Raw genomic sequence first — 144,179 nt, forward strand, 5'->3', positions numbered from 1 at the left:
ATATATATGTATATATATATATATATATAAATAACCAAGTATATAGGGCCAAGTGAACGCCTACGGCTAACCAAATGAACACATGTTTATAAATTGATCCAAAAATAATTTATATTACATATATATACATATGTATTTGTAATATGTATGTGCCCTTATACAATATTATTTTCGCATAAACAAAAGTGCAATCCAATCAAAATCACCCCAAGCACTCGGGCACAAGTACATGCGTATGGCTTTGCATGTGTTGGCGTATATGTGTCTGAGCATTTGTTTGCCTTCTATTAAACGGAAAGCAATCGAGGCCTATGAAGCGGAAGTGAAGCGCGAAACGAGTGCGGAAATTGACGCTTTAAGCCATTAATGTCAATTTGAGCGCATATAATTGAATATTTTGCAGCTAGCAGAGAGATATATTAATAATAACATTGAGGAAATACGCCTATACATATATACATACATATGTACATATCTGCTTGCTCTAGCTGCCGCAGTGTAATGATGTGGGCGTGTGCCTACAGATGATTGATTGCATTTTGGTAGATGGGGAGCTTGTATGCATAACTGTTTGTATGTATTTTCCCCACTTGCGACAAAAGGTGTTTAAAAGCATTTTTTGCTGGTTGAGCTTTTGAAGCACCTTCAATGAATATGAGGGCGCTTAAGCTTATATTTAAATGTAAATGAGCTAATATTGATGAAGTGCTCTTAATCAGTCATAAATAGTCAACACGTTACAATTAATCAAGCATGCACCAGGTACCGAAATTGGCGCACAGCTGAGACACATTCAAATAAGATATATTATATTAATAGGCTGATATGACAGCAATTTCTTTAGCTGTCAATTATATTTATTTAATAAATGTCAGTAAATAAAAAAGAAAATTAAATTAGTTAATATGCGGTACTAGGGTATAGCTAATTTGCTAAGTTATTATATTTAGGAGCTGTCTGAAGCACTCATTACTTTTAAGGATTTTGTAAATAGCCCATAGAATAATAACTATTATAAAGTTCAATAATATTTAATTTAAAAAAATTATTTTTCAGAATTTTTTTTATTATAACATTATATTCATAAATTTTACTCAATTAAAATTACAAAAGTAAAAAATAAATAAAAAAATGTATTTTTCTAAGTATTGTATTTTTGAAAATCGAAGATCAGATGATCCGAAGAAGACCGTGAATATAATAAAGAGGATTATATATAAAAAAAAGTATTTTACTGTCATTCCTTTCTTACATTTCCAAAATTTTTTTCAGAAATAAAAAGCCTCGAAACAAAACTATCACGCTTTGGTGAATTAAAGAAGGATTCTGGTGCATAAAACTTGTGAGGGACGAATATTTAAGAATACTTAAGAACAAGCCGGCATCTCTATGCAATCCCGGGAGCAGACAGTTAAAGAAAGTTAAAGAAAGAAAAAAAAACAGCCAAACTCGTTTAAAATTACTTCGGTCTTAGAGAGAATTAGGGACATATTTTTCGCCCTTTCTTGGATGTCAACGCAGATGAAGCAACGTCGAGAGAAAAAGTCTAGCGCTTAGGATGAGAGGACCGAGAGAGCACAAATGAGAGTGAAAGAGAAGTAAGAAGAGTAAAATAGAAACTTTTCTGAAAATTTGATCAGAAAGTGAGTCAAAAAAGTATCTAAGACCGATATGATTGCCTCTAAAAAGAAGAAAACATAGAAGAGTTGGTAGCTTGCGACTAGAAATTAAATTTGTGATGAAGTGTTTTTTTTCTCGGGCGCAAGCAATTCTAAGTATTGATTGGTTAAAGAACAACAAAGCTGCAGATGATTCACAAATCGCTAAGACGATTCCACAGGCTTCCTAAACTATATTGAAAGAAGTTTTCTTGAGATATGATCTAACAGTGCGAATTTTGGATTAGAAAGTCTCTAATTGACCTGAGATTTATAACGAGACAAATCGTGAAAAAATCCGAAATGAAATTTTTTATGAAGTGTTCTCTTCTCGACCACTTGCAATTCTAAGTAGTATGTAATTGGTGCCTAATTGACCTGAGATTTATATCGAGACAAATCGTGAAAACATCCGAGCGAAATAGTTCGAAAAACATTTTAAGTAGTTTTCTCCGCAGTTGATGTTTATAGTTGTTGTTGTGATAACGGTAGAAAGTATTATTCGGACTGATAAAAATCAAAATGAAGATTTCAATGCCATTTTATTCTATAAAAAATACTTTTTTGTTTTGCTTTGTTGGAGCCGATGATTTTCTTGTTTTATTTTTTCGTTATTTTTAAAGATCAAACAAACGATTTTATACAAATAATACCTCCAGCCACATTGAGCGCTTAAACTACGCGTTGGAGTTTTTTAATTATGTTTAATCTCAGTTATGTTTTTTCCTCAGAATATACACAAATATGAATATTTATGTGTATTCCCGCTAAAACCGTATTCTGTGCGATTTGCGAGCATTTCACCAGCACCTGGGGGTGCTTAATTGCATGAATAAGAGTCAATTTACGGAATGTGTCTCTAATCAACACAACAACTGCCATCGAAATGCGATTGGAACATTTAAATTAAATTCAAAATGGCAATCTGGACGAACGACAATGTTGACTGCCTCGTACGAGTGTGTCGGCTTGTGTCTGTGCGCAGTAGTGCCGGGGTGCCGTTGGCGAGCATACAATTAATTAAATATACACTAAACGCGCAAACATTTGATAACAGATTTGTTAACTAATTTTCAATGCGAAAGCAATTTAGTGACAATTTTACGTAGTTTGCGCTGCACAAACACACGCACATGCGCACAACAGCCAGGCGAAATGTGTGCGTGTGTGTGTGTGAGGTAGCCATAACGAAAAGCAGGACCTGTTATTGTTTGCCTGCTTGCCACCGGTCCTAGCTGAAAAACATCTGGTGCTGATGTTGTCGTTGTCATTGTAGTTGGGGGCGCTTGCTGCCTGCTCGCTGCTTAATGATATTTAAATGTACGCACACAACAATTTTAAATTTTCCTAAATGCTATTGTGAAAGTTCATTGCTGCTTCGTTGTTGAATAGCACCATTCACTCGCTCACTTCTCGTCACCCGCTCGCTCGCCCATAATGACTGCTGGCGTTCATGCGTTTCGGGCGCTTAATTAAAACTTGTCGCCAGTACATTTGAAGACTTTGTTGGCGCATAAATATGTAGAGTCTATTATGCAGTTGTATGTATGTATGTGTGTGTGTGCTTTTGTTCGACTCATTTGCTTGGCCGGAACTCCGGGTTGGTAGCGATGCACTACATTAAGAAATAGTGTTTACAGGAAATCATGTTTACAGCGTAAGTTAGAAGCAATTTTAGAAAAATATAATGCCGTAATACACTTTTGAAAAACTTTACGGTTTGTGGTTGGTTGACGGATTACAGTGTTTTGGTAAAAAAAAAATTTAGCAAAAAAATTAATTAAATATATAAAAAACTGGAGAAAATTATATTAAAACTGCATACTAAAATATATAAATTTAAAGAAAAAATAATAAAAATATTTTTTTTAATTAACTTTTTACAATTTTATTTTATTTATAGTCTTTTCGTACACTAAGACTATAATTGAGAAACCAGTTTTTGTCTTTCGCACAGACGGCTACTTGATTAGCGATAGGCTCAATTAACGATCAGCTATTATACTTGCTTGCGTTCTTTATTTTGTATTATTATATATTATGACTAAAACTCATCAGCTGATTGCTATTATATCAATGACCAAAACTAAATTTGCAGCCTGGACAACAACCAGCAGAGTAAATCTAAGCAGCTAAATCTATAGTGTGGACAACAACTCACCGAGTTACATTCCAGTTTTAACACAATTTGAATTCGATTAAGAGTTAATGTAGTAAAATATGATTTTTGGTATGGTAAATTGATCTAAATTAGCGCTTTAATCGAGCAAAAGCCAGTTAATTATTCAATTAAAGGACTATTAGATATTTCATCAAAATTTAGCAATTTTACAGCTATTAAAATATTTATGCTGAACTTGAAACACAACAAGACCTAGTATTTCTTGAGTTATATAATAAATATTCGATATCCCCATTAAGTGTGAGTGATTTGTAATTGAAGCAAATGCGCGTGTCCACCATAATTGGCGCAGCTGCTGCCGCACTTTGCTGCCACCAAATCGTTTACGCACACAACAATAAAAAGCAAATGCAAAAGCAAAAAAGAAATAAGTTTATATAAATGCTTCCGCACATACACTTACCTTAAATCTATGTACTGGTAGACGGACGTTATGCCCAAATTAAAGTAAACTGGCACAAAAACGAAGCACACAATGGGATAAGCGCTGACCATGCCGTAGATGTTCTCCCACATGGCCGAGCCACGATAAAACAGCTCGCTGGGATAACCTGTAAGGCAGCAAGATGTAAAATATTATAAATAAACATTTTGTTGTTATGTTGGTGGTGTGTGTGGGTGTGTGTGGCAGTGGCTTTGGCAAATAAAAATTAAATAAGTCCACCTGAGCGCTGGGTAGTTATTCAATTTGCATAATATGCGTGTAATCTCTCGAACGCCCAGCGCATGCTCTCACACATACGCACAACACACAATATATATATATATGTGTGTGTGTAGCTGTGTTGCGGCTAGTTAAATTTAAACTTTTTCTTTGGCAAAAGTTGCTTAACCTAACTCCTAAGTGGAAATGTATTATCCTTTCCGGCACACGCTTCTGCCAGTGTGTGTGTGAATATTCCTTTTTGTTGTATAACCCGAATACAGTTATTCAAAAGATACTTTAGGCACTTGGCCCAACAAGCGCACAACAAATCACTGGCTTAGCATGAGTACCCGGTATATTTGGCTGCTCGTTTCGAGTGCGCGTGAAGGCTGTGAGAGCCTGCTGTGTGTGTGTGTGGATGACGAAGAGAGATAAAGGTATCATGCAGATAGAAATACTATCTGCAAACAAGGATCTGGTTCATAATTGTTGTTGCACAGCAGCCATTTGAACTTTTTATTTGGCGTGGCAGCAAGCAGCTGCAAAGCGTATTTTAGAGTCTTTTTACAGAAATGGATATAATTAATCACAAAAGAGATATAATCGGGTGTTAGTTATATATGTTTATTCGTAGAGAGGTGTATGATTTTTAATATTTGAGTAAAAGTGCTTACTTAATTTAGTTTAGCCTTTAAGTATAATATTCCATTAAGTTCATTAGAAGCAGATTCTATCTCTTAAATTACTTGCCATGATTAGCTAATGGTCAATTGTTATATTATTCCTTCTTTAATTCATGGTTCTCATTAAAATTTTCAATAATTGCCAAATTCAAATTAACTCACTAACTAGCTGTTTCTAATGGCGAAAAGCGTAAAACATTTCCGCGCTTTAATTGAATTTGAAATAAACTCAATTAGCATTAATTTGATTAGACTTACCTAGTACGGTGCGTACACCCAGCGTGCCGCGTGCAATTGATAACATAATGGCAACAATTGAAATGCCGCCTGTGGCAAAGACATAGTCGGCTTTGCTGCGCTCCTTCTTCTTGCCAAATATACGCTTCCACAACGGTGCGAATATGGTGATCAAAATGAAGACCACAAACATGAAGTAGTCCCAGCCAAGTGATTTCAGCTCTTTAGCCATTTTGCGTCTGAATCTGATTTATTTTGTGCGTTGAAAATTTATAGAAACTGTAAAAAGTTAAAGGAAAAAATTGATTAAATTAAAAATATTAAAAAAAATTAAGTTTAAAAATTTAAAATTAAAAATATTAAATAAACTGTTTTATGAAAAAAAATATTTTGTTGAAGAATTAAAATAATCTCGCGAATAATTGATAGTAATATCAAGGAAGGGTGAAATAATAATTGAAAAATTTAGCGAGTAGTGAAACGAACAGACTTAGATCTTATAATTGTAGTGTAGCAACCAAAACGCGTTCGAATTGGAAGATATTATTGATTTTATACCCATATAGACTACTTATATAATACTGAATCTAACTACATAACTTTATTTTTGTTTTTATAAATGTTAGAGAGTGGCGAATCGAAGATATAACTCACGGAATTCAATGGACGATGATAACAGCAGCAGAATATAATAGGAAAACATTACCAGCTTGCTGAGGGTCTTATAGATACCACTGTATTGAAACCAAATGACAAACTCTTATAGACACTATTGTACTGACAAGAGAGCAGAATATAAAGAAGCGAAGAAAAATGCGGCGAAAAGAGAAGTGGCGAATCGAAAACGCTGAACAATTACATACCAATCAGTTTAGGAAGTTCAAACCTCGACGTAAGCTACTGAAAACTCGATTTAGCCGAACTCTTTTAGTTGCTGACTCACTGCGTATAGACGTAAGAGTGATCAGCTAAATATTTCAGATAATTCTTTTTCTTCGCGCCGTTTTATTTATTTTCTTTTATTATCGTATTAAATTCACAATACCTCTAGAATATTGTCCTAAATTTTCAAGTTGATTCGAGTAATAGTTTCGGAGATACAGCCTTGAGAACTTGTGCACTCGAGGCTAGCTAGGCTAAGACGCCATCTTTAAACGCGTTTTTCTCGAAACTGTGTTTTTGAAGTCGGTTGGCAAGATTTCTCGAGAACTACTCAACCGATCTTCATGAAATTTTACACAGGTCTTTGAGATACAATTCTTAAAGATTTGAACTAAGGACTTTTTTCGATTACAACTATTTGAAAAAAATATCGCGAAATTTTCACTGAAATTATATTTTTTTTTGTAAAAATGTCTGCCAAAAATCCAATTTTTAGTTTTTTTCTTTCGTCCAAGTTCTAAGTTAAGGTTTTAACTAAAACACGTATTTTTTCACTTTAGATGATCCTGTAAGGAGTTATCCTGCCAACGCGGGCGCATCTTTTTTCCGAGGGGTCACCGGAAATGGCGTCGCAATGGCCGAGTTTAAAATATTTTTTTCCAAAAATTTCAGAATTTCTTTGTTAATAGTGTATGTTTGTAACAATAAAAAATTCTAATAAAATATTTCATTTTTTATATAAGAAAAAAAATCGATTCCATAAGAAAAGTAAGTTCTATCAAAAGTTGAAATGTTTCAGACGCTTCTTTACTTAACCTTACTTTATTATAAGCGGCCTTCGGTTTCAACTAAACTTAAAATGCAGAATTTGTTTAACTTGCTCCTTACTACGCTCTGTTGACACCTTTTAATTCGAATTTATTTTGTGTCCCTGCTCTTTGTTCGCTAATATGTATATATGTATGTGCAATATTGTCAGTTACTATTTAATCCCTTTTATGCGCTCGAATTTGTGACATTACAACTACAATGTGCTGTGCTTTTTTCTCACGGCGCTAACAACGGCGGTTACGACAATTAGACGAACTAAATGGAGCAACGTGTGCTAAGCTCTTAATGCTATAAAAAACCGTTATACCATAACATGAAATGGTTATCTTTATAAAAATTACATACGCACGAGAAGGCAGCTGCTGTTGCTATAGTTGTTGTTGTTGGTATAAAGTAGAGTTTGCAAGTCAAATTGAAACTGAGCGCGAGTGAGTGAGAGTGCGACGAGAAAAGGAGTAAATGAAAATCATAAGAGAGAAATATTATTATTTAGGTGTTATTATGTGGTGGGATATTTAAGGGTTTTATCGTGGAAATCCGAATAGAGTGGAAATTGTTGTGAATACAGGTTGTATAAAGAAAATGTTTGTTAATTGTTACTCAAAACTTTCCATTTTTGTATTTTTCTCAAGGGGTTGGATTCATTGCAAGCCACAAAAAACGCGTTCATGCGGAATTTTTTCGGAGAGGCATTTTATTTCGTAATTAAATATGGAGGTCTGCAGAAAAAAGGTGTCTGACGTTGAGATAGATATTACTGCTTAAAATTATCTTAAAAGCAAAAGCACAAAAAAATATATTAAAACAATAGCTGTATAGCGATAATGATCGAAAAATTAGTAAAAAACTTGATTTTCGACAAAATGGCTGCCGCAAACAAATGTCGTTTTTTGTGAAAAAAATTACATAGACATAGAAAATCGAAATTATTATTTGGCATCATTTGTTGACAAATATATCTAAGCAGGTTGTGTGAAAATTTCAATTCGGTTGGCGCAGCCGTTTGAAGAAATTTTCTACACCGGCTCTGAAAATGTTCATCAATTTTTAGAGGGTGGAGCCATGTTTACTAGTTCGGGCAAGTGAGGAAAGTTTTCTGAGCGCCATTCGTTTGGGAGTGGCCAAAAATGATTCTTTTACATATGGCTTAAGCAGCTCACGACTTCCGGTCTTAGGCCAAGACCTCTGGGTAGCCAAAAAACACCCGTTTGAAAGGTTTGGGGGTCGCCACGTTAAAAAAAAAACTACCAATGAGAACAAGAAAACGGTTTCGGATGAGAGGTCCCCCTTTTGGGAGCTGACTACACTAAGTGAAAATATTTTTACAGATACTCTCCCATCTCCGAAACTTTTCGCCGGATTAATTTAAAATTTTACTTTGAAGGAGATGGAATGGACAAAATTCACCTTTCAATTTGATCACAGTAGTATAGTATGAGCGGATATAAATACACATACACATATATGTATATAAAAATTGTACGTTACAATGTGCTGTGATTAGTTGAGATATGTACTTGTATAAGTACATAAGCATTAGCTGACATACATGTATGCATGTATGTATGCGGCAAAAGTAACAGTGATGCTGCTGTAACCACCGCAAACCATAAATTTTAAGCTGGATAATACGGGTACGTTCATACGTTCCATTTTAATTTTTCCCTCAACACATTTCCAGCTTACTGCGGTCGAGCTACACGTTTAACCTTCGTGAGCTATCACATGGATTTGCTTGATTTCAGTGCGAGTTGCTGCAATGTTTTGCTTTTATTTAAAGTTTCGTTGTTGTTGTTAAGTTTTGGTTGTTGTTGTTAATTTTTTTGTTGTTGTCCCGATTTTATGAGCTCCGTATAGCCGTGTGTTCGATAATGTCAGCCGGTAATCGCAAGTTTCCTTTGAAATAAATATGGTTGCTAGCTATTGCGAGCATAAGCCGCTTAAAGTCAGCATTTGCTTGTGATCGAATGTGTATTAGTAGTAGTGTATAGTTATCTGCCTTAACTACTTACTTTTATATACGGTTGATTAATATTTCTTTTGATCGTATTAATTAATTTTGTTTATATCACATACAAATGTACGTTTGTATGTATGTAAGTACATGTAGAGTGGGAAAACGAAAGCTTAAATAAATCATATTAGAACTTCTTTTTATAGGGTGATCCATTCAAGTTTGCCTACCTTTTAAAAGAAGCCATTCTTTACAGAACGTGAATTTTCGTATTAAAGTTGAACGATTTGTAAACGTTGCTCAGCCGAAAATCTTTGCTTGCTGAAATGCCAAAAATAACATGACAGCTTGCCCCTACTTGGATCACCCGTTATATAATACTATGTGCATGTATAAGTAATACAAAGTCGTGTTACTTTGCAAGTCCTGTAATTTGTTCGTTTCGATTTCGTTCCAATTTTTGTTATTGTTTAAGACAATTCAAATTGTGTGGCATGTCGCAAAGTAACTTCAACTGCAATTTAACTTTTGTAGAGTCGTAGAAAATTTTGTTTACTTAGTTTTTCTTGACATTGAATGTGTGGGAATGTGGCTGCAACTAAACTTATGTAACTTTTGCATGAGCTAAAGTCAACTTGACAATGTATTTTTTAGTGCGAAAAAATTTGAGAAACTTTTCTTACACAAATTAATATTCTGAAATCGGCGCTTTTTTGGTTTTTGTGAAACATTTAATGTTACCCTCGACTGATAGTTGCGATTCTTTTCTCATATATAGTAGAACCTTGCATTCGCATAGAAGATGTTTTACAGTCTCTTCCACTTCTACCTCCTGACAGCTTGATTATTGAGCAAGTCAGGGATTGATTGCACCGAGACTTAGCTAAATGTATAATATATTTGTCGATTAAATATCTGAAAGTAGCCAAAGGCCTATAAATACCCTTTTTTCCGGGGTATAATTAAAGTGCAATGCCGGCTCTAGCTCGTGCATCGGCTTCACAGTTCCCAGGGGTATAACTATGTCCTGGAACCCATTGCTGATTCCATTCTATTCGATTATCTAGTTTCCACGCATCCGTATAGATACTTGTATTTTCTTATACATTCACCCTTTGTTTTTCAAAACATTAGCAGAGGAGAACACTTGATGCGTAGAAATTCCTTTAAATGATTCATCCTCTCCAAGTTTCTTGTCACGCTTGCCAGCGGAAAACTGCTTTGTAAGCATGCATATAACACATTTTATAACAGTGAAATTCTTCCACCCGCAACTCTTCCAAATGAATCATTTTGAGAACCTGCTGCGGCTATTAGAATACAATTTACTCGTAACTCAATGTCTACAACATAAAGCTATCACTAACTGACAACGCTAATAAAAATATCAAAACCGCAAAAATAGTGTAACAAAAACAAAAAAAAAACACAACTAAATTTCTCAATTTTCTGCAAACATGCAAAGTGCAAACCAATGCCAGCCAACTTGTAGACAAATCCAGAAGCGAACACCGCAAACAACGGTTCCAAAGTAATGGAAGAGAAGAGAATCACACGAAGGGTCGCGGCCTGTGATTTGGCCTGCAGTGATAACCGACAAATTGAATATGGCGCTCTTGGCAGGCACTCGAGCAGCGACAGACTACTAGAAACTTAATCCTTTTTTCTTTTTCTTTTTATTTTCTCTTTTCTTTTTTGTATGTTGTTTCCCTTTTTGTTTTGTTGCCGCTTCGAGTAGTTTATAGGCAGGTTGGCCAATTGGCTGGTTTCGCCATGGCTCACTGTGCCATGCAGTGTGCTGGATGGCGTCCAACAGTGCCACATCAAGTGAGGTGCCACACTGGAACGCAAGGCATATGCATTTAGCACACTTTGTTCTGGCCACATGAAGACATCCTGTCTAAGCGGCTTCCACGCCCTTCTCTCCCCGCTCGTATACTCGTCGGTGCTGTAGCACTACCGTCGACCACCTTGACTGCTGTTTGCCACATGCTGTGTGGCATGCATACGGCTACTGTCACGGCTGCCCTCTCGACCTCTTCGGCCACTACATGGAGTGTGTGCCGGTGTGCCGCTCGTCTATTTATGCTTGTACGTGCGGCTGCCAAGCGAAAGGATTTGCGTTTTTCACTCTATTCTTTCGACGAATATGCCATTCCGTGGCGCTGTTTTGCCAGCAAGCAAATCAAAACATAAATCTCCAACAATTCTAGTGTAATTGAATTTCACTCTACAACACTACTCACTCTCCACTCCGCACTCATTGTCTCTCACACTCTGCTGCTTCGTCATCTCACCTACTTTCATTATATGCAGTTATTGTTTTTATGTTTTAATTCGACTCGATTTTCCTTGGCTTGGCAGTGCAGCTAACAATAAAAAATACAACAACAACAAAAACAATAAATATATAGACGTAATGCAATAGCATTGTATGCTTAAGTCCTCAGGAAAGAGCTGCCAAAGTGTTTAGAGTGCTTTTGCCATTGTGGTCAACTATTTGTAGTGTTTGTTGTCGGTGCAATTGTTTGTTGTTGTTGTTGCCGTACAGCATAGAATTGAAGAATAGTAAAACGTTTGAAAGTTTATTAGATAATGGCATAGTTTGGCTGCCTGCTGACTCTTGGCTACGGGCACTGATGCTCCAGGTTATTTACATGGACTTTAAAATCCTACACACACATAAGCACACAAATACCGTTCCTTAAACACATACCCACACACGCACATATATGTAACCACATTTGCATACGTTTAGTGGCCGTCAATGGCACACAGCTTTTGTGAAGAATATATTCTTCTTGTAAATACCACACAGAAGTTGTTTGGCAAAGTAATGAGTCTCCTCTCCTGACAAATGAAATACCACTTGACATTGCTGCGGCACATTTGTGAGTGGTGCTGTTTGGTTTGGAATTCATTTTAACTTCATTCAATTAACACAAAATGACCGAAATGAATGGTTTATGAGTTTTTGACAACAACATTGCTGCAAAAATTAATTGCTGACAACTTTAGCTTAAAAGCATTTATATATTATATATACGTACGTATGTAGATTTATATGTGATATAATGAACTACTCAGCTTACATGATTCGCTACTATGCAGTTTGCGAATTCGCCATTTATTTATTAGAGAAAGGTGTGAAAAATATTGAAGTGTTTGGGATGGTTGAATTAAAATGTGGATATTATTCTCCTTTCTAGAAACCCGATAAGAGCTAAGTCGTCTTAAAATCATAAATAAAACAAGAAAAAACGTTAACCTCAGCCGCACCGGAACTACCTACTACTTATGCCTTAAATCAGGACTCTACAACATTTACTCGACGAAGATAGGCCCATTCTAGCAATCCACAGTGGTTCCGCATACTAGTATTAACAGCTTCATTGATCCAAAACGACCACTACTTTATTGTTTCTGAAGTCTCCTTCGCTTTGTCTTGGAAAGCTTTATTAGTTTTGCTCGCATATTTAATTAAAAATATCTTCAATACTGTTCTAAAATAACCTGTAATTTTTGATGTCTACAATTATCCACACTTTCATATTTGCGTACGTTCCAGTCGGTGATTTTTAATAGCACAACTAATGAGTTCTGTGATATTGTATGAAGCATCAATATGGATACAGGCGCTGGATATAAAATTATATACAAGACCAATACAAGCAGAGCATAGGCTTTTTGAAATCCAAGTAATAAGTGTTTCTCACCCGATATCAAACGATGTTTCTGGGGTACTAGCTAGTATATCGCCGATCGACGTCAAGAGGGACGAATTCACGCAACTATACTAGCTATGAGAGCCGTCTATAAGGCCGAGAAAGAGAGAACAACCTTACAATGTGACATCAGCGGTGGCAAACCCCATCCAAAGGACGATGGGTCTGCAGAGTCGTGGATGCCTGGATAAACAGACGGCATGGGAGCCTGAATTTCCACCTAACCCAACTACTGAGAGGCCATGGATGCTTTAGAAAGTATCTGTTTGAAATTAATCATGACGTTAGGTCGTATTGTCCGGGGCGAGCGACTCTGAACACTTTTCAGTGCTTCCGGCAGTCAGTTCGTACAATAAAAGTGACCTAAATGTCTTTTTCTCTTACAAGATGTAATATCTAATCCGGTAGTTCCGTGGGAGACACATGAGTTCGGAGTAGGTTAGGTTTAGCGGATTAAAGTTCTGCACTCCTAATTTCGTTACTTCCCCCTACTATAAAAAACAAAAACAAAAATATTTGTAAAATCCTCACAGCTCCGAGAGATTCAGTTCTGCTTTATAATTTTGTCACATAATCCTGAAACAACACTTTATATTATTAGCTGAAAGTAGTGACCAACGCTTCAAAGAATGCACACGTCGAACTTTTGCCAAATATATAATTTGCTTACTTCCTACCAAGCACATTAGTAAACACCTTGGCTGCATACAAAACACACAAGACAAAAGTAGTAATAATGGTAAAGTTCTAAACTTTCCACTTTCCTACATTTTTTATCTTCTGAAAATACTTAATAATTGAAGTGCAGCCATTAGAGCATAGCAAAACGCTTAGAGAAGTTATCGGGCAATAAATAGCATAAAGTATTTATAAGCGTTCCAAGGCGAGCGCCAAATGTGCTGTGCACAACAGGTAGCCAGCCAACTTCATGTGGCCATAGCCTTATGTATGGATGTACATATATATGGCTGTGTGTATATACCAAAAAGTACCTACTAGGTAAGTCCTAGTGCCATGTAGTGCAGTATAAATTTTAGCCATCAATTCTTTTTGTGCCAAAAGGTTTGAATAAAACATACAAAACGTTGCAATTACTGTAAATTTGTGGCGAGGCATATAGCTCTCTCTACTTGAAAGCGAGGCATAACAAAAAATAGTTAAGAACACTTTGCAGGGTACTCAGCAGTGCTTACAGTGATCTATTGGCGCAGTGTATTGCAGTTATTTATTTAATCTTTGTTGGAATTAAGAAAGAAAGAATTAAATTTGTATTGGTTTTTAATTGCACGTAAAGGGTTAAGAAGTTATTAGTAAGTGATTATTTATATATTATATGTATATTATATGTGTCCCTGAACATAGAAGCTTATATAGTGTCACAGCCACTAAGTTCAAGGGATCAGGAAGAGCGTTTATTCCATAAAACAAGTACACTGGAAAGCGGAAATATCGGTTACGGAAAGGTTTAAAACCTATATTCAGCTAAATGAAATAATTACGAGAAGAACACATACTAAAAATATTTTATCAGATAATCAACCTCGCTGGGGAGAAATGTTGGCGGAATGATCAAGTGCTCCAGAGAAAACACATCTCAACTTTTGCCCAAATTTCAACTTTTTTGATTCTTTAGCGTACAGGAATGCGAAAGATGAGGCCACAATGGTACTCTGTTCTGCTTTATATTCTAAATAATAAATATATAATCGTATACTCTATTCTGTTATATATTCTAAATCATAAAATCACTATCAAGACTTATAGATTCTTAAAAGGCACTTTTTGGTAAAGTTTTTGTAAAATTATTTTCAAGCAATAATGCTAAAATATCTTCTCTCTACTCAGTTAGAAACAGAAATGCCAACTTAAAGCAGAATCTCAGTAAAATTTAGTGAAAAATATAGCATACTTTACGGACTATCTCTTACGCCTTATTTAGATATCTTCACCAACTTGCTCCGTATTCAGGTTCCTTATGTTATTTTCTATCTATCGACAATGAGGAACAAGTTTTGAAATTTGTGCCAGTGATGTCTTGACTTAGCTATAGTTAAAGTGTGTTATGTTTAATTCGTTCTCTCTTCAGATTGATGAGCTTAGCTTGAAGAATGACGCTACAGAAATAGACCTTCGGGAAATAGCTAACTCCTTGAGAATCAAAAATGGGAATTAGCTAAACTTAAACGAGGTTATTATATTGAGTATTTACGCCTCTCCAATAATACCGTATCTTGGCCATTTATATCATTCACTGAGTTTCAGAGACTAAAAAACTATTTCATGGCAATTTTTAAAACCACCTTAATGCACATACATACATACAAGTGTGCATATATATCGAATACAAGTTAATAACTGACAACTCTTTAAACTCTGCCGTCAAAACAATTAAGTTTACTTTCACTCGGCCCTAACTTCGCTCAATTGTGTTTATACTCGTACTCGCACTCGTTTGTTGTTGTTTGTTGCTTTAAGTTTCAATTGGTTTCATTTATCTCCGCGCTCTTAAAGTTCGCTTTCCGCTATTCACTACTTCGCACAACTTCGCGCACGCTGGCCATTTTCTTTGCCAATGTTTGGCACGCTTTTTTTGCCCCGTTAGTGCCACGCAAGCCATGTTGCATGTTGCAAGTGGCGCAGTAATTCTTGCTACGCTTGTGTTGTTGTTGTGCAACCCCACAGTTTGGCAGGTCTTCGTGCGGCACATGCACACAAACACACACAACGAAACCAAATGCGCTTGGCATTGCTCATAGAATATGCCAACAGTATAGTTGCCACCACCGTTACCACCAACGCGCCACTAACACCACCATGGCCACTATGCAGCAATATATATTGTTCTGCGAAATTCCGGTAATTTATTTTGTATGTTTGGCTTAAAGAATAAAGTGAAAAATTGCCAATGTTGCACAAGTTTTGCGTAGTTAAAATTAATATTTAGCGGGCGCGCGCTACAACTATGACTACTCGTTGGGTGTTGGGTTGTGCACGAAGGGGCGTGGCTTTGGTGGAATGCGTGCGGAACTCTGCTGTGGTTGCCGGCGCTGAGACGTGCCGCCAAAAGTGCGCTGCATGGCGTGATGGACGGAGGGCCAGCGTGAATAATGCTGAAATTTTTTTCATTATGTGTGTGTGGTATGTATGTGTGTGTACGCTCTGCTTTGTGTAATTTTAAGTTGCGGTTCATGAGAAATGTTAACTGTCAGCAAAATTTGTATTTATGTGTTTGGTATGGCAGCAGAAAGTATTGCGGTTTTCGCTGAATACTCCAATTGTTCAAGTCATTAGAAAATATATGTTGAACAAACTGTTCCAGAGTGAAATTGGACATTTGCCAAATATTTGCGTATACGAATGAAGGAGTGGCATTGTATGGTGTGAGTGTATTCAAAACTAAAGAATCTTCGAAAAAATATTGATGAGTTATTCTTCTTACTCTAGACGCAAAATTTACACAGTTGTGACGGATAGACATTGACATTGTATGGTGGAAGTAACTGTGTTTTTGAAGTTGGCAAGATTTCTCGAGAACTACTCAACCGATTTTCATGACACACACGTCTTTGTGATACAATTCGTAACGACTTAGACGAAGGATTTTTTTCGACTACAGTTATATGAAAAAAATGTCGCGAGATTTTTACTGAAATTTTAATTTTGTTTGTAAAAAATGTCTGCGAAAAATCCAATTTTCAGTTTGTTTTTCCTTCATCCAAGTTCTAAGTTAAGGTTTATACTAAAACACGTATTTTTTCACTTTAGATGATACTGTAAGCAGTTATCCTGCCAACGTGGGCGCATTTTTTCCGAGCGGTCACCGGAAATAGCGAGGCAATGGCCGAGTTTAAAATATTTTTTTTTTTTCAAAAATTTCAGAGTTTTTTTTTTGTTAAATGTGTATATTTGCAGAAATAAAATTTTCTAATAAAATTTTTCATTTATTATATGAGAAAAAAATTGTTGAAAAACGGCTGTTTTTTACCCGAGGAAACCCATGCATGATTTCGAATTTATCTAATAATCTATAGGTATAAGTATACTATATAACACTATACAAATAACTAAGAAACACCGAAGTTTCCAACACAATAAACATGCTTTCATACTCTTCCTGAATACTCTCCTAACATGCTGCCACCAGTATGTTCTCTTTGAAATTCTTTTTAAAAACATTTGTTATAATCGAATTGCAACTTGCTCCATACAACTGCCAGCAGCAAGTCCAAACACACATATATATATGTAAATGGTATACACACTCAACTAAAAATATCCCTCTCATATCGTAACTACATATACATATCTCCATGTATGTATATATGTACAAATGTGTCGGGATATGCAGAGTGCATGTTTATTTGCTGGCTTGATGAAATCATTTAATTTAAACTCGCCGGGCACCGCAACTGCTATCACTGCCACTATTGTGTTTGCGGTTAGCGCACAACATCAACGCTTCATCATATCAACGCTTGTGATTAATGTGCGCACACACACATATATGTATAGTACATACATACGTATGCATATGCCGCAAACTCGCAACAGCGCCATGTACTATAGTCACATGTGTATTTTTCGCGTTCTGTTTTGCATATTTTTTCTAAAAAAAAAAACCTGTTAAAGCCTGCTGTGGCCCAGTTGCGGTTGTGTAACAGCTTGTGTTACAATTGCGGCGGGAGTTCTTTTAAACTTACCCAACTTCTGTTTTTTTTTACTTTTTGTTCTTTTTTATATGGGGAAATTTTTTATATGGAAGTATATGAACCTAATTGACATCGCACAGATGTATTTTGAACTGTATGGGATTCAAATGTAATGAAGAAGCTTTTAAATAAATAGGACTAAATAGAGCTAAGATATATTATATTACTTTAAGAAAATAAATTTTTTAAAAATTACAATTTCTCGCACTATTTTCATTGACATCTATAATATGACTCAACTTTAACCAAATATTCCTTAGTAAAATTTGGACCCGGCTTTCTTGCACATTATTTACGAAAACATAAACTACAGATTCGTTACTATACCGCTCTTCATTGGCATAGCTACATACTTGTAGAAGAAATCCAGACTTTAGTCGCAGCTTTGTTAGCAACCAACAGTGTAGCCATCATCATATTTTTTTTACTTTAATTTTCACCTAAATGCTGTTTTACGTCCATCTTTTTATTCATGCCGCAGCGCACAGTGTAGCGAGGTTGCATAAAATGTGCTCAAATATACTTAAAATGGCACGATTTTGGCAAAAACTGGTTGTAAAAATAAAAAAAACTGAAGTTATGTATAAAAAGTATACTGAATTCTGAAGTTAACTTTTACTATAAAAAACAAATCAATGAGACTTCAAATAAATATGGGGAAAAATATAAATTTCTTAAAATTATATTGAAACGTTTAATAAATTTTTCACTGTAATCTTTGGAAAAAGTTATTTATATACAAATTGACAGGGAAATCAGAGTTTGATGTTGTTTTAGTATCAAAAGTAACCAAATAATTTTGAGAGTTTTTAATTGGGTAAAAATCTATGTTCGTTACATGAAGACCCGATTAACATACGAATAGAAATAAATCCATAAACCAACCTCTTTTATCACTATTTTGAAAGCTAACTTAATTATCTAAAAATTGTAAAAGTAACCGCATGAAAACTGAGGTCAACTTAGACTTGAAACACAAAATGCTCAGGCTTTTTCTGGTATACTTTATGATAGGTTATTGTTTATATAGTAGTTGTTAGGTCTTTATTAAAAATATGTGCAATTTTCATCAAGATTTTTCATTAGCTTTGCACACAAAAAATATTTAACTACAATTTTGTAACAATTTTTCTTCCAATCACACCACTATGCACCGCAATTGTGTCAGTTGCTTTGGCGTCTGGAGTGTTGCCAGCCGGGATACGTCATGTTGCGCAAGGACAACACCAACGGCGCTACGAGCACATTTCGCACGCTGGATTTATATATAGCGCTTTAAAATATAACTGTATAGTTACAAATACACACATAAATGTGCCATATATTTACAGCGCCGCAGTTGACTGCAAACTGACGGTGGCGCTTGCCAATGCAGAAATTAGAATTTATTGTCTGGATTAAAATGAAATTAATGTAGTGCAAGGATATCCGCTGTGAGTCGCTGGAATACATAGTATACACAAGCTGACTGCTGCTGTGATGGCAAAGAGTGGCAAAGATTGATTTATTGATATACTTATCGCGCCTTGTATACATGAGTAGGGTACAAGTTCAAGACTTTTCTAACCCAGCGAGTAGTTGTTCAGTGGTAGAAAGGAACAAATATAGCAAGAAATGTAGAAAATAAGTAGTGAGTAAGGTTTTAGGTTTTATTGAGTTGTAGAATTTATTCCTGCCATATTTGTTAAATACTTGTAGAGTAGTAAATATGGGGAAGAAATATTTTTGAACATTTAAAAAAAAATGTTTCTTTTTTTTATTAGCGTAGACACTGCGTAATTGGTTATTATGGGAGAAAATAAGTTAAGGGTTTAAAATAATAACATATTATCAAAATTATTTCCCGAACAATAGGCGATAGACATGCGGTGATCAGAATTCTTATTTTAGTTGTTGTGTAGTCTTAGATTCACCAATCGTTAGAGAGTAGCGAATCGAATACAGTAAAACAGCTGCAGCAAACTGGTAGCATTTGCAACCCAAGCGGCGTATTCTCTTGCACGAATTCAACTCGATAACTTTGTTGTTGCTTTTATAAGTAATATTTTGACAAAAGAGCAGAAGTGAGCATAGTAATCGCGAAACGAACAAGCTTTACTTTTATTCTTCCATTCATAGACTAAGATTCCTACGCTTCGAAATCGATTGATAATTTTGTCATTTTTGGAACCAGCATTAACACCAACAACAACGTCAGCCTCGAAATCCAACGCAGAATAACTCTTGCCAACAGATGCTACTTCCGACTGAGTAGGCAATGGAGAAATCTCTCGACCAAAATCTATTATAGAAGTCACTCATTATTCCCGTCTTGTTATAAGGTGCAGAGGCATGGACGATGATAACATCTTATGAGTCGACATTACGAGTTTTCGAGAGAAAGCTTCTGCGAAAGAACCCGTCGGGGTAAGCAGAGCAGGAGGAAGATCTCCACTCAATTGGAGAGACCAGGTGGAGAAGGACCTGGCTAGACTTGGCATCAATTGGTGAGAAACTGGCGATTCGGCTATAACCACGTAAGCGGTGTCTACCCCAATAAAGAAGTAGAAGAATTAATATTTTATGCAAAAACGGTAAGAAAATTCAGAGGAGAACTTTATGATGGAAAGTAAAAAAGTACAAAAAAACAGAATATAAACAATAATAACAATTATAATGATAAACAAGCATGTCGCTGTCACGAAAACACCACGCTGATGTTTTTAAGAAGTGTCAGTGAGTTTGGCGCAATTTGTCGTTGCAACAAAATTTCCTAATGAGTTGTAGTGATGTCATTAGAGTTGTCAGTTGCCACACGACGGGCTGTGCAAGTGTTGCGACATGAATATTACAAGTGAATAAAACTAAAACTTGCTGTGCTGCAACTGCAAAGCAAGGCAACAGCAATAATAATAACAGCAGCAACAACAACAGCAACATCAAGAGGTAAGCAAGTTAAGCACAAAAAGTAAAATTGCAGCAACAGTCGCCCAGCTGTCTGTGCGAATTTCGCAGTTCGCAGTTAGCAAATATTGCAAGTTGTGCCACCAGCAGCACAAACAAACATTTAGACTTGCTTATATGTATGTATCGTATAGTTAACGGTTGTAGTGGCAGCAACAGCCAGAACAATTGCAATCAACTCGGCGTCCGTGCGTGTTTGTAAGTGACTTTGTGCCTCGACAACGCTTTTATTTGAATTGCATGAAATGTTCTAAAGACTAAGTTGTTAGGATCATTAGATTATGTGGCAACACTTGCTGTTGATGCCGTTGATGTTGCTGGTGTTGATGGTGCTGCCGTTGCTGTCAGTTGTGAGTATATATAGAGGAGAGCTACATCGTAACCAAAGTTCCCAACAGTTGCATGCCACACACATACATATATATGTATGCATACACAAACCTATTCACTCACATATATAGTATAGAGAGCGCGTGTAAAGGAAAAATAAAAACTGCACTAATATAATTGTTACAACTTGCTGCCAGAGTGGCCACTCTGAGTGCAGTCAAATTGCCAACAGCAGCAGCAGCAGTTGGAGAGCAAAAACAAAAGCAAAGGCAAAACATCTAACTGACAATGTTAGCAGACAGTAACAAGCAGATAACTTACACTAGACGCCCTGCCTGCCTCAGGCACCGGCCTTGACTCCACCAACCGAGTACACACACTTTGACACTAACTCGGCACTCGACACTCGACACTCGGTACTTGCACTAGCTCATTGTCGCAAGCAAACTTTACGCTTGCCGAAATTGTCAGTTATGAAGCTGTAATGAGTGCATACACACACACACACACACTTATGTCATCATTATATTTTGCTTTGACGGGTTGTTAAATAAGTAAGGGAGCACATGTGTCTATATTTATATATGTATGTAATATATATATCTATGGATTTTATTGAAGTACTCTCCTTGTTCTAAGCTTCTGGCTCTATTAATTATAATTTTTGCTTCGTTGATAAATGATGGCAATAAATATGCGGATATATGTACGAATAACTGTAAAATTTGTTACGAATTCGCAACAAGCAGTGCTCATATATTATCACTTCCTCTGCATAATTAATGCTCTGTTTAATGTTTTCTATATAGATAGTAAACTTTTGAGTATTTCCGTTAGAATTATGACATGTAGATTAGATTTATCTTATGTTAGTGTTGATAAGTATGCAAGTTAATTATTTATGTTGTATGACGAGGCCTGTGCGTAGTTTGCAGTGCTAAAATCCAGTTTGGTAAAACTTATAAATATAAATTGTGACAAAAAAGCACCCGAAATTTGTAATTTAAATTGCTTGGGTAAATGATATTTGAAAAAATTGTAGCCGAAACCAAAAAAATCAAGCCAAAGACGGTCAAAATCGAGATGATGCTCTTTTTTTTCAATATTTGTGGTTTGATGCATCATGAATTTGTACCGGAGGGACAAACGGTCAGTAAGGAGTTCTATTGAGCCGTGTTGGGGCCGTCATCGTTCTAAAACGGCCGGAATTGTGGAAGAACAATTCATAGATTTTACACGATGATAATGCACCATGGCATCGAGCCACAATTCTGATCGAATTTAAAACCAAAAATGCAATAAATCATCAATCAACCATCGTATTTACCAGATTTGGCTCCGCACGATTTTTTTCTTGTTCTCCAAACTGAAATTGCCGCTCCGTAAAACCCGTTCTCAGTCGATCGAAGAGATAAAGCAAAATTCGCTGAAAGCCATCCCAAAAAGTGCTTATAGAAGTGTTTCGAGGACTGGAAAAATTGTTGGCTTAAGTGTATTACAGCTGGTGGGGATTACTTTGAATAAATATTAAATAACTAAATGAGGAAATTAATAATAAATTTTGAAACAATTAATAATTAGTTACGCATCAAACCAAAAAAAAAACAATAATTCGGGCTCATTAATTCAGAAACAGACCACTCCTTATTGAAATTAGCAAATCGACTTCAGGACAATCAAATTCAATTCAAAAGGAATAATATGAACCGAAAATGTTGATTAAAACTTTAGCGTGTTAAGTTGTTTTACTTTCACCTACAATTAATAGAATTTGCGATATTACAACAACCGAGTACAAAAATTATAGTGAAAGTAAAAACATTAAAGAATATTTAAAAGAAAACGTTAAAGTCACATGTGTTTTTCATTAAATTCATTTTTCATGGATAATGTCTGCATCAATTCAGCCTTAATTTCAACTTCATTTTGAGAATTCACTGCGAATTTCAAGTGATTTCATTATCGACTTCAACTTTTTATAGTTTACCGTTTTTCTGCGACAATTTCCCAATACGCGTGCCATTATATACGCTCGCTCATCACTCATTCCGCTGGTGGACGTCACTTTTATTTACTTAATTCAATTAAACTTTTAATGCAACGTCGATGATGCGTTCCAATATCACTTAATAGTTTAACTAAAGTACTACTTCATGTTGTTTATTACTGTTGTTATTATGGCTTTTTGTGGATGGCCTCACTTAGCGGTACACCACACCGGCCATGCTATGGGCGTTGAAGTGTCGAGCACTCAGGCCCAACATTGCGGATGAGTAACCAACAATTCCCTTTCGCAGAACTTTAGCGTTTACGTTTTTTTTTTCCCCTACAGCAGCAAAAAGTTGCCAAGAAAGCGCCGTCGTGGCAAAGACAAACAACAAAAGTAGCAAAATTGCAACATCGACGGCAACGCCATAAACTTAAACGTCATTCATTTACTTCAAGTTGCTCGATTACTTGGTCGGTGGTGGGCCGTTGCCTGCTTGCTTGGTTAGTTGCTTGGTTGGACGCTTGCCGGCTGTCGTTGTGGTACGTCTGTTTGCTTGTTTTGCTGTTCGAGTTAATTGAAATTGGCTGCTTTTATGTCCAGGTAAATTTCCAGTCCGATGAAGTGGTGGCGCACAGTTTGCGGCAAGAGCGCATGCAATGTCACAACGAAATGTGACAACAATGTTGCTGCAATTGGCACAACTTCGCAACACTTTGCGCAAAAACTTAAAAGTTTTCAAGGATTCTAAATCGTATCATTAAATTCGTTGCCATCATATTAATAAATTCTCATTTAACCACTTTGCGCTGGCAACTGGCGCGGAGTAGTTGCGCTGTGCTGTAAGTGCTTGTGGGTGTGTCAGGTAGGTACATGTTTAGACCAACTAAGATCGTGTATTTCAACGGAATCGATCAACTTTGTCAGCTTCAAGTTTTTCATACGAAAATTATATAATAAAGATACAATTCTCGGAAATATCAGTAATAGTTTTGAAAGGAAGCAATTTTTCGCTTCGTAAAGCAAACTGCAGCCATTTTAGCAAACGATTGATAATCCGAAACTGTTTCAGTATTTAAGAGACGTACGCAAGCTGTCTTCGTTTCGCCATTTCTCTGCTCGCTACTGTTCTCTTGCCACACAAATTACATTTAAAAGCAAAAACAAAGCTAGCGAGTTGAAGTCGTGCAAGAGACTATGCGAATACCTCTTTAAAGTGTTATAGCCACTATCTTCAGTGCTACCAAGTTTTTTTTTGCATATTTTAGACTAGTTTAACCACTGTGAATGGTTCAAATGACAAATGGAAATACAAATTTCCGTGCATCTTGTATTTTTGAAACTTAAGATTTCAAATCAATTATGGTATAGTTTGTTCGATTCGCTGCAGAGTAACGCTTGACTAATCGAAGATCGATTTACTAAACAAAAAATCTTAATTTACTATTATACATTATTGCTTAATCGAACTCAGATCGTGTTGACCCACTGGTCTGTGGGTTGTTGTCCAAACTATAAATTTCGCAGTCTTTAACTCTGTGGGTTCTTATCCAGACTATAAATTTGGTTGTGTGTTTTGATAAAGTAGCAATCAGCTGAAACATTTTAATCATTATAAAAAATACAAAATCAAGAAAAAGACATAATACAAGTATAGTATGGGTATTCTGTGGTAGTACTAGCTGAAATGCGGAGCTTATATTCTACTGTCCGAGATTTTCAACAGAGCGGCAGGATCTGGAGATGGAAGTGTCAGGCCGAATAACACCTGATAATATAGTGCCTTACCATGGAAATGACGACAACTCTGTTACTGCATGAGCTGAGAAGAGCCAAACAACTAGAGCCGCGAATAGCGTGCTAATTAGGAGTTAAGGGTTTAGTACGTAGGCATACTGCTTCGCAAGTCCAATTTAGTAAGATCACATTGATTAGGCGTGGTCCCGAATGGGGTGTACCCTTAACGAGCAGGACGAATTGTGCATACTGCATACCACTAGGTGTTAGCATCTATGGAAGATTCTGGTCAATCGAATGACTGGCTATGCGAAAGGCAAAAACTGGTTTCTTAATTTTAAGCTTAATGTACTTAATTAATTTCGCTACACGAAAACGCTATAAAAGCACTAGAGTTAACATATAAGTACTGGTTCTCTGTGAGGGGCTCGAACTGTCTGCACAGCCTAATGGAACTGAAGAGATGAAGGGGATTATCAACTGAAGTATCCTTTTCTAGTTATTATCTTACATATACGTATAGACACATAAATAAATCAATTATATAGCATTTATGTTAAAGCATTTTGCACGCAAATCGTTTTTTTTTCGTTTTCGTAAATTAAAAAAAATCTTAATTGCATTAAAAGCAGCTCAGTGACTGCACACGAATGCAAAATGCCGAGCTATTCTGTGGAAAATAGACACGACGTTGTGGTGACGCCTGACTGTTGGTGTGGGGTACGTGCAACTAACGGTTGTGAATTGTTTATATAGCCACATACATACAGACGAAAGGTTTCAAGGTTGCATTTCGTAGCAGAAATGAGTAAGCTGTTGTGCCTTGCATTTTGCAATGAGTGGTGAAATTTATAAATATGTTCCCCTAAAGCAAGTGAATAGCGAAATAATCAGGATAAAGAAATTAATTTAAACCGTGATTGTATTAAAAAAAAAGCCAAAAAACAAGCAGCCCGTCAAGTAATTTGGTTCATACTAGGCACTTAATTGATTCGAAACAAAAAACATCATATCTAAAATGTAAAAAGTAAATTCGTAATCCTTCTATGCAACAACTAGTTAAATCGTTTTTTTCTCCAAATTTCAAACCGAATAAAGTATTTATTTGAAAAAGCTTTTCAAAATAATGACTTAACACCTTTTTTTTATTAATTTGCCCAAACGTGTTATTAACTGCAAACGCGGTTTTAATTACCACTTAATTGTAATGAAATTGAACCACAAAATAATTATGTAAATTTTCGAAAAGCACATCGACACAAGCACGCACAAATAAATTGTTTTGCGATTAAAAGCAAATATTATTTTTGCCAAACGAAGCCGCGAAAATTGTGTAATATCAAGAGTGGTGTAGAACCGCAATATTTACGAAAACTAATTAATACAAAAATCAATTAAAAATTATTGTAAATATATGTTCGGAATATTAATGCCTTTGTGGAATTAAATTTATATTATCAAAATATGTTTGCTTTTTGCGAGTTAGTGTGTAGTGGGTGGGCCGTATGTTCTACGTCCAAGCATATATTATATGAATTTATTTTTCGTATATAAAATTAAAACTCAGACGTAATTCAAAAACGTTTTTCTTAACAAATATTATTGTTAACTATTTCTTATAATTTTTTTTGTTTAAAAAATATATTAGTATTTGACTGTCTAAGGTTTTTTAATTGTCATTTAGACATAATTTCATTCTTAGTAGGCATTCTGCAGCACTAACCATCAAAAACCATATAGTCACCTTTGAAAGAATTATTACAGTTACATTAAAAGCATTGTCTTCGTGTCTTCCACTCATGTTCATTCAACTTGGTGCTCAACAAAGTAAGTTACTCTAGGCCATGATATAGTAGGAAGCATTGCCTCTGTGAAAGCGGCCAATAACACTGTCTCATAAGAAATTCGATGGACGGCGTGAAGGTAGGTGCTTTTTATGTTTTTGTTGTTGTTGTAGTGGCAGAAAACAAGTAATTGAAGTAATTTCGAGGCATGTTGCCGAGCTGACAGTCATTGGACCGATAAAAAATCGTGTTCGTTCCGGTTAGTTTGACTCGACTGTCATGAGAACGGTCCTTTTTATCGCCGAGTTCTATTGTACACTCGGAAGAAAGATGATTGAGCAACAACCCTAATTTGGATTGAGATCTATGAGTATTCAAATGTGATGAGAAAATCAATTATAAATCTATTCTGTTAGGCGATTGAAAAAATAGTTTATCTCAGCTTTTCGAGAAATGGATAGCAAAGTCAAGGCAATAAGAAAGATAGATTTTTATTTAAAAAATATTTTAATTTTATTTTTAAAATATTTTTTGAATTTTTTTGTCATTTAAAAATATTTTATTTAATTTTTCTCATACCTCGTATTTGCATATTACTTATACTATGACATATATTTAATCAATCAAACGAAGTAACTTTTAGTTAAATAGCTGTAAAAATGGAATTATCGCACTCAAAACGAATTTTACTATTTATGTGTAATTTTATAAATAAATTGAGCAAAAACTATTTCAAACTTTTTTGAACAAAATTATAGCGAAAAAAAGCTTTGACTTTCATTAGCCATGAGAATTTTGCATAACAATTGCATTCACCACAAATCCCAAAAGCCATAGTCAAATGTAACAGTAGCATTGTTTTTATTAAAAACTTTTTATTATTCAAACGTCGATATTTTGAATATTAAAAGCCTTTTACAAAATTTGTTCAATAAATGCAACAATACTTGCAAAAAAAAAGTCCTTTTAGTGATGTTTGTATGTAAAAGTGGCGGCATGTGTTTGTATAAAAACTGCGCAATTTAATGGAAAGCGAACTTTTATTGAGTCGAACTTGTACTTTTTTAGAAAAATTTCCGCAAATAACTAAAAAGGTTGATGAAAAAGTATGTTTTTTAAGAAGTCGAACATAAAAGTGCGGTCTTGGCTAATTTCCATACAAATCGCATTAGTGATTGACTAGCTGACAGCTGGGCTTAGTTGACGAGGGGAGCGATAAATCAACGCCGCAAAACAGACGGTAAAGAAAAACTCAACAATGTAATGAAAAATCGCGTGAAAAGTATTTGAAAAACGAAATACTTGTCACTTGTGCGAAAGAATTACACAAAAAGAACAATAAAGTAAATGTGTGTGTGTATATATGTGTGCGCATAGTTAAAAAATAATGCAAGTCTAGACTGAATTACGCCAATTTTTGTGCTTAATTTGGCCAATGTTTTTGTTTTATTCTGTAATTTCAATGACAAACTATGTTAAAGAAACAAAAACAAAACAAAAAAAACAAAGCATTAAACATATTAAATGTGAATGAACTTTGAAGGTTTACAATCTAACCCTTGATTGGCACTTTTGCTTTGTAGCATGTGTGTGTGTCTGCACCGCGAGTTGAAGCGATAAAACTGCTGAAGGCTAGTTACAAGCCTTACGTGTGTATTTATAGTGAGTTCTGATGTTTTTATTGGCGCGTAAAATATATAATTGAACACTCTTATCGTTGCAATGAAACTGCAGCCGAAGCTCGATGACTAAAATATTCTTTTGAATACCTTCGCTTATTACAAATTTGTTGCGGTTGCGCTAAAACAATTTTATATACAATTTTTCATGGGAGAACTGTCTGCAAATTTTTCGACACCAACTTAATTCTAGTCAACGTATGACCAAATGAAGATGTTGCGAAAAGAAACATCTATAGAAGTGTGGTAACGGAGACTGACACACACACAAAGGCACACTCTTATAAATATATACTTATCGCTCTATATTCAAACTTGACGAGAATGGTGAAAGTCGTTGCCTACATTTTGGAGCGAATATGAAAAATCTAAAAGTTAACATTATACCCCTAAAAGCTCGCATATAAGAAATCAAGATTATACGAAGGCATTATAACTAGTTATATTTCAATACAAAAAAATATATATAAAATTAAACCCTCTTATGATTTTTGTATGCGTATTTTAATGTTTAACGGCACTTTGGTGATTATTTAATACAATTTTACACCCTGCAACTTTACGGGTTGCCGTTGACAGCAAACATCTAAGCCAATTTAGCAAATATGCCGTACATATGCGACCAAATTTTCCAATATTCTTGTCAATGAAGTGTTTCCAGGCAGTTGCTGAGCAATGAAATGCTCGCAGTTAGGTAATAGCATATTAGTAGAATTTCAATCTATATTCCGGGTGCCCAGATGGTCTTCTTTATTTAATTCATAAGCTCAGGTGTTTGCGGGTAATGGGATTACGGTGAAATAATATCTCTTTTCATGATTTAAGTAACAAAAGTTTCTATTTTTGGTCTGTAAAGACGTCAGAAAATTAGTTTCTCCCTGCCAATTCAATAATTTTATTCAAAAAATATTTCCATTCAATTATATGCCTCACCGCAAATAATTACTAATAACTAATAAGTTGTTGCTGTTATTGTCAAAGCCGTGCCCACGAAAAAAATATTAAAATTCGAAGAATTTCAAAGGTGTTTCATTCTATGTAAACAACGCGTCGATGATTAGAGGCTAAAGTTCAAAAGCGAGCAAAACTTTAATTGTAATTATTGTGATTGAAACACGATAGCAGCGACCCTATTGGAAATCCGGAAGTGCAATGATGAATATATATTGAAGTTTTATTATAGACATTCATTTTTTATGTATTAATATATATCCTTTTTTTGATAATAGTATTCATTTCATAATCTCAAAAACTATTTTCTTATCCTCAAAATGTTGCCGTTCCGTATTTCAGAGTCTGAGTCATTGATTTGTATAGTTATACTATCAAATATATATTAGCATATATATATGCAAAAAAAAAGGATAATAGACTTTCAATGTCCGAATAATATTTATAATAATGTTTCAGCAAGTGCCTTATAATCGATTTGAAACACAAACAAATAAAATAAATATTTTTTTATGTATTAATTTATAGCTTTTTTCATTTTCCTGATAATACTCATTGTTTTCTTATACTCAATTATTGCCGTTCTGTATTTTCTACAGCGTCTAAACCAATCGCATGGTTAGTCATCCATTGCTACTTCATTGGTATTAGTAAATTATTGCGAAAAGGCAATTATATGTTACCTACATATATGTATGTAACAATTGCAATATTTGCCTGACTTAATTGTGTATAACAAATGCCGGTGTTGATTTAATTCAAACAATTGCCTGCGAACTATGCAACAACTGCACTTAAAATGTTAATTGTATATATGAAGATATTATACATGGTAAAAAAAAAATGAATTTTATTTTTGGAAAAATGAAAACGTTCGGAAAAATTTATATTTAAAAAGTTAATTGGTCTGGCAACTCGTACGTGAAATAAAAGAAAATCGGAAATGAGCGTTTAATTTTCATTTATATTGCAATTTTGATGTCTATTCTTATGGTATAAAATAGACTAGTCGCATAAAAAACAGTCAGAACTTGAAAATATCTAACTATTTTGTTAACAACATTTTTTGTTGGCGTTTTTATGGAACAATAATTTTTTTTTATTTATATTTTGTCAAAATATTTTAGTTTATTGCGAAGAAAGTGGTAAAATGAGTTAGGCTTTCTCTTCAATGCACGACCCTGAACGACAATATACTACGCCAACGCGATTCACTTATGTAGACACCACACATTAATACACACTAATATACATTACCCACGCAGACTTCACACCTCGACACTTAAGACGCTAAACACCACAACTCTACACTATGCAATAATCAGAACGGACGGTCCTAGAACCAGAGGCCTCTTATTTTGCGTGAATCTCGTACAGGCAAAAGAGCTTACGTCGTAGCATAATCCAGTTTTTCAGATACAAAGTAAAATAAACATTTTTCTGCCTGTTTCTCACTGTTCTAAATACCGGCGGGCAAAATAAGTCAAACATTTAAAAAAAAAAAATACCGAAATTTCGTCTTTTTGTAATATGTGAAGGTTCAGTGCGTGTTAAGTGGAAAGTGCTAAGGTCCAAGAAATGAACAAAAGGATTTCTGACTTACTTCGTATATTTATTGTTTCGTTGTATATAAAGCCATACTTTTAGGCATCTAGTTTCTATACAAAAATAAAGCTGAAAACGTAGTGAGTCATAAAACAAAACCAGTTTCCTTAACCTTGCCGCTACTATTGGCATGTACACACCCTTATAACTTTGTATAAGAAAATAGTTATTGTATAAAAAAAATCTCGAAACTATTCACTTGTGTATATAACCTTCAGTGCACAATAATTGTTTTTTGTTTTTAGCTCGGAAATACCTAACTTTACGCGCTGAGTAAATGAACAGCAAAGAAAATAGAAAAAAAAAACAAATTTTTCACTAAACAATTGTACAAATAATGTGCGCTCAATAACGTAATGAAATAAATTTTATACAGCTTTGGCATAACATTTAATGTAAATAAGTACATCACTACTTCAATATTAAGTTTAATAGTACCACGAAGGTTATTAAAACATGTTTTTAGATGAGGTAACAGACAATAACAGCCGAACTCGATTTTTAGAAGTTTAGAAGCTTGAGCTTAAGGCTCGAAAATAATTGGAAGCGCATAGTTTTTGTATTAAAATGTTTGCAATTTGATACCAAATATATTAAACTGTGGCCGAAGTATACACAAAAATTGTTAACTTTTAAATTTATAGATTCAGTTCGCTTTGTCTCTTCAGGCGACTTCAGCTGTTTATGTTGTGGCGACAGATCGTTGCGTGAAGGAAGACGAAGAACAATACGATGATGAAAAAGCGTTCAGAAAGAGTCGTCTCTGCCCTTTGTTTGGGTATCTTTCTTCGCAAAAATATGTGCCTAATTTATTTTTCTAGATTCAAGGTAATCACATCATAACTTTTTAACTTAAAAAAAGTAATTTAACAATATAAAGAAAGTTTATTTTTTATACTGGAGAAAAAGTATAAAAAAGCGACAGGGATTAAACGGCTTTTGAGTATCTTCTCTGCCATTGGATTAGCTTTCCAGGAGCCTTTCAGGGTCGGTTTTAAATTTGTATGGATGTCTTTTGAGAGACGACATCAAGGCAAATAACATAAAATGAAGAAGTGCTTCTAAGCATCTTAAAGAGATCTAAATAGTAGGCACAGATATGTATATCATTTATGAGCAAATATTAATATATACGCGTGTATTAAAATAAAAATTTCTAACCTCAAGAAAATCAAAAAAAAGTTGTGTACTCAGAACTGGTAATACTAAGTTTGCCACGCAGTTTGTAGCACCACGAAGGAAACGACATATGACAAGCTGAGTCGATTTAGCCAAGTCTGTCTGTCTGTCTGTCTGTCTGTCTGTCTGTGTTTGGCATGACTTTTGCCTAAGGCAGTGATGTATTCTCCGAAAAAATTGTCTGGATCGGATCAATATAACGTATAGTTACTATACAAACTGAATAATCAGAATCAAGTTCTTATAAGGATTATTTTTTCATTTGATGAGATATGTTCAAGAAATTTGGCTCGGGTTATAGTCTAAGACAACGATTCAATTTGTGAAAAAATTATATAGATCGGTCACAATAACATATAGCTGCCATACAAACTGAGCGAACAAAATCATGTTCTTTAGGGAGTTCTCCTTTTGTATTTGTGAAGTGTATTATAGCCTCGGTACAGCCGAAGTTAACGTTTTTTCTTGATTTCTTTTACTGAACCGCATAAAATTTGTGTTAACCAGTGTTTGAGCGCTATTTGGGTGAATGAAAACGTGTGATATGCATTGGAAATATTTGTGGTTATTAAAATAATTGCGCGCGCCATGGAGGCGTGGGAATTGTCTGCTAATGCACGAATAAACAAAGATATGCAAAAGTATTTCCAGCGCTGCAGAGGTGCACAAATACGTGAAATACAGCAACTCGATTCTGCCCTATGCCATTTGTTGCGATCTGCGCTGCATCGGTGTTGAGCTGCCATTATTGCTATTACAATGAATTTCCACTGTAGTACGTCTGATTGTTGCCGTTGCTACAATAATACAGCTGTTTCACGTAGCATTAGCGTTGAAATGTTGCATGTGGCAGGCATTTGACGTTAGCTAACGCGCGCGCATATCAATGGCCAGGCGCCTAAATGTTGCTGCCATTAATGCAATTTATTGTATTGGTTATGCGATACCTGCAAGCGCCTTGCTAATTAGGTCTGAGTTGTTGGCAGCTTGCTGGCAGTGGCTGGCGGGTGGGCGGTGAAGTGTGAGTGTGAACGTGCGTCCGCAATCATTGATAATTCGCAGCTGCCTAGCGATTCATTCATAAGCTAATATAACTGTATATGTTGTGTACACTTACTAGCTATTACAACAACAACAAGTGCAGTGAAAACAAGCAATTACGCGTACTCGCGCGCACCACAGAGCTCATTCATGCGCATGTATGTGCATATATAGGTAAGGTACTGTGTGTGTGCGTGTGTTAACAGGTGTATTAGCTTTAGTTATTTGCTTATATTGTAAATAATGCAATTTGTGTATTCAATCGTTTCTAATATTTAATTGAGGAATGAAATTGAATTTTGTTTTGTCATTTCTGTTGTGCTATGCTGATTGTGCAACAATGCTTATTGTGCAACAATTAGTAAATTTATTTTTAGTTATATGGTATGTATAATTAAAAGTCTGTATTCATAACCATTGCAATTAAATTTCGTAATTGAATTTATCAAAAATAAAAGGTTTTCTGTTAAAATGAGCTCTCAAAGTAAACATAGCACGTTCAATATTGACTTCTTAAGCTTGAAGAGCGACTGGTTTATTGCTAAAGACCAATGATGTCAAATAACTCCACAAGAAGTCGTCAACAGTCGAAATTATGAATTTAGAAGAATTTGTCCATCAATGAAAAAACGCAAAACAAACGGTGTATGCTTTAGAAGACATGTTAGCGCAAGGTTGCAGGGTTGATTTGTTTGAAAACACGGTAAAGTTTGTTCAATACATCACTCTTCTGCGCTTGTCGAATCAAAGACAGATAATCTTTTATACTGTGGCTGCAAACTATTTCTAAGAAATTCGTGGGACCACCAGGAGAAGTAAATGACTTGGACGACAAACATAACGAAGGCAATATATTTTTTTTAAGGGAGGAGGGAGGTTGATTGTCGCGCCTAATGAGCGTTATAACAAATTTTTAACGAGGCTTTCTTTACTTGTTAGTGCAATTTAATTTTAAATTTGAAAAATATTTTCCAAAATTAAATTTTCAAATCTTATAGATATTGGATTAAAAAGTACATTTTACATTTTTATTTTGAAAATAAAATTTGCTAAAATTGGAGTTAAACATTGAAGGTTCAATCAAAATTTTTGAATGAAAAAGTTCTGATTATAATCTAATAATTATTAGAGATTTCTTAAAAGCGCAGAAATCCATTAGTTAACAACCAGTTAAAGGATATAAAAAAATATATAAATAAATAGTACTGAAATTTTGCACCATCTTCGTGAAAATTGATAGCAAAAAGTTTTTTTCCATAGGACACTGTAGTTCTGTAAAGCTTCAAAGGGAGCTTACGAGCTTACGTAAAATACATTACATTGACGAACTAACTGAGTTCATTTAAAAAAACATTATAATTATAGTTATAATTATATTTTAGAAAACTTTATTTAACCCATGGCCTTCATTAAACAGTATTCTTCCAAAAATTTTATGCAGGTCAGTGATTTTGCGAGTTGTGTTTATTACTAAACTGCGCATGTTACTCATACGCCATGTCACACAACAACATTTTTGCTATTTTGCACATAAATCACAAGGATAGGTTAATAATTTTATAAAATTTTTAGTTTGTTGCTTATTTAATGGGCACTTTTCAACTAAGTTGTTTAGAATTATTTTACGATTCCTAAAGAAATCCTGTAACTATGGTACTTACCACTAAGTATTATACTCTGGCAGGATATTTGAGTTTTGGTGCCTTATTTCACTTATCAGGCGCGTTGCAAACAGGCGTTAGCACCGAATTTTTAAAAAAAATTTTATAAATAGTTCAAGTTGATCGTCCTAAATTACAAAACACCTAGGATCACGTTTCTTGTTCGCCTCAAGGCACTTATGAAGAACACTTTCCGTTTAAAATCACAACTCACGTGCGTACAAGTAGCCGATCTGTTCGACGTTATGCGCCTTGAAATCTAACAAGCTAAGTAGACTATCAGTTCACATTTATTTCATTTAAATAGTCTCTTATCCAGAATTGCAATTTGAAATTATCTCTAGTTATTTGTTGTTGCAATAAAACTCTATCATTCAGTTAGATGAGATGAACCTGAAAGTGTTTTGCTGCAAAGGCCTGATAATTTACAGCTTTATCGCATTAAGTATAACTGTAAAAGTTTTTGTTTATTTTTCGTATTGCCTACTGCTAATTACTGCTCTTCTACTTGGACTAATTTAAGGGCGTACGACTGGAAAATTTCCGAACTTCTATTATTTGCTCATCTGCTGGGCAAATGTGTGTGTATGTGTGTAAGTGTGTGTGCAATGTATTATGCTGTAAAGTAAAAACAGTTAATTTTCTTGATAAAGCGTTAACGTTAAATATTAACTGTACAAATTTACAAATACAATAAACCGAATGTGCCACCGCACACTCAAAGCTTTGCAACTATCGCATCTCGTGCAAAAAGTAACCGAGTAAAAACGACAAAAACAATGAGTCACGTGTTTTTATGCAAAATCAACCGTTTGTGTAAAGGAGATAACTAACCCATTTGATAATATTTAAACAGCTGTGTGAGTGCTAATACAAGGTACAATTATTCAAATCTTTCAAATTTGTTGTTGTTGTCGAGATCATGCCCCCGCCGCGTGGTACGGTTTCACGTTTCTGTTTTATGCTATGCAAACACATTAGCACTTCAGCACAATGTGTGTACGTGTAACGGTATCATCTATGGTGTGTTGTGCGAATCAGATCATTAGACAGACGGTCAGTTGGTCTTATCTCATGCAAGTTCATTCATTATATTTGAGAAATGCTATTCGGCTACAGAATGAGAAATATTTTGACTGATTGTGACTCGCACTTGCTTTGATCTCACGTGTTAGACCATGAGACAATTTCAAGCGCTGAGAGAGTGGTAGCAAAGCGCGCTGTGCGTGTATGTCAGCTAATCAATTCGCTGGTGGCTGCTTAGCGGCACTTTAATTAAGCTGATGAAATAAAATTAATAATACTTGAGCTTGTTTTTCTTTAAAGTGTTTACATCTAATACCGTAATAATGCATAACGGTGCTGTAAGGTACTATTTGCCAGAGGAAATGATGGCAATAAATGTGAAGTAATGTCTTGAGAAAGCAATTTTTTATCTTATTTGTTTAGCTCAAATTATTAATTATTGCGCGAAAAGTGATTATGACAGACCTAAAGGTATTAGCAGCTAAACTGAATTATTTGGTTAGTCGAAAGTCAATTTGCTCAAGTATTTTTGCAACAGAGGTTATAATATTTACAAGAATGCCACGAGTATTGCACAATAATAGAGATGAATAACATACTGCAATGATTTATAAAAATTATAAGAAAAAACAAGTGCATTATTAGACAATAATTGTGTCATTCGTGTAAATATTATGAACGCTGTTATAAAAATCTTTGAACAAATAGGCTTTCGACTATTTATTTATATATAGTATACCGGTATGAGATGAGAGCTAAGCTACAACTGTGCTGGCAGGGAACATTTGTTATGAACGAGTTTTAATTTTTTCCCGTTTGGCTGTCATGACATCTGTTAAACACATTCAATAACCTTAGAGTCATTGAGCAAGCAACAATATATTTTTTCATTGTGCTAAAAATGTCCAATTTAGCACCGAAAAGTGATGATTTGCAGAAAACATTAATTTTTTGTTTTTAGTTGAAAATAGGCACTAATTTTTGATTGCAGATTTGCATTGAATGCTTGTCGAAGCAGTTGGTGATCACGCTCTATCAGAAGCAAAAGTTGGCTTCAACGGTTTAGAGATAAAGATTTTGATGAGTGAAATGAAAAAGCGGAAGATTACCAAAAGGTGTGGAAAATGGGTGCCATCGCATTCGATGAAAGAAAAAAGGAAACCCGAAAAAACACCCGTAGAATTTAGCTGTAAAACAGTTTTGTACTGAAGTGTCACTGGCGATGAAAATGGATTTATTTTAAGAATCCTAAATGGAGAATATCATGTATTAATCCGGTGCAACAATCAGCATCGACAGCGAAAACAGATAGATTAGGTAAGAAGGCAATGCTCCGTGTTTAATCGGATCAGAAGAGTGTGGTATTTCATGAACTTCTAAGTGAGACTTTTAATACTAATCGCTACAGACAACAAATTATCAATTTGAACCAATTTATTCTTTTATTGTATTGTGAAAATTAAATACTAATTTTGAATCGGAAAGTAAAAAAGAAATATTCAAATTATTGATCATTTCTTTTTACAAATTTTCACCACCTTTCTGGCAATTCGTGGATGACATGCCAATAGAAATGTTCGTCTATTGAAGCAAACCAATCAGACACCCAATTTTCGACTTCTGCGTAGGAATGGAAGGGCTGCTCAGCCAATTGGTGTTCCATCGAAGATAATAAATAGTAATCGGATGAGGCCAAGTCTTGTGAATACAGCGGGTGAAGAAATAACTTCGAGCTAGGTACTTTGATTGTATTCTGAACCGATTTTGCTTTGCTTGCAGCTGTAACAAAATTATTTTGCCGTGTCTTCTGGCCCTTTCTGGTCGAAAAATGACCACGACAATGCACTTGCAAACAAAGCAAAGTCTTTTCATGTTACCACACTCGTATTCACCAGACTTGATCCCATCCGAGTACCATTTGTTTTCATCAATCAGACACGACTTGGCTAAGCAACACTCCGATTCCTACGCAAAAGTCGAAAATTGGGTTTCTTTCGGCATGGTAATTGGCAGAAATGTGGCCAAAATGTGTAAAAAGCAATGGTCACTTGGAATACATATTTTTTCCTTTTTCAAAGTTTAGTTTTCTATATTTATTTTCGGCTTAGTTTCGAGTAACAGCATTTTGTGAGCGTGACACTAGTCCGAAATCGCCCATATCCAATAGCAACACTTATAACCTGGATCACGTGTACCAATCAACAAAATACCCTCGTGTTTATTCAATATTTATCTCGATTAATTTTGGGTGCTACAAACAACCGTAAGGTGCACACAACTATTAACTATACTACCTGTTTTCTCATGCTACTGTTTATAACAAAGTAAAGAAAATCTATTTTTAAATTTAAAAAACAATGTAAATATATATACGTATATATGTACGTGATTTATCTGTATAATAACAACAAAGGTGCAGATAACCAAAAATAGCAAAAGTAAAAGTTTAATAAAATTTTAATTAAAATTGTAATCAATCAGTTATCGTTATCATGTTAAGGGTTCTACGACATTGTCTCACTAATTTAATAATTGACATACACACATCTGTACTTAACTATAGATAAGGAAAAATATTAAGTTAAAAAAAATCACTATTCCACGAAATTATGAATGAACTACAAACATATTACGTATCTTATTAACTTATATTATGGGAAGTAAACCCAATTAGTTTCACTGATGTCAAAGATCTTGCTATTTATACAAAAACAACTCATATGCGGTACTACTGTGAGCAAATAGTATTAAGACTTTTTAATTTAAATTTCGGGCGAAAACCCTTTCGTCGAAACATTGTTTTTTAGTTTGGTTTGACTGTCAGTGACATCTGTGCCAAATGTCACATCAAAATTATCATTACTGTTTAGTGTACGCTTGTCTTTCTGAGGTACGTAATGTGCATGCGGTGATTTTCACGAAATATAATATGAAAATATTCAAGACAGAAATTCCATTAAATTTTGTGAGCGGAATCAAATTTCTGGTGCTGAAACATTCAGTATTTTGTTGTTAAAGGCCTTCGGAGATAATTGTTTGTAACGAAAAAGTGTTTTTAATTGGTAGAAATTATTCTAATATGGTGGAGAATGCGTTGACGGCAAAACACGTCGAAGACGGTCATCAACATCAACTGATGATCAACACGTCAATAAAATACAGGAACTGATGCTTGAGAATCGACGATTAACAGTCAGAAATCTTACTGACATCGTTGGATTATCGGAAAAATCCGTGAAAACCATTTTGTAAGATCATTTGGGCCTCCGAAAAGTGAAAGCACGATTGTTTCTAAAACCGCTAATTTATTTTCGAAAAACAGCGACGTATTAACGTCTATGAAACAATGTTTTCCGACTACCAGGATGTCATGAAAAGTATTATTACTAGTGATTAGTTTTGGATCTAAGCTTACGATCCGGAAACAGATGATCAATCGGCCGAATATCATGGCAAAGGGAAGCCGAAGTCGAAAAAACCATGTCAAATCAGGTCAAAATTCAAGGTTCATAACCACAACAACAAGTTTTCTTCGATTATCGAGGTATGGTGCACTCCGAATTCCTTTCGAACGGCCACTGTCAACAAAGAATACTATTTGAGGCTAGGAGAAGGGCCAGACTGATTGCATTAACATGGTTCAAGTATACTCCGAGACATGTTTTATCATATTGACCGACATATTCGGCATAAATGCCCTAAAATAACAGTATATACAGGGTAGGCCATTTAAAGTTGACCCATTTGTTTCTAAAAAAAAGGAACAAAAGAAAACAATGTTTTTTGTTCATTTCAAAAATAATTTATTTTGGTCCAAGGGGATTTGTTTCAGCTAATATTTAAAAATTAGATCGCGTAAATGGGCACCTTTAGCTTTGACAGCTAAATGCACTCTTTTTTCGACATTTTCCATGACTTTGGCCAATGTTTCGGATGATATGGCGGCTGTTTCACGTCGAATGTTGGCTTTCAGTTGAGCTAAGGTCTTTGGCTTATTAGCGTATACCTTGGATTTCAAATAACCCCACAAATAAAAGTCTGGTGGCGTCAAATCTGGTGATCTCGGTGGCCAGTCAACATCACCATTTTTCGATATCAATCGCCCGGGGAAAAATGGTCGCAATAAATTGATTGTTGGTCGAGCTGTATGGCATGTAGCCTCGTCCTGTTGAAACCAGAAGTTATCCATGTCATTTTCGCGAATAATGGGTATCACAAAATCCGTTATCATGGCTCGATAACGCTCACCATTGACTGTTGTCGTGGCTCCATCATCGTCTTCGAAAAAATACGGTCCGATGATCATATTCGCGCAAACACCGCACCAAACTGTTACTTTTTTGGTCGTAAAGAGGCTGTTCTTCAATTAATTGAGGATTTTCGGTGGCATAAAATCGGCAATTTTGCTTGTTTACGCCTCCATTCAACGAGAAATGTGCCTCGTCTGACATGATGAGTTTTTCGCCAAAAGTCAAGTTCGTTTTCAGCCATTTCGATGGCCCATTTGCCAAAATTAAGGCGTCGCGGATAATCAGCTGGGTTTAGTTTTTGTGCCATTTGAATTTTATATGGAAAAATCTTCAAATCTTTATGAATTATGCGTCGGAGAAGGTACAGAGCTAATTCCTGAGAGCGGCGATAACTCGATGGCTCCTCAATACTGGCTCGTACAGCTTCGATATTTTCATCAGAACGTCTTGGTCTGGATGCATGACTGGCATTACTGAGATTACCGGTGTTCACAAATTTTGCGTATAAAGACTTAATTGTGATTTTTTTTGCGAAACGCACGTTGAGTTAACACAATTGAAAAGTTATTTTGAATATAAAGCTGAACAATTTCAGCATTCTTTTGGAGTGTACTGTCAATTAACGCGGTATGACTGATTTGTCAACGCTGTTAAAAGTTACAGCATTGCCAGATGGGTCAACTTTAAATGACTAGAGATTCTTATGTTAGGTATATCGAAGCTAGGGCTACTACTCAACTGACTTTATCCATTTCTGGAAAACGACTTATTGTTATCATCAAAAAAAAAGATGCTCTCTGCTTTTCATTAAGAAATCGCATAATTTGATAAAATTTTGGTTGACAGATCAGAGGGCACTGAGATCCTCATGTGTTACATAGGGAGGCCTGAAAATTTATGGACCGATTTGGAACTTTTTAATCGTAATGTGGTATAAATTAAGAGGAACATTCTGTGGAAATATCTTTTTAGGTGGTAGACTAATAAACTGTAAAATTTAGTTCAGTTGGAATTGCAAATTGTGATATACTGGAAGTAGGTACTGATAGTCACGCTTTAAAATAAGCATAAAAATATAAAATTACGCATTAAATCTCGTTGGTTTTGGTTTAGTAGTTCCAAAAGTATACGATGTCATCTAAACTACGCCTATTGTTCAGTCTTTAGGACGCTTCTTTTGAAGTTTTTAAGTGCCATCTTATTTGTAAAAATTGATGCTTCTGAGGTACTATTTCTTTAACGAAGTTTCGCACCTTCAGTAGTTTTCAACAACCGTTGACACTATATGAAAATGTGATAAAATACTTCCTTCTCAGAAAGTTGTGTACTTTACTATTTTAATCAAGAGTGCAGTTACTGCACTTTATAGAATTGCGATTAACGACATTTTTGGGTGCTTGAAACTCCAAGCACTTGTCATCTAAAATTTACCGCTGGGATCTGGTACGCTAAGCATATGTACGGATCAGTAATACAATAAGGCGTGTTGCATAGAAACATTAAGCACATTAACGCAAATAACTGCAATCCTTGCCTGCTGCTGCTTGCCGAAAATGTATGGAGATGTTGAAGGTTTGGGTGAACAAAGGCACATACTAGCAAGTGTGAGCCAAACACCACCGGCAGCAACAGTTGCTGCAAAATTTATGGTGTTCCACTTTTTAGCTGAAACTTTTTAAGCAACAAATTTGCACATTATTTAACAGCATAAATGCGGCACGAAATATTACAAAATGTGAAGTGGCAAGCCTGCAAGTGTGTGTATGTATGTGTGTTTATATTGAAAGTGGTAGGTGTTCCCTTACAACATACTTACTGCTGTGCATGGATGTGTGTGTTTGTACAGGAAGCAGGAAGGTATGAATATTACAGTAGGTGGCGGCAAAATTTATAAGGCTGAAAGAAGGTGGGTGGCTATATTTTCCAGCAGCTGTGAAGGGGTAGTTTTACCAATAAATTCAGACTCTCATACAATATATACCGTTGCATTAAGGTTGGTTTGGGTAGCTTGATTGGCGAAGCTATTTTTCGTTGCCGCAGCGGCTTAAGTGGCTTTAATGAACTGCTAAAGCGTGGCAATAATTTTATATGCGGCGCGGGCCACTTTCGACCTAATAGCAGGAAGTTGTAGAGTAGAAGAAAGCTGCTTGTATATATTTCGTTTATTATATCCTCAACAGGTAATATTTAGGCAGGTTAATATTAAGGCAGGTTAGAAAGTTTGTAATATACGGAAGGAAGCATCGGAGTCTTTATAAAAAAATATATATAAAAGATTAGTGTGACAAGCTTAGTTGTATTACTAATGTGCGTCTGTACACGATTTAGTAATTTAGTTTTTGAAATATCAAACCAATTTTTCTCTACAAGAAGCTACAAATTTGTCCTGATTGCGGATATTGGACCACTATATGGAATAGCTGTCATACAAACCGACTGATCGAAATGAAGTCTTTATAAGAAAAACTTTTTTATTCGACTAGATATCGTTATGAAATATGGGACAGATAATTATTTAAGGTAGTATTGTAATCTTCGTAGAAATTGTTTAAATCGGAACACTTTAACATATAGTTGCCATACAAATTTAACGATCGGAATCAAGTGCTTGTATGGAAAACTTTTTCATTTCACGAGATATCTTCATAAAATATGGCATGGATTATTGTCTTATAAAGTAGTGGAATCTACCAAGAAATAGATCAAATCGGATCACAATAGCATATAGCTGCCATACAAACCGACCTACTGAAATCAAGTCCTTCTAAGAAAAGCTGTTTTAATTGACAAGATATTTACTTGAAATTTGGCATGGGCTATTGTGTGAGACCATGGTAGAATCTCCCCCGAAATTGTTCAGATCAGATCACTATAGCATATAGCTGCCATACAAACCGATCGATATAAATCAAGTTTTTATAAGGAATCTTCTTTTGTATTTGTAAAGGGTATTAGAGCCTTGGTGAAACCAACATTAACGTTTGTTTAAGTTTTTCTTTTTATTTTTTTTTTTTAATAAAATTTTTGAAATAAAACAGCAATATGGTTGCATTTTCTATTCACCACTTACCAAACAAATTAGTTGTGGCCAATTTTAATTTTTTTTTCATATGTGCACTGCTTCAAGCTCTCATTTTAATTTAATGAAGTTCCTAAACCAACATTGTTCGAAAAGCATTTAGTAATTTTCCATGATTTTGCACTAAAAAGCTGATGTATGTATGTATCTCGCATATGTTTATTTAGAATTTAATAAAAATTTTTTAATTGCACCCTTGTGTGTGGCGCTTTGCGGTTATTGTTTTATGGAAACGTGTTGCAGGCATATTAAAAAAGTAGCAACACATTCATATGCATGTGTGTAGGCTTATTTGCGCTAAAACAAATCATATAGTTTTATGAATAATCGCACATCTTAGTTTATTTACTCATGTGCAGTCGGTTACGTTGAGCAGGTGTGCTTTTCTACTTAAGTATTGCACTCCGTTATTACACACAAGTTATAACTGTAGAATAATTCATCAAACACTACCGTGCCATAAATCTCAGCGCTAATCCTCTACATAGAGCAACGGCTGTATAAACGCTCAAGGGTGTGATGAGTGATGAGCTGGGAGTACGTGCAGTTAAATTGATAACGTCTAGCCGTTTCAAAACAAACATAAAATTTATTTAACTTCGCATTTATGAGAAGTTTATGCAAATATTTTGAACATTTGTAAATTTATGCAGACAATTTAAAATATTCGTGTTGTTTATATTATCACAATTAATCGTTTGTCTTTTTAGTGAATTTATTGATTTATTGGCGTTTTCGTAGCTTCCTTGAGTTTTTATTGTTACGTATACGCCCGGCACGACTGCGGCAAATAGCCTATCATTTGAGTGAAGGCCTGCAGGTATTTTTCTAAGCGGCGCATTAATATTAATTATTGCACAGTTGCATGCTTCTTATGAATCAATTTTAAAACAATGTAAATTATTGCAAAATCTCGTTTTTGGTTTTGATTAATAACAGTGCTAAAAAAAAGTTGTTTATTTATTATTGGTACTTTCCGCTTAAAAAATCAATATAATTTATTTATGTTAATTTAATGATATTCCACTTTAAAATGCAGGTATATATCTACATATGCAATAACCAGTTAGTACCGTGCTTAGAAAATGTATAAAAGATGTTGGGTTAGGTTAGGTTATGCTGTTCGGCTCGTCATAGATCTAGTGGCCAGATGGATGCCCAATCCACAAAAAGAGAGACTCCACAATTTGCGCTAACTACCGTGGAATAAGCCTACTCAACATCGCATATAAGATTCTATCGAGCGCAATGTGTGAAGGATTAAAGCTCACCGTCAACAAACTGTAAAAACAACAATCAGCCAAATATTCAGCATGCGCCAAATTTTGGAAAAGACCCGTGAAAAAATAATCGACACACAACCCCCCTTCGTTGATTTCAAACCTGCTTTCAACAGCATGAAAAGGAGCTGCCTTTATGACTGAATTTGGTATTCCTGCAAAACTAGTAAACTGACGTTGAGCAATAGCAAAAGCTCCGTCGGGATCGTGAAGGATCTCTCCAATCCGTTCGATACCAAATGAGGTTTCAGACTTCTTCAATCTACTGCTGGAGAAAATAAATAGAAAAGGTCAACTTCAAAATTCAACGCAAAATAACTCTTGTCAACAAGTACTACTTCGGACTGAGTAGACAATTAAGAAGTAAAATCCACTCTCGACGAAAAAAGAAAATAAATGCGTGGCAGATGTTTCAGCGTCTCTCATATTTACTTCTTTGCTCTTTCTGCATGTGTCATCGTTACTTTTGCCTATTCGGCTCGCATATAATGTCTTCAGATTGTGACCTGCCAATAGGCCAAAAACCGCCCGGCGGTATTTTCGAGACCGTGTGAGTAAAGAGCATGCGAGTTTTCCTACGGAGCTCTAAGACATGATCTTGGTGATCTTAAAGTCAAAGTTGGATACCCTATAAGGAACTATATATACGTATTTAAATAATCAGGGTGACGAGTATAGTTGATTTTTCTATGTCTGCCTGTATATCCGTCTTTCCTGTCTTGTCTGTATGTCTGTACATTCGCGAACTAGTACCTCAGTTTTTAAGATATCGGTCCATTACAACATATAGCTGCCATGCAAAATGATCAGAATTGATTCCTTATAAGGAAAAATTTGTTATTTGTCGAAAACGAAAGTAGACACGGTATTATTTTCCCGGATAACTCAAACTGACCAATCAAAATCAAAATACAGATGATTTCATGCCCTTTTATGTCATAAAAAATGTATTTGTTAGGGGTATTATGGCGGTGGTATAGCCGAAGTTAACATGTTTTCTTGTTAAACATAAGGTCAAGAAATAGAAAAAGTAACTATTTTTCCAATATTTGGGTTTAGTAATCTGTATGCTACATTGTATAAGTACGAACGTGTTACGGTATTAGGATTAGATAAAATCGCAAGCCAGTTGGCTGAAAATGTGAATAGTGATTAAGGTCTCGATACTGTAAGAAACAAGCGAGCCAATTCGCCGAATTCGCCCCGGTAACTTTGATGTCAAGGATGAACCATGCTCTCGAAGTCTAATTGTCGAAGAAATCGATTTAATAATACTTGTAAATGTTGACGAGTTGGAGCGCCAAGTTCCGATTGTCTGGGAACATAACACTGAAGTAAAAACACAGTGAGAGATAAATGAATCCTTCAATTTAATACAAATATCTTGGAAGCTTCTACAAAGCCTTATAAATTTTATATGAAGTAAAATTCTGCTTCAAAAAGGTGGTGCTTAAGGTAAATTAAATGAACTAACAATATTTACACTTTTTTATTAAAAGCATTTAATATTCAATGCCATCTATCTATGAGAGCTTTAGAAGGACACAAAGAAAAATGTCCAGTGTTACTCTTTTATTTTCTGAATATATATTACAAAACCTAGGGTGAGTCAAAAACTAACCTATCGAATGTAAGGCTAGAATGAACTTCTATGCAAAGAAAAAAATATTCCTGCAAAGCAGGATTTGTAGCTTAATTATAAAATGTGAGCATTCAAAGTTTCCTTTCAAAATAACACTAAAAAAGACTCCTTCCTTACTAAATACAAAAACTTTTGAACGGTTCAGGATAGCATTTTTAATAGAATCTTCGTTGAAATTTCTTCCTAAAAATTTTCCTCAGGGTGGATGTTCCACGCTTAAAAAATTCGATTAATAAAAAACATTTTTGCGACCATTTGTTAAGCTTCATCACGCTTGGACCATGATCTTTTTCGCACATTATTGTCGTATTTGCTCCACTTTTCTTCTCCTGTTACCATTCTGTAAAGAATCCCAGATTTTAATTCGGTCCATTAAATTTTTCACAGACAATTCATGTGGTACCCAAACATCGAGCTTCTTTTTGTAGCCAGCCTTTTTAAAATGGTTGAAAACCGTTTGATGATGAATGATAAGTTTCTTAGCGATGCCATGGCTGCTTATGTGACGGGCATGGTAAATTTCCGTCACACATTTCATTGGTGGCTCGCTTGGCATTCTTCCCTTTTTTATACAAAAATTTCAAAATATAGCGAATTTCTTCATTTTTCCCCCCTTTCCATAATTTTTGAACAGCTGTAACTTTATGTCAACTTCCCCGCATATAATTTAAAATCTCACATTTCCAATACTATATGCTATGACACAATGTGATTGGTAGCACTGGAGATATACTATACGACTGCAACGACGTCTATTGACAATATACGAAAAGACTTATCCGACTACCCAATATTTTAACCCATAAAGTAGATGGGTTAGTTTTTGGTTCGCCCTAATATTATATGTACATATATGCGTACATATATACAAAAATATTCTTTACTTTATATTAGAACGGTTTAAGTAATTATTTACTTCCGCATAGGATTAGGAATATGAATATCCAGGCACCATTGCCTGCTCTACAACAGCGTCTAAACAACCGTGTGGCTTCAAATCTGACAGCTGAGCTAACAATCAGTGGTAATGGCGGTAATAGAGTGGCAAGCATGTTGCCAACGCAAGTGTGAAAGTGATGTGGTGTAAAAAATTGACTTAAAAGCCACCGTGCGCCACCTGTGCGCACAGCAACAAAGCGTCCTGTGGCACTATAATCCTTTCATATGTACATACAAGCGTCTAACACATGCTAATTTGATAAAGCTTGCAAGGTAGGAAGAGATAACTACATACATATATGTACATATATACTGATGTATACACTTTAAAGATTTTGTCATTAATTGAGTGTGTAGGTATATAATGTACTTACCCTTTGACACGTTTGGAATTTTAACCGTTATATAATGTTTAACGCTGATCTGCTTGCTTCTGGTACTTAATTACATAAATATGTCTTCAGCACTTTCCTTTGGGTATGTGTGTTGGTTAGAGCGTTTGTTAAATTTCCTTCAAGTTATGCGAGTTTACTTGTTTGTATATATTTATGTGTTTTCGTCGGTGGTTTCCCTTAGCACTCTGCCACTTATTATTTTGGCGTTTGATTTAAACTTGTTTTGTATTTGGTTTTTGTTTTTGTTGCTTGCTTTGTTGCAAAATAATTTAATTATTTTTTGTTATTGTATTATTCGTGATATAAAAAGTGTGAGATTCTCCGCCTCTCAATTAGCCAGTGGCATCACCTTAATTAGCTCAACTAGTTTGCGCGCACACGTTGTTGTTACTATAATGAAATGGTAAAAAGAATAAAAACATTATATACTCAATTTCTAATTAATGCATATGAATAGACTATGGACAATTTGTGGTGATTTGCCACAACGATCGTAGCTGGTTTAATTGAAGCGCTTGCCTTTGTTTTAGTCAGTTGGGGATTTCCAATTTTGTAAACGCTACAAAAGTGATTCACGATCACAATTTCAGTTGTTATTTTAATTTGTTTCAAGATTATTGTATAATTAATTAGTTGAAAATTCTAACTGAATGTATGTAATTTCAGTTAAATGTTGAAGATTGCTCGGAATAGTTGACTTGTGCGGGTTTGTTTGTGAAGAGGAAGGGAGTAAGCTATTTTTAACTTTGTATAAATATATTACCATAAATAATGTTAACTATTGTCATGCCACATACTAAAAACATGTTCTCTGTGTTTCATTAACGTGCCACACATACAATCACCAATCACATGGAGCAAAATCATGTTCGAAAATCCTGGTAATAGTCATATGGGAGCTAGGAAAATTTTTCGCTCAATTTTATCTATTTTAGGCACAAAGATGCACTGTTATGCGTAAAACATGTTATTTTCATTGAGATAACTCAAATATTGGACGATATATTCAGCATACAGTCATCTGGAAGTTCGAAAGTCTTTAACTTAGGTATATGGGGGCTAAGGGAAGTAGTGGCCCGATTCAACCCAGTTTTGATACACAGAGCAATTATTGCCAGGAAAGGATTCTCTCTGGAATTCAACTGTGTATCCCATATATTGGCCAATATTTTCTGTCAAAAGTCAAGTGGTGTCCTCATATTCGGTATCCAGGGTCTTGAACAGTTTGGTTGGATTTGAAAAATTTTTGGTCATAACTTATCCCATTATTACCCATATTATCTCGTTGTATGAATTACTTCTGGATTTGTGAACTCGAAAGTGTAAGAATCAAATGGAATTTAAAATTGTGCTATGTAGGAAGTAGACGTAGTTGTAGGCCGGTTTCGCTCATTTTCACACCGTCACTTAAGGATATGAGAAGAATACTACGAACTAAATTGAGTCGAAATCGGTCGGTCAGGCCCCGAGATATGTGATTTTATCAACAAATGGGTGGTGGAACGTCCATCGTCCAATTTTCACACTGGCTCCTATGAAGCCCTTCCATACCATCCCGGTGGTAAAATTTAAGGTTTCTGGCGTATTTAGTTATTGATTTACTGCGCTTTTGGTACTTTTAAACAGGACCGTTATACGTTGGTAATACCGAAAAAGAAATATCGGATAGGTTATAAATGTGCCTTTTAGCGATTTCCGGCTAAGTGTCTGCCTGCTGTAAACATATATTGTGACAAAAAAGTGCCCGGAAATAGAAAAGAAAGAGATGTCGGGTTTACGGCTGCCATCTCACTAACACTTCCCTGACGATTTTAAGGTACCATATCCTTCACTTTTTTAATACTTTCATCAGTTGAAGTGGTCGAACGATCACCACCAACGCCATAACGGAGCATGTCTTCAACGATCTCTCGACCATCTATGAAGGCTTTGTACCACTCGTAGGCTTGTGCTACATAAGACTGGATAACCGTAAAACTTTTACAACATTCGCAATGATTACAAATACGAAATTTGGTTAGAAATATAAAATTCGAGACAAATTCTTTATCAGCTGCTGTTAACAAAGTGGTTGACAGATCCCTTTCATATTTGGTATAGTACGAGTAATTAAGGATAGTCCTACCAACTTAGAAAAAAAAAAATAATATCTATAATTTAGTTACAGTTTCCAGGTGATTTTTTGTTACAATATATATTATATTAAATCTGCGAACTGGTCCCTTAACTCTTGAGATATCTTTTAGAAATTCGACACACAAGCTGCTCATTTGTTGGATATGTAGATATCGAGCCACTGTTACATACAGCTGCCATACAAACTGATTGATGAAAATCAAAATCTTGTATGGACAACTTTTTCACTTCAAAATTATCATGACGAAGGATACATTATTGTTCGGGGAAATGATACAATCTCGAATATTGTGTTAAGATCTCATTACTGTAGAATACAGAATTTTCCCAATTTAAGTTTTTTCACAAAAAAACGGGAACCATTCGCTTGAAAATGCTTCGTGTGCGATAAACTTTTAATTGAATCGGCTCATTTTGAAAAGCGTAAGCAGTCGACTGCTGCTTACTTTCGGCTTCACATGTATAAATCAAGAATTCATCACATGTCAGGATGTCATAGACATGTTTTCGTACTTTTTTAATATTTCTCTCTAACAATTGACATAAGCTATTTTTTGAGCAATTGAATGGCGACTTTACAACACCTGTTTGCTCACAACATCAATGGTTTTCGGAAAAAGTACTGATTTTGGACGTCCTTTACGAAATTCGGCTTGAAGTGATCTATGGCCTCGATTGAATTCACCATGTCATCAATAAACACTGATTCTTGATGGTGATTCATCGTCTAAAATTTAATTAAGGTCTTAGATGCACTCATTGATGTGGTAATCCACGTAGAAAGTTGTAAAAAATAATCGACCGAAAATCTTTGTGATTTAATTTAATTTTTTTTACCGAGATGAATATTTTAAGTCAATGTAAATAACACAAATATCACTTGGATACAAAACGTTCTGGGCACATAACTATGACAGCAAAATTGATCAAACTTACGACAAAGTTGTGAGTTACCAGACTGCAACAAATACCGAAATATAAAAGGCAACCCACGTATTTTTCAATAAAAATTTTCAGGTTACATTTAAAATATTTTTTTAATAATGTATGTAGCCTAGCTTTGTACATTTAATTAAGGTTTTATAGCGATTTTTTAACTAATATATAATATTAGTACAAAATCTGGCATGACAACACCATTACAGCCGGATCTTAATGCGAAATCTCAGGTATTTAATAACCGGAAATAAATGTGTAAACAAAATGTATGAAAAACAATCAAATGGCAAATAACTAATAACTGTGCAATGAAATGTCAAATAAATGCAGTTAAATGCCATTGGCAGTGCACAGTTTCAATTACATAACGATACTTTGTAATTGAGATGACGAGCGAGATTAAAAATTTTACTTTTAATGAATATAAAAATGTGCGCTCGCAATGGAAACTACCGAGTTATGAGCAATCTGCATTTATCGGCTGATTATTTGTTCGCAACAATACAATAAATTTCCCAATTGCACAATTTTATTGACAAAAACATTGCATGGATGCCGCTTTACGAGTATGCGACAAATACGAGAATTGGAGAAACTAGCTTCTCTAGCAACGGCAATTAGCCGTAGTATGATGTAATTACAAGCAATTGTGCAAATATTGTCAACGGACAGACGGACTAATTGAACGTACAAAGTTGAGCGATCAAAATAATAACAAAACGACAAATGAATATTCATGCGAAGAAAGAGCTGGAAAGCTCCGAAGCTGCCCGTAATATGGCAAAATTAGAAAATATGCCTGGAAATCGTCAATAGTAATTGCAGAAATACAGTCACTCGTGCACATACATACATATGTATGTGTGTGATTGTTGTTGTTGTACTTAAGCGCACCTTTCATTCATAGGCGGCGTTGAGTGCGAGCTTGTTGGCTTTGCAGTGATTCTTTACGCCCCCGGCCAAGCGAGTCAGTGCGCCAATTATCTTTAATATGTAAATATGTGCTTATTATACGCGCCAATGTACATGTGTGTGTGTGATTGTTATTGCCATCAGTTGTTGTGTTTACATTTGTCTTTACTGTCATTGCGCTGCGTCGTCACTTGTCTGACATTGTGACGTGATCAGTGGTGTGATATGTTTATGCCGCACACAAGTTTATGTTTTTTCACACACAAATACACACATACATACATACATATATAGAAAAACGTACACACGTACATATGCATATATAATATTTGTTTGCATACAACAATAAAACATGCAATCACAATTTACAGCTATGAAAACAACAATCATTTATATGGCTATGCCCTCAGCAGCAGCAGCAGTGACAGCAGGCACAATAAGCGCAACAACAATAACTTGACAATAGCTTGACAGCCACTGAAACTGATACTTCCCACTATACGCTGCACTTAAGCAGTCACACATATGGGTACCTTACCTTACCGCCGTACCAACATAGCTCGGCAGTTGAGTTAACAAAATTTGAGCGAAATTTCATAATTCCAATCTTGTTTCTAATTGCTCAGCTAGAAATTTACTTTGTGTGGCTTAATGTGTGTGTGTGCGTGTATATGCCTTTGATTGCAGTCAAAATTGCTGACATGCCTATTGTTCAATAGCTCCTGAAATGCCGCATGTCCTTAAGGCATCACATGTACTACTTATTGCATTAAGTTTAAGTTTCAGTTTGACGAGTGGAATTCGCATATTTTCGTAAATGATATGCCTTTAACCTTGCTTTATCTCAATCGAATTACTATAAAACAATTATTTACAAATTTATGCACAGTTTTGACTCACAATGCTTCCAGGTATTCATAGCATTTGCATATTTGGCAAGATATTATCGTTACAATTAGTTAAATGCGGCATGTAACTGTAGATACGAGCAGCAGAAATTTGATAAAATTTGCTAGTGAAGTTGTAATCAGATTATTTAGTATTGGCATAATTGAAATATTTTCGCTTATTTTAATTAAAAATCTGTTAAACAATGTTTTTGTATTAAAACAAAGGAAAAAAGTTGACAGTGTTTTTAAATCTTTGTGACAGATTTTTCCAATACACATATTCCTGAAGTTTGTACGGTGCTTGAAAATCCGCAGGGAAGTCGTTATAAAGTTGAATCCTTTTTCAAAAAGAGTACCTCTTTGGACATGCTGAAGGCCAACCTAAAAACAGCTTATGAAAAGTGTTTCGAGGCCTGGAAAATTCGTTGGCATAAGTGTATATCCAGTGGGCATATCTTTGACGACAAAATAAATATCTATGAATAATTAAATATTTGGCGTTTTATTTACAATTTAAATTGATAACTCAAGAATTTTCAATATGTGATTATGCGCATAACCAGAACTTTATCAGGATAATGTTTTAAAATGGTTTCTTCACTTCCTGGTATAGCAGACATCGATCAGTTAAGTTATGGTAAACTCTTCCGCAAGAAGTTGTATCAATATTCTTTAAATTTGTGAAGTTGCAGTCTATCAAAACCCCCACCGGAGCAAAAATATTAGATAAATCATATCTTAATAACTTTCGACTACCCAATATACATATGTTAGCCTTTATAATAGGTTTTTAGGAACCCTACAAAAGTACACCGTTAGGGACAGCAAGTGACGCCATATTTTTCCCGCTCCTTTGACATTTCTCTTCAGTAAGGCTTGCCATTTCATCATGAAAGATATACGATCCAACAACGAGTCAAAATTTTTTTTTAAATTCATTACCGAAATTCGAAGTCAGTGGCCTGACCTTTAAGACCTGTATGTCTAATTTATGGTCGTCAATATCGACCTGTTAGATGAACAATTGAGCATCTGGTGGACAAATTTTAATCCACAGGCACAGTACAAAATGTTTCCGCCCCAGTGAAACAAAGAAGTGCCACTAGTGTTGAGAATTTAGCTGCCGCTGGCGCATCAGTTGAGGAAGACCCAAATCAGTCTCACACACGTCGTGCTCAAGCGTGGGGCACCTTTGTGACGTCGTTGTGGCGAACTTTGCGAAAAAACCTTGGCCTATAGCCTTACAAGATCAAATTGACGCAATTGACCACCAGAATTGTCGGATTTTCGTGAATTGGACTGAGCAAAAACATGAAAATGATCCGAATTTTCATCGAAAAATCATTTTTAGGGATGAGGCTCATTCCTGGCTGAATGGCTTCGATAATACTCAAAATAAGCGATATTCGTCAGGCAACAAACCACACGTACTCCATCAGTCACCATTGCATCCCGAAAAAGTTACGGTTTGGTGGAGTTTATGAGCCGACGGCGTCATTGGGCCGTACGTCTTCCACGATGATCCACACTGTCACGTTACTGTCAATAGGAATCGCTACCGCTCAATGATAACCGAATATTTTTGACCCGTATTGGATGATATGGACTTGGAGAAAATGTGGTTCCAACAGGACGGTGCCACAAGCCACACAGCGAATGTCACAATCGATTTACTGAAAACCAAGTTTGATAAACGTGTTATCTCACGAACTGGCCCGGGTTAGACTATTTCCTGTGGGGCTACGTCAAGTCTGTGATCATGTACAAGGTCTGTCACAAAAGAAACAGGACTGTTAAAAAAAAAACAACAAAAAATTAACATTTTTCAAAAGTTATATTTTTTTATTCAAAGTAATTTCCTTGTGCTTTGATACAGCGTTTAGCCTGGTCAGTTAGCATTTCAAATGAGTGTTTAAGGTCATATTTCGGAATGCTCTTGAGAATATCGGTCGTCGCCTTTTGGATAGCTGAAATGTCTTGAAACCAGTGTTCTTTCATGGGCAAATGAAGTTTTCCAAATAAGTAAAAATCACAGGGTGCCAGATCAGGTGAGTAGGGTGAGTGATTAATGGTTAATATGGAGTTTTTTGTCAAAAAATCAGTGAAAAATCAGCATAATCTTTATTTTTGACTTCTGCAGACGACTTTTTTCGGTGATGGCTCTCGTCCTCACGACCTTCTTGAAATCGCTTAAACTCATGCACATTACTACGAGATACGCACTGATCACCATAAACTTTTTTCATCATTTGAAATGTTTCAGTAAACGTTTACACAAGTTTAAAACAAAATTTAATATTTGCTCTTTGTTCAAAATGCATTTTACGACCGATGACCAAAAGTTGCTGTCCCCTTTTGATCGATAACATCGATTGTCTTAAAATTGTTACGAAATGTCAACAAAAGATCAAACTTTTTATTTCATATACCCACCAATAGGTGGCGCCACCAGAAACAGTTATATTTAAAAAGTTCTGTTTCTTTGCGACAGACCTTGTATGTCAACAAACCAACGACGATTGATGAACTTCGTTGAAAACCGTCGAAAATTGGTTTCAGCGTCTGGACTTCGCACTATATTTTCACCATAAGTAATCTCTGGTATAATGCATTTTGAAAAAGTCTATAAATAAGACAATTTTCATCTTCAAAAGATTATCTCTGACTATGCTAAACTCCAGTATAGCATTCAAAAATAACTTTCGTTAGCTATATTTACTTTTAAATGCATTTTTGGCATGCTGACCCAGTAACTAAACTACTAAAATGCTTTGCAGCCAACCTATGTACGTGTTTGAGCTCGTGGAGTTGCTCTCACACAGCCTGAAGACCTAATTTGTGGCACGCGTGTTTGAAGTATGTGAGTGTATGTATTGCATGTAAATATATGCGTATATGTAAGGTGTAAACATATGTTTTTTCGTGTGTATTTCAATGTCAATGGTTGGTCGCATATTTATGTAAATAAAATGCAGCTTAAAGTCTCCACTTCCCAGTGCTGCTGTACGCGTCATGTTTGAAGTGTGTGTTGTTATTATTGTTGTTGTCTGTGTAAGCATTAAGCCGGGGAGTTATGTAAAAATGATTGAATTTGCATAGTCATGCGTAATTGTGTGTAAACTGGTTTTATTTGTATTAGAAATTATAAATGTGTAACAGCAAACAAACCAGTTTATTTACACGATTTTATTTGAATATTTTATAACAATTTTATGCTTCTTATTCTCCTCGCTTTTTCGGTTTCACTGCTTTTCATAATTAATTTATTTGATTACATAACGGTGCACACCGATTAAATATTAATAATGTTTATTGAAATTTTTGTTTTATTTATATTTTGTATTACTTATTAATAATAAAGAAATGCCATGCAGATTTTATACACGTAACGGTATGTGCTTGTAACTGCATACATGGAAACTTGTTGATTTGCAGATTACAGTTATTTGGAATATATATTTTTTGTTGTTGTTTTGAAACATAAATTTGTGGATAATTGAGCGTGATTTAGTGCATTTACTTAAAATGCACAATAAAATATAAAAAAAAATAATAAAATATGAAATAAACTTATTCTTTTATGCGTTTTAATATAAAATTGCAGGGCTTCAGTCGCAAAATTTGAAACAAATGTATTAAATGTAAATAAAGCAAAAAACACGCTAACTTCGGCTGCACCTCTATAAGGCCCTTCACAGTTTATAACATAAAAAAGGTAGGAAGAGTTTTTTATCTTGATTTTGTTCGATCAGTTTGTATGGCAGCTATATGCTATACTGGTCCGATGTGTACAGTGTATTCGGGGACTCATGGTCTTAAAAAGTACATTTCAAGTTTCTTGAAGATGTCTTGTTAATAGAAACAGTTTTTCACATAAGGACTTGGCTTTGTTTGATCAGTTCATATGGCATATATAGTATACGGTGGTCCGTTAGAGACGATTTCGGCGCAAAAGCAGCTTTTTAGGGGAGAAAAGATGTGTGAAAATTTTCAGAACTTCGATCACAATTGTACTCTTTTTGGAAAAAAGTCAGCTTTATCGTGCCGAGTCGAGCAAGAACGCGTTTTATACCCAAAATCTCCACCAAAATTGTTCGAACGGACTCGCAAGAGTTGTCGAACTTTCTTGCCGTCTCTCTAACACTTGCCTAACGATTTTCAAGCACCATCATATCCTTCACTTTCTTAATATACTACATATATCTTTGTACCATCCGCAGCTGTGCCGAAGCTTTTGATCGTAGTTTTAGCACTAATATTTTAAGCTTGTGCTTTACGTAAGTTATTTTAGGAATAACTCCAACTTTTATACGAAATTTACTGTTAATTTTTAAGGTAAAAATTCAAATTTTTTGTACAAATACATTTTGCGAAAAGTTGTTACGAAATTACATATAAGTGTACTTTGTTTGCAAGTCTTATGAAGATTGAGATCATCCTAAAACCCTAAAATCGTTTTAGTTTGTAATTCCAAGAAGGGAACGTCAGATATCCAATTAATTCTTTATCAATTATCAGCCTAATAAACTGAGACGATTTAGCCATGTCCGCATGTCCATCTGTAAGTATATACATAAACTAGTTCCTTAGTTTGTGAGATATCAAACTGAATTTTTCACACGGTATTTTTTCTTTAAGAAGCTGTTCATTTCACGAAACCTCCAAAATTGGACCACTATATGATATAGCTGTCATATAAACTTATAAAATTAATTTTTTTTCACATTTTTTGTTTCTATTTATTTATAGCACGAGTTCTTGGAATCAGTTTCGTCGTCTAATACCTCTTAACAAGTTAATTTCGAAAAACGGCCCAGTAGCTGCCATTTTGTATAAATATAGCAATATAAAATAATTTTATACATCCACTATAAAGCTTAATAAAATATTAAGGAGAGAAATTTGTTTCAATTCCTTTTCCCTTACATATTTTAGACTTTATAAAACTCTCAACTGTTCCCAGTTGAGGAAAGTGTTAATCAAAAAAAGCTTACCGAATACATCAACCACTTAAAGTCATACTGATTTGAATTTGTTTTACCGGCGCCGAGTATACATGCGATTAACCCATTAGTAACTATATCAGTTTAGAATAATGCTGGCATCCAAATAGGGTTTTGGCAATAATAAGTAGAACGTCAAACTTTTATATTGGGTAGTCGAAAAAGTTTTTCGTATTTTGTCAATAGATGACGTTGCATTCGTATATCTCCAGTGCTATCAATCACATTGTGTCATACCACACAAGGAAAGGGATATTTTAAGCTTTATTTGACCAAAATAAAAATTATATTCGGGAAGTTGAAAAAAGTTACAGCTGTCCAAAAATAAGTGAAGATAATGAAGAAGCTATATTCTGAAATTTTTGTATAAAAAAGGGAAGAATGCCTCGAAAGCCACCAATAAAATTTGTGAAGTTTACAGAGACGATGCTGTATCAGTTGGTGGAGCACAACAATGATTTGTTCGCTTCCGTTCTGGAACTTTCGATGAGAAAGATGCACCTCGCTCTGGTCGCTCGTTGAAAAAGTCGATGAAATTATGGAAAAAATTGACCATGCCCGTCACATAAGCAGCCATGGCATCGCTAAGGAACTTAACATTATCATCAAATGATTTTTAAACATTTAAAAAAGGCTGGCTACAAAAAGAAGCCCGATGTTTGGGTACCACATGAATTGTCTGTGAAAATTTTAATGGACCGAATTAAAATCTGGGATTCTTTACAGAATGGTAACAGGAGACGAAAAGTTGACCAAATACGACAATAAGGTGGAAAAAGATCATGGTCCAAGCGTGGTGCAGCTCAACAAATGGTCGCAAAACCAGGATTGATGCCTCGAAAGGTTATGCTGAGTGTTTGGTGGGATTGGAAAGGAATCATCCACTATGAGTTGCTCCAGCCTGGTCGAACGATTGATTCTACATTTTACTGTCAACATCTGATGAGATTGAAGCAATCAATTGAAACGGCTAGGACTGATCCACAGAAAGGGCTGCGTTTTCCATCAAGACAACGCTAGACCACACATATCTTTGATGACTGGGCAAAAACTGGGAGAGCTTGGCTGGAAAGTTTTGATACATCTACCATATAGCCCTGAGCTTCCACCATTGAACTACCATTTGTTTCGGTCAATGCAGAACTCCCTTAATGGAGTAAAGGTGGCTTCAAGAGAAGCCTGAGAAACCAGAAAAGTTTTACACTGATGGAATAATGTTTCTAGCGGAAAGATGGCAAAAGGTGGTCGACCAAAATGGTACATATTCGGTTCATTAAAGTTCTTTATAAAATACATAATTTTGATTGGAAATACGAAAAGACTTTTTCGACTACCCGCCACTATTCTGTATATTATTTTTATTTTGTATATTAAGTCTGCTGAATGTTTCATAAAAAAGGGGCGAACTTATAAATTTTTGTTTTAGCTTGCGGATTTAAATGTTTCACAGAACTATTTCCGTTAAATTTAACAAAAACTGCTAAAGATATTGATTGTCTAATATGTATATGGAGCTTGCAAGCATATCACGCTCACCTAAGCAGATTTTTGAAAAGTGCGAGTACATACATATATGATGTAGATCCTTTCGTAAACTATTGAAAATTATAGGCTTTAGAACAACTTACTTTTACCGGTTGCTGAGTATGTAAGTATTTTGTTGAAAATACTGTTTTTATAAGATTTTTCTTAGTTTTCTTTTGTTTTATTAAATATGTTTTTAATTGTATTGAGAATTCGTGTTTAGTTTTAATTTTCGTTTATAGAATACACCAAAGAAGGTTGCTTTAGCCTCACAGAGCCTCAATATGCTTATTATCTGGTTTATCGCACGGTCTTCTGTCCTAATAAAACTTTAACGAATAGAATAAGTTTCGCGTAATCTCGAAGTCTTTTAAATTAGCCTCTTGGAATCACAAGAACAAGTGGGTTGCGCCCCACAATCGAGTTTTTACGAAGTGTCACGACAATGTCAACGCCACGTCAATTAATGCGCGCTAGTCAAGCAAAGCAATTTCATTCACTACCGAGCGACAATCTTGAAATAAATGTCAAATCTGAACGCTTTATTAATTTTATATAGCGCCACTGAAACATGGCGCAGCGATAATTGAGCAGACATCCGATCGGATACACCACTGCATACATGCACACAAATATAAACACAACAAGTGGTGAGCACCCACACAGCGACAGCTGGAGACTAATCCGTCGATGATGATGATAGCTGGGAGTTTGTAAAAAAAAGCCTCCGAAGAAACATTTAATTGTGCTACTCTGCTTGTTGTTTGTGTAATTGGCGCTCGGCATTTTGCGTTTTTAATTTCTTGGAAAAAACATGTTGTGTCTCCATTTGTTGTTGTTGTTATTTTTTATAAAAAACTAATAGCTACTGTTTTGTTGTAGTTGTCATTTTTCTCATTTACCTATTTATTCAGTTTAAGCGGCGAGCAAATAGACGCTCTGCACGCTCTCTATTTAAACTACTGTTATGTAGTGTGTGCTCTGCTCTGTTCGTCAAGCAAGCAAGCGGCGCGGAGGCGTTGGAGCGGGCCAAGGGTGATGATGAAAGGGCTGTTGATGAAATGACGCAGGGCTAAATATTTAATTGTAACACACACACACACACACTCATGCATGTACACATGCACAAACATTTGTATATAATTGGCGCTGTATGTGTTTGTATGTGTCGGTTTGTGTGACGGAGTGTCACAGGTGTTGCCGAAAGGGCTGTTTGTTGTTGTTATTGTTGTAGTTTTGTGTAAAAGCAAATATTGTGTTAACATTGAGGCAACAGGGGCTGTAAACTGTTTTAACAGTAATGAAATGTAAATGAACTTGCACTCAGCCACACGAACACACACACACACAATTACATGAATACAGATATTTACAATTTGGCGCTTACAACGGTAAATAGAGAATGCAATACAGGTGAGATATTTAAACAAATAAATCAACGGTGTTGTGGGCAAAAGAGCGTAACTAGCAAACGCTGAATTTTGAGCGCTGTTGAACTGACGACGATACATACATATGAATGTATGTACGTTTGTATACATGGTTGCGTAAAATAGTTGAATTTGTGAACTTTGAGGAATTCCTTAAAAATCTGTTGTATAATTTACTTCCGACTGCATTATTGTTTTGTTTGTTAAGTGATACTTATATTGATATTCCACTGTGTTATTGGCAGACATGGCAGCAGACTGGGGTTACCGCACGCCGATTAATGTGAAAGCTGCCAAAAAGGTAGAAGAAGAAGATATTGTAAAACATCTTTTATGCAAATGCAAGTCTTTGTATAGGAAAAAATATTATTGTTGTTGTTGTTGTAGCACCAGAAAACTTTCCCGAAGAAATGTTGAGACATGGTACCGAGTTGACAGTCCTTGGCTGGATAAAAATCCGTGTCCATACCGGTTACTTAGAACCGACTGTCGTGTGAACAGATATAGGGAAAGAATCGCAGTCGAAGCTTTCTTGGCGAGAGTTGGAAAGGTGCACTTATAAAACTTGAATTGATAAAAAAGCAGCCGTATACATTCACAAACGAAGAAATTGGATGTCATATGAACTGCAGCCGAGCGACGTTGAAATACGATTTTGCATGTCAAAGATGCTCTATGAAGTGTCGTTTTTGGAATGTGACTGCTGATGAAACATGAATTCATTACGATAACGCTAAACGTGAAAAGTCATATGTAAAGTCTGTCCAACAGCGCAATGGGCAAATATTCATATTGCCAAAGTAATGCTCTGTATTTGGTGGGATCAGATGGGCGCGCTATATAATGCTATGAGCTTCTAAAACCGTGTGCAACCATCAATGGAGAAAGTTACTGACAAAAGTTCAACAAACTTAAGCGAGAGATTGCCGAAAAATGCCTGCAATGTGCGTCTAGACAATGCTCGGTCTCATGTGGAAAGACCAGTTAAAAATGTTGAAAAAAAAAATAGCGGCTAGGAAGTTTTTGTTCACCCGCCTCATTCTCAGATCTTACTAACGATTGTCCCGGTCGATTCTGCACACCTTCACTGGAGTATGGTTCCCATCGGAAGATGGTATAGAAACGTATTGGCTTAATTTATACGTGGCTGTCAAGCAGATCTTTTGAGTTGGAATCCGCAAATAGCCAGAAAAATTGGAAAATTTTTTAGCGTCAGAAATGAAATTTAAAATTAAATACACAAAACAAACTCACATATTTCAATCATTTGTGGACTCATTTTGCAATACCGCGTCGTTGCTACATATATTCTGTATTACTTTGTAAATATTTAAATATACATACATATGTATTTATTTGCATGAAAATTATACACAATGCAATAAACAAATTGAGTAATTAAAAAAATATATATTATTTGTTTATATGCACGTGTACTTGATTTTTGACTTTTGTGGGGTTAAATGTAATGTTTTTAAAAAATTTATTTTAGTATAAATTTAACGTCAACGGAATTTTCTCTGATGATTTGTGAGAGCAAATGTTGACGAAAATATTGATATTCAGTTTAAAGACGCCACTTAATTGAGTCCATCAGCGAATTCTTAATTAATTACTGAGGTTAATCAACGAACTGCTAATTGACTCAATTAACAAAGCATTTAAAATATAACTCTTGGAAAAAATATTACAAATTAATTTGAAGGCTCTCTTTAATTAAGTCAATCAGTAAGTTTTCTACTTATTAATGACGTCTTAATGAAGTCAACCAGCGAATTGGTTGATATGTTAATCAGCGCAAATTAATAGAGTTTTCAAAATATAACTGTAAAGTAGTTAAAAGACGATATTTAATTTAGTCAATTAGCAAAGTGTCAATTAGCTAATGAGTTAACAAAAAAATGCTAATTGACTCAATTAACTAAAATTTAAGAATATATTTTACTTTTGGAAAAAATATTGCAAGGTAGTTTAAAGATGACTTTTAACTTAATTAGGAAATTGTCGAATAATTAATGAGTTAATAAAAAATTGTTAATTGACTCAATTAACAAAAATTTAAAAATTTACCCTTGAAGAAAATATTGCAAAAATTTAAAAATATTACTAAAACAATTAATAAAATATATTTTACTATTGAAGAATATATTGCAAAGTAGTTTAAAAACGCCCCTTAGTTAAGTTAATCAGAAAGTGTCAATTAGTTATTGAGATTATAAAAAAATTGCTTATTTACTTGAAAATATGTTTGACTCTTAAAGAACATCAGACAAAGTTATTGGTAAATTAAGTTATTCAGCAAATTGTCAATTAGTTAATGAGTTAATTGAAAAATTGCTAATTGACTCAATTAATAAAGTATTGAAAATATGTTAAACTCTTGAAGAGCATATTGCGAAGTAGTTCAAAAATGACGCCTAATTATTGGAATCAGTAAATTCTTAATTAGTTAATAAATTAGCCGAAAAATAGCTAACTGACTTAATTAATAAAATATTGAAAATATGTTAAGCCCGTATGTAGCTTAAATATGACACTTAATTAATGCAATCAGCAAATTGAAATTAGTTAATTGAAAATTTTGCTTATTGACTCAATTAACAAGGAATAATAAAAATATAACTTCTGGAGGAAATATTGCGAAGACGTCTCTTAATTGAGTCAATTAGAAAATTGTCAGTTATTTAATGAGTTAATCGAAAAATTTTGCTAATTTAACAATAGATGTTATATCATGCAATTGAATTCGTCATCTCTCCGACAGACAGGTGAAAAAACTCTTCCAATGAGATTAACTTGCTGACGCAAGCAAAACTGGAAGTAACTGGAACTGTAAACCCGGTTAGTAGCGTCCCAAAATTTAATCCTAAATGCGCATATAAATAAATAATAATTCCTGTGTTTGCCGTGTCTACAAATTAGCGCAAGTTTTTTTCCACAATAGTGACGCACAATTCACTTGGATGATGCACCTTTATAGGGTCCATAATAACAGAGAATAAATACAAAACAAATACTTAGTACAGTTTAAGTGTATACTAACATAAGAGACAAATAAGAGTTGGCAACACTTGATTAACCGCCTGCGACGAACATAATTTGTATCCGTAGATATGTATGTAAATATTTTGCCAGCTGCTTCCGAGAAAAACAATAAAACTGAAATACTTTAGATTCGACGTGAATTTCGGCCTATACAAGTAGAACTACTTGTTTGCGTACTTAGTATGCGTGCGGGTATGTAGGTGAGCGCTTTTGCTAAAAATGGCTCAATAGAATAATTATCATCAGAACTCAAGAAGGGTAAACATTATCTTATACATATCTCCTATTTATATTTAAATTGTATTTATAGCCAACAACTGCTCATACCATATCTTTTAGGTTTGCTATCTGCGTAAAGAAACAAAAAAAAAAAAAAAACAAAATTAAAAGTGAAATTAAAAATATTTTTTATCACCTCTTTATTTGTGTTGCTTATGCTTTTATCCATTGCGGATTTTGTGCTATAATTTTCGTCTTCTTCTTCTACTTGTTTTGCTATTAAATTACTGCTGATTTATGGACTTCGCTTTAATTACTTAATCATTAAGCAGATTATTTATTTAATTACTTTTTGTTGTTCCGATGTCGCATATTACTTGTAAACCCCGCACTGGTACCCGGCAAAAAATCTTTTGGCGATTTAAAACTCGCTGAAAAGCCAAGACAAGACGTGACTTGAAATAATAAATATGCTGCAATTACTTCGATACGAGTTTTAAGTGCAAAAACTAAAGAGTTTTGTATTTGATGCTCGTTGACATTCACAGCAGCAGGGAATCAAATTCCAAAGCGATAAATTTCAACTGATATTAGATGTGTGGTTCATAATGCATAAATAGCTCAGAGATTAGAATTCCAGTTACTGAACAAGTTCTTAGGAATGTGCAGAGGAATCTTAAAAACAACAGTAAATTTACTCATTGAATTAAGAGGCATCTTTTCACTCTCAGTATACTCTAAACAACTGTATATTTAAAACATCCCAACTTTCGTATATACAGTTATAGTAGCCGTAAGCTCTTGCAAAAAAATATAGTTAATCTTACGAATCATATGTAGAGTAACCACAACACAAATAAAAAAGTTCACCTTGAATATTTTACCTACTCAAGAAAATTCCGACTTCAAATCGAAGCAGTTTCAAACAAAACAAGAAAAAAAGCTCTTGTCCTTCACAGGTGCATTTCTTTTCGTAACTTTGTGTTCAGTTTGTATGGAAGCTATATGCTACAGTAATCTGATCTGGAAATTTTGTTTGGAGATTATATTATTACCTTAAGCAGTAATCCATGTCAAATTTCGTGAAGATAGTTATCACGTCAATTGCGAAAATTTTCCATACAAGCCTTTCGTTCTGATCATTCAGTCTGTATGGCAGCTATACATACGTATGCTATAGTTAACCGATCTGAACAATTTCTTCGGAGATAACATTATTATCTTAGAAAATAACCTGTGCCAACTTTTGTGAAGAAACATTGTCAAATGTGAAAGTTTTCCATACAAGAACTTGATTCCGATTGTTCGGTTTGTATGATAGCTATACGTTATAATGGTCCGATATCGGCAGGTCCAACAAGTGAGCAGCTTCTTAAAGAGAAAATGACGTTTGCAAAATTTCAAAACGATACCTTACCTGAAGGACTAGTTCGTATATATACAGACCAACGGACATCGCTAAATTGACTCAGCTCAACATACTGATAATTTATATATATACTTTATAGAGTCTCCGATGCTTGCTTCTGGGTGTTATAAACTTCGCGGCAGACTTAATATACCCTGTTCAGGGTATAAAAATTTAAATAATGTGGCTGAGGCATTACTTGGTTTTTGAAACCGCAACTAACTTCACATTGTTACCAATTCTTTTCATGTGTCATTAATGCAACGCTAGATAGGATTGAGAAAATGGAAAAGAGCGACGTGTAAGAAAGTTGCAATAAATAAGAAAGCAAGAAGAGCGCTAATTAAAAACTCCTATATAATGGATCATAGGACCCTTACAAATCGTCAAAACGCTTTGAGCCTCTTACAAATTTATTAAGACGGCAAATATCAGTTTCGGTTATTTATTTTTGTTCGCCGAAAGTAAGACTATCGAGATGTTTAAGCCTCAGACTGGAAAAGCTAGACAATGGAGAAGAAAGTAGCTGGATAATTGCACTCTCCTCCATACAACTTTGACAACAAGTGTCCGTTAAAATTTTAATTTTTAAGAAGACAGTGAGCAGTAAGAATGCCGAACCCGACGATTGCGGAAACATGTACTTTGCTAAGGGCAAGTAGTGAAGTAGATCTTCTGGGTTCTACACTAGGCCAAAAGGATCTCGCAAGCATACAAGAGCACGCGGAGTCCATTGATCCAGTATTAGAACGCAAGAGGCCAATGGGCCTCCATCTCGGTCACTTTCGATGTGAGCGGGGCTAAGGTGCTCCCTGTGACCAGCTCATCGACTTTGCAGTTGCCAGTGATTCTGCTATGACCAGGCACTCAAACGAGTCTAGCATCAAGTCACCTCTAGTGAGGACAAAACACTCTTTGACTAGCTTTGAGCGCACAGTTAGCGAGCTCAGTGCTAGTATTGGCTGCGTGGTCAATTTTTTTGTTTCTATGTTCCTAAATAACGTGTTTGTTAGAGTGTAAAGGCAGATATATGACAATTTATTTTGTTTTCAAAAGTCAATAGATCTGGAGTTTGAACATACTGTACATGAGTATAGAAAAGTGATGACAATTAATATCCTCAAAATTCTGTCAACAATCGGACCATCAGAAGGAAGCAAAGGCCCAGATGCGGCTAGCTTAAGCCAATACTAGAGGATCTGTGTTCCGCCAGGTCAACATCAGGCCACCAAAAATATAATAGTGACTCCCACCTTAAAGTCTAGACCTAGCGCCAAGTGATTATTACCTGTTTTACCTATGGCAAATGATTTTGCTGTAGGAAAAATTGTTTCAATAAAAGCTTGTGAAAATCTACTGCTCTACTGTTCCAGCTTTTTGTCAATTTACTGATATATTATTAATATTGCCGTCATTACAGCAATTCTAACTGGTTTGGTGGCCAACATTGAAGAAACAATATAATATCAGGAAACCAAATGTAATACAAAGAGCAGCCTGTGCAGGGGTAACAAGAGCTATTAAGTGATGATCGACCGAGGCACAAAATGTTTGGACGGATATCCGTAAAAAGCATAACGGACCTAAGTAGATCATTGTGAGTACCGAATGGTTTGGGCGCGACGATGAAACTGGATAAAAAGATTATAAGGTCCGAAGGTAGTACATCAAAAAGGCGCATTCAGCGCTAATTGAGCCCAAGAGGACAGCACTATTACATACCTACCTATCTGGCTTCCAACTCAAATGTTGGTCATGTCCAATCTTCAGTTCATTGAGACGTGATACGATTATCTCCCACGGCTAATCTAATCTAAATCTAAAAGAAATTGTGAGAAAACTTAGAAGCTTTATCAAATCCAGAGAGCCTTTAAATGGCGCTTGTTTGTGACTCACTTAAAACATAGTATTCCTATAAAATAAACTGTTACTGAATGAACAAATAAAGAAAACAACCACCTGAAATAATGAAAACAGTTTATTTGAATTCGCAACTTAAGCTGCTACTCAATTTACCTTTAAGTGTGTCATCAGTTTGAAATAAATTAGAAAACCTGCAAGTGATAATTTAAAAACAGCTGGTGGTTTTAGAACCAAAACTTCATGGAAACAACAACACATATTTTCTAAACTAAAAGTGTGTATTTCGATCAGTTGTTCTCAATTCTACTTCAATTGCATGCTATCAAGTGTTTGGCTATAAAATTGCTGAATAAATAAGAAACTAAATCAATAACACTCTTTGGTGGTAACCATTGATTACCGCAAATACAAGTAGGATGAACGAACGAGCTGAGTCGAATTGAGAATAACAACAGTGTACGTTGTAGTTTTAATATTGACTACTATTTGTTATTAGAAAAGAAAGAGTGTACGAAAAATTTGCTAAAAAGGGAGAATGAGTAAAATAAAATTGTATAAAAACCTTACAGTTTGCACAATATTGAAGGATAACCGACGTAATTGAAGAAGAAGCATGAGAAGAACACTGCCAGAAGCGAAATAACTCGGTGCGACAGGCAAAATACATATTTTTCTCCGCACGTAGGGTAGAGAGTAAACGAAAGCTTCATTAAATCCACAAGCAAGTAACCGAAAAATGCAGATTGCCATCGATTGTGGTTGCCATTAGGTAAACGATCTACCGATGAATATTGGAAAAAAATCAAAAGCCAAAAATGCAACAAGGTAGCCAAGTAATATTGCCAAGGAAAGAGCGGAAAAAATGGAATTGAGGTGCAGACATCTGTTGGAAAACTTTGCTACACAATTTAGGTCGTCAATATGTGCAGACAACATGAGCGGGTAAATCGTCCGTTTCGAGAGTGCAAATACTTCATTTGAATGGGGTTACAAGTGGGCAAGAGTAATTACTATATACACGTGTGGAAATTGTATTTACTCTGGGTGTATGTATTTCTAATGTGTCACTCAAACAATTTACTTATATGATTTTCTCTTATGAATACTCGGTACTCAGTTATTTAAGTAGCTGGGGGTTAGAGTAAGGTCTGGTTTGATTTAAACTATTTGCTGGAGGAACAATTGATCATTCGAAGGGACATTCTTTGACATGTGTTTTTTGAAGATTATCTCTTTCAAATGTTCGCCTCGGCTACGTCGCAGATGGTCCATCCATTGAGACCAATTTTCAATGACTCGTTCGAGCATTTCGTAAGGTTATTGACGATTGACACGCGTGATGTTTTGCTGCATCGCCTGAATCGAAGCGGGATTGTCCACATAGACTTTAGACTTTACATATCCTGACAGGAAGAACTCTAACGGTGTGATATCACACGATTTTGGCCAAAACGTGAAACTATCTGCTCACCGAAGTATCCTTTCAATAAATCCATTGATTGATGCGATGTGTGGGAAGTGACGCCGTCTTGTTGAAACCAAATGTCGGTGAGATCTTCAAATGTCGAGCTTCAATTTCAGGCTACGTTCTCACTGGAATCATTTTTGAGAAATATGGACCGATTATTCCACTGGCCTACAAAGTACACCAAACTTTTTTTGTCTGGACGAAATGGTAGCTCTTGGATCTACTGGTTGGTTACTCTTCTCCCAGTTCATCGCTGAACAAAATTTGGTTCGAAAACGTCGGATCTTCTTGGAATTTTTCAAAAGCCCTAGCGAAGCGATGTCGCTTAGGAAGGTCGAGCGACTTCACTTTTGCACAAACTGTATTTTTTATCTGGTCAAGGACTGTCAAGTCGGCTCTGTTGGGTCAGGTTACCCTCTAGACGTGAATGAAGAAGAGGTTTTGTACGTTAGGACGATACTACTTCTCCCTATACTGACGTGTCCAAAATTGACTGCGGAGTAGGGGCTGGAGCATACTCCAATAATCTTGATATCTCTCTTTCTATCCGTCTACCAAACACTCAGAATCTTTCCAGCGGGAGTGCTAGGCACAAGGAAATTCATAAAGCAACCGTTTACACTAGAGTGTGTGACATGGAACCAAAGACCAGAAATAATATATACAAACTGACAGCCACAATCGCGAGACACTAGCTTTTTGGGAAGCTTATGCTAAAAACCAACCTTATAACAATATTTGTCGCCGTTGCAAACTAGAAGGGAATTCGGAATCTTCACTTTCTCTATGAATGTCCAGCTCTATCACATACCCGACCTAAACTTCTTGGATCAGGCACCAAATCTTGAATGGCTACCCATAAAAAGTATAACGGACATAAACAGGCCCTTTGGGCTTACTAAAATAAGCATCCAGCACTAAGTGAGATCAAAGTGGCAGCTTTCCTACCTATTTACCTATCAACGTTTGGTTCAAATTGTTCGAGTTGTATTGAATGAGTATAACACGATTTTACCTTGTAGCATAAAATAGTAGAAGAAAATACACTATTGAAGTTTGGTTGATATAGTTTTAGTACTTTGTGAGATCGGGTGGAAAGGTTGAGCTAAAAATATTATAGAGAAGTAGACCTTAGTGTTTCTTCAAATCAAAAAATAATACATGGAAATGGGTGTCAAAGCCAATTTTGCATATAAATATAATATGATATTCCTATCTCACACACACGTTCTAACCCACCAAGAAATATACTGTTACGTAACAAAATTTTGTGCAAATGACATTGATAAGTATCTTTAGTTGTTGTTAAGTGTCCATCAAGTGCTTAAACACAGCTACAAATAATGCAAAAAAGTCAGTCAAAAACAAAAAGTGTGAAACGACCGGCTTAAGATTCTTGAAATGAAATTCTTTGCCTTTTATAAAAATGAGTCATACAAAAATTTGGTAATAATGAAATTTTCGATGCTTTCAACGTAAATATACACACCACACAAAGATGTATACCCACACAGACTTAAATAGCAACGTATACCTATATGCAGCAGCTCATCAGATCATGAAGTCGAGTAAATATTATGGTTTACCTACACCTATTCACATTTGGTAAATCAATTTTGAGAGCTGTTAAAATTGATAAGACTACAAACATATCTACGACTTTGAATGAAAAGAGAAATTGTATTTGTATGTATGTATATACTATACTCGGATGTGCGTGTGTGTTTATTTTTTTTTTTGGGTAGCTCAGTAATACTGATAATGTCTAGAAATTTTTACATTCATGGCATGATGCCGGTGCAATGATTCATAGCGCAAAGTCACATGCTTTCTTAAAAGAACATCTTATCTGCATGTGCGTTTCAAAATTGTTTACAATTTTGAAGGTTAAATTATTATATTGTTTTTATTCAAAACGGAAATGAAAGTGATATTGAAAGCCGAAATAATCGAAAGCGATTTATTAAATAATATTAATAGATCCGGCCATGCGTTGCTGTGAATGTAGTATACATTAAATATTGTGATAATAAACTAATTATGTAATACAGTGAAAATATTATTTACTAATAAAGACAGGAACGTTATTGCCGACTTATACCGGCTTATAAATTCAGGAGGATTTCATTTTGAAAATGATTGATGGCAGTATTTGTCAATGGAGAAAACAATGAATTTTCGAAGTCCTAACCGGAAGATGAGATTTTTGACTTTGAGCCCTTTTTATAGACATGGCGAGGCTAGGGCCAAACTAGGGCCTATTGAATTTCGCAGTCAAAATGGGTATTTTAAAAGTATTTCTGGTGAACTTTTTGAAGGCATAGCGACAAAATTAAAATTCCGCGGGTAAATGAAATTTCAAAAAAATATTTTTGCTAAGTTTGTTGGACTGTCCTCAAGTACTATGCCAAATATGAGCGCGATCTGTCAACCAGTTTGTTTAGAGCGGCTGCTTAATTCGGTACACATATACGTACCTCAGTTGTGCGTCGCTATTTTTTCAATTAATGAAAATAACGAACAATCGAAGTTGTATCAAATTTTTTAATTTCATGCATTTATGTGGAATCATTGCGAATGTTTCCAAAGGCTTGCGGTGATTGATTTTATCAAATACATAATCCTAGGAGTGGTAGAAAGCCTTCAAAGACCGAATATCGAGAGATCGTTAAAGACATGCCTCGTCCTGGACGACCTTTGACCTTTTGAGCTGATAAATTAGATGATTAGAGTAATGGCAAGGGAGCTCGACATTTCTTGCGAGTCCATTCGAATGATTTTCGTGGATATTTTGGGTATAAAATGCGTTCTTGCCCAACTCGTCCCAATAAAGCTGATTTTTTCCGAAAATAGTACTATAAACAGGTCTCTTTGGACTTATTTGAACGTAGGAATTCCGGTCCCACATTCGTGGAGAGCATTATAACTGCCCATGTGACATGGGTTTATGATTTTGACAGCAAAACAAATCAACAATCATCGAAGTGGAAGGAAAAAATAAGCCGAAACCAAAAAAACTACGTCAAAGCCGCTCAAAAATCGAGGTGATGCTCATTGTTTTTTTCGATATTTGTGACCTGATGCATAATGAATTTGTTCCGGAGGAACAGACGGTCAATAAGGAGTTCTATTTGGTCGCATTGAGGCGTTTCGTGAGAACATCTGTCGAAAACGACCGGAATAGCGAAAGAACAATTCATGGATTTTACACGATGATAATGTACCATCGCATCGAACCACGATTGTTGCCGACTTTAATGTCAAACCCTCAAGGAATACCATCTATCAACCACCGTATTCACTAGATTTAGTCTCAAACTGAAACTGCCGTTCCGTGGAACCCGTTTTCAGTCATTCGCTGAAGGCTGAAGCTCATCCCAAAAAGTGCTTATGAAAAGTATTTCGAGAACTGAAAAAATCGTTGGCATAAGTGTATTACATCTCGTAAGGATGAATAATTAAATATTTTGCGTTTTATTTACAACTGCGGGTCTTTTTATGCCACAATGTGTAAAAATATGATTGCTTTACAAAATAGTCCATGCCAAATTTCGGGAGAATATCTCATCAAATGAAAAAAAAAAATTCTACAACCATTTTATTCCGACAGAAACTATATGTGGCATTTATTTAAAAGCTGCCTTTAATATGCAAAAATATTGCATAAACATAAAGGCAGCTTTGTAACCACTCTGTCTCACTCGCTGCAGCACTGTGTTCACACCCTAAGTACATTAGATAAACACACCACTTTCTTCTAAGCACTAAAATGCAAAAGTTCAATGCCCTTATTTCCAAATCAATTTCAGCATTCTACTTTCAATATGTCATTCAACTGTGCCACAATTTTGTTATTTCGATTTATATATATATATATATATTACAATTTTAGGTAATCATAAAAATCGACTGAAAGTAGCACTAAAATGGCAGCAGAAGCCGAATTGACAGCAAATGCACTCACTCACCCACTCGAAGTGAAATGAAATCAATTCCAAATCAAATTTTCGTATTAAACTGAATGTAGGGAAAAAAATATTTAAGAGAATAAAGCAACTAAAAGCAAACACTGTCATTCCATTCCATTTCATTCAATTGCAGTCGACTGCATGTTGGAGAGTTTTTAGAGTAAATAAAGTGAACATATCTACGAGCTGGTATACATATGTATATATGAGTATGATATATTGACAAGGGCATAGATAGCGAGAAAGTATTTTTTTTGGTACTTTGAATTTACTTTTTTTTACAAAATGTATAAATAAATTCTAAATTATGAAATAAACAGGAATTTTATTTTTATAAAGAGACTAAATATACATATTTTTCCTAAAATAATTTGTGAAAGCTTAAAAGATTTTCAATTGTTTTGTTACCATTTCCTTCAATTTTTTGAAAAATTTTTTGACATAAGTTTGGATTTTTAAATTTTAGTACAGAAATTCCAAGGTTTATTCGGCTAAATGCCATACTTCGCTGACGACAATTTTAGCGCTAATACTCGATTACATTTGCTAATTGAGATACCTATTTTTTGGATCAAACTAGTTGGGAACTGTTGCTTATAGACAAACTAACTGTGCTAATTTACATTTGCTCAGGTATCCAGTTGTTTATAATGAAAACAAAGTATCCAGTTGCAAACTAGTCCAAATCGATTCGCGGCATATGAAAACACATACATCATACATACAAGTTTCTAATCGCAGTTTCACCCACTCTATTTCATATCTTCTATGTGAAAAATAGAAAACGCAAATATCAAACAAGCAAATCGCAATGTTCCATGCCGGGTCGCCGTAATACGAACAGCAGCATATCTTGAATTCTCGCGAAACTGCATTGATGGCTGTGCAATAAAATACCAGTCTTATTGCTAGAAAATTGCTCATGAAAACATTCAACACAGAATGTCGAAGAGTTCAAAAGTTCAAACAGCATTGTTTTTGTTGCACCTTTATATAATATATCCGCACGTGAGTGATACATATATCAATGTACATACTGTTTTCATAAATAAGCTCAAATTTGTCTAACATATTTGAAACATTTGTCAGCCAATTCATTTTGGCACAGTTCGGAGAATTTGCATGATGGCTTCGCGTGTCTTCAATACAATGATTTGATATTTTTCGTGACATAGCTATAAATTCGAATGCATTAGTTACAGTATAAAGTAGGACAATAGAAGAAATTAATGGTTGTGGTAGGCAAATTTATGGAGTTATATAACATTTGTAAGGTTTTATCGAACATTTTTGTAAAGATTTTTGGTAGATTTTTAATCTGATTAAATTAGTTCTTACCGCAATATAAAAATCCGTTCCGTTTATTATTTCCGTATATTTCAGTTTCGCGAGTTTTCATATATTTAGATGTAATAGTTTCAGTGGTAATATAACCTCACTTTTGGTAAATTCTGTAAAATGAAAAACAGACATTTTGAGAAAATAAGTTTATTTGTAGATATTATTTCTTTTTTTTACAAATATTAAAATTTTTAAAATATGCCAAAAAATATTTAAGACAAATTTCAACAAAAAATTTTGAAGAAAAATATATTTAAAAGAAATATTTAAAATTTTCTTCAAACATATTCAAAATTTGTTTTAAATTAATGTTTATTTATTATTTTGTTATTGGAAAAAAACTTTCTTTTTTCAAATTACAAAAATTTGTAAAGAAGCAAAATTCTAAAAAAAAATCAAAAGAAATATTTCTAAATTTGTAAAAATACGAATTATTGCTTATTTCTTATTTTAGTATTTTTGGGAAAAAAAATATTTTTTTTTTTATGAGAAAACTTAAACAAAAAAGATTTTAAAAAACTTTCATTAAAAATTTAAATAATTTTCCAATTTTTTTAATAATTTTCAAAGTATTCACCACATTTTTAAAAATTAAAAAAATCGCAAAAAAATTCTTAAAAATTGTATAAAATATTGAACAAAATAATATAATAAATGTTTTGAAAGGATATTAAAAAAAATGTCTTGAAATACTTTCAATATTTTGGCATTTGAAAAAAAAAAATTAATTGTTTAGATATCGAAATTTTTTTAGTTAAAAAAAAAAATTAAAAAAGAAATGAAAATTTCTTTATAAATTTTCAAAATACACCACGAATTTCCTCAAATTATAAAATTCGGAAAAAATAAATCTAAAAAATATATTTTTCACCGAATTTTTGAAATTTTATAAGTCCCGAAATAATCTAAAAAAAATTTGTAAGACATTGAAAAAAATATAAAATATTGAAAAAAAATCTAAAAACGAAAAAAAAAATTAAAATTTCTTTAAATATTTTAAAATATGCTACAAATTCATGCTTTTTTATTTTGGTATTTGAAAAAAAAAACATATCATTTTTCTATAAGTTGAAATTTTTTATTTAAAAACAAAAATTAAAAATATTTCAAAAAATTTGTTTCTAAAAAAATTTAAACTTTCTTTAAGTATATTCGAAGTTTTCCACGAATTTCCTCAAATTTTTTTTTTTTTTTTTTGAATTTAAAATTTTTAAAAAATTTGTGAAATTAAAAAAAAAAAATCAAAAGTAAATTTTTTATTAATGTTTTTAATTTCATTAATTTTTTTTTTAAATATTTTTTAGATATTTTGAAAAGGACTGTTTGATTTTAAGTTTAGAAATAACTGTAACTCAATTTTTTGTTAAGCAAAAAGATATCAAACTTAAAAAAAAATTGAAAACCCCAAATATATATAAAGCCTAAGTGTATCTCGATTAGTTTTAGGTGATATGTACAAACGTTAGGTGAGCAAAACTATTATACTATGTAGCAACATGTTGCAAGAGTATAAAAACAAAAAATAAAAAAAAAATCCAAAAACAAAAAAAAAATATTTTTCAATCTTTTTTTTTAAAATATGCCACTTATCAATTATTAACATATACATATGTACAATTTGTTTATAATTAACAGCGAAATTGCGGTCACGCTGGGAATAACCAAATGGTGCTAACCAATTATCACCATTAATTCTGGTATGTAGATATGCTTGAACTATTTTTAGATACTCTTTATTGACAATTACGCACACTCAGATACACACACACACACAACTGTGCGAAAATAGCGCAAATTTGCTGTTGCCCTTGGCTTCAAAGCCAGGGTTTGCTTGCTATTTTTATCAGAAGACAGAAGAAGCTTGTGCGTGCAGCGTGATTGGGGGCTCAACTGCGAGTTGCAAGCACAAGTGACGAGCGACTCCCTTATTTTATTTTTATGTAAGCGCATTGTGTGGTCATTAATGGTTCGGTTGCTGACTAAATTATCGCCAGTAGTGCGCAAGCAAAGCAAAAATATCTGCAAAACCGTTGTTGTAATGAAAAGAGAAAAGCAAGAGTTGCAGACGCCCATAAATTTGCGAGCGTTTTTTTACCGCAACAAAATATTCAAACATATATTTTTAACTTATAAACAAGAGTTGAAGCATTATTTTTATTTATAATCTGCTGCATTTCGCTGAGTCATATTTTTAGATTCTAAGTAAAGTTTAGTTCGTCGGAATGTTTGATCTTAAAATGTTTGTGCTTTAAAAATAAAAAAAAATGGCTTTTTTTACTTATAATTTTCGAGAGGAACCCTTTTTTCTGTTTTTTATATCTTAAAAACAAGGTCGCTTGGAATCAAGTGCTTGTAAGATAAGTTTTTTCCTTTGGCGAGATATCTTCAAGAAATTTGATTTGGAAATTGTTCAGATCGGATCACTACAGCAAATAGCCCAAAATTGTGGTATAAAATTATCAGGGTTTCAGAAGTTTTTGGCCAGCACAAAATAGTGACTGAAGGTCGTGAAATCATCGAAAACTTGCCTCCATCCATCTCTATTAACAAGTTGAAGAAGCAGCGCTTGTAAATCGTCTTATTCGAATCAGAGAGACAGCAGATATTCGTAATAACAAGATCTTTTATGTATGAATCGACTTCAGACATTTTGGTTAATGTTTTGGGTAGGAAGCGTGTCAATACACTTGTATCAAAATGACTGAATCTTGTATTAAGACGTCATGGAGTTGAGGAGACAAAAGAGATGCTTGACAACATAGCTGAGTACTTTTTATTAAGCATATCATTACTGGTGACGAGACGTGGATTCATGAATCTACCGTTGAAACAGTCCAACAATTTAGCGATTAGCGCTTCAAAAATGAGCCGAAATACGAAAAAACTTAGTTTTTTATCTGTCATGGTTACATTTGATCAGATGGTATCAAGAGATTCAGATTTTCCATTAAATGTTTCTCATGAAATCCACTATTATTTGTCTTCATAGAAGACATGTCATGAAGGCAAGAACATTCCTTATCCCTTCTTAAAGATTTAGGACACGCCAGTGTATGGAACTATACAATTTTATGTAATATAATGACTTTGAACTGCCATATTAAAGGCAAGTAATATTATTATGGACAAATGTTGTACTCATTTATCTGAAACATGTGCTGTAAATATTTTACAAAAGCGGCAATTACATTGATAAGCGAACTAGCTGAAGACTTCTTTGACAACAGTACGAGGGTATAACAGATGGAGTTGCATGGCATAATTTCGCAGTCTCTAGAATGTTCGGAGCGCACTCAAGAGTATATATAATGTAGTCATATGACTCATGGACTTTGCAATTTGCCATATAGACAATTAATTCATGAAAACGAGAAATTTATTTTATGCCATGTTGCAAGCGATAAACGTCTTTCAATCACTTCAATTTGCGGACATTTGCTGGCATTCATACTGCAAACGCTTGCTTACAAACCGTTAAACGATCGCGGTTATCTGCGTCTCTTTCCTTGCAAGGCATTAAACTTGATAAGCTCGGTTGGGTCACGTGCCCAACTGGCTGTGCTATGTTCTATGACAAAGCATTTTGTCTGTGTGACATTTGTTGATCCACTGCGGTCAGCGTGTGGGTGTGTATGTGTGTGTAGCGGTCGTTGCACTTCATCTGCTGCATGATGGACAGTAATTCGTGGAACGCTATTGCTGAGCAACCGCGTACTTGAGGTCATTTACAAATTGCATACCAGTGTACCTGTTGATTTAATTGTTTTCCTATTAAGTGCGACGACAAACATACATGCATAGATACATAAATACATACATACATATATTTATATATGTATAAACGAATTGAACTCAGCGATTTTGAGGAAGAGCGGCTAATTAACGAGCTTATCATTTGGAATATATTTTTAATCAAACAGGAAGGTTGTTCTTCCATGTCTCATGTTTGGGTTGGCTGATTTTTGACATAACGGTAAAAATTCCATAGAGTTCAAGAAATTTCTTGTGTTCATATTATAAATAAGAATGTATATTCATAAAATACATTTTAATACATACATTTACTGGTATGTTTTGTGGATGTTTTGTGTTTATGAAGATCTTTTCTATGAAAACTAGTTATGAAAACCTTTTATAATGCCTTAAAAAATAAATTTTGTCATTAGTTTTCGTTTTCTAGAAATATCCAAACAATTTTTTTTAGAGTTTTATGAAAGATGTTTCTCTTTCGTCTTTCCACATATGCATTGGAATTAATTTTTAACGGGTTATCCAAGTAAAGGTACTTTTTTCAATAACCTTTTTTTGAAAATCACGCGCGAGCCGTGTCAAGCTGTCATGTTTTTTTTTTGTATAGTATTCTTTGGTCATCATGAGACCCAGCATTCCTTGTTAAATAATACATTATCGAATAGACCGCGTTCAGTGCACAATGATGAAAAAAATATAGCAGCCGTACCTGAGAGTGTACACGACGACCGTGAAGAGTCGGCTCAGCGCCGTTTGTAGCAACTCGTATTGACGTATGAAACGACTTGGTTCATTTTACGTCAAAATCTTAAATTGAAAGAGATCAAAAAACAGCTTTTGCAATAATTGAATCTGTTTGACCTTTCCAAGCGACAACTCTTCGCTCTATAGATTCTTGTACATTTCCAAGAATATCCGACGTTTTCAAGGCAGATTTTATTAAACGAAATTGGTGTGGTTTGTGGGTCGGTGGAATCATCGGTTTATATTTCTTCAAAAAATTATAACCGTTAATACCGGCCGTAACCGCGCCATGAAAACCGACTATTTGATGCCAGAAACTGAAACTCGTGATCTCGGCGACATTTGGTTTCAACAAGACGACGCCACTTCCCACACAACACATCAATCAATGGATTTATTGAGAGAACACATAGATGAGCAGATAATTTCATGTTTTGGACCGGTCGATTAACCACCAAGATTATTTGATTCACACCGTTTGACTCTTTCCTGCGGAGGTCTAAAGTCTATGCGGACAATCTCGCTTTGATTCAGGCCTTGAAGTAAAAAATCACGCATGTCATTCGCCAATTTACAGTCCAAATGATCGAACGAGTCATCGAGAATTGGACACGACGGCTGGACCATCTGCGACGAACAGCGGCCAACATTTGAAAGAGATAATCATCAAGAAATAAATGCCAAAAAATGTTATTTTGAATGATAATAAACATTAACCATTAAATTTAAAGATTCTGTGTGAATTGTGTGTGATTTGTGAATACGTGCGTATGTTTAGAAATGTTTACAGTGAAATTTCCCATAAACAGAGACTAACGAACCAGCCTTTCTGTTCAGTTATTAGATATGTACGCTTAATAGAGCGTTAATTTATAACAGCTTTCGCTGTATTTACAGGGTAGGCCATTTAAAGTTGACCCATTTGTTTCTAAAAAAAAAGAACAAAAGAAAACAATGTTTTTTGTTCATTTCAAAAATAATTTATTTTGGTCCAAGGGGATTTGTTTCAGCTAATATTTAAAAATTAGATCGCGTAAATGGGCACCTTTAGCTTTGACAGCTAAATGCACTCTTTTTTCGACATTTTCCATGACTTTGGCCAATGTTTCGGATGATATGGCGGCTGTTTCACGTCGAATGTTGGCTTTCAGTTGAGCTAAGGTCTTTGGCTTATTAGCGTATACCTTGGATTTCAAATAACCCCACAAATAAAAGTCTGGTGGCGTCAAATCTGGTGATCTCGGTGGCCAGTCAACATCACCATCACCAGTCAAGTTCGTTTTCAGCCATTTCGATGGCCCATTTGCCAAAATTAAGGCGTCGCGGATAATCAGCTGGGTTTAGTTTTTGTGCCATTTGAATTTTATATGGAAACATCTTCAAATCTTTATGAATTATGCGTCGGAAAGTGGTGCGAGAGATGTCTAATTCCTGAGAGCGGCGATAACTCGATGTCGATGGAGTCTCCTCAATACTGGCTCGTACAGCTTCGATATTTTCATCAGAACGTCTTGTGCGTTGTCTGGATGCATGACTGGCCTTACTGAGATTACAGGTGTTCACAAATTTTGCGTATAAAGACTTAATTGTGTTCTTAACTGGAGCACTTTTCACTTTATTTTTTTTGCGAAACGCATGTTGAGTTAACACAATTGAAAAGTTATTTTGAATATAAAGCTGAACAATTTCAGCGCGTTCTTTTGGAGTGTACTGTTCCATGGTATAAATTGTCTTCGAATGACGCTTCTAACGCGGTATGACATTAGCCGATTTGTCAGCGCTGTTAAAAGTTACAGCGTTGCCGATGGGTCAACTTTAAATGGCCTACCCTGTATTATTTATGATTTTTTTGACTATCCTATCTTCTAAGTTTCTTCAAGCTGGACACAGTGTGCTAAATTTAGCTAAAATCGGTTCAGTAGTTTAGGAGTCCATCGCGGACAAACAACGTGACACGTATGTAATTTTTATATACATATAAAGTTATGTCTATAGAACAACGTAAAATCTCTCGATTAGTTCATTTTTATAAATACACTCCGTTAATAGGAAGCTTCTTCCTATTTAACACCTGTATTCATTGCGTATTTATTGAGCCCATTACCGGCGCAAATACCCGAGATTAAACCAGGGTTTCGCCGCCTCGAAATTTAATGAGTTTGCCACACAAATACACACTTATACATATGCATATAAGTAGACATGTAAATATCAGTTGTTTACTTAGAAGCTTTGTCCGTTTATGTATTGGCGCTGACCATGCGAAATGTATTTATAACTTTTCAATTTTCACAACTCTAGGTTGTTTAACTGTAAATTTGTTTACACTTCGCACTTGAGCACAAATCAGTTATTTACACCAACAAAATCAACAATAACAACAACAGTATTTCTACGTATTGATTTAATCACGAAAAAGCGTGTGCCACAAATAAACGTCAGCGCTGGCTTTAAGTCAATTCATTTTAAATTTCCTAATGGGAAAATAATTGCAAGTCATTACGAAACACACACACAACCGCAAGCGTACTTCGCTGCCTGTGTGTATGTGTGTATGCGCCGGCAGGCTCAACTAAAGCTATTAAAATTTGCGACACTCATGCTCTCCCAACGCACCATTGCAATGCCACTAATATGCATATATTTTGTGCGCATGCAACATGCCCCTGCCACATACACACACACACACAACAAATGCAGAAATAGCCAAGTGAGGCCCGGGTAGCGCAGGCGGTGCGTCGCTGGACGCCAGCGGGCGACGTTGGAGCGAACAAGAAATGCATAAAATGTATTAAAAAGCCAATGCGTTTGCTGTCGGTTGCTTGGGTCACGTGATCAGCAATGACAGTGGAGGCCGCCGTATTGACTCAACCGCCAAGCGACGACCGACGACTAGTGGCCAGTAGACCGTCTGGCCGTCCGCACAAAATTCGCTTGATTTCATCTGCAAGCTCATATTGTGTGTGTGTGTGCATGTGTCTGCGTTTCAAACTTACGGTAAGCACTTTGCTCGCCTGTATTCACAATGTGCAGATTGGTTTGGATTGCATTGCGGCTCCGCTGCATGTTGATAGTCTATTAGTTATTGTTGCAGTTACCTGTGCACGAGCTGCGGTGGCACGGAGTGCGGTAACTGACATCTGATATAATATTTGTTTGTTCGGTGCGCAATGAAAATTACTTGGATTCCTTCGTATCGAATCGAATGTGACATCACGCACATGAATGAGCAGGAAAAGACCCGTTGGGAAAGTAGCGGGGATTTTTAGAAATAATTTTGAGGAATGTTGCGAAAAAAACTCGGGTTCGTCTCGGTTATGCAGATCCAACTGTCGTTAGAACAAATCGGTTCTGCATATTAGCATGAATTATAGCTATTCACTATAATTTTAGTTAACTATCAGTCTTGCAGAAAGGTTTTTTTTGCTGAGGGGATCATGCATGCAACCAATAGTTCCAAACTGGATGACTGAAAAAGAGTTGAAATATTTTATTGTTGTTAAGTTTCAATAAGCAATGAATTTCCAACAGGGTATTTACTCAATTTACTCATTTATTTGCTTCCTTATATTAAATATTTGCAATAAGCAACATATGAACATTAAGGCGGATTCAGACATTTTTGTATATTTGTATGAAAAGTTTCCATTTGAAAATCTGGTTTGGGATTCATTTCAGAATACCAAAAAGTTTCAAGACCTTACTTATTCGGCAACCGTCTTATATTGAACCACTTCCATACAAAATCTATAGATTATGCATAGAAAATAATTTCCGTAAGCATCTCATCACCTTGCTACGTCTGACTGCACCTTGAGGGTAAACATAATACGCAAGTACCACATATGCCGAACATTCTAACATGCATCACTGCGCTAAGTACTTGAAATGCAGCAGAAGTGCGAAAGCGCCGACGCCACATAACAAGCGAAGAGGTAGAAAAGCAAACAACTAAACAGCAAACCAAACACACACACTCGGCTTTACAGCGCTAACCGATCAGCCGATCTAACAAGCAGGACCACCCCCTGCTAACCGAGTACTTGTGACGGCACTTAAAATACAAATTTATGCCCGACTGAGCTGCAACTGTCGAATGCCAAGAAAATGCGACAGGTTGACGAGGATACGCAATAAGCGCGATACTACGATACTGGTTGTGTCCAAGGTGCAATGAGCAGCCACATGTGCATATATATGTGTAAACCGCGTAAGACCTCTAACCCCGTGCGATAGACCGCTTCTGCTTTCACGGCGGAACGGCACTGTATGGCTGAATGATTCGGACTGCAACGGTGCCACAGTCGGCGTTGGCAAAATTGGCATTTGACTAATGCATATGGGCGTGTGCGCTGTGCTGTTCGGTGGTTGAGGCCAAGTGCGAAAAGCGCACACACAAACCGTAGATAAATACAATAACACAATACTATGTTAAGGCGTACGAAGGCAGCTGGAGCTGCTGTGCTCGAAGAAGTACTTAGCAAGCGTCTGACTTTGGGCGCTGAGGTGTTACACGCGGAACTTCAAAGTTGGCTGGCTGCCTGGCTGGTTGGTTGCTCGGTTGGCTGCCTAAGACTGCAGTGCCATATTTCGAGTGCGGCTGCGGTTGTTGCGCTGGCGTTGGGGTGTGTCGAAGTGTCATTTGAGTTTCGTTGCCGCATGGAAGATGGCCAAGAATTGATGCAGCAATAAATGCGGCGGATTCTCAATCAAGTAAATGGGAAATCGGTAATTTCCTGTTGATGCCGCAGCAATCAATGTGCGACCGCCCATACGCCGGTACGCCGGTACACCGGTGCGGCGGGCCATCCATCTACTCGATTTGTTAACCGTGAGCATGTTGTTATTGGTTGTTGTTGTGCTTGTTGTTTGCTGAGCTCTGTTGTTCAATTTACAGATCTGACGCAATAAAAAAAGTCGGTTTTTTATTACATACGATATGCATATATGTATGTATGTCAGCGAACAAAAATATGCATATGAATGCGGATCAACATACGAAGCGGTGCCGATAGGTACTGAGCCTCACAGGCACTGAAAAAGGAATCGTGTCAAAATCTAAGCTGATTTTTTCGTAGGATTAAGTGATAAATTTTCACGATCTCATATAGGAAAGTTCTGTGCGGCATTGGTGGGACTGGTCCAAAACGATTCTTTTAGATATGGCTCAAGCAGCTCACGACTTTCGGGCTTTGACCAAGTATCCTCTGGATAGCCAAAAAATATCCCGTTTGAAGGCTAGCTAAAGTGAGAAGGCAAAACATCCCTCCCCAGGGTTGTGCTGGGCACGAAGTGTGCAGTGTTCAGTGTTACGGGGACAATTTTGCCAAGTTTGACTATAAGCTTAAGCTTTATGCTAACATATGGATTCACTGGTGTACACTACAGACCAAGAAACAGTCGATTTCAGTGAGCACATTTGTACCGAACTAGACGAAGATTCTTTTGGAGGTGATGCCAGCCGTTTCCTGCTAATTGAAAGGTGTGGTTTATACCGAAAGAAGGTATAAACGGGTTTATTACTTATTACGGACGGAATTACTTCAGGAATCGTACCTAAGTGGAAGAAGACTGTCTTGCTGGCCGGAAAGGTGATGACTACCGTTTCTTCTGATCCAAAAGATGTAGTTTACACTGACTACCTGGAGAAGGTATAAAAGTTCTCAGGAATTATTTCAAATAATAGGGCAGATTAGGCATCGATTTGTAGAAATAATTACTCCATTTGGCGAAATGGTCGAATTAAGCTACGAACTATTATTCGACACCATATTTTTGAGACATGAATCTGTACGACCTCTATGTTGCTTCAAAACTTCAAACGGATAGAAATGTATATAGATTGAGGCGTCTATCTTTCGAAAATTCAGCCTCATTTTCAGACTTTGTAAGTGGAATTTTAACTCAATCCAGTGTAGAGAAATAAACCTCGTTTTTTCGACAGAAGTACTTATCGGTTTGCCCTCGTGAGTATGTTTTTATATACATACGTATATGTATATTCATATAAGTCGAATATTCATATATGTATATATATGCATATATATATATATTTGTATGTATGTATGCGTAGTGAAGCAAACACGCTCGTTACCTGCCAGCACGCACGTGAGTCAAGCGCACGCCGGCCCATAAGTGCTTGGCTTATTTACGAGCATGCTTTTCTGTTTGCATATCTGTACATATTGCATATATGTATACATAAGTGCATGCATATGTATGTACGACCGGTTCATCACGGTCATTGTATCTCAATAGTTGGTAACTTATGTTTGTTTTTCTTTTATATTTTTATGTATTTTTAAGTCTTTCATATTGTCTGCAGCCATTCTCTCGTTCTCAGTGATTGTTGTTGTTGTTGTTATCGCTATATTTTCTGTTGATTGGCCGGTAGTATTTGTGGCATACGCTATTTTTAGTCGCACTCAACAACATCTCGCCAGTTAAGCATTGCCAGACGTTGCCACTGCGTTACCACCCCGCTCACCCGAAAGCTGCTCCACCGCCACGCACCCGCTCACGTCTTTATTGCATGCTTTACGATGCACTTATTGTACGCTTCGCACACAAGCGGCCATGCACAAGTTGCAGATTGCCTATGGCGTCTGCCACGGCGTGGCACATGCACAAGCGTCCTTGAGAAACGTGCACAATTTCTGCAGCCAAAAACAATAACAATAACAAAGCGCGCACTCACTAAAATGATAACAAAAATTTAGCTGAAAATAGCAATTGCCGGCCACCGCACTAGGTTGTTATTTATTATTGGCGGATATGTTGTTGCTGTTGTGGTTGTTGTTGTTGCAGCTGAGACGTGCAAATTATTCGTGTGCTACTCTCTCATAGCCGCCACTGCCCTTCCGCCTCGCTCAGCGCCTGATGGATTTATTTATACGCCAGCTCATGCGGCAACCTTTATATAAACTCGAAGAGATATTGCTTGTATGTAAGTACATGCGTGTGTGGGTGTGTGCGCATAACTATTCTCGTTGGCCATCCAAGTGTGTTGTGGTTATTTTTAAACTTTGGCAGTACGCGCCACAGCCAAAGGCGGCATGTGCTAGCATATTGCAAGAATGTTTGGTCGCCCGTTCTTATGCATATTAGGGTGGGACAATTTGAAGAAAATAAAAAAAAAATTGTAGAAATGCATACTTAAAGCAATTATTATGCTCGGTTGGTGGAGAAATTTATAAAATTGTACTTTGTTTTATTATTTCTTATATATAGAAAATAATACATCTATTCCGAGTAAGGTTGAGTTTATCAAAAATTATTTTTTTCGGTCTGGTTTTCGAACTTAGCTGCGGTAAAAGTCACTGTAGGGTAATAAGAAAAATGGAAAGGATATTTAAATGATCAAGTAAAAATTTAAATATATATAAAGAATATTAGACTGTACCAATTTGAAGACTTCTGCAAACAGAAAATTTTATACCCAGGCTTTATTGATTTTGCCACGAATGTACTAACACCCAGAAGGAAACATCGTAGACCCCATATATAGTCTGTCTTTCTGTCTATATGTAGGTCCGACAGTTTATATAGGAAGACAAGTCTTTCAGATATTGAGATGTTGATCTGAAGTACTGCACAAGTTCTTTTCTACCCAAGAAGCTTCTCATTTGTCGGAACTGTCGGTAACGGACCAATATAATATAAAGCTGCCATACAAACTGATTGATTAAAACCAAGTCCTTGTAAGAGTTTTTTTTATTTCACAAGATAACCTCACAATATTTTGTTTGGATTACTTTCTCAAGCAGGGCTACCATATTGTTCAAATCGAACTACTATAACACATAGCTGCCATACAAACTTAGTTATCAAAACAAATCCATGTATGGAAAATTGTTTTATTTGCTGAGAATAATTTTGTTTAGATCAGCGTTCAGAGCAATGCTACAATTTCTGAACATATTGTTCGACGACCCTCCCTAATGCATATGCTAATGTGCGTTCTGCTTCAAGTGTAGAAAGAAGCTCGCATGCAATTTGCGCATTCATCATCGTTTTCGGTTTAGTAAAGAGCAAACCTTAATGATTGCATATAAATAAAGCAAGATTTTCTCATTCTCTTGTAATTATTAGCGTTGCTGAAGAACCTTGTAAACACGACTATGTATACACATACATAAGCCGCTGAGGTGGCACGTTCGATTATAATAATTATATATTATATATTTATAATTCTAATTAATTGCCGGGCTACATTTGCATGTTGGACGCCGGAAAAATTATAAACAGAAAGCTGAGGTGTCTCGAAGAGGCGTCGAAGGTTATTGGATTTCCAATTTAATTTCCATTGAAGACTGGTATGCGCTTTGCTGCATATTTAATCGCACATGAGCTCGAAATGAATTATGATGATTTCACTTAATTTATTTGCATTTGCGTGCATAATATATATTTATGTATGTACGTTGATCCATTAATGCCATTGACTTAAAATTCTTTAATGACGGGCTGTGCTCGTGCCGATGGATTCAATACGAAAATATGCAGCAATGTCTGAGTTATGAAGGAAGCTAAGAAAGACATAAAGAGAGCTTTAGAGTAAACTGCACATCTAAAACTCCTATCCATAAAGTACGTAGACTCTTTGAAGGGAGAAAGAATTACAGCTCATTTCTAATTGAACGGTCATATACGTACGTTACCAACATTATTCATCGATTACTTCGACCATATATTACAAAAAGGCCGATGCATACTCCTTATCAGCCCTTCGCCGTCGTGTTTGAATAGCTCGGCCGGCAATCCATCGGCCCCTGCCGCTTTGTTGTTCTTCAGACGGGCAATTGCATATGCATTAGGGAGGGTCGTCGAACAATATGTTCAGAAATTGTAGCATTGCTCTGAACGCTGACCTAAACAAAATTATTCTCAGCAATGGAACGTCTGCTCCATCGTCATCGATTGAAGAATTTCTCCTGGCGTTACGCTTTCACGGCCCTTCAGCAGGCTGGAGAAGTGTTCTCTCCATATTTTTAGTATGCTCTGGGCAGCGGTTACTAGATCACCTTTGGATATTCTACAAGAGTATGCTCCGGTCTTGAAACCTTCTGTTAGTCGGCGCATTTTTTCGCAAAATTTTCGAGCACTACCCTTGCCGGCCAGCTGATCAATTTCTTCATACTCACGCATTTCGGCCTCTCTCTTTTTCTGTCTGCAAATGCGTCTCGCATTTGTAGAAGTTTACGCAAGTGAGGAAAGTTCTCTGATTGTCATTAACTTCGGAGTGGCCAGAAACAAAACAATTAGTTAACGTCAGAAACGATTCTTTTACATGTGACTCAAGCAGCTCATAACTTCCTATCCTAGACCAAGTATCCTCTGGTTAGCCAAAGAATATCCGTTTGAAGACGAGCTAAAGTGAGAAGGCGAACCATCACTCACCAGGGTTGTGCGTTGGGCTTGGGACCAGCCACGTAAAACAGCGAACCCAATAAAAGAAAAAATAACAACCAGCCTTGAATGACTTTAGGACTGGCAAATCAACAACTGACCAGATATTCACCATGCACCAAATCTTGGAAAAGACCCATGAAAAAAGGGTCGACACACACCTCTTCTTCGACTTCAAACATTGGCCTCAACAACGGTACCGGTGGTTCTGCTTTCTCGAGACTAGATAAGGGAGTAAAGGTAATGGGTCTGGTAGTGAACGAGGGGAAAATGCAATATATGCTGTCATCAAACAAACAGTTCTCACTTTTCAGGTCTGAGACTGTTCGAAGTAGTACCCGCCGGTTAAGATTGAAAGGATTAACAATGAGAATTGTATTATGTTTTCAAATTTAAAAAGTCAACTAGAAATCAAATAGAGATTATTGCTTTAATTCCTTTTTTTTCATATTATTATTATTAATCATCCGACATTTCATTCATTATAAATGCTTTTGATATAAATTGTGTTCAGTTCTGTTAATATCAACGCTGTGACTTTGACAACAACAAATGTATGTTTACGTCACATTAGCGGAAATTAGAGCACATAACGCAATTCTACAATTAACTACGTACTATGAGTTTTTACTCCATCTTTTATAAATAGGCTAATATTTTCAACATCCTACAGTATTTAAATATTATCATTAAATTAATTGAGAACTGTGTTAACACTGGCGTAATTACTTACTTCTGAACAATAATTACCCAAAACAATTAGTTTACGCTACGTTTATTAGCGGAAAAATCTGTAATAATTATATGAAAGTAGTTCTAAATTAAAAAAATTAAAGCTGAATTGCCAAATTGCTGCTCAATTAGTTGAACGTTATTAGATTTACGTGATAGTATTTAAATGGGTTTGTGAGTCCGATGAAAGCTACAATCCTCTGTTTTTAATCAATATTAAACAAACAACCCAGTTATACAAATGAAGATAGAGGGTCTCATAAAGATGGAATTGGCGAAAGCTTAATTAATAATTAACCTCAAGATACAATAAATTAGCAGATCTTTCAGAAGTCATATCGGATCCTGTAATTTAGTATGGAAACTTATGGATCACTCGGCAAGTTAGTGTAGAACAAAATGTCTTTTCCATTTCTTCCTTCCTTCCTTAATAAAATCTTGACTCGGATAGAGATATATTTTATCTACGGCTACATCAAATAAGCTCTTAATTGTGATGAATAAAATTAATGTCAATAAAAGAAAGTCAGAAATCCAGCCAATGCCTTGCTTCCAATGTAAAACAATTTGCTAGTTCTAATATCGAATCGTTATGAATATCTCTATATTAACCTGAGTAGCCCTTGAAAATCGTTAAAAGTTAAAGAAAAAAGAAACAATAATGAAAAAAAATTTAGCGGCAATACCAATAATTGTCTGCAAGAAGAAGGAGAGGGCGGGGTGGTATTTCTAAGGATTAAAAACAGTTACCTCGATTCCTGAAAAAAAAAAGACAAACAAGGTAGAGGTAAGTTCAGGTATAATCGAATATTTCATACTTTTGCAACTTGGAAGTATTAAAGCCAGTGATGTACCTTTAGGTACATAAGCCTTGCTGGTTATATGTATATGGACTAGGTCACGATGGAGGATGGGGTCATGTGTAGAAGTTCACGCAAGTGAGGAAAGTTCTCTGATCGCCATTCACTTGGGAATGGCCAGAAACGATTCTTTTACATATGGCTTAAGCAGCTCACGACTTCGGGTCTTTGGCCAAGTATCCTCTGGGTAGCCTAAGAACATCCGTTTTAAGGCGAGCTAAAGGGAGAAGGCGAAACATCTCCTACTTATTTGATATAGCCGTACATAGGCTTGTGCGCTAGGTTTGGGACCCGCCACGTAAAAAAAACACCTAATGAAAACTTCGGCTATAATCGCGTAAGCGGTGTCTACGCCAATTAAGAAGAAGAAGACTAGGGCACGATTTCACCCGATTTTATTCATTCTAAAAGCAAAGCACTTTTACAAGGAAAACACGCTCTCTCAATTTTATTAAGATAATTCCCGAAAGGGCCGATATACATAAGCGGTATAAGTCAGCTGGAAAATCGTTGTATTAGGTATATTAGAGCTAAGGGAAGTGTTGGACCGATTCAACTTATTTTTGACACGCACACATACTAGTAAAGGATTATTCCTGAATTTCGATCATATAACACATATTGACCGACATTTTCGCTAAAAAATCAAGTATAGATTCTGTCCACTTATTCGGTACCCAAGTGCTTGAACAGTTTTAATTCAGTTTAGACAATTTTTGGTCATAAGGTGGCACACCTCAAAGGCACTATTCGTGCAAAGTTTTATCAACCGATTTCATTTATTTTCACACTGCCTGTATCAGAAAAAAATTAAAAAAAAACTTTGATTTTTTTCAAATAAATATTGAGGTTATGTAAAAAGGTGTTGAGCAAAAGTTGTAGAATCAAGAATTTTGGAGCTAAACTGTTTTTGACGTTTAAAAATTCACGTCCTTCCTTTCTATTCCCAACCTCAGATCGCCTATTTTTCCTACCATTTTCGATATTTGAGCTCTCGTTCTACCCTGATCTGATAGTGATTTGGATTGAAGAGTTTATATGACAGTTATACTATGTAATATACACATTTTCAGGGCATTAAAATTTATATAATTTTTATGAAATAAAGTAAACTGGTATTCATAATAAAAATATTTTTGTTTGTACTGAGATAATAATTATTATTGCCGATTTAGTTGAAAAAAAAAAAACAAAGAACTCACGTGAGTGACTAACCTCAATTATGTTTAAGTGACGAAATTGAAATTTTAATTGAAGCAATTAAATAGTTTTTGTCCAAGTGTTGTTGTTAAAGAGTTTTTCTTTCACCTCAAATATTATCAATACTAATTATATTGTTTGTTGTGGAAAATATAAACCCAAAGCTCGCCTCAACACTTACCACTGTTAGTGCAAGGAAATAAGTTGGGTAGCGGTAAATGTTGATAAAAAGCAGTAGACAGAGACAGAGGCAGCGCTGGTGATGATAACCAATTTTTTCTGCTTTTTGTTTGTTGTTTTATTTTAGTGAGTTTTTATGCTAAAAATTCTTGTTTAATTCTGTTTTAAACCTTTATCGTAAAAAAATTGCACTTATTTTCTGCAATACGATTTAACAATAGTTTTATTGAGGTAATTAATTTATTAAATATTTAATTTCCAATTTTTGATTTTCGGAAGAAACACTCATACGACTCTCGGAAATTCGCTTTCCGCGTTTTCGAAATTTCACCAGGCGCTTTTGAAATATAACACAAAACTGTAGAATAACAATAAATAGCCAGCATAACAGTTATTTTCTGCTATTATTAACTCAAGTAGTAGTTTATTAATTTAAGTAGTATAAATATACAAACATATGTCTTTATTTACTATATCTACACACATATTCCGTCTCAAAACTTGAAGAAAACGCTCAAATTGTTGAAAAAAGTTGACATTGTTCCGAGACCAACGAAATATGTACATTGAATATATGTCACAGGCGACTGACGACAAGCTTCAATAAAGAAAGTGAATCAAAATGTGTGAATTGAATATTGAAATAAAGCCAGATAAAAGCTGGTTAAAACTTAAACGATAAAACGGTTTATTGATACAAGCATTTAGCCGTCTAGAAGGTGACGTAGGAGGTCATTTTTATATATGCATGTTTTTTTATAAATAAATATTTTTTGTTCTTGTGTTTGGAAAAAATAAAGACGTCATTATATTTAGTTGAATATGAGAATATGATTACTAAGCTCTCTCTTTCTCTCCCTCTCTCTGGTCGCACGTTGGCACATATGTTTTTGTTTGAATTGCTTTACAAACGTATAAACATATGTATGTGCGTATTTATGCTAGAAAAGGGGCTTAGACTGTTCTAAGCAGGCTGTGTAAATAAGGTGCTGTATAAAACCCCCTTGCTTGATATAAACAAATTCGAATAAAGATTACTTAATATGCCATAAATAAATTTTTTTGTAGCATTGCTTGTGAGAATAATGTAAGCAAGGCCATGAAGATATCTTGTCAAATAAAAAAGTTTTATATACAAGGACTACTTGAGATTGTTCGGCCCGGCCCCAAGTAAAAGATTGTTCAAAAGAATGTATTTTGCTAAGTTTGTAGGACTGTCATTAATTAATATGCCAAATATGAAAGCGATCTGCCAACCAGTTTGTTTAAAGCAGCTGCTTAAGTCGGCACACTTCAGTAGGGAGTTGCACAAAGGATTTGTCTCAAATTTTGTATTTCTAAAATTTCGTTTGCGGAATAGTTGTGAATTTTGGAAAAGGCTTACGGTGATTCAGTTTTGTCAAAAACACAAGCCTACAAGTGGTACAAAGCCTTAACGATTGTCGATAGATCGTTGAAGACATGCCTTGTTTTGTACAACTTTCGACCTCTTCAACTGATGAAAATATCAAAAAAGTGAAGGATATGGTGCTAGAAAATCATCAGACAAGTGTTAGGGAGACGGCAAGAGAGCTCAACATCTCTCGCAAGTCCGTTCGAATGATTTTGGTGGTTACTTTGGGTATGAAACACGGTCTTGCTCGATTCGTCCCGATAAAGATGAGTTTTATTTCAAAAAGAGTACTGTATACAAGTCTATTTGGACATGCTTGAACGTGAGAATTCATACCCCACATTCATGGAGAGAATTATAACTGCCGATGAGACATCGATTTATGAGTTTAACATGCAAACCAGTTAACCGTCATCGGAATGGAGGGGAAAAACGAGCAGAAAACAAAAAAATCACGCCAAAGGCGTTCAAAACTGTAGGTGATGCTCATTGTTTTTTTCTATATTAGAGGTTTTGCTGTATCATGAATTTGTTCCGGAGGGACAGACAGTTAATAAGGAGCTCAATTTGGCCGAAGATACGATTGCGGGAGAACATCCGTCGAAAATAGCCGAAATTGTGGATGAACAATTATTTGATGTTACACAATGATAATGCAATATCACAGCGAGCCACGATTGTGCCCGAATTTAAAGCCAAAAACGCAGTAAATATCATCGATCAAGCACCGTATTCACCAGATTTGGCTCCGTGTGATTTTTTCTTGTTCCCCAAACTGAAATTGCCGCTCCGTGGAACCCGTTTTCAGTCTATAGAAGTATAAAACAAAATTTACTGAAGGAGCTGAAGGCCATCCCAAAAAGTGCTTATGAAAAGTGTTTCGAGAACTGGAAAATCATAGGCGAAAGTGTATTTCATCTGGTGGGGATCACTTTGAAGGCAACACAATAAAGATTGATAATAATTAAATATTTTGCTTTTTATTTAAAATTTCCGGATACATAATATACAAGGATTTGATTTTGTTTGGCCAGTTTGATTTAAAATTTTTATTATAATACTATTATAAAGTTCATTTGCGCTTACAATTTCTTGATAAGTAAAATAAAAAATAACGCGAACTCTTCATGCCGCAATTTAATTGTTTCAGCATGACCACTTTGTTCGTTTAAACAAAAGTGTTTCATAAATTTTTTTGAAATTACAACAAAAGTGTGTTATGGCGCAAACGATTGATGAGATCGTAAAAATTATTATACATAGCGAACTTATTGATTTTGAATATAATATATTTATATATGACACTTAATCGGTAAAGAATATATATAAAGGTCAAATTGACAGATAAGGGTTTAGACGCTAATAAAAGAAAATTATATAAAAAAAAGTTTAATTAATCAAAATTTAATATTTTATAAAATTTATAGATTATGAATTAAAAAAATGGTATGAATATGTACGATAACATATAATATATTATTGTTTATATGCCTATATTCATTGGGTTTTTTAATCTTTTAATAGCTGTTTTATAATCTCTGGTTTTTCGAACATTAAAAAGTCCAGGCTTTTAGATATTTTTTTATTTAGAGAATCTTTAATAGTCTTACTCTTAAGTTTTGTATAAAATTATCGATATTTCATTAATTATTTTATTATTTATTCTAATGGAATTTATATTTGAAAATTAGTATTGAGAGAACTTCAAAAACGCTGGTGATAAGGGGGATTGCTATTTTATATTTTTTTATTTGGTATTTTTTCTTATTATTTTTGTATAGAAAAATTGAGAAAGTAATCATTATCTTGATATCAGATTTACAAATTTTAAAGCGTTTTTCTCACAACTCAGCAAAAAATTTGAACTAAAATTAAAATTTCTAAAACCTAAACCTCGAGCTAGCATTGAATAAGTCAAGAATTTGCTCATAAAAGTCAAGATGAAGGAACGAAGTTCAGCTTATCTATTTCCTAATCAAAAGAGACCCATAAAAGACCGTATATTTGCAACCATTGAAAAGATGGAAGCTGCATCGGTGAAAGAATTTAAGTCTGAAGTGTTCTTAACACAAGTGATTTGAGGTTTGGAAGAGAAATTTTAAAATTGGAAGAGTTAAGACAAATATATTTGAGGAAGATTACTGTGAATGTCAAAATAATTATTAGTGTTTAGTATACGTTTGTCTTTCTGAAGCACATAAAGTGCATTTGGCGGCTAATCCATGTAGTGTGCGGAATCAAATTTCTGGAGCCTCAAGGTTCAGAATATTGGAAAAGAACTTCGGTGATAATTGTTTGTGGCGAGCAAACTGAGCGTTCGGAAAAAAGTGCTTGAAGTATTTATTTAACGATATATTTTTACGAAATTTAGTAAGAGTTGTCGAAAGTAAGGGCGCAATCTCAGAAAAAATTGTTCAGATCGAGTTTATAGCTTGGTTGTACCCTAAGTAAGCGTTTTTCCTTGTTTTCTCTTACAACAAAAATCGATAAAGTATCGCACAGAATAGTCAAAATAATACAATAAAATAAAAAAATCGATTTCTGTGGGCAATGAACGATTTAAGAAGAGGTGAAATCGTAGGTATATAACAACTGTATACATATGTACTCGTACAAGTAGACAAAGAGAGGTGGAGGTTTCTTACCTCATATATGAACTGATCAAACTTTGTTCGTTACATACTTATATATCTACATGTATCTGAATATATGTTTACAAACACTAAATATAACTACATAATAAGGCAAATTGCATGCATAAAAGAACTTTTGTGTGCATTTCTCATTTTTCTACTAATTTATGTACTTAGCTTTTACTTAAATAAATGTAACACGATGTTTCATTTGCACGAGTCTGCGACCGATATCGCTTTGTCGGAAGCAATGAAATGCACAATATATTCGCCCATTATTAATTGGCGACAAAGTGCATTGCATGGCGCCATTAAAATACTGTGCGAAGAGTGAAAGCAAAAATTGCTAGAAGAAATAGCAAAACAAATGCCAAGCTAAAATAAAATGAAGAAAAAAATGTTAATAAGAAAAAAATAAAGGCAACGGAAAATTCAAAAGCAAAGTCAACAAAGAATAAGGAAAGAGTGTGCAGCAATTAACACTTTCAGCGACATTTCGAGTTTTGTTTACCAAAACATATTCACACACAGACACTTTGTTGCTGCCTATGAACTTTGTACGTATGTATGTATGTCAGCTATGTGAGCGTATAATATTATATATTGAGTATGCGGCAACTGTGATCAGCTGTTGAAGCGTTTGTTGGGTAATGAAGTGAAGTGCATGCCATTGTTCAAATTAATACTTCGATTTTTTCATTTTATAGCAGAAATTTCTTGTATATTGTTTTTGTTTTTTCTTTTTCTTATTGCGTTATGGGCGCACGAGACAAAGATCTCCTGGCAGACAGCCAGGCAGCAAAGACACAAGCTACATATGGTACATATTTATACCATCGAGTATACCCAGTGAGCGGTGGGGTGGGTATTTCTTTGTAAATATTTACTGTGGGAATTAAAATGTGATTGCAAAGACAGAAAGGGGAGCCATTGTCTGCAATTTTATTAAAAAAGTAATATACATATGACTAAACTATAAATTTTATTTGAGTTTTTGAAACAAAAGTTACTTATTGCCTTTTAAAAAATTACTAGTTTTATTAAAAAATTGTAATTTAAAAAATTACAAAAAATTTAATAAAATAAAATAATATAATTTCATATATGGTATAAATGTATATACATACATATATATAATTATTAATTAATTATTATATATGTATATATATATCGTCACCTAAAATGCAAAATAGCGTAACATCATTTTTCATAAGTTTGCGGGCGAAGGAAAAACAAACAAAAATTAAAACAAAATATGAGTTTTGGTTATAAAGTGGTTATATCGGACAGCGGTTGTTGAAAATTTTATGCTACGTACAATGTAATATGATGTAGTGAGTGAGGCAATAATAAAATTTTCGATTTTTTTGATGATACGTTGTTTCGCAATTTTAGGTGACGATATATCGACATCGAATATATTTTTTTCGTTTAATGTTCTGAAAAATAGGTTTTTATGAGCTAAATTTTTGAGGTATGGATCTGAAAATTTTACACATAGTTTTCTCACTAAGGAGCTGTTCATGTGTCGGAATCGTTGATGTGGAACCACTATGGCATATGGAGGAGTTTTCCATTTGCGAGATATCTTCAATAAAAATGGCATGGATAATTGCCTGAAGCAATGATGGAATTTCCGAAAAAATTATTCAGATCGGATGACTATAGCATATAGCTGCCATACAAACTGAACATGAAAACTTGTTCATTTTGCGAAATACAAACTGTAGCCAGAAAAAGTTCTGGTAAGGAGTCTTTTATACTTGTGAAGGGTATGATACCTACGCTACAACCGAAGTTAACGATTTTTTTTATTATCAGATATATAAATTCAAGTCTCCCCTCCAATTCCTTGAACAAATATTTCTTTTCATGAATTTTGTGGCCAATTGAATATTCTACAAAAAATGTGAAATACGATTTTCTCGTTTTTTTCTCATGAATTTTATAACACAATGAAAAAATAATTATAAATCGTAAAACAAATAGTTTTGCAGGCAATTTTGCAATTTTTTTTCGGGAAATTTCTAGCGACATTTTTTTTTTTTAATTTCGCACTTACTGGGTATTTAGAAAAAAAAATTAAATATATTACATTTACCACTTTGAGACAGTTTTCCACGTCTGTTTGTAAGTTCGTTTCTGTATTCTTGCCAATAATCGCCAGGGCCAAGGCGGTCAGTGAGGATTATAATTATACTTTTTTTTTTTGGTTAGGTCGTTGGATCTTGAGAGTGGGTGAACGCGCTCGTCTAGCGGAAATTACGTTGTTATTCATTTGTTGAAACGCTAGTGGTGTCGTAGTATTTTAGTAAATACTTATGTACATATGTGCTTTTAGACACAAAAATAGTCAGAAATTGATGTGATGATGCAAGAATTACATTTATATTTGCCTGCTAGGCTAGTAGTATTCCAATGAATATTTTTTAATTTGGTTAATTTGATTTCCATGAAATATTTTTAAAAGCTTACACTTAATTTGTTACCAAAAAAAGTGTAAATTCTACCAAAAAAGTCTGTAAATTTTACCAAAAAATTTCATAATAAATTTTTAACATTTTTTTCCTCACAAATTGCTTGCTATTCAACGCAAATGCTATAATCTGCCACTTCTATTTATTAGTTACTTTTAATTACAAAATTTATTCGTTGATAAAAACTTTTTGAACGCATAACGCACATGTCATGTGACGGCGATAATATCATATTGTTGTTCAGTGTTTGGAACTCAATTATTTTCTTTTATTTTAATAAATAGCAAAATATTCGCATTTGTATTACAAATGTTATGGAATTCCATCAAATTATTTAATTTCGTTTGGCATTATCAAATGTATATTAATTTTTCAATGCTTTAATGTTTTTATTAAAAAATTTTAATTGTAGAAATTACAATAATTCGCTTATGATTATTGTGCAAATATTTTTGTTTTTGTTAGCGCTTTGCTAAATTAATTTTCTTTTTATTATTGCAGCGTGTGATCTTTCAATTAGTTTTAATAGTGGCGCATATCGTCACTCTCTATCACTTACCGACATGCATTTGCAGGCGCAGCTGAAGTGTGAACGCTGCGAGCTTGACAAATGCCGTTGTTGCAAAAGTAAGTAATTAGATTTTTGTGTAATTACACATTTGTTTTAACTTTTTCGTTGGAGTTGGCTACAATTTTTTCCACCTTTTCCAAATATGAGTGAGTCTAAATCGTATTTTATATATAAAAAGAGTTAATAAATCACATGATTTAGAACACAAAAATAATAATGCACGTCATAAAATTCAATTTGCGTTATTTTTGTATATTTTCTTATTATTTTAAATGTTCTTGGTTAATTTTTATTATATATATTTTTAATATTCTTGCTTTTTTTGAATGCTCTCGCTTGATTTTCACCTTTATGTAGTTCATTTACATTGTGTTTAAATTATTATATTAAAAGTTTAAAATATTTAATATTAAAAGTTTCGAACATTTTAAATTTTATTTCTGAAAAATACACACGGCACAACTCAAACCGAAATTAAGCTCCACTAAATGCTTATAAATAAAACGCTAAGCTGAGACTTACTACCTCTTTCGCTGCCATAGAGTCACACCACGTTACAGTTATTCGCAATCGCGCTTTTGTTTTTCTTTTTCACTTTACTAATTAAAACATAGAGCCCACCGTTTTTTTTGTACTCGAACACATACCCACACACATGTATAACCTATAGTCAAATATTCCAGTTATTAACTAGTTTATAACTGGTCTGAAAAGCAAGCAAAACTAGTCAGCCGACTTTATTGATCAAAAGACTTTAAGGATTTCGACTGTTATGCTCGGCTACAATGTTAATTTTGGCTTATTTTTGGTTCTATCATTTTTTTTTAAATAAATATTGATATTTATCAAACAACTTTTCCCCACGTACTTATAACTAAACCAGACAGATTTTAGTGAGAAAGTTGTAGTTCTAAACTGATATTTTTCTTGACCAGCTTGATATTTCTAGAATTAAGTTTCCCTGAATAGCTTGACACTTCACGCTTTTCTTTGAGAAACTGAATATTATCTAACGAAATAGTTCTGAAACTAGTAAAAAACTGTCAAAAAATATTAATACAGTAATAAAACTGACATCTCAAAAATAAAATAAAAAAAAACCAGAAAAAACGTTAATTTCGGTTGCACCGAATCTATAATATCCTAAACAAATACGAAATATTCCTAACCTGAACTTTGCTCAGCCAGTCTGTATGTCAGCAATATATGTACAATAGTGATTCTATCTGAACCATTTTTGGGAGATTGCATCGTTTCATAATAGATAATAATCCTTGCCAAATTTGGTGAAGAAATCTCGTCAAATGGAAATGTTTTCAATACAAGCACTTTGTTTCGACTGTCCAGTTTGCATGGCAGTTGTATGCTATACCAGTATATAGTCTTCCGATATCAGCGGCTCCGGCAAATGAGCAGCTCCTTAGAGAGAAAAGAACGGGTGTAAAATTTCAGAGCAATAACTCAAACACTGAAGGACTAGTTCGTATATATAAAGACACGCGGACAGACCAACATGACTAAATCGACACAGATCATTTATATAAAAATTTTATAGAGTCTCTGATGTTTCCTTTTGAGTGTTAGAAACATCGTGGCACATTTAATATATTATAATATATAAGTTCATAATAATAACTCAACAATTATAATTTGTACAATTCTGGTCTTTTTTGGACCAGTTAACTTACGAGTTCGCAAATTTTAAACTGTTTTCGAGCTGTGAGTGCATATGTATACATATGGCTTAAATATTTATAAATGCGAAATATTCAGTGCGTAGGTACTGTGAAGCGGGTGATTGACTCCATGTTATCGCTAGAAAGGACTGAATTTGATTTTACAAAACACTCTCGAGACATTGTTAAAGCAACTATATTGAAGGTGTTAGGTCAACTAAAAATAATTTTGCTATAAATATAATATGAAGTGTTTTGTAGTTTAAAAAATTGCTAAGCAGGGAAGAACTAGGTGTCGACCGAAGTGACTAATACACATATATTATAACACTTCAAAGTGCAAATGATTAGAGATACTTATGTTGAAGATGAGTAAATACCATATTTCTTCGAATCTTCTAATTTATGGAGAAATAGCCGAAGTATTTTCCCACAGTTTCGGTGGAATTTCAGGGTGATCATGGATTTTAATTGGCACACATGTTGATCGTCATTTATATCCTCACGACCACTTTGAAAACGTTGAAACCACTCGTGCACTCTGTTACAGGATAGGCAATCATCGCCATAAACTTGTTTCATCAATTAAAACGTTTCGGTTAAAGTTTTACCAATTTTAAAACAATATTTAATGTTGGTTCTTTGTTCGAAGCTCATTTCCGCAGCAATAACACAAACATACTGATACTTAAAATGCAATAACTTCACTTCCAATCAATGAAATGTCATGAAATTCTCTCGATAAAGATAGCAGATTCTAACGCACCAGTTGGCATATAGATGGCGCCACCAAGGGTCGCTAGATTCAAAAAGTCCTGTTTACTTTGGAAAGCACCTTGTAAAAGGATAAATCTTAAGATGTGCAATTGATTTGCTGGTAAGTCCTGGTGCTGCAAGCCAAGGATTGTCAGGTAGTTGTACACCATGATCGCGCGGCATATAATCACGTATGGGGCGATGGCTTGGTCCTCAAAAGCATCGCAGTCTTCGGCAGACAAACATACGCTGCAACAAAGAAGAATACAAAGGGTGTGGCAGAAATAAAGTAATCTCATCCCAACGAATGAAGGAATGTAGTAGTGGTATACCTTTGATTCTACTGCAAAGCGACAGCATTACCAAAAGGAGTGACTTCACCAAGAAGTTCAAGGTTACACTTAGCAGTAAGGTTAAATAGAATGATTCCACTCTTGAGATACTCAAGTAGTACACGGACGGCTCGAAAACGTCGGTTGGAATTGGTCAAAGGACCGGGGACCAAACTTTCCATACTTATGACTTGTTTTCCGAGTATTTTTCCAGCAGGAGTGTAGAGATCTTAGGTTACGGTGTAATTAAAAATGTCGCCCGGTAAGTTCTAAGTCTTCTACAGAAACGTTTCATTTGGACGATTGTAAACTATACGTTTCGTCTGAATATTATCTATAGTATATGGAGGGCGTATCCTTAATTATCGGCTAGATTTGTAGTTTGTTACTTACTTCAATATCCAACTCTTATTCTTTGCAATAATCAATACCGATGTTTTATAAAACTAGAAAATATTAAAATAAAGTGTACTTACAACAGCGAAAATCAAGCTCCGAAAATTATTTTAGAAAAGTAACTAAAACTCGATTATATTATTATATATTATTGATGATAAACATTGTGTTCGACTTCGACGATGAACTAGTTTTCCAAGACTAAAACTGAGTCTAGGCAGACTATGAGTTTAGAACTAAGAGATTTAAACTATTTATAAACAGTTATTCCTAGGCATAAACCAAATTATTATTTTTTCAACAAAAAAGTACTTGATTGGGGTTTTCATTAGATATATACCGAATAAATATTTATTATATATATAGTTTTTGAAGTGTGAATTAGTTGCTTTGCAAAGCACTTCATATTAGTATTTTTCAAGTTGCCACTTATCTAACAGGTGAGTTCATCGCGTGTTGAAGCCACAACAAAGGCCAAAAGCGCTGTGATCAGCGACAAATGATCGCGCAATTGTAACAATAACTAAAAAAGTCATAAAACAGAATAAATTGCCTTACTAACAATAAGAGCTGGATAGAGTTGTTGTTGTTACATTGTTATCACTAATCAGCGGGTTAACGGGTTACAAGGCGACACGTGATCATGCTTTGTGTTTATGCAACGTCTTTCATGCGTCAAGTGCCTGCCAATGCACGCTAAGCACACCGACAAACGGAATTGAAGAACTCAATATTAAAGAACTTTGAATAGAGCCGCAGATACTTATATTAAATCTAATGCGGTTAATTATATTTTGATTTTTGAGTTGTTTTTATTTTGTTAGAATAAATTTACTCTCGCTCATGTTTTCGTTTAGTGCTCGTAGGAAAAGTAAAGTCCAAAACACTCATTAATAGGCACAACTGGGCATGAACACTTTTCGGTTGAATAATATCGGGTATGGGACCTGACTTGCCAAATAAAAATTAGACGTTTATGTATTTATAGGGTAGTTTTAATTAGGTGAGGCTTTAGACTAAGTTTCATTATTAATTCTATAGCTCAATGATTTATCATTCGGCTAAATTAAGTAAAGTAATGTCGAAGAGCTTATAGATTAAAATTCCAAATATATTCGTACATGTAGTCTTAAATATAGTGGTAAGAATGTAATATTTATCTTTAGTGGCATTTTTTTGTCATAATAGCAAATTTATTTATATTGTCTCTTGTATAATCATTTTGCTGAAAGTCCAGGATCAAACTTCGAAATTGGTGTGTAAATATTTTTGGATAATTTAGTTGGGCAGACAGTTTGTGTTCAAAAAGAAGATGTTAAAATAGTCATGAGTTGTCTAAAAGATAGAGAGAGAGAGAGTTGAAAGTGAGCTTCCAAAATAGATGAAATTACAAACGAGCCCTGAACTTTGTTACAATTACTAATCTATTGAAACTCAGGAACTCTTCAATGAAAAACGAATTCTGAATTAAAAAAAAAAGAAAAAACGTTAACTTCGGCTGCGCCGATGCTAATATACCCTTAACTGGTGCATTTCTTTTAGTAATTATGTGTTCAATTTATACGGAAGTTATATGCTATAGTAATCCGATCTGAACAATTTTTTCGGAGATTATGTTATTACCTTAATCAGTAATCCATGTCAAATTTTGTGAAGTTCCGACAAATGAGCAGCTTCTCCATACAAGAACTTACTTTTACAAAATTTCAAAACAATATCTTAGAAACTGACTACAGACGGACAAACAGACAGACGGACATGGCTAAATCGACTCAGCTCGACATACTGATCATTTATATATATACTTTACAGGGTCTCCGACGCTTCCTTCTGGGTATTACAAACTTCATGACAAACTTAATACACCAAGTTTAGGGTATAAAATATAATACATGACAGAAACAAATTTTTTAATTAAAAATTAAAAAAAAAAGAATTAATTAATACGATAATTAATAAAAAAATTAGATTAATTTGATAAAAAAAATATAATATAAGAACTTTTTTTTTAATTTTTTAATTAAAAATTCAAAAAAAATGAATTAATTAATCCGAACGAAAATTAAAAATTTAATTAAATAAAAAAATTTAATTTAATTAAATAAAAAATTATATATTTTAATATTAATTTTAATTAAAAAAATTTTGTTTTTATTAATTTTTTTCTGTTAAATATTATATCTCTTTAATCAATTTAAGCAATGCCGTGTTTGAAGATTAATTTTTTAATCAAATTAAAAATTTAATTTTTTTCCTTATTTCTTTTTTTAAATATTTAATTACATTTTTTTCATATATGTATATTTTTTTATTATTCTCGCTATTCATATAAATGAATATTTAACATGCGAGCATACCGCATTTGTTTACATTTACCTACAATTAATTAATTCAGTTTGATTTGCATTTTATGGTGACTTTAATTGACTTCAGCGGCAAAAGCGAAGTTGGAGAAATCAAAAAAAAACGTAAAAGAGTAGGAACATACATAAATAAATCTGCATAAGCTGAGCATTAGCATATTGGAAGAAGTGCTAAACAATCAATATTGCAATGAAGTGTGAGAGTAAAAAAATTAAAACCTTTTTTCTTACATATTTTTTTTTTCTTTGGCAAAAGATTTATCGAGCTTTAATTTCTAATAATTTTATATTTTTATTTAATTGCACTGGGTGAAAATAATATGTGTAAATATACATAAGTGTTTACCTTTTTTGTTGTTTTTTTTGCTGCTATACAATTTCAACTGTTTTCTATGCTTTAATTAAATACACATACATATTGGCATATGCGTTTGTCAAATTCACAGTTATCTCTTTTTGATCAGCATTTAATTGTTTTTTTTTATTATTTTCTATTTATTTCTATTTCGCATGTAAATCAAAAGCTTGAATTATATATGCTCGACATTTTGATTAAATTCACTCTGCCAAAGTTATCTCTGCGGCACACAATTCAATTATAAACATCAATATTATTTTTATTTTCGAAAAATTTTCCGTTTTGGTTGCGTTGGAGTTACGTCGCGCAGCATTTCACACTAGCTAACCGCTCAGTGTTGTTACAATTTGCGATCTGACCGAAGCGTGCAGCGTACACGGCGTTTCAAGCGTGCTAACGAGATTCGGTCTATACTTTGTGAGCAAAAAAAAATCGAAAATTAACAATAATGCAATAGCCAGCAGCACCAAAAGCACAGCGCAGTTAACTTGCGGCAGCGTCGAAGGTTCGGATTCGACTACCTAGGCGATCGTTTCAGCTGAGATCTGACCAAAGCGGAGAGCTCATTGTTTTCATTTGCGTTCGATTGCTTGTCTACAAGCGGCTTGTTGTTATTGCTTTTATAAACACACAAATATACACAATCACACACAGATTTGTGCTTGTTGTTGCTTCTTGCGGCGTGGCCGGTTCATCTTGGCGTTCCTCCGCGCGGCTGTGATGAGCATTATGGATGCCAGCTAAGCGAAAAGGTTCCTCTGCGCATTTGGCCAGCGCAAACATGCTGTCTTGCTAGTCATTAGTACGAGATTGTTGTTGTACGCGTTAGCCCTGCTTAGTCTGCTTATGTTGCGGCAGTTGTTGTTGTATTCATACACACATTTGCATAATATTTATGTTCTTCTTTTGCTGTAGTTGTTTGCTGCTTCTCTCTCGTGCGGTCACTCTCCTACATTGCTGATGATGATCATTGGCGGCGCTCGTCGAACGCGCGGATCTTCAAGCTTAATCGGCACCCATTTAGTTGGTCGTGTGCTTTTTGTCTTTTGTTTTATTTCACTTGTTTATTTTTATGCTTTTTTTCGCCGTTCGTTCTTGCACTTGACCACTTTCTTGGCGTAGCGCGATGTCAGTGCTGACGACACGACTGTGCTGAAATCAGTTTGCATGACTGCGGCGGTGATAGGGCCATTAGGAAATTGTGTGTATGAACAGATTTTCGGTGTAATTTTTATTAAAGTATTAAGTGATTGTATGTGATAATTACATATGTATATTAGGTTTGTGATTATGATATATAATCATTAGAAGTGACCGGACACACAGTGCCGCAATTTCTTGTCTGGGTATGGGAGCTGTACACATATGGGGGGTGTGGCAAAAACGTGTGTTTAAATGCATTCTTAGAGTCAGAAGTTGTAACTCAGGGCTGTATTTTTATTGAACTAAGTAATGCGAGCCAATGCCATGCAGCAGTGGATGAATGACAATTATTCAAGCAGTTTCCGTTGAGCCTCCGGCAACTAGACCGCACCAGCTGAAGTCAAATTGATTGCCGTGATCAATTTGCGTAAAAAAGAACTGTCTCAGAACTTCACTTATTAATAATAAATCAAGGAAAAACGTTAAATTCGGCTGCACCGAAGCTAATATACCCTTCATAGGTGCATTTCTTTTAGTAACTATGTGTTCAGTTTGTATGGAAGCTATATGTTATAGTAATCCGATCTGAATAATTTCTTCGAAGATTACATTGTTGCCTTAGAAAATAACCTGTGTCAACTTTTGTGAAGATACATTGTCAAATGCGAAAGTTTTCCATATAAGAACTTGATTCCGATCGTTCAGTTTGTATGGCAGCTATATGTTATAGTGGTCCGATATTGGCAGCTCCGACAAATAAGCAGCTTCTTGAAAAGAAAAGGACGTTTGCAAAAATTCAAATCGATATCTTAAAAACTGAGGGACTAGTTCGTATATATACAGACGGACATACAGACAGACGGACATGGCTACATTAACTCAGCTCAACATACTGATCATTTATATATATTTTTTGTAGGATCTCCGACGCTTCCTTCTGGGTGTTACAAACTTCATATCAATCTTAATATACCCTGTTGATGGGTATAAAAAGGAACTACAAATTGGACTCAGTCGCCTTTGAACGAAATATTAGCAAAATAGTAGTGTCCGCGTCTAGTTATTGGAACATGCCCGGTTATAGGAATTTGTTTTGTATGAAAATATTAATGAAAACGTTGTGTTCATGAAATTTGTCCGGTTATGGGAGGTGTCTGGCTATAAGGACTGTCCGTAGTGGGAAATTTCACTGTATATATGTATACGTAATACATAAATTTTTCCATAAAATGTTTTACGATTTTAGAAATAAACTCTTCTAATATACATATATCTCATTTTATTTGTTTTGTTCTGATATCTCTCCAAAAATCAAAGAGAACTGATGCTGAAAGTTTGGAGAGATATCAGAACGAAACAAATAAAATTAAATACAAATATATGGAACTGATGTTAAAAGTTCTCTTTGATTTTTGGAGAGAAATTTTAATCGGATGTGGAGGTTATCGCCGACACGGAGGGCTACTTTGCAGAAATTTGTTTAGACGAATTATAGATGTTGTAGATTCGCTGGATCGTGCTGGGTGCCTGGTAAAATCCCTTGTATTCCTTATACCGGTTTTATTTTTGTGTACCAATGTTGGATCTCTACATTTTCGAATCGAGTTACAGAATAGGGCCCCAGGCGCTGGTCATCTCCAACTCTGTGCGTCTGCCCTAAATCAAAATAAATCACCTTTTTTAAAGAGGTCGCTGAGGTACTCTCAATTTCGAGGTACCTTAATAATATTTTAGACGAACTTTTTTGATGTTCAAAACAAAAAGTTAACTATTAAAGGTGGTCTTAGATTTTTTAATGAGGTAAAATACTACTACTAAAGTCATAAAATATATTTGAATTTTCTATTAACTTTCGTTTTCATGCAGCTGTGAGTCTTTAGAAAATATTACTAAGGAGTACTAAGTAATAACACAGTACTAAGTAAGTAATAAATAATTAATTGACAGGTGCATTTATTTTAAACGGGTTTAGAAGCTTTCACAAAAGCATTATTCGAATTATTGCCCGATTTCTTACAAAACTTTAACCGCTGAAAACGTCTAATAGAGCTATTTAAAAAAAATCGAGATGAAACAGGTGACGTTAGCGTTACTAATGAGATTCAAACTGTAATTATAACGATAACTGATATTGTGCATAACGGAATGTGCAACCATAAAATTATTAACGGGCTCTCAATAATATACAAGTGCTACAGAGTGTACTTTTTTTTTAATATTTAGCTTTTTATTTTGCATGTTGTAACCCTTTATGTCATAGTTTGACTCAAGTAAAAATTAAGATATCTCGATGAAAATGAGTACACGGGTCTACAGTATTTCTGATAACACAAAAAGCGATTTTTTAGATTTATATAATACATTTAATAATTTACTCGAATTTATTTTTTAAATCATTTAAACTTGGCGTGCAAACCGAATTGATAAAATTTCTTTTCCTAGATTGGTACAACCGCTTTCTGTGTTTGTGTCTAGTTTGATCTCTAGGTCTATGGTATGTCACTTAGTGTGTGTTTGGCAGGTTTTTAATTACTATGCGAAAAGTTTGTCTGGTGATCTTTAACAATGACAAACAAATTTAGCAACAAGTTTACATGAAATCTTCCCTTTCCAATAAAATTACAGCTACGAAATTAATGAAATTGTCACAGAAATGTTTTCGAGGTTCTGCTTCTATTCATCATGACATCAAGAATTTGAGTGGTACAAAGCATTCAATGAAGGCTCTACATTCATCCATCCGCATCTGTTAATAAGGATAACATCGAAAAAGTACAAAATAGTCGTGTTTGAAAACAGTAGCTAATTCAGAGGAGGGAATCTCAATTTATAATTGGGATTTTTTGCTTATGTGATCTTCTATCTCTAACTCATTCAATGAGCGTGATTCTTCAGAAAGAATCGACTGATCTGGCAAAGGCATCAAATGATAGATACGCGTTCCGAAATTGAAAAAAAAGCAGAGGAACATTTTCGATACATTTATTCAGACACGGAAAAAATGGCGGCAGAACTGAAAGTTGGCGAAGAATACTTCAGGGTCTCAGTGTACATTTCTCTGTTGCATACAATCGGCGAAGATTTAGAGATGCGCTTTTCTAGAGAACTATTGCATCAATTTCAACTGAGTTTGCTGATTCCCGAAAAAGTATGTGCTTTGAAAACCAAAGAAATGGGAAATCTTATTGACTACTTAATAGACATGTGGATTCAAAGGCCTTTTGAATAATGACAATGTCGTGCGACGTTTGAAGCTCAAAGGCGTACTCGATCACTGGCAGTGCCATGGGAGGCAGAAGCAAAAGTCAAAAGACAACAAGTTGTCGACTACTGCATTGAAAACGTTGAACAACTGCAGCGTAGACCTATGTATACCCCATATTTTATAGTCTTATTCGCATATTCTGCACACTTCCTGCGACGAATGTGAGCTCTGAATGCTTTTTTTCGACACTTCACCACATGTAAACATTGCTGAGGACGAACATGTTTCAAGATAGATTGATAGGCCTGGTGTTGCTGCATATGCGTCACGACATTGAAATCACTGTAGAAAAAGTTCTCGAAAAATTCTCGAAAATTTTTGTTTGTTTTGAGAATTTTTTCTGTCCAATAACCCGCAGGTCTACGACTTATAATGTGTTTTCTCAATTTAGTAGAATTTGATATTAAAAGGTCGATTTGAATCATGCTATTAAACTATATAAAGACTATATCTTTATATATAAAAATCACGTTTCACATTGTTTGTCCGCGATGAACTCCTAAACTACTGAGCCGATTTTAGCAAAATTTAGCACACTGTGACCGGCTCGAACCAACTTAGAAGATAGCATAGTAAAAACCATTTATAAATAAAAAATGTAGTAAAAAGCTCTATTAAATGGATACTTTATTAAGCGGACAACTCTATTAACTGGACAGACAGGCTGGTAACTAGGCATTGAGAAAGCAGCCTTAAATTCGTTATTTTTTCCAATGAAACTTATTGGTATGGACATATTCAAAATTAAACCTCAAGTACAATCCATTGGATTCTTATACCGATAAATATGTTTTCGCTTTTATTCGTAAGTAAAATGTTCACTGTATTGAATAGTTTATTATATGAATAATAGTATAAAATACAAGGTTAGTCGAAAAAGAAACAGGACTGTTGAAAAAAAACAAAAAAAATAATATCTTTCAAAAGTTATATTTTTTTATTCAAAGTAGTTTCCTTGTGCTTCGATACAGCGTTTAGCCCGGTCAATTAGCATTTGAAATGAGTGTTTAAGGTAATTTTTCGGAATGCTCTTGAGAATATCGGTCGTCGCCTTTTGGATAGCTGAAATGTCCTGAAACCAGTGTCCTTTCATGGGCAAATGAAGTTTTCCCAATAAAGAAAAAATCACATGGTGCCAGATCAGGTGAATAGGGTGAGTGATTAATGCTTAATATGGAGTTTTTTGTCAAAAAATCAGTGACAAGCGTCGACCGATGACACGGCGCATTATAGTGCAACAGGCGCCAGGGCCCTGCCTCACCGTATTGTGGTCGAGCACGACGAATGAGTGACAAAAGACGCTTCATAACATCAAGGTAAAACACAGAATTAATCGTTTGGCCAGGTGGGACGAATTCTCGATGTACAATACCCTCGGAATCATAAAAACAAATCAACATTGTCTTTATATGCATTTTACGACCGATGACCAAAAGCTGATGTCACTTTTTGATCGATAACATCGATTGTAGTTATCCAATTGTCTTAAAATTTTTACGAAATGTCAACAAGAGATCAAACTTTTTATTTCATATACCCACCAATAGCCACCAGAAAGAGTTATATTTAAAAAGTTCTGTTTCTTTTGCGACAGACCTTCAATATATCATAGCGACGCGTGGCCGGATCCATTGGTTACGAGAGGTGGGTTAATGAATACAACGTCGAACTTATCAAACAATCTAGCGAAAGACGCTACAAACATGAGCCGAAGCCAAAAAAAAAAACTAACCAATGAACATCTCACTCTCGGCTTATTTTTTGTATTAAAAAAAAAATGTTTTAAAATTTTATGGTAAATAATTAACTTTTATTAAAAAATTTCGCAAATACATTTTACACTTTCAAATCACTCCTTCAGCCAACTGTTGTAAGCGGCGTACATTTATACACACACACCCATACAAACGCGCATAGATGATCTGCATGTAGGCACATTTATAAAACGGGAAACTTGTAGCACCACTTAATAAAACATTCAACTTCCCAACGAATGAGCGGCAGAGGGGCGAATTGCAGCGGAGTCGTTTTGCATTTTGGCGCACTGTGCGAAAGGGTGCTCCTGCATGCGCTGTTGCACGGCAGCAGGCAGCAACATTTGCCCCTTGACATTTCTACGCTAAATGCCAGCTAAATGGTGCAACAAAAAATACCAACAACAACAACACTTGGTAACAGGTGGATGCTGCACGCGCATTTAAGCACACCCACACACTCAGGCGCACAGTGGCAGACCTTGCCAATGTGGTGGTAATAGCTGCTCACCTTTTCGACGCTTTGTTGCGGTGCTTTAACCGAATTGTTTTTTGCTTTGTGCATAATTTGAAAAAGTGGCGTCGTAATTGCGACTTAATTACCGCAAAAAAGGGTAAATCATCTCAATTAAATTGCGCCAAGTAAACGTGTGTTGGTGTATGGGTGTGTATGGCTGAGTCCGTGAGTATGTGTGTGTTTGTGAGTTTGCTTGCATGTGTGTGTGTGTGAATGCCAGCGATTACCACAATTTGAGCGCTGCGAACGGCGCGCAAAAAATCTACAACTGCAACAACAACAAAAGCGTAGATTAACTACACCACACACACACGGGTACTAACACACATGCATACATTTACAGCAACTAATGGCAAAAGCAACTTCATTCATATAATAAATACATTTTGCGTTTTGTTGCTGGGATTTGTTTATGAATTTTGTTTTTCGCTTTTATGCCGTTTTGTGTTGCTCTGCTAACGGTAATAATTTTAACAGTAAAAGTTTCGCATTAAATGCAAAAATATTGTGCAACATTTTACAACATTGCGGGCGGCTATAAGCGTTGCACGTTGGTGGGTGTGATGCTCGCGGGGCGGGGAGCGGCACGCCCAACTTCGCCTTGCTGTTAGTCACAGCTGCGTTTGTGCGCACCGCCTTCCGTTCCACCGAAATTTGGGGTTGCATAAGTATTTGGCAATATGATCGTGCTGTGTTTGTTCTTGTTGTTGACATTTACTTTTGCGGGTTGTCGGCAATAGTGGCAATAGCTGTCGCGGTTTTGCCAAACAGCACTTTCTTTTCATTTAACTACAGATTCAGTTGCTACAAGTGCTATCAACATGAGTTTCAACGGAGTTTGATCCACTTGATGCCGCAAGTAATGCAACTGTTGCTGTTGTTGTTATTGTAAATTATGTGATTAAGCGCTGGTTAAAGCAGTGAGCGATTTAGTTGGTCTTTGAGGAAATTCTATGTGACTGAAAATTGCTTCTGGAATGGAATTTTAGTTATAGGGTTAAGTAATAGCGGCGCTTAAATAGCTCTTAAAAATGGATTATGAATTTAGTAAGAGTAAAATTTTAGTTTAATGAAGCGATTAGGCTAAAGGTGAGGTATTAACTCATACATTTAGACCAGGGTGGAGAATTTTTGAAAGCAAAAAATAAAAAGCATATGTTGAAATCCATTGCAAACGAGAGATAAAGTAAAAAATTGGCAGGAAAAAAATAATATACGAGCGATATGAAGTCGGGAAGAGAAAGGATAGGGGACTAGTTAAATTGTTAAGGGTCAAAAACAATCCGACTTCCGGCACAACTATGGGTCCCATAGAAAAAAACCATATAGCAAAGTTGTAGGTAATGAAAAGGTCTGGAACTTTTGTATATACACATCTTGGATATACATAATTTCAAAATTTACTATATGTGGAAAATTCTTCTTATAAAACATTTTTTTTCTCTTCTCAATCTCAAAACAGATTTTTGTTATTATATCTTTTATTTCCAATGCGGTTCAATTTGCTATGATTTTCTTAAACATTTTGCCATTTTCTAATATTTCTGTACTTGTTTAATACGAAAATCATTTCTTCATTTATAATTAACATTTTTGGCAAATTTCATAAAATATTAGGCATTTTCTCACTCTTGCCCTGCTTTAAATCTCAAGATACACTCAGCTACTGTTGACAGGTTTCTTTTAAAATCCCAAGCATGACAAGATGAAAATGGTATTACATGTTGATGTCACTTGTTTAAAAAAAAAATTGGCGAACCGCACCAAAAGAGTCGCAGGGATTTGAAATTTTATTGTTATTATTGTTATTTTTATTAATTCATTAGACAGTCTGTTGAGTATAAAAACCAAATTCATAAGCTTAATATAAAATCCATAACTTTTGCTATTAAAACAATTTTCGGAACTGAGGCAATTTTACTAAATTTGAAAGAAGGCATGGATGTGAAATTGACCTCTTCAGTATTTAAATCAATACCAACTGATCAAATTTTACTCGGGCCGCTTCTTTCAAATTTTGCGCTAACCTAAATCGATATAATTTTTCGCCAGACTGGTACAACTATTTGTTATCATGTATGAAGTTTGATATCTACATGTCAACTAGTGGGTGTTTGCCACTCGCAAATTTTTTCGGTTATTTTTACAATCGAAATAAAATCGTTGAAAATGTTGAAAAAGTGTATTGGAGACCGGAAGCATTTATGTAAGTGATAGACAGCATTCAGAGAAGATCGTAAAGTTATCGAAAACTTTCCTCATAGGAGCTGTCCATAGATGGATGTTGATCAGTTAATGACATCGAAAAAGTTAAAGAAACAGTGCTCGAAAATCATCGTAATGGTACCAGAGAGATGTCAAATGAATTGGATATGAAACGTGGTAATGCACTCGTATGGTACTATCACAGGACATGAACCATGTAAATCGACGAGTAGAGTTCGCGAATAGAAACTTGACAACCTAGCCTAGCTAGGAGCCTAAGTTTATCAAACGCATCGACACTGGTGACTAGGCGTGGGTTTATGTCATACTCATAACTCAAACTGTACAGCAATTTAATGAAAACCGCTGCAAAAATGAAGCCGGAAAAAGTAAAACTCGCTGAAGGCACTGAAAGTCATCTCAGGTAAGGCTTATAATAAGTGTATGGAAATCGGATTAAGCGTCGATATGTCTGTATTTGTTCAGGAGTTTGAAGTGAAGGAGATAATAAAGATTTGAGTTAAAAGACGTGAAATTGTATTTTTTTTTGTCCATACGGGTCAAATTTGGTATGACCGTCAATGGGATGGAGATTAATAGGCTAATTTTTGATAGAAATAGTTTCAAACATTTTTTGAAGCAAAATGTGGAAGTACACTTGATATTGTGGTCTCCAATTTATTGTATTATACGGTGCGATTGTCTGTTGTTCCAGACAGAAATTTAGTATTATGGTGGCTACGAAATTTTTTGGTCATATCTACACAAATTCCCGGATACCTTTACGTTTGTTAACTATTACGTTAGTGGGAAGGTTCAAATGAACTTTAGATTTCATTGTAATATCAAGATCAATAAGGAATGCCTATCAATCCTGTAAACAACCGATTGAGTAAACAAACAGATTCAGTTCATAAGTTTACATTGTTTAAAAATTAGAGCAAGGGGAAAAAATAGATTAGATTTTTCTTATATTGAGAGTCCAAATACTTTTCAATTTTATAACGAGTATCATAATGTACGCTTTCAGTGTTTTTGGATATAAAAGGTCGATTTGATTATTGGTTATTTATTATTGAACTTGTCTCTGCAAACTTTCTCTTTCATTTCCTAACAAATTGAGTTGGTAATAATAATAGTATACTATTTTGGCAATATAATCGAGAAAACACAGCCTTTGGCCTCCATCATTAGGACTTCATCTGCACTACTCCCTTTACATATTCTCTGCAAAGGTTTTTCAAAGACTTTCCTCGTATTCGCATAATCAACGTTAAAGTTTTTTTTTATTAAAATGGCTTTTTATTAAATTTCCAAAATAACACTAACTGAGCAATTAAGCTAAACTTTCGCCTAAGAGTAAGAAACTAAACTCAATTTTCCAAATTGATTTGCATTTCCTGCAAGTAAGGCCACACCATCCACACAATCCTTTCCGCGTCGCTGCTGCTGCAATCCGCTTTTGCATAGGAAATTATAACCGCATGCTGCTTGTTGCAAATCCGTAACAAACTTCTGTGCGTCAACAACATGGTGTATCGGCAATTGGGGAAGTCGAAAAAAGATTAAGAAGAACGAGTGCAACAAAGAAGCAAACGGCGAAATGGAACAAGTAAGCGGAACAACTTTGAAGCAGCGCATTAGAACGCAACTTTGTGAGGGGCGTCAGAGACGCATTATTTGTATGCATTTATCGTGAGCAGTATATTTATTGTTGTATATTTGAAGTTCAACTCGGAAAACAGGCAGACAGATAATGTTTGTTGGCATTGAGTTTGGCAAATTCGATGCGAAATATTTTATAATTAGTGGCTGCCATGGGATAAAGTGGCAACAAATGAAAGGAGTGCAAGTTATGGGTAGCAGTTTAGTCTTGGTAACGGTAATAACTACTATAAATATATACATACATATGATTTATATACCAATATTTTATAGATGTTAGAAAATTTCGTTCTCCTTGCATTGTAAATATTTGTTGAGAGGAATAAATATATTTCTCTGAAATGTTTCTCTAACGGAAGCAAATTAAAAAAAAAATTGCATATCCTCTCTGCAACTAATACGGGGTTTCTCACTAAAAAAGTAGTGTCACATACATTTTTATTTATTTAATTTTATTTTCTTGAAATCTGTTTTGTAATGCAAATTTTAAAATAGAAATGCAAACTGCTTTGAATCATTGAGTAAACATTCTTTAAATCGATTTTATTTTTGAATTTGTCGCAAGCGAGTGAAATTTCACATTGTTGCGCAAATATGTAGTTCGTCACTTCTGAGCAGATTGCTTCCTTAGAAATGAAAAAAATCGTAAATATATATGTATGTATGTACATATATATCGCCACCTAAAATGCAAAACAACGTAACATCAAAAAAAGTGAAAATCGTTGTCAGATACAATAACCAAAATATAACCATTTTATAATCCAAACTCAAATTTTGTTTCAATATGAGCGTATGATAACCAAAATATAACCATTTTATAACTCAAACTCAAACTTTATTCAATATGAGTGGTTATTATTTTAAGTTTTCTCCTTCGCCTGCAAACTTATGAAAAGTGATGTTACGCTATTTTGCATTTTAGGTGACGATATGTATGTATGTGTGCATATAGCTTTTTCTAAATAATTTAGCGTCGAAAATGCAAGATTTTCTTCTTCGAAAATTTACTTAGCTATTCATAACCTATAACTATTTGACGTACGTTTCTTCAATTGTGCATAAATAATATATTATAACATTATAGTTTTATTTTTCACATTATATTAAACTGAAAATCTTGGATTGTTTGACAGAACGTATGAGCAACTGCAAGAAATAGTATGCATAACACAAAATATTTATATCATGACATAAAAACAACACCACCAGTAAATTTATGTCATGAGAGAAATAACTTCCGCTATATAGAAGTAGCTGAAATAACATGCCTAAAGGTATGCTTCAGAATTTGATAAATCGCTGCTACTCTAGCGTACATATCACCACACAGAGGTAATACTCATTTAACCTTTAACTGGTGACATGGTTTTTGTGTAATTTAACTGGTGACGAGCGGCCTAAGACGATAGCTTACTGCAGTCTTTCAAACCATTAAATGAATATATAAAATGATAAAATAAAACTACTCAATAGGCTCGCTATTACTAACTTTCTAATACAATCTATATAGGAACTAAAATCAGGCGGTGAACTAAAAGGAAATAAAATCAGGCGGCCTGTGAGACCGCTTGTCACCAGTTAAAGGTTAAGCAAAATGCCAGTATTAATGAACTCTGCTTTGGATTGCATTTAATTGAAAACTATGTGCCTATGTGTATGTGTGTATTAATATTATACATAGTATTGTAAATCGTATAATATAGAACAACATACATATGTATACAATGACTACGTGTAATTGATCAGATTAAAGTTTTTTATTTTGTCAAACCTTTTAAAAGAATTTAATTGAATTCATACAATTTTTTTAAATGTCAATTACTTGCTGGAAATTTGCTTTTTAAAAAGGTGGCAGCTCTTTAAAAAAAATTGTATTGTCAAAAGATTTTAAAATATTTTAATTAAATCTCTAAAAATTTTTAGTGCCATTTATTTGCTTGAAGTTTATTTTTGAAACAGGTGGCAACATTTTAAAAAGTTTTCTAACGTCAAACTTTTTGAAATCGTTTAATTGAATTCATAAAATTTTTTCAAATGCGAGTTACTTACTGGAAATCTATTTCCGAAACAGGTGGCAACCCTCTAAAAAGTTTTCTAACGTTAAGCCTTTTAAAATCGTTTAATTGTATACCTACAATTTTTTCGAATGCCAATTACTTGCTGGAAATCTATTTTTGAAATAGATGGCAACGCTTTAAAATTTTTTTTTACTGTCAATTTTTTTAAAATGGTTTAATTGAATTTATACAATGTTTTCAAATGCCAATTACTTGCTGGAAATCTATTTTTGAAATAGGTGGCAACGCTTTAAATTTTTTATACTGTCAAATTGTTTAAAAGAGTTAAATTGAATACCTAAAATTTCTTCTTAATTCATTTTAATAAAAAAATATAACAACTTTTCTCTTAGCGTTATGTGATTTAGTACCCAAGAGGCATACAATTGATAAATGTGGTATATACTAATTGATACGATAACCCTGTACATTTCGTTACATTTCGGTCTACATAACCGAATCGAATACCAATTTCTAGCTCGCGAATGACTGTGTACTTAGTAGCATTTCTGACAACTATTTGCTGAATGTTTTCTACCGCCATAACATCAATAACAACCAAAAAATGCATGCTATCAAATCTTCAGCTTCAGCTTGATTGCATACAATAATATAAGGTGAATAAGAATACACCAATTTGAAGATAATAAAATGCTAAATATTTTTTATAATTATTATTCATATCATTTCACTATATAGAAAAGAGTAATTAAAAAATGATAAAAAAATATATACTTGCCTATTATTTATTTAATTATTATTAGATTTTATCACAAAATATTCAATAAGCGAAGTAATTTCGAAACATGCGATACTCACTTGGCAACCCTGAGGAAGCGCAGGATTCGCTTTGCGAAAAATCAATAAATTGCAACACAATCATATGGCACATGCATTGTTGTTGTATTTGTTCGTGCTCTCTTTTCTCGTGAACACACTTCCCCATCTACACACATACATTAACACAAACCTGCATATCAACAATGAATGAATGAATCCTGTTGCTATCCTTCAGCTACAGTTTTACAAATAATTGGTCTATAGTTCATGACATTGTAAAACACTTTAATATATTATAGTCTTTCTAATTTTTAGTTTCTAATATCTTTATTTATTTATTTTTTAATTTTTTAAACGAATCACTTTTGTTTACGGTCAGTCTTGTTATTGTTTTCACTTTCACTTTCAATGCGTAGATGTCGTTTGAAGCGACGCAAGTTGCCGACAAAATGCGAATGTTGTACATAGTTACCCACTGACCTGACCTTGAAATTTGCATGCATACGAGTATACGTTAGTAGAGTTGCCAGTTGCACTTGATTTTTATTAAATGCTGTTTATACTTAGTTTTAATCTCTATTTCATATGTTGCCGAAGGAGTTGATTTGGCTTGCAATATAATACTTACATATTCCAATACAAAATATAGAATTGCTTAGACTACATCTCCTATTGCATATTGAATTGTATATATACCTACATTATATGCTTTTTGAGTAGGGATAATTGCAGATCAATTTCTTTATATATTATATTAACCTTTGAGGGAAAGTGTTTGCATCTATTAATCTAACTCGATTAAAGTTACAAGTATTTTCTAACCTCCTGTAAAGGCTGCTCCGAAAAATGCTTTTTGTTAAGTTAGAGGTGAAGAGGTCGATCTCAACCTGGATCTCGTTCGTATAATTGAGCATAAGACCCTCACAAATCGACAGAGAGACAATTCCATTAAGGCGGCTAATGCCAGTTTTGGTCACTTTTTACCTCAGTCTTGCTAAAGTTGGACAATGAAGGAAATATTACTCAGATGTTTTCAGCCCAACTTTCTTCAAACAGCTACGATGCCAACTGATATGCAACTCGTTCTCATTCCAACGTGAGGTGGAGGGGAGCACCTTCTTGCTAACTCATGGGCTGTGCAGTTACCAGCGAATTCGCTATGACCGCACACCCAAACGATTCCGATGATGAAGTAACTTGATGGTAACTTCGGTGCGGACAGACACTCCTCGAGTAACTTTGAGTGCACAGTTAGCGAGCGCAGTGCTAGTGTTGTTGAGAAATGCGTCAAAAAATGTATGAACATTACTTAAGATTCTTTCTACTTATTTACAGGGATTTTAGAGAGATAATACAGAAGTGATCAAGAAGGCGAGCTGACTCGATAAAGCTATACTGCCGAGGCGGCCATTGTTGTTGGTGTTATACTGGTTCAAAGTTAGACGAATTATCTACGAGTTCGAAGTTATGCCTGTCAACAGTGACGTGAGAGCCTAATCGCGAGTACGAAGATTGTTTGTTTGTTGACAGAAGATATTTAGTCTTGCCCTCGTTCACTGCCAGACCCATTTGTTTTGCTTCCTAGTCCTGCCTGTTGTGTTGAGGCCAATGTTATCGATATCGTCGGCGTACGTCAGAAGTTGTACACTCTTTTTAAAGATAGTAGTAAAATAGTTCTGCAGCTTTAATTATTTTACTCAGAAGTAGGTTGAAAAAGTCACATGAAAGGGAGTCGCCTTGTCTGAAACCTTATTCGGTATCGAATGGCTCGGAGAGGTTCTTCTCGATCCTGACGGTGCTTTTGGTGTTCCTCAGCGTCAGCTTATACAGCTGTATTTGCTTTGCTTGTATACCAAGTTCAGACATCGCGGCATAGAGACAGTTCATTTTCGTGCTTTCGTACGCCTTAAAATCGACGGAGAGGTGGTGTGTATCAATCTTTCTTTCATGGGTCTTTTCCAAGCTTTGTACGCATGGAGAATATCTGGCCTGTTGTTGATTTGCCAGGTCTAAAGCCACACTGATAAGATCAAATCAGTTTGTGGGCTTCAGTCTTTCACAAATTACGCTCGGTAGACCTTATACGCGATGTTGAGGAGGCTTATCCCACGCTAGTTGACGCAGATTGTTGGGTTTCCCTTTTTGAAGATTGAACAAGGCACACTTAAATTCCAATTGCCGAGCATGCTTTCGTCCGCTCATATTCTACAAAGAAGCTGCATGCCAAGCATGCATTCCAAACTTTTTGTCTTCCAAAATGAATTTTTAAAGATTTTTGTTAATTTTTGTAGTTGTTTGAAGTAATGAAAAGTGAAAAAAGTAGAAATAAAAATCATTTAATTTTTCAAAAATATATAACTCACCTCCGCCATACTGTGTTCGAAGCTTTTGAGCTGCTTGCTTCAAATACGCTTAAAAAATGAAACCTCAAACTGGTAACATGTATAGATATTGATTTTTATTTCACTTTATTATTTTCATATGTATATATTTATATTTTATATGTATGTATGCTTAGAGTTGTAGTAATTAGTCAGACTAAATTTTAAAAGATTTTTGTCTTAGTTTTTTGCTTTTCTTTGTTTTTCTTAGTTTCACTAGTTATGCATGCCTGTACGCGCTACTTTTGCTTTAAATTTACAGTATTTTTTCGTCAACACGCACATGCACACACACAAATAGTTGGAATACCTTTTTTTACTTAAACTTTTTAAGTGGTGATTCTTACAACTTATTTATTTATTACTGATTTTATTTACGATATTTTTCACTTGTGGTTCGTACATATTTTTTAATGAACATTTCTTATGTACGCATAGTTTAGGTATGCACTGTAGTTGATTTATATTATATATAGTATATAATAATTAAATAACATATTTATTGTCCATAACAGTTGGACATATTAGCATATTTTCAGTAACTTAAGTATTAGAACTAATTTTAGAATTATTTAAAAAAATGTTGTTGCAATTTTTTGGATTTTTTTTGTAATTTTTTTTAAGAACGCTTGAAACTTAACGAGTTTTAGTAACTAATTGTGGGTTATTTACAGCATTATTTGCAGTTTTGAGCTTATATAATAATTTTTATACGTTTTTTTACTTATTTTGGTTGTAGTAATCTTAGCTAAAATTAATGAAGTAATTACTTTTGTATTACTAATCAATATGTCCGTGCGTGATTTCGTATATTTATTGCATATATGTATGTATGTAAGTAATGCATACTATATTTTGATTGTGATGCCTTTGCTAAGTAGTAGGTATATGATTTACAGGTATATGTATGTAATCATGTATGTATGTATGTTAATTAAATGTTTGTGCACATTTCTAAGTACAAAATGTCGTCGAGTGTGATTTGGTTTACCTTTTTTACTGAAGTTAACTTGCTACTTTACAAAAATGGTGTTAATAGTTGAGTTTCTGTTGATTGCATTTAGACGTTATTTGTTTCAATGTTTTATTTCCACATCAATTATCTACGTTTACATGCTGTGAGCTCACTTCATTTTGTATTTAGATTTTTTTTGTGCTTTTTGTATCGAATTTATCCGTGTTGCTTTAAGCTGCTCGTAAACCATTTACTTATGATTTTTTTCTCACATTACTTTCCATTATTTTTGCTTTCTATATTTCTATTGAGTTTTATTTGCTTACCGTTTGCTATTTACTTGCTTTGTGACTTAATTACAATACTTTATTTTACATTTATTATGCACTTAGTATTTATAATGATTTTGGTTTAAACTCACTTATCTAAAAATCAATTCTTTGGTGGCTTCAATTTAGCTTACGCTTAATGTACAGGTTCAAAACTACTCCTTATGCTCTTCGATTACTTGCATACGCGAAAATAATTACATTCACACGCGCTGGTGATTACTCTAAATTATTTCTTATGTTCATATGTAATGCTATTTGACTTAATTTACTTTAACTATTGATTGTTGAACTAAGCTTACGTCGCTCGCGCGCGCTCTAGTAGGTAGTTGTGGTAGAATGATTCGTACTTCCACTACAAATACGCCAATTACTCTGCTACTAAGTAATGGAATACACGTTTACACCATTATTTGACTAAAGTTATCGTATAATCTTTATATATATATATATATGTATACTATATGTACTTAAGTGGAGAGAATTGCAAAAAGTGAACAAATTTTAAATATACACCTATTAATTTATTTAAGTAAAAAGTAACTACTTCGCCGCTAAATACTTAATTACAATAATTAATTACTTTTACTCTTTTAATTTTTTGTTAGTAGAAATTGCGTATAATTTATTTAAGTTTATTTTACTATTTTTTTGTTCTATGTTCTACTATTTCTACTACTTTGGAAGGATTTTGCTACACCTCCGGTTATATAACGGGTTTTTAACTGCGCTCAGTGTTATCTACTTAAAAAAATGTGTTACATTTAGAATTTTGATTTCACTTGTTTTAGTTTTGCTAAGTACTTCGATTTACATTTTAAAACTATTTTACCACTTCTAAAAAACTAACGGTTTTGTTGACCTTTTGTTAAGCATTCTTCGTTACTATATCTCCTCACTATCCCTTTGCTGCATTTTAACTGTCATTTCGTATTTGTCAGTTTTGTAGTTTTGTTTTCACTCTGCTTATGTTACTACCATAGCAATGCAACAACAACTACAAAACCGAGAAATCCATTTGGTTTATTGCATTGTGGGCGCGCTTAAGTGATGTGGCGGTTTTATTCCAGTGAAAACAAGACGATAAAGGGGCTCAGATTTATCGTGTTGACCACCTTTCAAAAACGGCAAAATATTGCAGTGTTTATTGTTGTGTTTTGTAGTTGTCTCTTACAAATACATATTAATTTTATTTGTTATTGGAAACCGTTTTGTAAGTGCTTGATTTATTTGTTATCTTCGAGTTATGTGAGATTTCAAAAAACTCGAAGAAATTTTTACAGATACAAGATAGAAATACAAAATAAAACAACAGCACTTAATGCACATAGTCACGTGACCAAAGAACTTATAGCACCTTTAATTATTCGTTGTATTTATATTGCGCAATAATTTTTTCGCATTCATATTGAAAAAAAAAATTCAGAAATAAAAAATAAAAAATAATGTGTATAAATAATAAGAACATATATAAAAAAAAAATTTGAATATGTAAAAAAATATTAACTGCTGTTGTGCTTTGTCGGTCTTAAGAATGGAAAAGGAAGCTTTTGGAAGAACTTTCGCTGGAACTTTCATTAAATTTATTTGAAAAAATATTAACTGCTGTTGTGCTTTGTCGGTCTTAAGAATGGAAAAGGGAGCTTTCGGAAGAGCTTTCACTGGAACTTTCATTGAATTCATTTAAAGTATTTGGTAACTCTGAAATGATCTTTTTTTCATTAATTTGGAAAAGTTATACATTCACGCTGGCATTTTTTAACGTTATAAAAAATATTTGAAAACTTGTTTAGATACTCTTTTAATAATGCTTCAATTTAAGACTAAAAAAAAACCTTTTTTCTCTAAGATTAGATATTTTAAACTAAAAAATACACTCGAGCTCTTATTAATATAAATTATAAATAAAAAATTAACTGTGAACTTTCATTTTATTTTATGTCAACAAAGTTTAGAATCTTTTTCGAAAGCTTTGTCAGAGTTTAACAAACGATCAATAACTAATATGTAATTCATGCGTTACTACTAATTTATAGATCGTATACCAAATTTATTATAATTTTATTTAACTTTAATGCAAGGAACTTTCATTCAATTAATCGAAATTCGCGCGTGTTGGAAAATCTTTGCTTGCGAAGTAAATGAATATTTTACCGAACACGATTTTTTTACTTGTTTCTTCAATATTTTGATCTAATTTGCTTTAAATATTGAACGAATGAAATTTAAGAAATGAAGCTTAAAATAATGAAAGCTCTTTCAGCTTTTTTTCAGACTATTTCAAATCATGAATATACTACCGTAATTGCATAGGTGTATACTGTTATCGAGTGTATAACGACAGTTATAGCAAAAATAATTATGAGAAAATAGTTGTTGCAAAAGAAATTTTAACAAAAATAATTATAGAAAAGTAGTTATAGCAGAAAAATATAGCAAACATAATTATAGCAAAAAAAATTATAGCAAACTTATTATGGCAAATATATTTATAGCAGAAAAATTTTAACAAAAATAACTTGAATAACAGTTATAGCAAATATTTTGCATGTATTAGAGCAAATAAATTGCAAAGAATTATAGCAAAAAATTATAGAAAACTTATTATAGTATCAAAATTATACCAAAATTTATAATTAATTCGTACCATTTAAAAAAAAAAAAATTGTGAAAATTTTATGAAAAGTAATTTGTTCGCAAAGCTAGGTTAAGTTCACATCGCAAAGTGTAACTAGAGACTTTATTATTTATGTATATCATTACTTCATTTTCCCTACTTATTAAAAATTTTTAAATTCTTTAACTACTACTTAAGGTTACACGAGTTAAGTTTAGTTTAGATTAGTAGTTTTCGAAACCATTGCTTCACAAAATTTACAAAACTTTACAGCGTTATTTACAACTTATAAATATGTCTTAAATTAATATTGTTGGGGGTATTCACAAAGCATAAGAGTTTCTTATAAGCAGAATATGTTTCTTTGTTGCGCTTAGTAAATAACTCACGCTCAGTTTTCGAAAGTTTTTTTGACATATTTTGAAATTTTAAAAGTAATAATTCTAAAAGTCATTGCTTTTCTTAAATACCCATTTTATGCTTCATAAAAATAACACTTTAGTATTTATTTACAATTCTTTGTTGCATAGTTTATATATTTTGTAAATTTTCTCATATTTGCAGCATAATTTCCAGTTTTAATTAATTTTTACATAACAAGATATTTGGGTGACTGCTAGATAGGAGTTCGGCTTTTTTCGCTTAACACCAAAAAATATAAATGTACGGCAAACGTTGAATATTTTCTTCAAAAAAAAAAAAAAAAATTAATATGAAAAATTAATAAAAAGCATATTACAATTATATTGTTTTTTTAATATAATGTCTCATACTTTTTTTTATTTTATTTTTTTTTGTTGTGATAAGAACAATATTAATATTAATTAAAAAATAATAATATTTAAAATTAATAAAAAGAATATTTTTAAATTTTCTTGTAATTTTTTTTATAAATTTAAGTAAAAATCAATATTTTTTTAAATTTTTTTTTGGAATAAATTTAATTATACAGTTTCGCAAACCGAAATAACATCTTGTCAAAATTTAACCCTTTATGCTAAACGAAATTGCGCCCGCTCCTCTCCTGCCATCACTTAGCCACTAATTTTAGTTTAACGATACAGTTAATAATATGTTAACGATATTTTAAATGTCATTTGTCAACTTAATTTCATAACTTTGAGTACAAACAGCAAACGTGTAATTATAGTGGAAGACTTCCGCTTAAAATTAATTTATCTTTACTATAGCATTTAGCAAATATCTTGTTTACAGTTAATTTCTAAAGAGAACACTTAAAGTAAGTAGGTTGCTTAGTAGACAAACTTAACCGTAAATATTTATAAAAAAAGGAAAATATTTACACAATTTTTGGTTTTTGATTATTTATTTTGATAACTGTGGCAACACTCATTCATTTTGATTTCATTTTTATATTAGTAAACTTTTACAAGGAGTAACTAGTGACTTAGACCTGTCTATACCACTCTCTTGTGTGCTCTAGAGTTTTAGGCGCAAAGTCATCCCATTTAGTGTTGCCTGTTTTTAGGCGCAATACACGATTAAAGTTCGCTTTGCCTTAGTCTTGACTTAGCTATAAGTTTTAGGCTATTTTTTTTACTTTTATGATCTTTAGAAATTTCTCTTAGCTGTTAAGTTAGTAAGACAACAACTATTTTACGTAACCAATTTTAATTTAAATGTTTTCAACCAAATTTTACATTTATCTGCAATATGCAAAAATTCAGTCAATTCATTTTTATGTACATAGTTAAATGGCTAACGCAGAGAAGTTAAATTTAATTTATTTAATATTAGTTTTTAATTTGTATGCTAACTTTTAGACTTTTGGTTTGGCAAAAAACAAAAATTACACAAAGTAAAGTTTCATTTTGCGCATATTTCAGCTGGTCGTGCAGCTCAACTATAATACTGATATTAAACACTGTGCTACACAGCGCAATAAAAAGTAACGAAATTAATTTTTATGCTTTTTAATTTACATGAACCATTTACTGTTTTCATATGTATGCTGGGCATGCGCTGAATTTGCTTAAGTTTCGTTGCGTTAAGTACAGTACAATTCGGCCATGGATTTGGTTATTTTCTGTTGAGTTAGATTTCGTTTTTAATTAGCTAATTAGAATATTCAAAAGCGAGTATTGCTGTAAATTGAAAATTTCACTTTTTATTATATACCCAGATTTGCTGAAAAGATTAAGTTAAAAATATAAAAAAATATATAAAAATAAAAAATTAAACAAATTTTGCTTCTTCTCAAAATTATAAAAAATAAACGTGAAGTGAAATAATAACAGAAGGGAGCGTAATAGTAAAGTTTGATTTGCCTGTTTGAAGGAATCGTGAAAATTTCTAATGTCTTTTTTTAGAAGACCGCTTATTTTAAAGCAATTAAAGGATCCAAAAGATGAAAAAATTATGACGAAACATTTGAATTTATTGACTATTTTGAATTCTGAAATATTTCTAGTTCGCCATGGTTTCCAAGTTTATTAAAAATGATTTAAGATCATTGAAGATAATAAAAGTATAAATAATTAAATATAATTTACTTCGCAATTAGGTCTGTTCAGATTAAATGGCTGGTCACCCAAGATGGCGAATGTATTACACTTTACAGTTTTTTGTGAGTTAGATGAAACATTTGTAGTCGAATACTAATTTTCGACAAAGCGTCTTAAACATATCACAAATCTTCTTAAGAATATTTACCCATGTAGGTTACGAGTTTGAAAAAACCTATTATTATTTATTCAATTCTACAACACCTCTAAAATATTGTGCTAAATTTTCAAGTTGATTCGAGTAATAGTTTCGGAGACACAGCCTTGAGAACATGTGCGCTAGCTAGGCTAAGTGCGCCGTCTTTAAACGCGTTTTTCTGGAAACAGTGTTTTTGAAGCAAGATTTCTTGAAAACTGCTTGAACGATCTTCATTAAATTTTACGTAAGTCTTTGAGATACAATTCTTATAGACTTCGACTAAAGATTTTTATTCGATAACAACTATTTAAAAAAAATGCCGACAAATTTTCACTGAAATTTTAATTTTTTTTAAATGTCTGCTGAAATACAGTTTCTTTTCCTTCATCTAATTTCTAAGTTAAGATTTTAACTAAAACACGTATTTTTGGCAAGGGGGGTGCATTTTTTCCCAGTGGTCTCCGGAAATGGCGTCGCAATTGCTGAGTTTGAATTTTTTTTCAAAACTTTCAGAATTTCTTTATTAATAGTGTATGTTTGTGACAATAAAAAATTCTAATAAAATATTTAACCCAATTTTCGATGGTTTTCAAATATATTTCGGCTGCAATTTCACGTTCGATATTGATACGAAGTTCATCAACCGTCACTGGCTTTTTGGCATAAGAAAAAATTTAGCGTCGTCATGACTGGGCCATTTCGTGAGATAACACGTTCACCTAGCTTGGTTTTCAATAAATCGGTTGTGACATTCGCTGTGTGGCTTGTGGCGCCGTCCTGTTGCAACCGCATATTGCCATCCAATTCGGTTATCATTGAGCGATAGCGATTCCCCTTCACAGTAACGTGCCGGTCTTGATCATCGCGGAAGAAGTACGGCTCAATGACGCCGCCGGCCCATAAACCGCATCAAATCGCAATGTTTTCGCTATGCAATGGAATTATGTACGAATGTTCTTTCACAGGAATAAAGAATTTTATTGATATCCCAAACCTGAAAGCCTGAAGTATCTTACCTAGCAAAATCATTAGCCTTGCAGTTTCCTGCAATACAGCTGTGGTCAGGCACTTCACATGAAATAATTCGATACCAGGATTATTAAGCAGGACCATTAGTCTTCTAAATTCATATAACTTAAAATCTGACTAAATTGATTTCGAACAAACTTCCTGATTCAAAGGGCTACTCTATATTTAGATGTAATAGTCCAACTCTTTCAACTGAAAGAGGGTACAGTTTCTGGAAAATTATTAAAACAATGAGCGATATTACATAATTTATTTTTGACTATCTAGAAATCCAAAGAAATAGCAGTTTTATCAACGAGGTTTATTTATGAAAATTAACACCTTATAGGGCAACGTCCGAAGAGGTAGCTGTTGAAGAGAGAGATTTTTGGACTATTGTTTCATAACGACAAATATATTATTCGATATTTTAGAATATATACTGAGCGGCTCACGTTAATTGAAAGGTATGAAAGTTTATTAGCTCAGTAAATATTCAAGATGTTGCTTCAGAGTTAGGTATATATTATAACCTCTGTATTAGATAAACAAATTTGAACGTAGTTTATAATCATGAATGTAACACCGTAATTGCACGTGTATATACTGTTGTCTAAGCTTCTTAGTTTTGTTTGCAATTATAGAAAAGTCAGTTATATACGAAAAATAATTATGGGGAAAATTATAGTAGAAAAAACTATAGCAAACATTATTTCGACAAAAATAGTTACAGCAGAAAAATTTTTAACAAAAATAATTTGAGAAAAAATTATAGCAAAAGACGTTAGAAAAATTATGGCAAAATTTTATAGGAAAACAATTGGGAAAAATTATAGCAAAAAAATCATATCATTAAATTAAATTATAATTAATAAAATTATAATTAATTTTTATCACCACTTTTACTATCAAATACTGGTTTTTAAGCTGAAAGTATATGCCAAACACTTGAAATGAGTAATGGAATGGCTAGATATATAGAATATACATAGGACAATTAGATATATTCCTTTAAGTTTCTTAACATATTGTCAACAATAAAATGAGGTACAGTAGAAAAATATGAATCAAATGAACTCAAGGTGTTTATTTTAATGAAGAAGTGAAAGGTAAGATGAATTGAAAAATTCTGAGATTTTGAAGCGTTTTCTAAGTATTCTGATAGTAAAAAAAATAGTACTAAAAATTGTAAAGTGCGAAATATTATAATATTTAAATATTCGAATTATTATTATAATATAAAGCAATTAACTTAAGAAGTCTTCTTGAGAAGTTATATATAATTTGGGATACCAAAAAATCGTTTATCCGAAAATGGTCAGTTAATTCGGAAAATAATTAGACATATGAGCGTATTTGTAAGAATTTTTTCACTTACTGCAAGCGGTTCCTAAACTTTAAACGTGTTTCTCTCGAAGCGGTGGTTTTACGGCTGAGCCGATCGTAATGAAATTTTACGCGATCTTCTTAGCTATATTTGTTAGCTACTGATTGAAGATATGAGATTTTTTCAATAATTTTGATGCTTTCTGAAGTGAAGCCATTTTATTAAAAATTAAAATTTTGATAAGTTCTTTGATCGTTCATCATCCACATATATCTTGATCCCGCTCCCTGATTTCAGATAATTTCTTTTATTTAGGAACTTGGACAAAGGAAAAATAAACTGAAAATTGAATTTTGTGCAGGCATTTTTACAAAAATATCAAAATTTCAGGGAAAATTTCGCTACATTTTTGGAACCCGTGAACCTATGTAACTCCTTGAAAACCCTCTTTAAAGAAATTCCCAAAAAACGCGGTTTTTCTGACTTGGAAGTAAGATATAACCTGTTAGTACAGGACCTATAGGTCAACAGAAGGACCTTATACTTCTTTCTGGAGTGACAGATTCCACAGCAGCATTTTAATGATCAACTTAATTAATGAAAGTGCAAGCGTTAAATTGTGTTTCGTAAAATGAAATTGAATACACTATGACGACTGTTAGCTAATAAAAGAAAACTATACAAAACGCAATTACATATATGCAGCTTCTTTGCTTCCATAAATTTATTAAACTCACATTCGCATATAAATTCTCAATTCACTAGTAAAGTTTCAAATAAATAACTCATGTCAATATGCAAAAAAAAAAAAACAAAAATCGGTAGCACAATGTCTGTCGGGTCAGTTACTTTAAAATAAAGTTAGTCCTTTCAATCCCAAACTATCTGCATTACACAGCTCTACTTTGTCTCAAACAAGTCTGTATAGTTGAGTTGTAGCGGTGGCAGTTTATTTATTTTTCATTTCAGTTGCCGAGTGAAAATTTCTGTAAACATTTTAAAATTATTGCGTACAGCGTTCTTCTCCCTACCTTCACCATAAATATATTTACAGCAGATATAAATGAATTTAATTGCCAACAAGCGGGCATAAAAACATACACACATAACGACAGTCGCACAAATGCATATTGACTTTACAATGAAAGTTTCAGTGAACCGTAAGAGTCATAAATTTTTAATTGCAGCGAAAATTATATTTATTGTTTGCTGGCAACTCCGCTGTGCTGTCATTTAGCCAGCCTCGACCAGAATGAGGCACCTATAAATACTCGCTTACTACCACTGAGCCACACTAAAATGGCAAAGCATCGTATGGCTAGCAGAAAAGGCAAATAAATCATCGGGAAACTTACGGGTACTTGCAAATTGCAATCAACTTGTGACGCGACTCAATTCCATGCAAAATTCATATGTCTTAGTTGGCGGTTTGACGGCGTTGGTAGCACTCTGTACTTCTGCTGTTGTTGTTGCTGTTGTTTTACTTGTCATTAATTACGCTCAATTGTTGTTTAAACTCGATTATGCATAGCATACTTTATGGCGTGTCGGCGAAACATAGCTGACAATCGCTTGTAAGTATTTGTGTGTGTGCGTGTGTGCGTGTGTGTGTGTGACTCGGTTTGAGTGCCTGCGCGCATTTTTAATTGTTCGAACTCCTACGCCACACTTCGGCAATTTGCACATACATACATATAAATTTGAATGTACACCAGGGTGGTCTGGTAAGTGTTTGAACGCATCATCCGATGGCGCCACTAAGGCAAAGGAAGTTTACTATTTGGTAGTACAGTCTCGAAAGCACCCATTATGGAGAATAATGTGATAAACGTACAGGCCCACAATTGATGTTGTGTGAGTCAGCTGAGATACTAGGCATCTCAAAATATCAAGTGGTTCATATCCTGCATAAAATATTAGACAGTAAGAAAGTGGTGTCAGCGAGATGGGTACCATTTTTGTTTGCTGCGGCCACAACTGTGAAACAACTTGATGCTGCTTAAGTGCAAACCGAAAAAGTGTCTGCAATTTTCCGAAGCCGTTGCTGGAAAATGGGTACACTGCTACATGCTAGAGACCAAGCAACAGTCGAAACAGTGCATTAAACTGCTTCAAAGACTGTTCTGTCGGTCAGAAAGTTGATGGCAGTCGTTTTCTTGGGTTCGTACCTTTAGCAGACCTTCTCAACAGAGACTACAATACGAACCGCTTGTCACATCCCACATATACTGCAGATTTGATTGAGCAGTATTTAATTTTATTTTTCCTATTTGATGTAGCTACTCACCGGTAGATATATTTAGCGAAACGAAAAACCTATCCCCGATACGAAGAATTTTGAAAACATCTAGAAAACGTACTTTTCACTTAGTTTAAATAAGTTAGGGCAACACTCAACAACCCTAACCAGGGAGATCTTCGAATGCCAAGACTCATATCAACACAATTTTCCCGTCGTCCCGTCGCCATCGCCGCAGCATTCGCTGCTTTAAAACTACCGAGTCGCGAATAAAAGTTTCATCGATTTACATGGCTCACTTGTGGCGCTCGCGTCTTTGAACCGCCGTAGTCTTGCTAAGTTATATATGAGTATGTAAGCACGTATTCAAAAGTGCCAAAGAGTTGGTTGCCTGCTTGCGCGACAGCGTGGACATTTATTGCAATTTATTGTGCGCGTATTTTGAATAATTACGCAAATTTATTCAGCGGACCAGGCGTGGCAGTGTGTCGTGTGTGTTGAGTGTGGCGGGTGGGGTGCAGAGTCAGTAGCGCGCATTCTAAATTCCAGCGGCATGACAGTATGAAGATGACCAGGCAGCAGAGCGCTTTCAAGAAGCCTAGGCAAGCGCTGGCGGTCCAGCAGAAGACAATTAAAAATTCAATGGTTGTGAGTGAGTGGTGGGTGTGTTTGTACTGCTGTATGTGTTTGTGGGTCGGCATGTGCTTAGTGACATTTGTAGTGCTGAAGCGCTTTTGTAGCGCGATTGAAAAATACTTTGAATGCAAATTGCTTTTCTACTTTCATTAGTGGACTTTTAGAAATTGCCGCTTGAAGAGGCTCGAGTGCCTAATGAAAACGGCGCTTAGGCAAAACATACGGACAGGCATGCGCAGATATTATATATACATATGTATGTGCATTTGTGTGTAAAGAATAGTTAAAAAGCGATCAAACGTTTGCAGTGTTTGAGTTGAGTAATGAAAAATTGCATTTGAAATTTTTCTCGTGCTCGCTTCTAGTGCTTGTTTGGAGCATTGTGTTTCACAGGAAATTTTAAAAAGAAAGTGGTTCTTGAAGGCGGCGACTAATTGATTTTTAAGGACGTTCCTTATCTTTGGAGCGTGCGTAAGAAATTCTCATGTTTTGTCTTGTGCGAAGTGGTACGAAATAAACCAATTTCAATAATTGCTATTTAATTTTCGTAAAACGACTTCTGTCCAAGCAATTTCAATACAAGCTATACAGTGGTCAAATTTATTTCGAACAAAGGCGAAATTGATGAAGGTTATTTGAAAATAATTATTAGTTTGGATACATTAACTGACACCATATATTAAAGGTTGGCGATATGAAGAATATGACATACATATAAATATGGAGAAACGTTGAGACCACATTTTGGGGTAAAGAAAAAACCGAAATCGCTTCGAATTTAAAAATCTATTTCCTTGCATTAAAGTTGTCAATATCGAATACTTTGTCAGCGAGTGTTGTGTTTTAGAGTTGTGCTTTGCAGGTTGGAGCATGAGCCATCTGATATCGCAAAGAACCAAACTGGTGTATGCGTGGCTTATTGGCCTACTATATTTACCTAACCTGTTTTTGATAGCTGCTACTTGATGTATACTCCGTTTAATTTGTCATTTTAATGTGAATAGACTTACTCCGCCTCAACGTTTGCAAATCGACAAAATTTATTACCAGAATGCAGTTGTGTTCTTGCTATGCATCGTGTCATTGACCCCGCATTTGGTCAACAAAATCGCTTAGCAGAATCAGCAATTCAAGAAACCATGGAACGTTTTCGCACCTAGGTAACTCTACTGGATAATGCGCATGCTCAGAGATACCGTACAGTGCGCTCCGAAGTAGCAGTTGTTGCTACTGAGCAGAGTATCAAGGAAGATGAATCCATTCGCCATTGCGTTTAACAACTGGAGCTGTGTCCTTTGACTTGACAGAAGTCGAAAGGTATATATATATATATATATAAGCTTTAGGAAATAACAGAATCCGGTGGTGGAAGACACAAGGAGAGAGGAGCACCGATCCGTTTCCATTCTACTGATAGTAAGGCTAAGGTACCTTTCCTTGCCAGATCATCAGCTTAAAGGCCTAACTATAATATGCATATGCAGCCGTATGTTACTGTCAAAAAATTAACGAAAAGCCTGTCAAATGCATAAGGAACGGAGAGTAGACTTTTGAATGACTATAATGTACTTACATGCAGAAGAGAAAATGGTTAATAAGCAGTTCGTGTTTTGATTTTATATTTCATCTGGATTTTGCAAAAATGACTAGAAAATTAAAATATTTAAAAACAATTAAAATGCATACTTCTGTCTTAGACGGAATATGCATATTAACAAAAATTAGTGAAATTAAAAAATAGAGTTCGGTCATGTTCAGTGAGGGAAATAAACAGGAAGAGGATGGTTTTTTGTACGATTCCTAGAAATGAAGGGGATTGACCACATATATTTTTTTATTTATAGTACACGCGATTGAAATAAAAGGCATCTTTTTTGTCGTAAAAACATTTCTTTTTCAGTATTTTCGACTGAACTTTGTATAAAACATTCCTACATCTTCAAATTCAAAATGATGTATCTGTTGACAAAAAGCGAAAACAGCTGATTCCGTACGGAAGATGCGACCAGTTTCGCATTTTCCTTAAGCAAATGACGTTTGAAAAAACTTGACGAAACTTGATGTAAAGCACATTATAGTTGCAACATACAATTTGTGTGTATTCGGACAGTTGCTTACGCTGGCTTAAGCTAGCTTATGCACATTATAGTTAGGCCTTTACAGTTGCCTGCAATTTCGCTGTGGCTTAACACTCACACTAGCCTTATTACCAAACGACTCGTTGCCACTGAAAACGTGATTAGGCATTCCTTAACCTTTCAATACACGGTTAGTGAGCTCAAGGCTAGTATGGATGCTCTATTATTAGATAGTCATTTCTCTGAAGGAGGCTGCACTCCTCAGCAGTAATTCTACTGCTAACATAAAAGCAACAACCTCGTCTTGAAAAAAACTGTAATAGTCAGGAAGTCTGAAGCTGAAGATCATAAACCCCTTTCGACAATACCGCAAAGAAGCTCACTGCTCCTCTCCTCCAATGGCTACTACCTACCCACATGTGTGGTTATTGGGAGAAATTCTGGAATCGATTAAGTTTATTAAGTCGGGAATTTTTTTCTAAAGCACAGCCAAGATTGCTGAAATAAATTGCACTTTTTTTCTAATAGATGCACGACTTTCAAAATTCAAAAAGAACTAATGCAATAGCAATTTTTTCATAATAATAAATAGTTTTCCATTGCCTACATTTGGGAGCGATTATATACTGAGCATCGATTCAAGTTCAGTTGAACAAATGATTTTTTCGGTAAAAGCAATTATTTTATTCAAAATAGTCTCCTTCTGCTTCAATACAGCTTTTTGCACGGTCCAAATGCATGTCGAACTAGTGTTTTAGCTCATTGGCCGGTATGGCCGCCAGTATGCCGGTTTTGAATGGCCTCTACGAAACCGTGCACACACCTTTCGTAAGCACAAATGTTCGGTCAAATGCAATAAATCGATGCTTTGGAGATGTTCAATTCCATTTCCATGAATTTAAATGATGATTTCGGCCGATTTTTGATAAGTTCACGCACAGTTTCAATGGAATTTCCGGTGATTTTTCCGATTTGCTTAATTTTTTTTAATGTTGACAAAACGCCTGGCCATCGTCCCTATATTTTTTATAATTTATATGACAAAATATATGTAAAAAAACATGGGGAAAAATTACAAAAATAAAGTTAAGCCATTCACGTACTTTTCAAGAATAAATCGTGTTTTTGTGTTTCAGATGATCCAAACACGAGAAATCGTGTCCGCCAGTGAAAAAACGCATCTATTCACCCAGCCATTTCTCCGACAGATGTCATCAAAAAATTCTGAAAAAATTTGTTTGTACACTCCACGATATACCTCATGATATGTGAAAAAAGTTCTATTGTAAAATAAAAATTTCTAAATGTCAAAAACAGGCCAGATTACCCTAAGGATTTCATATTCACAAAGTCTCCGGTCACATTTTGTTTTTAAAAATTTATCAAAATATTTACCATTGGCGGTGGGGCATGAAAATGGTTTAAAATGTATTGAAAAGTATGGCACACCGAATGATTTTTTTATTATAAAAAAGTGGTGAAGTAGTAAGCAAAAGAAAGGTATTAAAAGCGCAATACTTAAGAAAAAAAATTATCTTCAAAAGGCTGCATGCATATATAATTGAGGTGGGTCGCTGCCTTTTTATCTGCCCATCAAATGAGAGTATAAATTCTCATTGTCGGCATTATTAAATATGGAAATTAATATTTTAAGCTTTTCGCCCAAAAAAAGCACACTCACGTGCATTTGAATAATAAGCTGTGGCATCAAAAGAAAATTTCTAATTTTTATGGCAACAGTGCGAGCGCTCGGCTGCCAGGTACTCTTTTATTTCAACAACTACATTTGCTAAGTGAGCGAACACTTTGCATAATGCGATGCGGAACGCACGTAATAAGAATTGAGGCAAAGTGCAAATGCCTTTGTTTGTGCGAACACATGCGAATGCGAATTATTATTATGCTACTTCGTTGCTTGCCGCACATAAAATTCGTGCATAAAAACATTTGCATATCAAAAATGAGCGTTGGCAATAAAATTTGAATTCCACCAAAGTGGTGCGTAAAGAAGCGAGTGGAAATGTGAGCGTGAGTGTGGTGAAATGTGCATACGCTTTATGCAATTGCTGCACAAATGGCCCTACATGCGGCAGCCACTTTGTTATGCTAAAAAGTTCGCCAGCGCATCACTCAAGCCGCAGAGCAGAGCGGAGCAGATGTGAAGCGCAATTTGTTTGTTATTGTTGGCACAAAAATGTTAACATGCCAGTTAGTGGACGGAAGCGCAGGAGCGCCAAAAAGTGCAATGATTGGGTGAAAGAGCGTGAGGTAAGCGAGGAAGGTGGACTTACCGCAATTGAAGGGAAATTGGAAAAATGAAAGCTAAGCCGAAAATATATTAAACAATGGAACACGAAGCATGCAAGGTAAAAGAACGGGCGTGATAATTATAATGCAAAAGTGCTGCTCACTGATGATATAAAAAATATAAAAAAAATTATAAAAAAAAATTGAGAAAATAAAAGTTATAAAAAATATTGAAAAAAATAAAAATAAAAATAATAAATAAAAGTAAACAAATAAACAAAATTTACAAAACAAATGCATGTCTATTCGCCGAAACGTAGCAACAAGCTCCACAAAATGCGGCTGCGAGTGGCATGTCAATGCAAATTTAGTGAAAACTGACTTCAAAGTTACACATACGCCATGCAGCCCTGCCTGTAAGTCCTGCAGCAAAATAGCGATGAGGCGAATGCAGCTCAGCTGATGTGAAAAGTTTGCTGAGCTGCTGTGCGGCTAAGTGGCCAGTGTGTGGCTACTACATTTGTTGTTGTAAAAATGCAAATACGCACACACACACTAACACATTGATGTGTAGTCGCGCAGCAGCATTTTGGTGCATTGTTCACTTAGCTAGAATTTCACATTTTATTGTTGTTGCTGCCAACTTTAAGCAAACATTAGGTTTTTGGCATAAAATATGCAGTTGCAATAATTTAGCAGCAGCTGCAGTCGGCAGCGGCAGCCTTTTCGTTTCGACTCCCAGTGGCGGCTATTGCCTGACCTGCGCTAACGCTGAAAAGTATGCTACGATTACATGCATACACTTGTGCAGCACGCATTAATGTCATTGCAGCTGTTGAATGTTTGCAATAAGGCTGCTGTTGGGCAGAATAAAGTAAATAAATGCATAAAGCGAAAGTGCGGTTGCCGCTGTGAGTGCGGCCGAGGGGTAGTGGTTGTATGAATGGCGCGTGGCAGGGCCAGAAAAAAAGGTGCCACATGAGTGCGAGCGCATGCTTTGTGAAATGTGCCAAATAAAAACTAATTTCAAAGTTATTTGCATAATGTGTCCAAAGTGAATTTGAAAAACGAAAAAAATATATTTATTTCAGTTTATGTTTGCGTACACAAGTGCTTACACATTTCTATAAACAATACATGCGCATTTTTGTTGGAATTTGTGTGTTTAACATTTGCATACAACTTCACAATGCACTAAATTTAATAAAAGAAGGCGCATGTGTGGGAAGTTGGGAAAAGAATGTGAGGAAAATAGAAAAATGTAAAAGTAAGACTTCAAATAAGGCGAATTTTAATATAATAAGCAAAAGTTCATAGAAGGTATAATATATTTCTATACTTGAGAAAATTGTAGAAAAAAGTTGATGTGTTTAAGTAGTAGTTTGACAGAGATTTATAGCAATTTAATGGCATGTAACTATCATATTATTTTGCATTAAGGGGTCAGTAGGGTAATCTTTTTCCAATTTTTTTTATTATTTTTAGCATTATCTGTTCCCTTATACTTTTAGAATTAATGTAGAAACCCACTTTACCATTGGAAGGTTTCGAAAAAGGCCCAAAAATAATAATACCGCTCGATGTTCGAGTCCGAGCGCTCGGAGTGCATACCTCAAACTTTAAACGCGTTTTTCTCAAAACACACTTTTTTAAACTGGCGAACATGATTCCGGTCGAACTACTCAACCGATTTGCTTAATTTTTTTTTAATGTTCACAAAACGCCTGGCTATCGTTCCTACTAGATTCATCATTTTTTATAATTTATTTACAATGCTAAGACAAAATTTATGTAAAAAGACGTAAGAAAAAAAGGTTAATTACATCTTTATTTATCAACATTTTTCCATGATTCTAGAGAGACGATAACTATTCACGTACTTTTTAAGAATAAATTGGATTTTTTTTTTGTTTTTGATGATCCAAACATGAGAAATCGTGTCCGTGAAAAATCATTTTCGCATTCACCCAGCCATTTCTCCGTTTATACACTCCATGATATACCTCATGATATGTAAAAAAAGTTCAATCGTAGAATAAAAATTTGTATGAAAAAAAAAATGTAAAAAAAAACAGATCAGATTACCTTACTGACTCCTTAAGTTCTTTTCTCGAAAGTAAATACACCTGTAACTTTCAAAAAATAGTATTCTTCTACAAAATTTTCCACTTTAACTAATAGGCTTTATTCATAAAAATATTCGTTTAAAAGTTATACATAGTTAATCACATCAGATACATATACTGCGTATTCTTACAGTACACCATGTCGTATGAGCAACACAGAACCTATGAAACACATTGTATTTGACGGATATTTCCATTGACATAATAAAAGTCTAATTCAAAGTAACTGAACCTGAAAATTTATGGTTTGCTTGTATTATTGAAAAATTAGCCTCGAATTGTTTGCTTTTAGTCAAAAATTGTTTGCTATTTTTTACCAGCACTCAACACTGAATTCGGTGAACTTTTCACTTTTCATATATAAATATAATAAAAAAAAAACATATTTATTTGTGCAAAAAACACGGCTGGAAGCAGTTAGATAATAGTAACGCTATGGACAAAATTGTTAAATAATTTTTGGCTTTGGAATCAATTAGAGCCTTGTTGATGTTAGTTCAAGCAACTTTTTTCGCTAAAACGTTAACGAAGGCAGATAAAAATTATTTAGGTATACACGTAAGTGCCTGGGTGAAACAAAGGACCTCGATAGAAAAAAAAATAAAATCACTGAAGTCACTTTAAATCAAATTACATATTACCTGAGCTCAACAGTTAGTATAAAATTTCCATGCGTGATTCTATTATCAATATGAGTTGCAAAAACTTTTGTATAATTTTTGTATTGCCCATAAAGTAATTTTTTTATAAATTTTTCTGCTTTTGAATAATACTGAAAACGAAGAAATTAAATATAGTAAAATCAATTTGATCTGAATTTGATGGTGATATAAAAATAGAAAAATAATAATTAAAAAATAGAAATAGTTTTGGTACAAACAATAAATAAATATAAACGATAAAAATATTAAAACATATTTTGAAGACAAACACTATTCTTTCTATGCCTTCCTATATTATTCTTTCTTCTTTTCTTCAAATATATACACAGTATTCCAATGGCTGTATATTAACCCTAAAATGCGTAGAAGTACATATATAATTCCTCCCTCCAGTTTAGTTGACAGTGGCAGCCTGACCTTTTAGGGTTTGAAATTCTACGAGCACTTATTTCCGTTTCGTCTCAATGTGCGGCGCTCTTCATGTGACATTTTAGTTTAAGTAGGCGCTTTGTTTTAATCTGGGTACGCCCTTTATTTAATACAGTAAGATTTAGTATTTATGATAGCGGATGTAGTTTTTGGCTTGCTTTATGCAAAACATTTTAGTTGCGGTTGAATTATGTAGCTTGAATGCACATGTTGAAAATTCGGTTTTACAAATCTTGCTTGTATAAAAGAGAAAAAGTGTGCTACCGCCTAATATTGAAAGTTATGGTATGTATATATGGTAGTTTGCCGGTTAAAAATGAGCAGACATTCTCCGGAACAACGTTTGCAAATTGTCTTAATTTATTACCGAAATAATGGATGATTAATGACTTTTTCGTGCCTGAATTGGAGAATGTTGAAGTGGACCACCTTTGGTTTCAACAAAACGACCCTACATGCCATATAGTAAAAAAAACAATCAATTTACTGAAACAAACTATTGGTGAGCGCATTTTATAATATTGTGGGCTCATGGCGTGGCCTGGTATGGTCACTAAATTTTTTCGATTCACTTTTTGAACTAGTAAATAAAGCATAAGGAAAAACATCTTTATTTTCACTGTAATCATAAAAGAAGTTTACTTTGCAATTATTTGAAGATAATGTAAAAACATTGTTCAAAATGAACAGCGAAAATTTTAGAAAACAAATCTGGTAACTTTATTATTGCAGTGCTGCAACAATCATTATCGCTCAGCAAAGCAAAACACAAACCGATAAAAAACAACCTTTTTGCAGCACTTATTAAGCTTGCAACAAAAACACTAAAAATTATGCGATTCAAAGTCGGAAGAATTGTGAAGAATTAAAGAACTCAAAAACAGAAAACATTTCAAACTCTGATTTGCAGTAACGAACTTAGCCGAACAATGTGTGCAGCGAAATGATAATTGAACGAAAGCTGGAAATATTGTTGCAGCAGCCACTTTGCCACTGCTTGTATTTATTTTTGTTGCATTGCTACGCGAAGCACAGTTGGGTTTAACACAAAAAAAATGAAATTACATAAATTTTGAAAAAATATAAAATTAAATTGCAGATTGCGATTTGTGCCGCCGCACTTTATGTTCGTCTAAGTCATTAGAATAAATTCAGCACAATGGCGGCGCTGTAAATACATAATGCGAGCGCTGGCGCAAAGTTTGCCTGCGAAAGCTTTAACTGCCGCTGTAAGCGAACGCTTTTGTGCGCCTGGCAGCCGCGGCAGCAGCAATTTTTATCGCAAATGACACAGCATTGTGTTGTTATTGTTGTTGTGTTGTTTGAAATCTATTTTACTGGCGCTGTGTTTTGCATTTTCAGTATTTCAGCTGCTTGGCTGAAAAGAATTTGCTTAACGCCAGCAAAATGATGGCGACATCTTGCATTGTGCTGCAACCAATGCGAATGACAATAACGGTGCATGCAAAGCTGGCAAACTGCTTTCTGTATTTATATTTTCTTGTTTGTTTGTTAGTTTTCCATTTTTGTATTTGTATGCGTTTAATGCTTTGGGGATATTCCGTAAGGTGCCATACTTAACGAGCAAGCGCAAAGCACGCAGCATTGTTGCAGTGCACAGTGGGTGATTTTGGTAGTTATGGTGTTTTAAATTAAAAACAAAAAATATTTTTGATTTTTGAAAATGGAATTTAAATATTTTAATTTGTTATTTAAATACTTTTTTTATCATAATTAGTTTTAAAATAAATTTATATTTTTTTCCAATTCAATTTCTTAAAAATGTCAAAATTTTTAAACAATTTTTTTTTAATAATATTATAGATGTGCAGAGCACATTGGATGATTTTGGTAGTTATGGTGATTAAAATTCAAAAACAAAAAAAAAATATTTTTCGTGAAAATTTGTATTAATAAAAATTTTTTCTGATACGAATGCTATAAAAAGTTAGAAAATTCAAAATAAATTTTGAAAATTTCCAATTTTTTTTTTAATATTATGATTTGTTACAAGGCAGAGTTGGTAATTTTGGAAGTCATAGTATTTAAAATTAGAAACAAAAAAATACTTTTCGTGAAAATACGTTTTAAATATTATTATTTGCTTTAATATAAATTTAGTTTTTTCCTATTTAAATCCTATAAAAATTAAAAAAAAATTTTAAATAATTTTTGAAAATTTTTTTGTTAATATTATAATTTGTTTAAACAAATTAAATTTGTTTTGTTTTCATTACAATTTTAAAAAAAGTTAAGTTTACAAAAAATGTAAATTTAAAAATTTAAATAATTTTTTTTCAATATAAAATTGATTATTTCTTTATATTCGATGTTTGTAATTTCTTCCAGTACTTCAAGTAGTATTTCAAGTTAACATACCGACGAAATCATATATAATCAGGCGATATTTTAAAATCATGCTTTAAATAATCTTTGCGAGAAAAAATTTATCAAAAAATTTAAAATTTCCAAAAAAAAAAATATTAAACAACTCTAGATATATGATTTTTATTTTTTTTTTAAATATATTTGAGAATTAAATTGAATAAAATATATATATCTTTCTACCACATAAATTTAAAAAATAGTTTTTATCAATTACCAACCACTGTTCGCTGTCGCAGCGCAGCCACGACTAGCATTAGTTGCCAGACGCAAGCAAACAAGCGCGGTCTAACCGTTATTATCTATTGCATTGTTGCATTTGCCGCACGACGAACAATACTCAGCTAAATGGCGGCGTCAGCGACTATGGAAAACAACAACAAAAATGAAGCAATTTTGTGTAAACACAAAAGCTGCTTTCGCTTCAAAAGACAAAAATTGTGAATCGTAATGATAACGGTAGTCGACAAAGGGAAAAATGCGTGAAAAGAATTCAGAATATTATTTGAATAGAAAAATAATTTTCAGATAAAGAAAATGTGTGGACTTTGATAAAATGCATAGATGCATTTTTGAGGGGATAATCCGCTGAAACTGGAATATGGAAATGAATATAGTTTTAAGATTAATAAAAAATAAATAAAAATTATAAAGTAAAAACGAAAAATTATGATGAACCTGTAGCTGATCTTAAAGCTCTTTCTACTAGGATGGATGGAAGACTCGGAAGTCTACGGTAGAATTGTGAACAAAATATAATTTTCTGCCTAAGTCAAACCTATAATTATACGGTAGTCATGGTGCTTAGAGTTTAGGGGAAGTATGCCAGGAAAGTTCTTTTTAAGAAAATTACAAAACCACTCATCAAGTTATATCAAACTTCTGAGGAGTTTCTTAAGAGTGAAAACTGTTTAAGGCTCTACAAGTCTTCTGATTATATTTTGAGTGTGGTCGGAGTGTTAGGAGCTATCCTTAGAGGGCGAAAAGAAGCCCGTCAAATATTGAACTATTACTCAGAGTTCTTGCGCGAACTGGAGCGCTTCAAAAATACGCCAGAGTGACAACTTTACAGTCTTTTGAGTATTTTTAGCAATTTTTAAATAACCCGAAGCCCACAGCTTATGTCCCGAAACTACGTTTTTGTTGTTGTATCTCTATATGTATGTATATAAGGGCATAAATGCTGAATGTATGCACTTTGCATGCGAAATATGTGTGAATGTTCGTAGGTGTCATTTCTGTGCTGAAGGACAAACGAATACGAATGGCGTTTAGACAGACGCGATGAGTAGCGGATTTGTGCAGAATTCGCATTGTTGCAATGCCTGTGCAGACTAGGCGAGTAGGCAGGCCGACACTGAACATAAAACTGGCGCTCATGGATTTGAGCTAGCTAAGAAGTGCATGGCTGTTGCCCTAGAGGCGCAAATGGATAAAATGAAAATCATTGTCGTTTTGTTGATGTTGTGCTTGTTGTTGCTGGCAAATCGTTTTCCCGTTCGGTTCGATGGCTGCGACTTCACGAGTATTTTGCGGCGCAATGATGACACGTGGCAACAACAGCCAGTGAGTAGGGCAAAGCAAAGGCGCTGTGGTCGAGCTGACAAGTGTAAATAGAAGATGAAGAACAGGAAGAAGAGGATGAAGAAGAGCAGGACAAAAATGTATGCAATAAAAAACGCGCGCAGGAATGGTTTATAAAAGTGCGATTGTATAAAATGACTGTGCGCAAGTGGGCTCAAATATGCCACACTTGCATGAGTGTGTGTGTGCGTTTTATATATGTATGTTAGGGTACATGCTTGTGTTTGTTTTATGTTTATTTGTATGTGCTTGTGTGTGCACCGGTGCAATGAGACAGCAAAAACACATATATGACGCCATGGTGGCACAACCGCATTGCTGCCCCGCCGCGCGTTGCTGCCATTTTTTTCGCGCCGCTCAAGGTCTGCCGCAGTAGTCAGTGCTAAAAAGTGCAAAAATATCTTCAACACTTTATATCTCACTGTTTTGAGTGTGTGTGTCTTCCGTATTTGTATGTGTTTGGCTTCCTTCTGTGTGTGTATGTAGCGTCTTCTGAGTTGATGATTGTGTGCGTGTGATTTGTATGCTTTGGAATTTACATGCTGCATTAGGCACACATGCAATTTGCAGTAGAAGTACATTTGTGTGCAAAAAAAAAAGTGAGAAGAAAAATTCCCACCCTTGCAATAAGGGAAACTGTCAATGGACAGGCTGCCGGACGGACGGAAGGAAGGAAGGAAATGTTTGTTCACATTTCATAAATTTCTTTTATACCTCAGTTGCCGATCGTGGAAGTCTAGATGTGCATACACCGTACATAAGTGCTGATTCCGGGAAGCCCACATATGCCGCCACCAACTCGCTTCGCTTCGTTTCACTTCGTCTTGTTGCGTTCTGCGAACTCAGATTTTTCAATGCAATTGAATTTTCATAAAGTTTACTTGAGAGTTTTTCGTTTTAGTAAAAACCACACATATGCATATGTGTATTATATATATGTAATCTATATATGTATGTGTGTACAAATGCTCGTAAGTGTGTATCCATATATGTTTGTATGTATTTTTTGCATTTGTGTACTTGTTAACGGAAATATATGTGCCAGCGCGCGCATTTGACATTCTAATTAAAATTCGCTGCAAGCGCAGATGCCTTGTACACACACCCATACACATTTATATACGTGAATGTGTGTGTGCGTTCCGTGTAAGTCTTGTGTTGCGCTTGCTTTTTCTGTGCTGTTAATGAAATGAATAGTAAATTATGCGACACACAGCTTTGACTTGGCTTGGCTTTGGCTCGTATACTCACTCTCACACACAGACATTACCGACATATATTCAACACATGCACAAGCGTCATGTATTTAAGTCGCAATTTTATCTGAAAATGCGCAAAGCAAATGACGGCAAAGAAAAAAATATACTGCATAATTGCCGCTGGAAACTCTTTGATTGCGAAGATGCATACGCGATTATGTCGTTTGTCGAGAATTTAATTATCTTTTCCGCTCAGTCTGCTATGCAGTGCAGTATTTCATTTTAGTTGCTTCATATTCATATTTCTTTGAAAAATTGTACCATCGAATTTCGATTGATATGAAATACATTTTATGATCAACGCATACGATAATGAATATTTTTAACTGATTATTACAAATAGGGTTCATTTTTGCATATTCGGAGAATCTTTGAGTAAATTAAATTGAAATCGATTCTGTTTATATCGAGCACAGTACAAACATTTGTAAATATTCACCGAAAAGTTAAAGGTGATCAGAGCAAGAGTTTTGGAAATACTAGCAATTTTGTGTAATCGGCTTCCAAAACTTTTAACATAATTTTCTCGAAGCGACGGCGAGGAGAGTTTCATCGGAAACGCCGTTCGCAGCAAATCTGACTGACGTATTGAACGACTTGGCGCATTTTACTTTGAGATCTTAAAATGAAAGCGTACAAAATACAGCTTGAAAGGTTCCAAGAAGGTCGGATGTTATCGAGTCAAATTTTGTTTAGCGATGAGACCCATTTCTGGCTCTGTGGTATGTAAACAAGCAAAATTGGCGATTTTAGGACGTAGGGCAACTTGAAGAGGTTCAAGACCTGCCATTTTATTCAGAAAAACAACGATTCGGTGTAGTGCGCTGGTGGAATCATCAGCACATATTTCTTCAAAAATGATGCCGGACAGAAC

At 34.4% G+C, this 144,179-nt stretch overlaps 1 protein-coding gene across 3 annotated transcripts; it reads right to left on the minus strand.

The window, feature by feature from the left end:
• Window positions 1-4,216: 4,216 nt before the first annotated feature.
• On the minus strand, window positions 4,217-103,509 carry LOC125776865 (sodium-coupled monocarboxylate transporter 1-like). Of its 3 annotated transcripts, none has more exons than XM_049450589.1 (5): window positions 102,979-103,509; window positions 73,159-73,271; window positions 46,995-47,405; window positions 5,428-5,685; window positions 4,217-4,391 (listed from the first exon to the last, which is right to left on the minus strand). In XM_049450589.1, the coding sequence occupies exons 4-5, from the start codon at window positions 5,636-5,638 to the stop codon at window positions 4,240-4,242; spliced, it is 363 nt and encodes a 120-aa protein (XP_049306546.1). In that variant the 5' UTR covers window positions 5,639-5,685; window positions 46,995-47,405; window positions 73,159-73,271; window positions 102,979-103,509; the 3' UTR covers window positions 4,217-4,239. The 3 variants fall into 3 exon arrangements, with proteins under 3 accessions (XP_049306546.1, XP_049306545.1, XP_049306544.1); XM_049450588.1 differs by lacking the exon at window positions 102,979-103,509 and adding an exon at window positions 97,098-97,320; XM_049450587.1 differs by lacking the exons at window positions 46,995-47,405; window positions 73,159-73,271; window positions 102,979-103,509 and adding an exon at window positions 34,405-34,682 and having other exon boundaries at window positions 4,218-4,391.
• Window positions 103,510-144,179: the final 40,670 nt, after the last annotated feature.

This window comes from Bactrocera dorsalis, chromosome 2 (assembly GCF_023373825.1).
Source record: "Bactrocera dorsalis isolate Fly_Bdor chromosome 2, ASM2337382v1, whole genome shotgun sequence".
Classification (NCBI taxonomy): domain Eukaryota; kingdom Metazoa; phylum Arthropoda; class Insecta; order Diptera; family Tephritidae; genus Bactrocera; species Bactrocera dorsalis.

What these genes read in the sequence shown, in the direction of transcription:
- LOC125776865 (XM_049450589.1), bottom strand. Translation starts at nt 5,638, where the DNA reads ATGGCTAAAGAGCTGAAATCACTTGGCTGGGACTACTTCATGTTTGTG. An exon ending in GGGTGTACGCACCGTACTAG is followed by an intron (nt 4,392 to 5,427) that starts GTAAGTCTAATC and finishes GCTGCCTTACAG; the next exon opens with GTTATCCCAGCGAGCTGTTT.